At 53.8% G+C, this 138,462-nt stretch overlaps 8 protein-coding genes across 17 annotated transcripts in view; 2 read left to right on the forward strand and 6 right to left on the reverse strand.

The window, feature by feature from the left end:
- Positions 1-294: 294 nt before the first annotated feature.
- Positions 295-2,648, reverse strand: ALKBH4 (alkB homolog 4, lysine demethylase). The gene is made up of 3 exons (XM_080630210.1): positions 2,398-2,648; positions 1,531-1,728; positions 295-1,083 (listed from the first exon to the last, which is right to left on the reverse strand). Exons 1-3 carry the CDS (start codon positions 2,497-2,499, stop codon positions 442-444), a joined length of 942 nt encoding a protein of 313 aa, XP_080486336.1. The 5' UTR covers positions 2,500-2,648; the 3' UTR covers positions 295-441.
- LRWD1 (leucine rich repeats and WD repeat domain containing 1) lies at positions 2,585-18,402 on the forward strand. Of its 2 annotated transcripts, none has more exons than XM_080630205.1 (16): positions 2,585-2,652; positions 4,815-4,954; positions 6,994-7,228; positions 8,217-8,336; positions 9,749-9,901; positions 10,585-10,728; positions 11,360-11,701; positions 12,312-12,438; positions 12,672-12,781; positions 13,232-13,439; positions 14,938-15,010; positions 15,109-15,249; positions 15,907-16,004; positions 16,568-16,729; positions 17,397-17,524; positions 18,257-18,402. In XM_080630205.1, the coding sequence occupies exons 2-16, from the start codon at positions 4,875-4,877 to the stop codon at positions 18,395-18,397; spliced, it is 2,262 nt and encodes a 753-aa protein (XP_080486331.1). In that variant the 5' UTR covers positions 2,585-2,652; positions 4,815-4,874; the 3' UTR covers positions 18,398-18,402. The 2 variants fall into 2 exon arrangements, with proteins under 2 accessions (XP_080486331.1, XP_080486330.1); XM_080630204.1 differs by lacking the exon at positions 2,585-2,652 and adding an exon at positions 2,812-3,120.
- Positions 18,403-18,895: 493 nt separating this feature from the next.
- Positions 18,896-21,473, reverse strand: POLR2J (RNA polymerase II subunit J). The gene is made up of 4 exons (XM_080630211.1): positions 21,399-21,473; positions 21,130-21,219; positions 20,401-20,575; positions 18,896-19,035 (listed from the first exon to the last, which is right to left on the reverse strand). The coding sequence occupies exons 1-4, from the start codon at positions 21,449-21,451 to the stop codon at positions 19,000-19,002; spliced, it is 354 nt and encodes a 117-aa protein (XP_080486337.1). The 5' UTR covers positions 21,452-21,473; the 3' UTR covers positions 18,896-18,999.
- A 792-nt stretch (positions 21,474-22,265) lies between these two features.
- On the reverse strand, positions 22,266-31,495 carry LOC308227396 (ras GTPase-activating protein 4-like; the record flags this gene model as incomplete). Its single annotated transcript, XM_080629952.1, has 20 exons — positions 22,266-22,387; positions 22,481-22,533; positions 22,616-22,736; positions 22,806-22,941; positions 23,020-23,157; positions 23,231-23,539; positions 23,643-23,780; positions 24,281-24,467; positions 24,537-24,649; positions 24,859-24,923; positions 25,250-25,403; positions 25,486-25,609; positions 25,967-26,058; positions 26,153-26,284; positions 26,391-26,472; positions 26,912-27,038; positions 27,143-27,204; positions 27,473-27,586; positions 28,100-28,156; positions 31,431-31,495. The coding sequence occupies 20 exons, from the start codon at positions 31,493-31,495 to the stop codon at positions 22,266-22,268; spliced, it is 2,391 nt and encodes a 796-aa protein (XP_080486078.1).
- A 9,702-nt stretch (positions 31,496-41,197) lies between these two features.
- Positions 41,198-78,129, reverse strand: DTX2 (deltex E3 ubiquitin ligase 2). Of its 8 annotated transcripts, none has more exons than XM_080630107.1 (11): positions 78,039-78,129; positions 73,139-73,508; positions 67,615-68,194; positions 58,256-58,314; positions 51,688-51,819; positions 44,879-44,923; positions 43,942-44,012; positions 43,145-43,303; positions 42,898-43,059; positions 42,137-42,226; positions 41,198-41,568 (listed from the first exon to the last, which is right to left on the reverse strand). In XM_080630107.1, the coding sequence occupies exons 2-11, from the start codon at positions 73,443-73,445 to the stop codon at positions 41,344-41,346; spliced, it is 1,830 nt and encodes a 609-aa protein (XP_080486233.1). In that variant the 5' UTR covers positions 73,446-73,508; positions 78,039-78,129; the 3' UTR covers positions 41,198-41,343. The 8 variants fall into 8 exon arrangements, with proteins under 8 accessions (XP_080486233.1, XP_080486235.1, XP_080486234.1 ...); XM_080630109.1 differs by lacking the exon at positions 78,039-78,129 and adding an exon at positions 77,738-77,983; XM_080630108.1 differs by lacking the exon at positions 78,039-78,129 and adding an exon at positions 74,799-75,575.
- A 30,097-nt stretch (positions 78,130-108,226) lies between these two features.
- Positions 108,227-128,464, forward strand: YWHAG (tyrosine 3-monooxygenase/tryptophan 5-monooxygenase activation protein gamma). Of its 2 annotated transcripts, XR_013958089.1 has the most exons (3): positions 108,227-108,485; positions 124,911-127,225; positions 127,283-128,464. XR_013958089.1 is itself a non-coding variant. In XM_080630230.1 (2 exons), exons 1-2 carry the CDS (start codon positions 108,399-108,401, stop codon positions 125,565-125,567), a joined length of 744 nt encoding a protein of 247 aa, XP_080486356.1. In that variant the 5' UTR covers positions 108,227-108,398; the 3' UTR covers positions 125,568-128,464. The 2 variants fall into 2 exon arrangements, 1 of the variants encoding a protein (XP_080486356.1); XM_080630230.1 differs by having other exon boundaries at positions 124,911-128,464.
- Positions 128,465-130,943: 2,479 nt separating this feature from the next.
- On the reverse strand, positions 130,944-132,751 carry HSPB1 (heat shock protein family B (small) member 1; the record flags this gene model as incomplete). The annotated part of the gene is made up of 3 exons (XM_080630236.1): positions 130,944-131,103; positions 131,470-131,533; positions 132,391-132,751. 3 exons carry the CDS (start codon positions 132,749-132,751, stop codon positions 130,944-130,946), a joined length of 585 nt encoding a protein of 194 aa, XP_080486362.1.
- Positions 132,752-136,099: 3,348 nt separating this feature from the next.
- Positions 136,100-138,462, reverse strand: part of SRRM3 (serine/arginine repetitive matrix 3) — a gene marked incomplete at both ends in the record, with an annotated part of 19,778 nt that continues 17,415 nt past the window's right edge. The window contains 2 exons of the mRNA XM_080629793.1: positions 136,100-136,316; positions 138,227-138,364. Of these exons, the coding sequence (XP_080485919.1) occupies positions 136,100-136,316; positions 138,227-138,364 (355 nt within the window). The remainder of the gene's footprint in view (positions 136,317-138,226; positions 138,365-138,462) is intronic.

The raw sequence follows: 138,462 nt of genomic DNA on the forward strand, positions 1-138,462 counted from the left end.
GTTAGGAGGTAGTTGTGTCCCCACGGCACAGTACAATGCTAAAAGCAATGTGACAGGATGAGCTCTGGGCCAGGAAAGGTTAAAATCTGCCGCAGGGTGTGGGCTCAGTCTGTGCTGTTTGATACTCAGCTCAGTTTAATGATTCTAAGTTTCTTCCTTTGTTACATTGAAGTATTTAAGCGCTGGCTCTTTGCTTTTTGCGCTTTGTTACAATACAGCCAGTGAATACAACAGCTCATGTCTGACTTTCTCCTGACGCCCAGGTCAGCCTTGGGAGAAACAAGCAGCTCGTCCTTTTCTTGCACACTCTTTATTTCTGCTTCTTATCAAAGAATAAGCTCATTTGAGCATATCTTTGTACACACACCTTGGGAATAACCACTTGTACAGCTTATCTTCCATATTCCCTAACAAAAGGCAACGCTAGCCGCTTCTTGCTGCTCACACCGGCCTGCCTTGAAAGGAAAGAGCTATTCCAAGCAGTTCTTTACCCAGTTCCTCATGCCTTCCCCCTGCACTGAACTCCTCAGACAGCTCCCGGAACGTGACACAGATGCGGCGGCGCTGGATGTGCCTGCGGTGGATGGCGTGTTTCCAGCGGTACCGTGCCTCACCATAGAGCACCACCAGGCACCGCCGCGGCAAGGGAATGGCAACAGTCACCTCCCGGCTTGGAACGAGCCGTGGAGATAACGTGTAGTTGGGTCCCTCTTCGCCTGGGTTTTGGCACGGTGATGTCTGTGTAAAAGATCCCGGGGGATTTAATTCCCCGTTTTCTGTGTTGGAAGTGGAAAATAATTGGATGGTGTCCTCTGAATCACAAGACATGGATAGCACGGTTTCTGAGAGCAGGTTTAAGCTCACCAGACGCTCTCCCCAAAGCCACCAGTCGTCAAAGTGGGGGTCGATGGCAGAACCTCTCTCTGGCATGTAGTCCAGGTTACATTGTTCAACAGGTAAGAAACCACCCAGCACAGAGCAGGCCTCCATTTGTGCCACAATCTTCTTGCTGAAGCTTGGCAAACCGGTAAAGCTGCCAGCCTTCAGCCTTTGTTTCTTGAAGTTCACTTTGGGACCGTAGTCCTGTTGGAAAAGAGGGTGGGGGGAAAGCTACTGTTAAGGGAAAATCTAGGACAAGTCTTTTTGGAGAGGCTGCGATTCCTGGAGGGATCACAGTCAAGCCTTTGAGTCCTGTTCTCATCTCTTCCAGTGACCTGGTCACCAGGTTGCAAAAGGACTCAGTGAAGCCACATTAATCTCTCTGGAATTAGATTTCCCAGCTGTAAAGTCAAACCAAGCCACCCACTTCTTTGGCTTGGAGATTGTGTGAACTTTAATGCCTGAATATGCATAAAAATGCTGTTTATTGTAACTGTCACGTATTTTTGCCATAAGTTGACTTTAATGACAAGTAATTCTTGCTTTCAAAGGAAAACCTTTAATGAAACATCTAAAGATGTGGGGGTTCAGCTGAAAACAGCTTTCCCTTCCCAGAGGGACCTAAGATCAAATGTGCTGCTAAAGTCAGACCTGTTTCTTCCGGCCAGATTGTGATGGTTTCCAGTCATCCCGATCCATCAGTTCAACTATCTCAGATTCTTCATCTTCATTGATGAACTCCTCCATGAGGAGCACCCCTGGAAATGGAAATGCCCAGCCAGCAAATTCCGAGTGCTCATTTCCTTTAGCTAGGCCCGTTGCTGGACAGTAAGTGAAATTATCTTCTCCCTGTGGAAATAACAACACAGAAGAAAAACCATGGGGGAAAAACTTCTTGCCATTTCTATGATTTACCCCTTGCAACCTCTATATAAACTGTACAGGATTCTTGTAGACGGGGGAAATGTTACAGCTGCTTTGGGGAACAACTCGTCCCTGCTTCTTTTACAGCTGCAGCATCACTGCTGCTTGAACCATGGAATGGTTTGGGTTGGAAAGGACCTTAAAGCTCATTCAGTTCCAACCCGTGCCACGGGCAGGGACACCTTCCACTAAAGCAGGTTGCTCCAAGCCCCTGTGTCCAACCTGGCCTTGGACACTGCCAGGGATGTATTGCCCAGGGCGGCTGCCCTGTCACACCAATCCATGTTGAATGAGGGAAGTTAAGATACCGCCAAGGCCAAGGGGCCACGCTGCAGCGTTCCTTGCTGCTGGACACGCGGGTGAGGCCCGCGCTGTGCCTCCACCGCTGAACCCGCACGGTTCTGCTCACCCCGGCGGTCCCGCTTTGTCCCCAGCCCCTCGTTGTGCCCTGTGGGAGGGCCAGAACCAGGCCCTGCCATGGTAGGGGAGTCCCCGCGGCCCCAACCCCGCTCCGGGCCCGGCCCGGGGGGAGCACGCTCGGCGCCCCGGCCCCGCCCCGCCGCAAGCCCCGCCCCGCCGCCCCCTCCCCGGTACCTGTGGGGGCGGAGCGGCCTGCGTGGGCCCCTCGCAGAGCAGGCAGGAGCGGATCCCCTTGCAGCCGCAGCCGGGTCCTACGCCTCTGCCCGCCGCCTCCATCCGCGCTGGCTGCGCTCCGCGGGGGCCCCCCCCCGCTTCTCCTCCCTCACGGCCAGCCCTGCCGCGGCCTGGCCCGCCCCAAGGTGAGGGGGGCCGGGGCGGCAACGGGGCCGGCTGGCTGGGCGCAGGCCGCACGCCTGGTCGGTTGGTCCGGTGAGCTTGGGTGTGTATGTTGGGGGGGGTGGGGGGTGGGGGTGGACGCGGACTCGCTGTCCCAGCAGCCCTCACAGCACCGAGCAGCAGTGCTGGGCCCGGCCGCGCCGCGGGGCCTGCTGGGAGATGTAGTCCTGCCTCACACCGCGCTGTGGCGCCCTCAGGCCTACGCCGGCCCCTTCACCGCGGCCTCTGCTCTCGGGTTGGCCGGCGCCACGCTGCCCTGCACGGCCCCGGCGTTCCCGCGGTGTGAGAGGCAGCGCCGGGGCCGCAGCACGGCCGCGGTCGGTGACAGGCTGGCACCGCCGCCCGTGCCATCCCCAGCATGGCGGTGGGGATGTCGTGCAGCGCCCGTCACACCGGGCTCTCCCGGGGCAGAGCTCCGGCCATAGTGGGTAGCTAAAATCGAGCTCGTGTTCATCCCCGCTGGATGCCTGGCCTGGATGGATGTCCTGCTGCGGGACTGAGGTGCTGCTGTGGGGCAGGAGGGGAATGCTTCTGGTGGTGGTAGTTCATGGCTGCGCTGGGTGATGGGTTCGTCAGGCCCCGGGGTAACTGAATGTGCCGTCTGGTGTCATCCGTGGTGATGGCTTTTGGGGCTGTTCAGCGTGGAGAAGAGAAGCTGCATGGAGACCTCAGAGCAGCTTCCAGTGTCTGAAGGGGGCTACAAGGATGATCAGGGACTGTAGTGACAGGACAAGGGGTGATGGGTTCAAACTGGAACAGGGGAAGTTCAGGTTGGAGATAAGGAACAAGCTCTTCCCTGTGAGGGTGCTGAGGCGCTGGCACAGGGTGCCCAGAGAAGCTGTGGCTGCCCCATCCCTGGCAGTGTTCAAGGCCAGGTTGGGCAGAGCCTTGGGCGACGTGGTCTAGTGTGAGGTGTCCCTGCCCGTGGCAGGGGTTGGAACTGGGTGATCTTAAGGTCCTTTCCAACCCAAACCATTCTATAATGATTCTATGGGGCGTGTTATGTTGTGGTGTTCCCTGCAGCTGTCCTGGTGTCACAGGTGACGCGGTGGTGGCTGAGGTGTCAGTGTGGTCAGAAGAGGGTGATGGGAACATCCACTGTCATTGGTGTCAAGTTCTTATGGGTACTAGAGCTTAAGTGGGTTTATTAGGTTCAGCAGGTGAAGGCCTGATCCTGTGAGTTGACTTCCAGTGACAAGCTCTGTTGCTTGAAGGATCAAATCCTCAACAGCGTTTTTCATGCTCAATGCTCTTTATGCTGGTGTAAAACATCCCATACGTGAAGGATTGCTCTTGCTTACAGGTGTTAACAAAGCAGTGCCCCATTGCTCATCAAACCCAACAGTCCAGGTGCTGTAGGCATGTTGTGACGCTGAAGTCAAGCCTAAGGACAGCTTAGTGTCCTGCATGTTCCTCACCATTTACTGCAGTGGCATTTAGGCAGCGGTGAGACTAACTCAGAAAGACAGTAGCGGGCCTGGCCTTGGAGCTCCTCTTTCTTCCCTTCTCTTGGAATCTGTGTCAGAAAGAGCAGTAAGCCACAAATCAGTAATTCCATGAAGCTCCTTTGGCTCCATCTATGTTGTTGGTCTAAATATCAGTGAGCCCGTGTCTGCCGTCCTGGCCACACTGGTGCACAGAACCATCAGTTTGCCAATAGCATTTACAGTGGTGTTGGGGTGGTTTTTGTTGGTGAGGAGTGATGTTAGTGATGGGTGGGTATTTACATTCCTGATAATTAATTCAGTTTTCCAGAATTTTAGGGGATTTAGGAAAGAGCCTATCCGTATTGTCAGGCCAGTGAGTGCACTGTTTCCTTGGGAGGAGTTCCTTCACAACAGGTGTATTTATTCTTACTGTTGCTGTTTATTTGAAAGCCTGTTGGAGTTCTTGGAGCAGAGCCCTGTTGCTCAGGAGAGGTCCAAACAGGTAACGGGGAGGCTGTCCCAGTTTCCAGTGCCATCACCCCTTGGATAGCTTTCATCTGCAGCAATCTCTTAGCCAAGGGAGGGATTGTTGTTGTTGGGAGCATGTGCCCAGTGTAACAACAATCTCTGCTATTTCCATTTCAACCAGGTCAAACAGGCGACTTCAAACACAGCAGCGAAAACAGTAGCCAACCTCCTAACTTGCTTCTTTTTCCCTTTTTGGAGCCAGTTGAAAGGACTTCCTCTCATTCCTGTTTGTTTTACCAGGAAGGGGACAAGAAGAGATCCTACAGCTGACTGATTTCAGCAGCGGGGTGGAGATTAAAGATGTCAAAAATTACTACAGAACTTCTGTTGGAAAGAGCAGTTCCAAGATCCACGAGGCTCCGAAAGATCGAGACACTGAAGTAAGTGCAGGCAGGCCCATGGAAAATTCCAGCTGAATCCAGCCTGAGCAATCCTTGTTTTGTCTTTTTTCCCCTAAGCATTTGCACGGAAGAGAGACAGTTACAAGGCATGGAGCAGGAGATGGCATTCTCAGTGCAGGATCAGTGAGCTCTAGTGCATTTGCTAGCACTAGTGTATTCACTAGAGAGGGTACCACCTCTGTTAAACTGCTTAAGGCCAGATCCTGATTTCCAACCCTAAGATAGACTCCCTATTCCCAAAACACTTGTCTTTGCTGGCAACTGCTTACAATTTCTTCTGACCTGGATTTTAGAGGGATTTAAAAAGATTTCTGGCGTTATTTGCCCTTCCTTTTCCTCTCCCTCCATCATTTTCCATCTCCTCTAAATCCAGTTATGTTAGTACCTCAGACATTACAGAGAGGGAGAATAAATAAACTCTGACACACTTAGAAACCACTAAAACCAGTTTTGTTGCTCAGATCCTTAACAGAGGTCATTGAAAATATGTGTCTTTCCAAATGTTTAATACAGTGGAATTTTGCTTTTCCAAAACTGGTCAATCCGAGTGACTCAGCCAGTTTCTGGCTGGTGCCTTCGATGTTTTTGTCGCTGATGTAAGAGTTTTGGGTTTCATGTAACTTTCTTTAAAGTTACTTATTTTGGCTTGTCTTGTGCTGAAATACTCACTTTTAGAGAGAACCTCTGAAGTTTCTCTGAAGAGTGTAGGCTGCAGTGATCTGGGTAACAAAGTGATCTTGATATGTGTGAAGTAGTGACTTTCTAGAGCATGGCTTTTCCCATGCAGCCTCGTACCATGGTTTTGAAGGGGTATATTTGAAGGGCCGTTTGGGGAACACTGTGTTGAGTTTCTCCCCAAAATGACATAGTTGTTGCACTTAGCTTTGCAGCCAGCTGAATTCTCTTCAGCCTTTCTTACCTGCTTTGCCTGGCTGGTTAGGCTTCTGAGATGGCAAGTAAAGGAGAAGTGGTTTTGCTTCCTGATTTTATTAATTTCATTTACCCACACTTCGTTTATGTTTAGAAGGCTTTTTTCATTAGAGATGGAGATTCTCTTTATTAAAGGAACTCAGACTTGTGTCTTCATGAGAGGTTTGCTGTTAGGACTAGAGGCTCCCTTTGGAGCTCAACTAAATGATTGAATCAAGTCTAAATGACCTTTCTTATAGTGTGCACTTACCACTTTCTTACAGAGAAGGGGTATTTTTTCCCCTCACAAATATTGTACCACTTCCTCTCTCAGGACAAAATGCTTCTGTTTTGGTGGCAGCCTTGGGATTTTGATAGGCAGATTTCCGTATTTGCCATTGGAAGTTTTTGCAGCAAAATTCACTTCAGGAATGAATTGGAAGAAAGAAAAGGAATGGGAAAATCTCCTTTTTGTTTGTGTGAAGTTAGTTTCTTTGAAACCAGCCAAATGATCTGGGGACCTGCTCTGCACTTGGCCTGAACTTAACTTCTAATGCAGGGATGAAAAGTGTTAAGCCAGATCAGCAAACTGATCCAATTGGATCCAATCTGTGTGTGTGTCAGCATGAAGTCAGAGGGAGGACAGGAATAGCTTTTGGAATCACTATAGTGTTCTGTTACTTATACCAGTTGATGGTGGTTTCTAAAGAATGAGTGCAATGATGAAACTAGAGCATTCTGTGGGCAGGGTGGACGGATGGTGTAGTGAGGGTCTTATATTGCCACAGTTTTGCTGAATTGATGTTGCAAAGGAATAAAATACCAAAATTCTTAGAGGTTTAGTAATTTTATCTATGATCAAGAACTTTTCCAATGATTCCTTACTCACAGCAGCTCTATTACCCATCAGAGCTTTATCTGGACAGCAGGTTAGTCGTACTGCAATACATTGGTAGACTTGAGTCTCTGATGGGGGCTGTTAGCTCAGACGGAGCATCTTTTCCATGTATCTGTGCCTGCAGTGAAGAAAAAAGCAGGTTGGATCACTTTACTCAGTGAGTTGTGCTGTGCTGAGAGGTGCAGATGGTTCATGTTCTCTTCTGTTTCAGCCTGTCCAAGTTGCAGCTGAAGACTGGAGACTTAGATCCACGTTTGTTTTCCCGTCTGAGGCATCTGCAGAAACTAGATCTCTCTGATAATTTACTGGACAAATTTCCCAACAGTCTAACCCTGCCTGATCTGCGTGTCCTAAACTGCAACAACAACAAACTGGAAGATGTAACTGCTCTGAAACAGTTCCCTCTGCTGGAAGAGCTGACCTACGAGAACAACGTGTACTTGACTGTGAGTTACCTCACGTCCTTACAAAGCTAAGCATTAAATAGAGGGGAAACAAACTGCAGTTACACCTAGTTCTTATATATTGTTCTTAGGCAGCAAGTGTTAGGGCAGCTGAGAAGGCAACCAGTCTTTTTGAGCTACTTCACTAGTCTGTGCCGCTGTTTCCCAATCTGCAGAAGTGACTTGCCTAAAACCACTCAGATATTAAAATCTGGTTATCTTGAACTCCTGATTCCCCAGGCTCCAGTCCTGTCTTAGGTAGCTTATCAGGCAGGATATCTTATGCTCATGTGTGAAATATAGTAATGACTCTGTAGAAACCTCCTTCTTAGATGTTAGGTTTGGTACCACTTGTGCTCTGGAAGAGCAGACTTGGTCCTCTGCTGCAGGGTTAAACTTGGTGATGGGCCTAGTTTGGGTTTTCTGATGTATCCCAAGAGGCTCTGCTGACTGTACAGTTTAAAGCATTCAAAACTGTAGTTTTCTTTGTGCTTTAAACTGGTATCAGCCATCTGCCCCAGATGTTTGTTTGCTGTTACATGCCCACAGAAGTATTTGTGTGGCTGGGTAAACTGGATTGGTGAACTGATCTGACCTACAGCACACCTGACCCAAAGAAGTCCTGCTGGTGCCTTTGCTGTAGGCATCTGCCTTAGGTGCTTGCTTGGTGTTGAAGGATGCAAACAGGATACCCTGCATTGCACCCAGGCCAGAGCAGATGAGCCAGGTTACACCGCCACCACCTTGCGTTGGATGGTAGCACTGCATAAGCGTGAGGCAGGTCTTTTGTCTGCGGTTTGAGATCCCAACCCGTGGGAGAACGTTAATTTACAACTAAAAGGCTATATTCAAGTCAGAAATGCTGAGGTGATCCTATGAAATAGCTTTTCCTGCCTAAATATATTCTTCTTATCCTTGCCTGTATTTTAATAAAGGACTAAAGCTAAAGTAAGTACCATATAACAACAGCTTTGGTGGCTTCTCTTTCTAGCTCAACGATGACTATAAAGTAATGTTTCTTTTGCAAAACCTTCGGCTCCTCAATGGCAAAGATATCACCAAACTGGCAAAACATGTGAGGCATGTCAATAGTCGCAAACTCACCAGCAAGGTAAGATGTGATAGTTCTTAATCTCTAAACACAGTAACTAAATACTGTGTTTTGGCATCCTCTGAACACAGCTCACAGTGTGGGCAACCTAGGAATTGCTGCTTTCTTTGGTCACTGCTCGCATTTGCTCTACTTGTTCTGTGTAGCCAACTTCTGCCTTCAGTTTAAACCACAGGAGCAGGGCCAGCAAGGTCTGTGTCTGACCCTCTAGTTTTTCAGGTCACTCAGATCATCATTCAGAAGTGAGAGAAGCCTGGTGCTGACATAACAGCTGTATGCACCTCCCCATCTAATCTATGTTACTGTCCTGGCCCCAGGAATGGGGACCATAAACTCAAGCTCAGAATAATCTTGTTTTTTTCCGGCATACACCAAGAACAAGGAGTTGTTCTTGCTTCTTCATCTGTGCATGTTTGGAATCGTTTTTTCACTCATTTACATACACAGTTTAGCTCCTGACAGATTGTCCCCATAAAGCATGTTGTGATCCTCAGCAAAATTGTTGTAGGATGAAAAAGGTTTGGGGTTTTTTTTGTGCAGTACTGCTCTTACCATTTGATTTCTTGTTAGTTGATCTTGTTAATTCCTTCTGTGTAGCAGTGGTGGAGAGGTTAAATACTGAACTGGAATAGCTTATTGTGCTTCATGTTACCTATGTAATACCTTGTATCTCAAAGGGTCTTGGTGAGGACCGCTCAGCCTCTTATCCTCCAGACAACTGGGCATGGTTAATGAGATACCAAATGCTCCCTGTACTGTTCATTTTGTGCTGGTATCCGTGCCCCAGATACCTTTGCCTGCTGGTATTGCTCTGTCCCTGGCTCCCCAGTTCTTACTGCTGTGTCTAAATATAAAATGTCTGTTAGGTCCAAATGCTTATGGATGGGTTACTACCCACCAGAAACTCTCAGGTGGGAAACTCTGCTGATAAGTGACATCTGAGTGATTGTGCCTCATAGTTCAGAAACCTTTTGGAGCCAAGGTATCCTTATAAATGGGAATGACATGCACCAGTGCTGCTCATGCGCACACTTGAACTACAAGAAGAGTCAACCATTCCCATTATCTTGTGCCTATTATAATAAATTAGTTATCTGTCAGGTACTCCCTGTTAGTAAGGCATGGTGTAACAATGCTGAAGACCTTTTGCTATGGATCCAGAGGCATGAAATCAGGCATTGCTCTGGGTCTGCTCTCTGCTTAGCCACACTCACTTAAGCTTGGTTCAGAGGAATTGTGTTTCTTAGCTGAAGTCATGGTTTGAACACTATAAAATCAATGGAAGCAGTACTATCATGTAGCTAGCGGAGCCTCAGCATTGGCAACCTCTTAAATGCTTTTACAAGTACTCCTGTGCTCTTCTGCTCTGGTTTTCTGTAGTGTTCTGACAACTAAACAGTCTTTCTGCCCAGGTTACTGCTCACTGGGAAAAATTCTTCCGTGACCAACTTCCTGAGAAACACACAGCTGAGCAAGTGAAGTCCATCAAGAAGAAGTTCCTGAAGTCAGTCCAAACCAACGTAGTATGTGGGCCCAGCTCACTCAGTGAGTTCACCCGCTGGCGGGTAGGTGACATTTCACTCACTTACCCTGCTGTCCTTCAGGCAAGGGCTCTGCAGGCTGATCCTGAACGGATTTGATTAAAATGCCGTATGGATTTGGGTATCAGGGCTCCTGCAGGGTCACATTTTCTGATTTTCTTTGTTAAGCAGTTACAGAAGCACTAGGTATGAATGTGCACCAAGCTGCAATGACTGTCATTAAACACTGTGTTTTAATTCATAAGCAATAACGATACTTGTACTAATTAATGAGACTGCAGTTCCTTAGTATTTAATTATTTGCCAATAACTCTAATGGCATCCTTTAGTCTTGATGGAAGCTGTATGAAAGGAGAAAAGATAATGACAGAACTGTAGTTACTCCCAGAGGGGAAAGATACCATTTAGTTGTGACATATGTTTGAGTTGTATGTGCATACACGCAGCTGAGGCTTCCATCTCACCTTTGTCTTGTTTCATTGCTGTACTCTTGTTCTCACAAATGTGCACCCCAGATGTCCATGACAAAGTGAAGTTCTTGAGTCATGTAATATCAGCAAAGGACTTGGCCTGCCAGGCTGTCAGCTCCTGCATCACTTGTGAAATTCATATAGAATAGTGAAAGCAGCTCTCATTACAGTTTGTCTGCTGTTGCTGTGTGTCTTTTCATTGGGGTTTTTTTGCACAGCCATATATTTGTTTCTAAGGTGAAAATGATTGCAGAAGAGTTTCTGGCATACTCACTGGGTCTGGAGTTAAACTCAGATCCCGAACCAGAGGAAAAGATGGATGAGAATGAGGAAGAAGAAAGCACAGAAAGCCCCAGGGAAGATGCAGAGGACAAGGGTCAGGTAGGCGATTTTTCCGGTTCGATTAACGATGTTCTTTTTATTTCCTGTGAATTCAGTAGCGCTTGTCAGTTTATATTTATGACCTTTTGGTAACTGTAGGGGCAGCCTCAGGCTCCAGCCTGTTATTCAACAACTGAAGTTTGTTCTTTATAGCCAGATGGAATCTTTCCCAGCAGTGTGAAGGTTGAGCTGCTCTCCAAGAGGGGGAAGCTTCCATTCTCATAGGATACCCAAAAGATTGCATGAATATAGTCCTACTGACTGCACATCTCCTCTGAGGAAGGGATATATGTAATTAGAGAATTGGGCTGATAACACGGCCACACTGTGTTAGTGCTCACCTTCTTTCAAATGGCTGCAGACTGAACCCACTGGGTCCATGGGCCAGGTTTGATTTTTCCACATTGTTTTGCAATCACAAGTAACTGGGACAAGGGAAGAGAGAAGTGATTTTTCATTAGCTTCTGCCTCTAGGAACTCTGGAGCTCTTAGCTTTCTGATTCTTGGAACCCAGTCTGTAACCATAGGAGGGTACTTGCAGTTGAATAATTAATATCTCTGACTTACAAATCATCTGCACATCTTGGGGAAGCCAGAAACCTTCTGCACAAACTGACAACATGCCTTATAGGTCACAGTAACAGCCAGAAAGAGGAAAAGAAATCACTCGAAAACACACTCTCGCAAGAAGAGGTCCAAGCCCCAGGTGACCACTGAGAAGGAGGCTCTAGTTAATCCCAGGAAGTCCACTCATGTGCAGGATGAGCCAGCTCCTGAGAAACCAAGAACATCAAACCAGCCAGCCAAAGAGGCGAGCCCTGAGCAGGAAGCTGAAAAGACACCTAAGAATGGAGAGCAGTTGCCCAAGGGGCAAAGCAACAGAAGGTCCAGCCAGCTGACAGGGGAACAGAAAAGCCAGGAGCAGGACAATGGAGTTGTTACCTTGACCCCAGTGAAGAACTCCAAGGGCAAGGTATGTTCATGAGCTTCCTTAGGACTGGCTTTTGGCCTCTTGGTTTAGTGGGAGGAACTGCATTCAGATCTCATCAGAGCTCTGCACGGTTTGGAGCTCATAACTGGCCAGATATATTGTGAGTTACGGGTTTGATTTTGGTTTTTGTTGTTTTAAATCTCTCAGAGGCATCAGGGAAGGCCCCCCCTGGACACAGTGAATCTGCTACAGGGGATGGATGGACCAGCACTCTGAGGTGGTGCACTGAAAGCCTGTTTTTAGAAATGGGACTGCCATGACTTGCTCTCAGGTCAAAGTGATGGCTGCATGGGGAAAGGTGTTTCCCCCTCAGCTCAGAGCAGTGGGGATATAAAGGGTTTTTCACATTTCTCTGCATCAGGAAATGGGGTTCACTGCTGGGCACATCTTTTCTAAACAGTGGCCTGCTGGCTTAGGAGTCTGGAGCATTGGTGGTACCTCAGTCTCTCCTGTTCTCTGTAGCAGAGAAGGGCTGACCAGATCTTTCAGTTTAACTCAGGTTGCTGTGCTCAGTGGAGGGTTCTGTCCAGGCAGTCACAGGCAAAGCGCTGTCAGGGGAATGAATTTTCTAAATGTGGATGGTTTATTGTAGGAGGATGTCAGTGCAGAGCCATTGCATTTTCTTCAGTGTCACAGTAAAGGCAACAGCCGCGAGGATTTTAAAACGCAGCTCTGGTCCTGTGTCTTCGAGCCATTGCTAGACTCTGGAGCCAGGAAAGGTGAGCTCTTACAGAGGTTTGCAGGATTCCCAGAACCACCCGGCTCTGGAATCCCAGTGGACTCCATGCATTAGACCCCTGCTCCTTCAAGCTGTAGTCTCCATTGTCAGGAAGAGACTTGCTTACATACTTCTTCTTCGACTTTGAAAACAGGAGACTGGGAGAGCACCAGGCAGTCTTCAGGTGTTATCCGTGAACCTGGGAGCTTCTCACCTATTCTTTCCATCTTTCAGATCCCATTGTGAATTCCTCCAGAACCGTGGCAACATGTGGAGGGGAATCTGTCTGTCTGATTGACTGTGAGACAGGGACAGTGCTGAAAAAGTATAAGGTGGCTGCAGAGGTAGGTTGCAAGTGGGAGGAGTAAGCATTGACTGGAAATATCATAATTTGTTATAATTACATACATGTATACATAATGTATGTTACAAAGAGTTCTGAAAGGGTTTCTAGCAGGTCTTAAAAGGATGAAGGTGGGTACTAAATTGCTTATACTTTTAGCCTGGTTTGTTTTGGGTGGTTTTTTGTTAGCTTAGAAGATTAGTCTGCCTCTCTTCTCCTCAAGCAGGCATACGTGTGTGTTCTGCTGAGACTGCTTGACAGCACAGAGGATTAAACATCCTGTTTCAATAGTTTGTGTTCTTCTGAGGGCAGCTTTGAGCTTCAATGCCCCACCTCGAATAGTCGTGTCATTTCACCTCGATAGCTCTCAGACAGTTGTCCTATCTCTGAGCTGACAGCTTTCCTCCTGGCTCTTCTCTTTCCCTCTGCTCATGGTTTCTTTCTGTCCCAGGAGTTTTTCAGTGTTGCATGGACAACCCTTACAATGGTCATCAGCGACAGTAGGAAGAAATCTCATAATATCTTGGCTGCTGCTGGGAGGAGAGGGATTGTCAAACTGATCCATGTGGCAGCTGACTTCTGCTACGGAGAGATAAAGGCTCATAAAAAGCCCATTGCTACTGTCTGCTTCAGCCCAACTCGTGAAACTCACCTCTTCAGTAAGTGTGGATCAGAATCTCTTTAGTTTTAGTACCTAATGCAGAAAAGGCTGGGTGTCCTTAACAAGGAGAACTGTCAGCTGTGCAAGCAGGGACTGCACACACAGAAAAAACATGGCCAGATATTATGGAGGGAGCATTGTTAGTCTCATATGACAGTAATCTACAGAAGGTACAGACTGTTTCAGACACAGAGCCTGACCCTTTAGCTGAGGTGCAGCAGCTCCTGTTTCTCTCTCAGGGTGGGCGTCGTGAATAAGCCCAGCAGTGGCCCCGTTCCGCAGGGATGAGTAAGAAGAATGAGAGCCAGAGCAGGCTGCTGGGGGCTAGGCAGTGGGTGGTCAGGGCTCTCAGCAGCACAGCAACAGGGGCAAGCAGTGTACAATGGGCTGTTAGGGTTTATTTTTTCCAATGAGCAAAATTATGCACTTAAGTAAGTGCTTTTGGATAAAGGACAGGGGTTTTGAGCTCTGTACCTTGTCAGACCTCTTTTTTTCTACACTATTTAGTCTGATGTAGAAGAGAGCTTTGCCACAGTAGGCCCCACAGAGGCTGAAGTTATGGACTGGAAGGACACGAACCATTATACTACAGATTGCATCTGCATTGTCAGGCCTGTAAAGTAATTTGTTAGAGCCATTCAGACTGCACCCCACAGCACATTGTTCCTCTGGCCTACAATTACTCACATCCTGGAGTAGTTAGAGTGCTACATGAACCATTAACAGTGGGATTTTTCTGAAACACAGGTAGCTGTAGCGGATAATTCCAAGAAGCAGCTCAAGAGCGCAAAAAGCAGAAGCCTAGGAGGATAAGGAGGTGGACAGCACATCCGTACAATGGAGTAGACAGCTTGTTACATTGCATAGAAACATTTGTAGTAATGAAGTGAGAGTCTTTGCATGCCTGTCAGGGGATGGGACACTGCCCCGGGTAGTCGTTTGAGGGCTGCCATCTGATCAGGATCCAGATTACTCTGTGTAACCTGTCAGGATTGTTTCTGCTAGCAGTATATCAGCTTGGTGACAAAGACATGAAGAGTCTTTCACACTTTGCATCAATGCCTAAGTTTCCCCATGGGAGCTACTGTGGGTGTGACCACAGTAAGCCATGGATGTGTGGGATGAAGTCAATCTGCCTGAGAGGGGAGGTTAGGGCTTAGATTCCCCTAGACCCCCAGAAACATGAGCTGAAAGGGGCTCATTAATGACCTTAAGAAGCCACAACTTAGTAATGGACACCAGGAAACAAACTTTCTTTTATCTGCTCCTCTTAGAGCACAGGATAAGAATGCAAATTACTGACCATGCTGTTTGACAGTGTCTGTGACGTGGTGTTGAGCCAGGAGCCTCAGTGACTGCTGCTGTGCCTTAATGAGCTCTCTGATGCCCCAGGCTTAGCGTGTTACAGCCTGTGACACGGGTAGAATTGCCAGCTAGCACGAGAAGAGCCAGATGAGCAGCGGTGTCACTACTTGCTTCTCTTCTGTGTCCCACAGCTGCATCCTATGACAAGCGAATTGCACTCTGGGATATTGGGATTCCAGACTCTGACTACAATTTCAAAGCAAGGTAAAGGTTCAAAAATCAGACGTGGCCAGCCACAGGAGCCTGTAACTATCGCAGCACCACGTAACTGCTTGCTCTCTTTTCTTCTTCTTTCTTTTTAGCCAGCTGCTGGTGCTGGAAGTGCTCTCTATTCCCTTACGGATTGCCCTTGTCCCCACCTGCCCGGATCAGTACCTGCTGGCTGGCTGTGAAGGTGGCTGTTTTGCCTGGAATATAAAACTGAATAAGGAACAAAAAAACAGGTGAGATCCCAAAGTTTGGGACATGTATTTGCTTTCCTTATCAAAAAGAGCTTGTCTAGCAAAGGCTTTATTTCTGCCTGAGGAGGCCTGAGCAAGAAAAAGCATGTCCTACCCAATTTAAAACATCCCTTCCCACAGAGGCAAGAAAAAATACCAGGATAGTGCTAAAGGAGTGTTCAAAGCTAGCAGCCTTGAGCGTGTATCACTGCTCCAGTCTACAAGTGTTGCAGAAAGACTGACAGGACTGTAATGCAATGCCCTAAAACTGAAGGGTGTGGGTCTTGATGGAGCGTAACAGAGCGTAAAGTCTTGACTTTAGTTCCAGTCTCCCATAAGGCCAACCCTGCTGCTAGTGCAGAAGGTTACCCAGGGAAGGGCACTCTATAAGAGCACAGAAAGAAATGACGACAGCAAAGCAGGTGGAGTCATGCCCTGCTGTCATACACTAATCCTGAGGTCTGCACAAACAGATCGAGTAAACCAGCAGTCTCTTAAGCAAAAGGTCTGCATTAATTAACCCAGGTGGCCAAAGGCGTAATTCCAAGTGGGAATTCATCTGGGTTTGGCAAGAGACTTACTAACACATCCCATTACTAAGTGCCCATCCAGTGCTCCCCATCCAGGCCTTGACTCCTTTCACCCTTCCCTCTGTTCCAGGCCTTTTGAAGCCACGTTCCAGTTTCCTGATGAGGATGGAAGCATGACAACAGTGCACAGGGTTGATGGTTTGGCTTTTCTGAATGACGATGTTGTGGGTGAGTATAAACACAGTAGCCCGATTCAGAAAACCAGGCATCTTAGCACATGGCAGGCTGAATGGGGTGCAGCTACCTCTTCTTCAGCTTGCTGGGGGGTACAGAATGGAGCTGCCTCCCAGAGTCACTTATCTTCCCCTAAAATGTGGGCTAGAGGTGCAAATACACATCTGGGCGGGCTTAGAAATGGGGATGGCCCCATCCCCAAAGCATGTTTGGCCAAGTAAGGGCAAAGTGGAAGGGAGAAAGGCTTGTGGCAGCAGTATTTGTTTGCAGGGCAGCTGGGAGTTCCCACATCTGGGAGAGTGCTTAAAAGCATGGCCTGGGCCTTTCTGAACAGCTAACACTTGTTCCGCAGTTCAGGAATGTATTGTGGGATTAAAAATCCCTCTGCAGCCTCCAGTTACCCTGAAATGAGGTAAAAGAGGTAGAAACAGTTGCTGCTGCTATCAGGTCCCACATCTCAAAGCCACCTTCTGGATGGACCACCTTCCCTAGCAACCAGCCTTTGTCTTGAGGTTTCCCATGTCACCGACACAGCCTCTCACATCTTTCTTCCCTAGTTTCCAAGAGCTCTAAACTAGGATGCATATACTTATGGAGCTGGAGTCGGTCTTTTGACACGAAGGCGAAAGGATGCCAACGAACCACAGCTGCAGTTATTCTGGCTGAGCTCGAGTGGTCCACGACAGACATGTCCTACCTGACGCTCAGCACCTGCCCAGGTAGGCAGTGCTCTTCCTCACTCACTGTGGCAGGGATGCTGTACTGGTCAAGACTGACTTGGACCAGTGGCATAAGGAAGCCTGGAGCTGGATTTCAGTCCCCGTCAGCCTGGTCTCCACTCTGCTACCAAGAGCCCTGATCTGTAATGCAGCTCCAGCACTGTGCAGCACCAGCTGTGTATAAATAACATCAGGAATAACTAATTACAGCTCTACCATCTGCCATCCAAGGGAGAACCACCGAGGCATTGATCAATGACATTATCAACATGGTCTTTACTGTACAGGGCTTCAGAGCACATAGAGCTGATGGCTTTGCCCCGTAGTGCAGCTGGAGCCATTTTAACATCTCAAGGGGCAGGACACACCAGGGGCAGCTGGCTTTTGAGACTAATAGGAAATAGACCAAAAAGAATCTTTTTAAAAAAGGTCAGAAGAAATCCCCTAGAATTTCTCACTAGCTTCTCTCTACTAGAGCAAGAGAACTGATTTAGCCTTAGGTGAAAGGAGCTTTCAGAGCAAGGTCAGTTAGCATATTTGTGCTGTATTGTGCTGAAATACCACATCCTCCGTTGGGATCCTGCAGCACTGGCTTGAGTTCTGCATTACAGAAGAGTGGATCCTTAATTCCAGACTTGTTTCCCATCTTCTTCTTTTGGTCCTGCAGCAAAAGACTACGTTTTCTGTGGTGATGAGAAGGGAAGTGTGTGGATGTACAACCTCTCAAGCTACACCAAGGCATGGAGCTCTGCAAAAGGGAAGAAGATCTTGCAGAAGAAGATCCCTCCTGCACAGGTAGGTCTCCTTTCTGCCTCAGTGCAGCAGGGAGCAGATTCAAACCTGTTGTCTATACCCAACTCACACACCATTAAAAGTAATTTCTGGAGCATGACCAAGGCCCTCTTTCAACTCTCACACAAACCCAGCTGGGACAGGAATTAGGAGCTGTAAAGCAGCTCTGCATTCTACAGGAGCAAGCAACAGTTACTAGCTGAAGGGCCCTCTCAAAGCTGCTGGTTAAATTGGAGAGCCTGATGATACACTTGTGGAGACACCACTTTCCTGCTGGGTTGAGGGGATGGAAGCCAAAGGGAAACCAGCATTCTTCCTGGCGGAGGAAAGGGCTCATGCACCTTTTTCCTCCTGGACACATCCCTGGCCTCCAGGGATACTTCTGTCTTGGGCAATGACTTGAGCATCTGAAAGGACAATCCCGCATACTCTCGTATCAGAACCTGGTGTTGAGCTGCACTAGGTGCGGGTATGGAGTGACCCAGTGTTCCAAAAGCTTTTTGCAAGTGCATTGCCCGAGGCAGCACTTTCTCCTTTCTGATCAAGTCCATGTGTTTTGGAGCAGCTGCACCACCTCCCTCAGAAAGGGCAAGAGCCTTTCATTCAGCCTCCCTGGGTGGGCAGGGAACCAGATTTCACACAGACCCAGTTGTCAATTAACACTAATTAACATCCTCCCACCTTCAGAGACAACACCAGCAGCCCTTTCCTATCCAAACTCTATTCTCCTCCTAGATTCTCCAGTGGCCAGAGCTGCGAGCAAACGGGGAGCAGCTGACTGAAGTGCTAGTAAACAACGTGGTCTCAGACCCCACTTTTACTTACCTTGTTGTCCTAACTAGTGTGAACATAACAGCAATTTGGAAGAAGTCATAGTTCCTTGTCCCACAGTTTCATGCCCGTGCTTTGAACTAGTGCAGTATTAGTGACTGTTACCCATGTAACCATCACGTTTTCTAGACCCACTGTTATGTGCAAGAGACAAGACACCAAGAGGAGTTTGTTAAATGCATCCCGTCATTGTAAACATCCATTTTCTTTTACTGTAAGTTTTCCACAATTGGTGCATTTGTTTTATATAGAAATGACACTTAATAAAACAAAACCCCAGTCTTGCTGGCAGTGCCTGGACTTCTTGGAAAGGAAAAGCGGAGTTCCTCCACTGCTGTCACGTAGCAGCAGCTCCTCTGGAAGTACACTCACACCAACTTCACCAACAGCACAAATATTTGCATTAAGCCTCCAATTGGGAAAGGAGAAATCATTTTAATGCCTTATCCATCAGCTCAGACATGACAGTTTTCCTCTTGGCAAAATATAACACAAAGAAACAAACTCAAAACACCATTGCTGCTTAAACCTAAGTGGGATAAGGGGGAAAATACTGGCCATGAACGGGAGTTTGAATCCAGGATTCATCTAACAAACAGCCACATGGTTCTGCCTCGGAAGTAGAGCCTGCTCTAAGCAGGGTGATTTTACTCGATTCCTTCCTGTTTGTCTTTAATGGCAACCTGTAAAACACAAACACAAATGCTCAGACAAGAGCTGTTACTGAGCTGGAGGAGGTTTAAACATTCCTAACAGTCTCCTGTGAGGTACAGCCGCACCACAAACCAGCAGTGGAAATCTCTACCCCACCCAGAGAAATAATACTTCAAGCAAAACCACACCATATTTACAGATTTGGTGCACTGTGACCTTGTACCAGCACATCAGAGAACACGACACAGACATTAGCCTAGTCATACCCTCCCTGGTTTTGTCTAATAATCTTTTGGGCAGATTAAGTCAAAAATCAGGGGCTAAATAAATGCAATGGGCACAGCAGAGCAAAGCAATGAGAAGTGGTCCAAAACTTCCTAAAACTCTCAGAAAACACTTTGAAGAATGGAAAATTGTTTTCTACATTAAGATGGCTGAGAAAACCAATGCTGGGCACCTAGGGAGTTACAGAGCACTCACTGAATGCTTGTCAGATGTACAAATAACCCTTAAGCACAGCCAGAAGGACAGGAGCCAAATAATCATAGAATCAACCAGCTTGGAAAAGATCTTTAAGATCATCAAAAAATGATGATCTTAAGTCCAACTGATCCCCAGCACTGCCAAGGCCACCACTAACCCATGGCACTGAGGGCCTTGTCTCCACAACGTGTGAAAACTTGCAGGGACGGTGACTCCAGCACTGCCCTGGGCAGCCTGTTCCAATGCCTGAGCACTGTTTGGGGAAGGAATTGTTCCTCAGCTCCATCTAAACCTGCCCTGGTGCAGCTTGAGGCCTTTTCCTCTTGTCCCATCCCAGCCCCTCCTGGCTCCATCCTCCTGTCAGGCAGTTGTAGGGAGCGATCAGGTCCCCCCTGAGCCTTCTCTTCTCCAGACTGAACCCCCCAGGTCCCTCAGCCCTTCCCCATCACACTGTGCTCCAGGCCCTGCACCAGCTCAGCTGCCCTTCTCTGGCCCCACTCCAGCACCTCAATGTCTCTCTTGTAGTGAGGGGCCCAGAGCTGAACACAGGATCTGAGGTGCGGCCTCACCAGTGCCCAGTGCAGGGGGACAATCCCTGCCCTGGCCCTGCTGCCGCACTGGTGCTGATCCAGGCCAGGATGCCATTGGCCTTCTTGGCTGCCTGGGCACAAGCTGCTCATGCTCAGCTCCATCAGTCAGCACCCTCAGCTCCTTTCCCATGAGCAGTTTCCAGCCACTCGTCCCCAGCCTGTAGCATTGCATGGGGCAATTGCTGCAGCCCAAGTGCAGGACCCAGCCCTTTGCCTTGTGGTGCTGCATGGCTGTGATGAAGTTGTTAACCTAAACTATCAGCAATACCCCTCCTGTTGTTTCACTTTGAACTGCAAGAAGCTCAAAGGATACCAGCATACCCTGAACCTCTCCTCCAGGAGGGAGAGCTCGCTGATCAGATCCGTGATGGCATTGGTGAACGCCTCCTGCGGGCTGTAGTCAGGAGTGGTTTGGACACGGATGATGATCTTGTGTTCCAGCGGATGTGGGACCTTGTACCCTGCAAACAACACTTGAGGGTCCTTCAGTAACTGCCTAGAATGGGAAAGCAGCAATAAATAACCCCACAGCATGAACGTAAGTGCCTTTTACAGTAGAAAATCATTGAAAAAGTTCATTTTCTATTAAAAAGATCATAAAAAGCACTCATTTTATATAAAAAATGATTTATATCAGAATATCATTGAAAAAATCATTTTATATCAAAAGATCATTGAAAAGATCATTTTATTTCAAAAGATCATTGAAAATACCAATTTCTATTACAAAATCATAAAGAATGATCATTTTATACCAAGATATCATAAAAAATGATCGTTTATATCAAAAGATCATTGAAAAAGATCACTTTGTATCAAAGGATCATTGAAAGTATCATTTTCTATTAAAAGATCATAGAAAAAGATTTTATATTAAGAGACCATTGAAAAGCTCATTTTCTATCAAAAGACCATTGAAAACCAATGGTTTTGAGGAGTTTCCCAACACAGCCCCTTACGTATGCATTTGTGGACCCTATCCCTTCACTTTTAAGTGCAGAATTACCACAGAGCCCCCCAAAAAACCCTTTTCCCCCCCAATTTGCTCACGACTTGATGATGTTCCCCAGCGTGTGGTCCTCCTTGTTGATGGTGAACAGGCAGGCGTTGGGCACTTTCGTGTCCTTGTTGATGGAGATCCTAAAGGGGTACACAGGGGGGAACAAGCGCCTCAGGGAGCGGGCCTATGGGGCCGCGGGGGTCGGGGAGGTCCGGGCTCCCCGGACCTCCCCCCCCGACCAAAGCGATACCTCCCCCCGGCACCACAGCCCAAAGCGATGCCGCTGCCCCGGCCAAAGCCGCTCCCCGCCGCCGCTCACTTCTTCTCGCCCTCGAAGAGGAGAAAGGACTCGAAGGCCGGAGGCGCGTTCATGGCGCCGCCACAGCCGCTTAAGCCCGCCTCTTCCGCCCGCTCGTTTCGCGCGCCGGCGGCAGCGCCCCCAGGCGGGCGGGAGGAGTCGGTGCTATTCACCCCAACACCCCATCCGTGTGATGATGCTGAGCGGGGGTGATGGCATCACCGATGGCATCAGGAGCGGCGATGGTGGCAGCGGAGGTGGCGTTAGAAGGGGCAATGGTGATGTCCTCACTTGGCATTGATGTCATCACTTGGCATTCATGTTACCACCAATGGCATTGGTGTCACAGCTTGGCGTTGATGTCACCACCTGGCATTGATGTCACCACCAATGGCATTGATGTCGTCATTTGCATTGATGTCACTGCTTGGCATTGATGTCACCACCAATGGCATTGATGTCACCACCAATGGCATTGATGTCATCATTTGCATTGATGTCACTGCTTGGCACTGGTGTCACCACCAATGGCACTGATGTCACCACCAATGCCATCAGCAGCAAAACCATGGGTTGACTCCTCCATCAGCATTCCCCAACTGGTACCACCACAAAGGACACCGGTGGGGCCACTGCTGAGGTCATCAGTGATGCCTTAAGGAGCACCAACACTCCCAGTGCCATCAGGGGTGGTCCCAATAAGGACACCACCAGCAATGGCACTGGCCGGGACATGACCAGTGCTACCACCAGCACCATCACCACCAGCCCCATCCGTGTCCCCATCCCCATCCACCACAGACGGCCACGACAGGGCTGCAGGGTACAAAGAGCTTTATTGCCACTGCTGTGGTCCCCAGGGAGCAGGGACATGGAGGGGGGGGTCCCTCATGTCTGCAGCTGCAGCAGCGCGGGCGCGGGGGGGGCCGGGGGCTGTGCCTGGCGGTGGCAGCTCTCCAGCTCCCCCAGCACCCCGAAGAGCCGGCGCAGCCCCTCGGGCAGGGGGGCACCTGCAGGGAGCACAGTGAGACCCTGCACCCCCAACAGCACAGCCCAGATCCCCAGGGCACATCCCAGCCACAGCATCCCCAGCACCACCCTACCTTCTCCTTGAGGACCGTTTTGGGTGCCCTCCAGCAGCTCCCAGTACTTTTCCCTGGGGATACAGAGAAGAGAAGGATGGAACCTTGGCATTAGATGGGGGGTCCAGAGGGGGTCCCCCCCGGGTTGGGTCTCACCTGAGGGTGTCCCGCAGCCCCTGGAGGTGACGGAACAGGCGCTGTGCTTCCACTGCAGGGTCCATGGGGTCACTCCAGTCCTGCAGGGTGACTCCGTGCCGGGTTCGGTCACAGCCCGGCCCTGTGGGGCAGCAGTGTCAGGGTATGGGGGGACCCCACCAGCACCGTTGTGAGGGTCCCCTCCTCGTACCCATCCTGTCCCTCTGATGGCAACAGCTCCACTTGTCCCCGCGGAAGATGCCGGGGTGGTAGGCGCGGAGCACACGGGGGTTGTTGCCGCACACCTTGCGCAGGGCTGACAGCCACTGGTTGAGCTCATTCACACACTGCAGGGGGTGTTAGGGGTGAAAAGGGGGGTCCTGTGCTGTGACACCCCCCAAGTGTGCCCCCCATCTCCATCCCACCTTGCACTGCAGGTAAGCCGTCTCCTGCTGCCCGCCCGCATCCATGTAAACCACCTGCATGACGTGGGCGCTCCCGAAGCTCTTCTCCTCCACCTTCTCTGCCGCAAGGATGTTGGGCAGGGCGATGGCACCACTCTGCTGATGGAAGGGACACACACAGGGGGTCAGTGCCACCCCGCTGCCCCCACACCGCCCCGCAGGACCCCCCTACCTCGGCTCCAGGGCTCTTGCTGAAGCTGAGGCTCTCCCCGGTGAGGCAGAAGTGGAGCTTCTTGGATGCAGCGCTCAGCAGCGGCCCCTTGCCCCGTGTCTTGTGGACGAAGAGCAGCCCCTCCTTCAGCACCGTGCTGGGGGGGGCCAGCGGCCGCCTCTCACCTTCCTCCTCCTCCATCTCCACCAGCCGGGTGATGAAGTCCTTCATCCGGGTGATGCCCTGCTGCAGGGTGGGCAGCAGCGGGGCCAACCACGGCTCCTTGGCCCTTCCAGCTGCTGGCTCCATGTTGCCCACCATCTGGATGGCCTGGAGACCCCCGGGATGGCAGCGTCACTGGCGGCATGCACAGCGCTTCCCAATGGGAAGCAGGGTGACAGCATCACCCGCCTCCGTGTCTCCCTCATCCCACCTTGGCCAGCAGCAGCAGCGTGCGGCTGGTGCGAGCATCAGCGTGAGCATCCCGCAGGTGGAAGAGCTTGGGGGTCATGATGGCCGGAGAGAAGAAGCGGAGGCAAAGGAAGCTGGTGACAGCCACGAACTTGACGTGCTGCAGCCAACAAGGTGGGGGGAGATGAGTGAGGGTCTGCCCCAGCACAGGACAGCCCCCGGCACCGCATGGACCATTGAGTGGGGGACATGGAGTCATGGGATGGTTTGGGATGAAGAGACCTTAAAGCTCATCCAGTTCCAACCCCTGCCACGGGCAGGGACACCTTCCACTGGAGCAGCTTGCTCCAAGCCCCTGTGTCCAACCTGGCCTTGAACACTGCCAGGGATGGGGCAGCCACAGCTAACCCTAACCTAATCCCCCTCATTTAAGTTTGAACCCGTTTCCCCTTGTCCTATCACTACAGTCCCTGATGAAGAGCCCCTCTCCAACATCCTTGTAGCCCCCCTTCAGATACTTGTTATTTGGCTCCAGCACAGCCCCACTGTCCCCCTTGCACCTCATCCCTGGGGGGCTGCCCCATGCCCAATAGGGACCCCATCAACCAGAGCTGGGGACTGCCCCCAGTGCACCCTGCCCCTGTTCAACCCCAGCCCAACCTGGTGCTGTGGGAAGCGCTCCCTGACGCGCTGGAAGAGCAGTCGGAACGCAGCACGGATAACGGGGGGACACATGGGAGCCGACCTGACGATGGCATCCAGCAGCTCCCCCAGGTAGGACTGGAGGTGCTGGCGGCCCTGCTCGATCACCTCGCCCTCTGTCTGCACCCGGTGCAGCCCCGAGCACCTGCAGGCACCGTCATTGTTACCCCACGGCCAGGGTCCCCCCTGCCCCATGGCCCCATGCCCCCCTTACCCAACATCTTTGGCCTCCACCTTGCCAGGGTCCAGCTCCACGTGCTTCTTCTCCTCGAACACGCGGTTGATGGTGGGGCCCAGGACCCCGTGCAAGTAGGGCAGCCCCGTCACCTGCAGAGGGACCACGCAGGGATGCTGATGGGGGGCACAGGCACAGATCTGGCACCACCACCTCCACAGTCCCCAGTAAGGGTGAGCCAGGGGACGATCTCCAATCTCCCATCCCAGAGAACAGGCACAGCCCCACCAGCCCTCCCGGTAGCCCTGGGAGCTGGCCCCAGTGGGGACAGCCCAGAGCCAGGTTTCAGGCACTGTGGCACCTTGAGGAAGGACTCCATCGACTTGGAGGCCAGGGAGTTGCTCCGGAACAAAGTGTTGGGTTCACCTGCAAAACAGGAGAGGGTCTGCGGCCTGGGGGATGGCCACAGGTCACCCACCAGGCAGCTGCAGTCAGGGGGTTACTTCTGTCGGCTGCGCCTTCCAGCCCCAGCCATTTCCATGGGGATTCCCTAACCTCAAACCACTTGCTCCTCCACCAACCTCAGCCCAGGAGCTGCCTGGGATGGACCCAAGGGATGCCCACCCGCAGCACAGGGCGCTGGCTGAACCCCAACCAGCACCCCCCAAAAATCACCACGCAAGGTCCTGGAGGTTTCGCAGCCCCAGGAGGTGGTTGGAAGCCTCCAGATCTGCTTCCCGCTCCTGCCTTACAGGGCTTGGCCAGCTCCAACTCGAAGAGCAGGTCCAGGAGCTCCTTGACCAGCCCTTGGCCCAGGAAGAGCTTGACCAAGCTGATGGCGACCTCCTGCCGGCACTCGGCTGTGGTGGTTTCATCCAGGAGGGTGACCAGATGCACTCGGCCATCCTGGTGGGGACAGGCACTGCGATGCCATGGGCAGGGGCAGACTGGAGCTGGGGGACACGGGGTGCTTTGCATGGAGTCTCACCTGGAGCCCCGACTTCACCTCGTGGCACAGGAGCTGGACCAGTGGCCGGTAGCAGTGCGAGGGCAGCACCGTCTCGTCCCGCAGCCTCACCTGCAGCTGCAGCGAGCCCAGGCTGCCGCGGCGCCTGCAGGGGGCACGGGGTGGAGGGAGGGATGGGCAGGTAGGTAGGTAAATAGGTAGGTGGGTGGGTAGATAGATAGATGGGTGGATAGACAGACAGATGGGTACATGGGTAGATAGACAGGTGGGCGCATGGGTAGGTGGGCGCATGGGTAGGCAGAAGTACTTCACCAAGCAGGACATGGCCCAGCAGCCCAGGAAAGCCTGGGCACGCAGGTGGTGCTGCCCTGCACTTCCCCCCGTCCCAGACCACAGCACACCCAGGAGCTGCCCTCCCAAGCGATGCTGCTGCCCAGAACAGCCCCTCCGCAGCCCCCCCACAGCACCGGGATCACCCCAGCACCCCTGTGCCTGCACTCACCCGTCCTCCCTCGCCTTGGACGCGTCCGGCCGCAGCCTGAACCAGCCCTCGTCCTGCCCAGCCTCCGCCAGCCCCTGCACCCCAAACACCACCTGCAGCAGCAACACCCACAGCTCTGAGCACACACACGGGGCAGGGATGGGTCCCTGTCGCTGGGTGGGCAGTGGGGACGGGCTCAGGGCTCACCTTGCCCAGGAAATCGTTCTTGCCCACCAGGTCCCAGTCCCACACCTCCACGCACAGCTTCTCCCCAGCGGGCTCGGCCAGCTCAAACTCGAAGATCTCGTTCCAGCGCGGGTAGCAGGACTTCTTCACCACCTGCAAAGGCAATGGCTTCATCCCCATCCCCATCTCCATCCAGCAGCCCTCTGGGAACGCCGGGGCTTCCCAGCGGGATGGTTTCACCAGCTGAAGTTGTACTCACCGTGCTCTCCTGTGTCTTCCCGTTGTAGCGCAAGCGGACAAAGGGGTCGGAGGCACCATTCCGGTCCTTCCTGGCCAAATCCCTGCCAAGAAGAGGGGAAATTTAACAGCAACTTCACTATGGGCACCCGCTGCCCTCCTCGTTCCCCAGCATCATGAGGCGCTGGCACAGGGTGCCCAGAGAAGCTGTGGCTGCCCCATCCCTGGCAGTGTTCAAGGCCAGGTTGGACACAGGGGCTTGGAGCAACCTGCTCCAGTGGAAGGTGTCCCTGCCCGTGGCAGGGGTTGGAGCTGGATGAGCTTTAAGGTCCCTTCCAACCCAAACCATTCCATGATTCTATCTGGAGGTGCACACCCTACAGACCAGCAGATGAGGTGGACCCTGCCCCAGGGTCCCCACTGGGTAGAGGATGCTCTGCACCCAAGGGCAGGTACCTGAGAACACCCTGATTCCAATGGGGAAGCCGAGTCACGGACACATCCCCGCTGCACCCACGGACCCTGTCCCCGTCCCCTCCTCACCTGGCCTCCAGCACAGCACAGCGCAGCCGCCGGCCCGGGCTCCCCACCACCTCCACCCGCAGGTGGATCTCCCCCTGCACCTCCTCATCGGGATCCACCTCGCTGAGGCTCATCCAGCCACTGTATCCTGTGGGAAACAGGGACCCTCATGGGGGATCATTGAGGGGACCCTGGGGTCCTGCTCATCACAGGGGTGGGAGATGGGTCCCTGCTGATCACTCATCACCTTACCCTTGGGGTGCTCCGCCAGCATGTCCCGGGTGATGCAGACCTTCCCGATGACATCATCACGGCTGGAGAACAAAAGCCGGGAGCAGGACAGGGTGTGGGATCAGGAATGGAATGGAACAGAGCCCACTTGCTCCGTCGGGGCCACCACAGTGCGTCTGACCCCATGGAGCACCTCAGCCACCCTTTGCTGCCAGCTGGAAGAACAACTTCACTCCTTTGCATCGCAAAGCCCAAGCCAGCATGGCCGGGTGTGGATTCTCTGGTGTCTACAATGGGGTTGAGCACGCAGGCAGCCAAAGCCACACAAACCCACAGCCAACCTGCCCATACCTGAGCGCATCCTCATCCATGACGTAGATGGAGATGCTGTGAAAGGTGGGCTGGAGATGCACCTCGTATTCTTCCCCCCAGAATGGGGACAACGTCTTCCACACCGTGGCAGTCCTGCGGGGCAGATGGCACTAGTGATGGAGGGGATGGGGGGTTCCTCACTGAGGCACTCCCCACTTCCCAGCCCTATGAGCCCATGACACAGAGCTGGGGGCAGCACCCACAGATCTGAACCCTCAGATGGGGCAGGGGGCGGGTCCCTGTCACTGTTCTGAGGCTCTGGGCTGGCAAGACATGAGGATGGCTGTGAGCTGTGTCTGGAGTTAGTTCATAGATTCATAGAATCATTTAGCTTGGAAAAGACCTTTAAGATCATCAAGTCCAACTGTGAACCCAGCACTGCCAAGTTTATCGCTGAACCATGCCCTTAAGCGCAGCATTTATATTAATTAAGGAATAATAGTAATTAGTAATATTATTATAACACTACTATTAATAATAACAACAATAACAACAACACTAACAACAATAATAACAATAGGCCTGCAGCAGGGTGGCTGGAAGAACCCACAGGAGCAGTGTGTGCCAGCCCATCTGAGGACCAGCCAGGGCCATGGAGCCACTCACCTGATGATGGCCTCATCGTCGATCTTCACGATGCAGTATGGGTCGCTGCTCCCTGTGCTGGAAGGACAGGGCACAGCTCTGTCAGGGCCACCAGTTATGGCCCTGGCCCCGTACCCCAACCCCATGGGGCTCACATGGTGATGGGCAACCAAAGCCTTCAGCCCTGGCAAACCACCCCTTAGAGGGGAGACCTCACAAGTGCCCCTTGCAGGGACTGTGGGGTGCTGGGGTATGGAGGTGCCCCAAAGACAAAGGCTTCGGCAGGTGGATTTGGCCAGAGCTGCAGCACGTGGTGACCCCGCTTTGCTCCCAGCCCATAGAACACTTCCCTGAGCGTGTCCGGCCACCGCATCCCGCTGGCAGCCAGCAGAGGCTTTCCTCTGCCAGATGGGAAGGCCAAGAACAAACAAACCCACCCTTTCCCAGAAGTGTCTCCAGGCACCCACAGCCCCATTGAACACACTTGGAGCGAGGCCACGGCAGCCCCAGGGCACACCCGGAGCCCTGACACCTCCATAGGGATGGGGACATCCCCAGGGATGCAGAGGGTGAGAAGGGCAGGCAGCGTGCGCTGTTGGCAGCCACCACAATGCTCTGACCCCACTTCCTCCCTGGGGACATCATGAATCGTTGCTCCTGAGCGCTGCTGCTGAAAGAGAAATCACTGCTTTACAGCTTATTGCCCCAGAGCATCAGAAACGAGGTGACACGGCTGCAGGCAGGGACCGCAAGCACAGAGCAATGTCCCCATCCCAAAACCAGGGAGGACGAGAGCCAAGTGCGGGGGGGGGGGGGCAGAATTAAAGGGATTTAAGGTATTGAAAGGGTTTGGGGTGCATTCTGCCTCCCAAACACAGGTGCAGGGGGGTTCTTTGTGCTGTGCATTCTGGGTACCACACTAGCATTCCCATCCCCAAGCAGGTCCATCATCTCAGTCCACGCATGATGCAGGCAGGTTGCCAAGAGCAGCTCTGCTCCAGCCACCCTCTGCGGAGGATTTTAATGAGAGCAGGGGATGAGGCGTCGTTAACTCGAGCCTGTCGCTGACATTTCCTGCCTTATGCAAACCACGGGGCGGGCAGGGAGCAGGCAGGCAGAAAGGGAACATCTGCCTGCCCGAGCGGTGCCCAGCAACGCAGGGCAGGCTTCACATGAGAGCTGCTTGATGCTGACAGCGGGAAAGCCTTGTTCCTAACACAGGGGTGTTCCAGCACATGCGCTGCTCCACGGCGCCTGGGATGGGGGTGCCATGAGCCATGTGAAAAGGGGAAGATTGGGCTTTAAAAAGAGGAAATGAAGACTGAAGTTTAAAGCTTCATAGCACAGTATGAATAAGGGAGGTAAGGGGAAGAAACGTGTGTGATCCCCGCTGCCATCCACCCCAGCACTGGGGGCTGAGGATTGAATCTGTGATTAAGCATCCACTGGTGCAGTGGTGCTGCTTTGTCCAGCCCTTGGGAATGGGGGACAATAAAATACAATCAAATCAGGTTATTTTCCTTGCTTTCCTGCAACGGAGATGCAGGGAAAGGATTGTGAAGCACTCAGCTGGGAGGGGGCTGATGCTCCCACTGCATCCCGGGGGGCACACGGGGGAAGAACGCACCCAGGGCTGAGCTGGAGCTGCTGCAGCTCTTCCCGCCTGCCCAGATTCTGGCACTGGAGTTTGGCGGCAGCAGCAGGAGCGGGTTTCCTGCCTCTTGATGGGCAGTTCCATGGTTTCATGGCTGCACGGCACAAAGCTCAGCCTAGGGCAAGCGCTGGCGTGGAAGGCAAAACCAACCAGCAGCCCTTTGGTAGCAGGAGGAGATGGGAGACCCACGGGCACAGCCAGTGAGGAGCGTGGCACTGAACTCCACTGCCGTCACAGGGATGCTGGTGGTGATGGCACAGCTCCTTGGAGCAGGGACAGTCACAAATCACAGCAACGTCACCTGAACCCTGCTCCTGAGGCTCCCTGTGCTGAATCACGCAGGAGCTGGGGGGGGGTCCCACAAGGGTTTGGGGGTGCCCCATGACCCACGGGTGCTTCCGACATGCAAACACCCCCAGCGGGATTCCCGCTGGGAAAGCAGAGGCGATCCCAAAGGCGGTGCCAGGACGGAGCCAAGGAACCGGCTCCCACCTCCGAGGAGGGGGACGGCGGCCAAGGTCAGGCGGCACCGGGTGCTCCTGCCCGGATCCGGAGCTCGGGTTTCCCTCTCCCTGCTCAAAGCCACGTCCCAAAGGCACCGGTCCGGAAAGCTCCGCTCAGGGCGTTATTGCACAGCGGCTTTCAGCAACAGGCTCCTAAAACCCAAAACGCCCTCTAAAGTGGAGCCTGCCCGCAGGGAGCTGTGCCAAAGGGATTTAAAAACCAGGCTCTGACACACGGGATTTAAAAAAAGAAAGGAAAAAAAAACAAAAGTCATGTTTCTTTCCTTGTTTATCCTCTTTTTCCATGACGGTTGCAGGGATTTTTGCTGCTTTTCCGGGAGCCCTGACCCTGCCCGGTTGCTGAGTGCTCCTCAACAGCCTCCTGTTGTCTTGATCTGCCCCTCAATCCCACCCCAACACTGTTCCCACATCCTACCACATAAGGGTCAGAGTGATGAGGATAATGCTGGGATACATGGAGGAAAAGCTGGACCCAGGGGCTGCCACCAGATCCCCCCCGGACCACAGCCAAGGGGAGGAATGGAGCCAGGGTCCTCCCAGCTCCTTCTGCGGTCCCTGCAAAGGACCCAGCTGCAGGTAGTGGGGTGCGTGCTGGGGACAGCACTACCCCAGGGCAGCACAACAGGAGCCCCCCAAACAGGCAGCACTGCTTGGGGTACCCTAAAGCACTGCCTGGGACACCACACACAGCACTGGGTGCTCCTGAGAGGGAACCTCAAAGCCATCCCAGAGGGCACCCCCATATCAGGGGGGACATCACAGCGGTCCTGAGGGGCCTCAAAGCACTGCTGGGGGCACTCAAAGTTACCCTAGCGGGAACCCCCAATGCAATGCAACCCCAAAGCCACCCTGAGAAGAATCCCCATTGCTGTGTGAACACCCCAAAGCCATCCTAGAGGGAACCCCCAGAGCACAATCACTGCTCTGGGGACCCCAAGGCGTTCCGAAGAAGCCACCAAAGCAGGGGGGACACCACAAAGCCACCATGGGGGGGAAACCCCGATGCAAGGGGCATCGCAAAGCCACCCTGAGGACAACCCCCAGAGTACACGCACTGCTAGGGGACAACCCTGAGGGCGTCCCCAACGCACAAGAACCTGTTGCGGGGACACCCCGCGGCAGGAGGGTTCCCTCCAGGGCATGCTCCTCACCAGACCCCCCCGGCGGCACTCACATGTCCTTAGCGGGCAGGTTCTTGCCTTCAACGATGCGGATGGAGAGCGCGCTGCGCCGGGCCATGGCGGGCGGGCAGCGGAGCGCAACGGAGCCGAGCGCAGCCTCGAACCCGCAGCTACCCCAGCCCCGCGCCCATGTGCGGGCCGGCGCAACAGGCAGCCAATCAGAGTGCTGGGCAGGGTAAGGGGCGGGGCTTTGTGAGTTTTCCCCCGCCACGATTGGGAGTGAGTGGGAATTGTGGGCGTGGCTTTGGTGTTGTGGGCGGGGCTTGGCGGGGTACCCCGCGCGCGGATTCCTGCGCTGTGCTGGGGTCCCTTCACAGCCTCTCGGTCCCGCTCAGTCCCCGGGCACCGGCCGGTGCAGCCCCGGGGGGCTCAGCCCGGAGCCCCGCTCGGGCCGGGAGTTAAGGACGGCTCCACACTGGGTTCCCGCTGCCCCCCGCACCGCAGTGAACCTGGGGGGCTGCACCGCCGGCCCGGCACCGGCCGCTCCCCGTGCCCCAAACCCACCTTTTTCGTGCTTTTCACCCTTTCTTATTTATTTAATCCCTGCGTCCCCGTCCCTCACCCCGGGTGCAGCACCCCCGGAGGGGCCGGTGGCATTTCGGGGGTACTGGTGTCATCGGTAGAGAAGGGCAGATGGAGAACCCCATCTGCAAGACCAGCGCTGGGACTCATCGCCGTGCTGGCAGACAGCGCTGGTCCTTGGCATTTATGCCTGGACACCGCAGTGACACCATAGGGACACCACGGGGACGCTATAGGGACACTATGGGGACACGCTGCCCCGTCCTGCGGCGCTGCTCCTCTACTTCCCCCGCACATGGAACAAGGTACAAGGACCCCTGCCGCCATCGCTCACACCTTCCCGTGTGCCAGCTCCAGCCATGCACACGGTCAGGGCCACATGTCCCACCTACAGCAGAATGAGATCCTCTAGTGCTGAGGACAAGCAGGGAAGAGAACCGTACTGACTCAGGGCAAGCAGGGCAGAGAGCTGTAACCCCTTTTAAGTGGACTCAGGGCAGGTGTGCATGTACACATCATAGACACACCACATACATATACACATCACATACATACACACATCCCATACATATACACATCACATACACATATTGACCCCCCATATTTTCCCCGTAGGCACCTAGCTAAGGGCAGCACCAAATTTACACTGGCTCCAAGGACAGGGGACACCCCCCCCTTAGACTGCTTGGCACCGGTGGAACGGGTGTTTGAGCTCAGGGTACGGGGCGGGCTGGGGGGACCCTGTTTGCCGGTGACACCATCCGTTGGCTGTGCTAGGGCCGGGACCCGCAGGAGTTAATCCCGGCTTTGGTGCCTTTCCTTGGCTGGGCTCCATGGAGGCCGCTCCCGGCAGTGCAGCGCGGGGGGGCAGGTTGCTAACACCCGTCCCAGGCAGCGGGAGAAAGCTCCGTAAGGGCGCTGTGACCATGGAGCCGGTGTAAACGTGGTGCTGCCCTTTGCACGGAGCCTACGGGGAGAATACGGGGGGGTTAATGTATGCGTGTGGTGTGTATATGTATGGGATGTGTATATGTATGGGATGTGTGTATGTATGGGATGTGTATATGTATGGGATGTGTGTATGTATGTGATGTGTATATGTATGGGATGTGTGTATGTATGTGATGTGTATATGTATGGGATGTGTGTATGTATGTGATGTGTGTATGTATGTGATGTGTATGTATGGGATGTGTGTATGTATGTGATGTGTATATGTATGGGATGTGTATATGTATGGGATGTGTGTATGTATGTGATGTGTGTATGTATGGGATGTGTGTATGTATGTGATGTGTATATGTATGGGATGTGTATATGTATGGGATGTGTGTATGTATGTGATGTGTATGTATGGGATGTGTGTATGTATGTGATGTGTATATGTATGGGATGTGTGTATGTATGTGATGTGTATATGTATGGGATGTGTGTATGTATGTGGTGTGTATATGTATGGGATGTGTATATGTATGGGATGTGTGTATGTATGTGATGTGTATATGTATGGGATGTGTGTATGTATGTGATGTGTATATGTATGGGATGTGTATATGTATGGGATGTGTGTATGTATGTGATGTGTATATGTATGGGATGTGTGTATGTATGTGATGTGTATATGTATGGGATGTGTGTATGTATGTGGTGTGTGTATGTATGTGATGTGTATATGTATGGGATGTGTGTATGTATGTGATGTGTATATGTATGGGATGTGTGTATGTATGTGATGTGTATATGTATGGGATGTGTGTATGTATGTGATGTGTATGTATGGGATGTGTGTATGTATGTGGTGTGTATATGTATGGGATGTGTATATATATGGGATGTGGTGTGTCTATGATGTGTATATGCACACCCGCCCTGAGTCCACTTAAAAGGGGTTACAGCTCTCTGCCCTGCTTGCCCTCAGCACTAGAGGGTCTCATCCTGCCCAGGCTGTAGGATCAGGGTCCCAGAGCCTGGAGCAGGATCAGGAATGCTGCATCAGGACCCCACAGCTCCGAGTTAGAGGATCAGATCCCCCTACCCTGGTGCAGAATCAGGCCCCACTGCCGGTCCCCTGTTGCCATCTCGTGGCTGGCAGGGGAACACCAGCAGCGCCCAGGAAGGATTGGGCCGGCTCTGGGCGAAGGAGCCCCTCCTCTGGATTTGGGGAAGGGATAAATCACTGTGGGGTGAAGGCGAAAGGGGACAAACACCCTTTATACCGACCCCCCCCTCCTGGGGGCATTTCGATGCCTCGCACCCCAGCACCAGGGCTGTTGGGGGTCAGGATCCCCTCTCTGCCTCACCCCGCAGGGGAATTGCCCCATCCAAAGCGGGTGCAGGTGACACCACATTCCCCACGCTGGGTGTGAAAATGCTTCTTCCACTCCAGAGCATCGCCGGGCACATCCTGCCCTGGGGGCAGCCGAGCCGCACCCAGGGATGGGGCTCAGAGCCCTGCAGGGGCACATTGGGATGGGGTTGCGGGGGGCATTCCGGGGGGCAGGAACCACTCACAGGAGGCAAAGGCTGGGCACAAAGCATGCGGAAAGGCCTTTAATGTCCCGCTCCAGCGCAGCTCCGGCCGTGCCCCGGAGGCGGTGGGCAGCGTGCCACCGGCACCGGGGAGGAGCGTGGGGCCGCGGCGGGGGCTCAGAGCCGGGCGGGGGCGTGATCATAGACGTGGTGTGTGTTGTACCGCTGCACCGTCACTGCCTCAGGCTTGCTGAAGGTGCTGCTGACACCGCAGGCATCCGAGCTATGGGGGGGAAAACGGGGTGCCGGTGTCACCCTGTGACATGCCACCACCCATCACGGCTCCTGATGGGACACAGGGGTGACACTCACCCCCAGCACACCAGCATGGCCACCAGGCCGGCCAGCAGGGCGGCGAAGAGGATGGTGAGGATGGAGGTGAGGGCGATCATGGCAGCGCTGTGCCCGCGGTCCGTCCGGGGGATGTTGTTCCATGGCGTGGCTGGGGAGGGAGCAGGATGTGCACCGCGATGTGTTTGTGGGCAACCGGTGTGCGATTGCACCGTGCAAACACGATGTGCCCTCGCACGGTGCCGTCAGGCAGTGCCTTGCCTCAGTTTCCCCACGCTGCTAGCAGGACAGCTGAACCCTGAGATGCTGGTGCTCAGCATCCAGCCCCTGCAGGACCACCCCGCGCCCTCCAACCCGAGGGATATGGGATGGATGCAAGGGGCAGGGTGAGCCCCCTGGTACCTGTCTTCAGGGGGATAGGCTCTGACCACTTTGTCTCAGCCACAGAACCGGAGTTATCCCAGGCGACGAACTTCACCCTGGGATGGGATGGGAGGGTGGATGTGACTCAGGGGGCTGCCAGCAGCCCCGCGGGGATGTCCCCATGAGCAGGCTATGGGGATGCGTATACCGGTACGGCCCGGGGCCGGGCAGGGGGCCATTGCAGGTGGGTCTGGTGTTATCCCTTTGGCAGCTGGTCTCGCTGCCGACGCGCAGCACCGCGATCTCCCCATCGGCTTTGGGGCAGGGGTAGTTGAGGAGGGTGGTGTTGAGTGTCATGTAGGCAGAGGTGCTGCCCGGGAAGAGCTGGTACGCCCTGCCCGGGGACCCCGGCTCCAGGGTGCTGTTGAAGCTGGGTACGCCTGCAGGGATGGGGATGGGGTGAGGAGGGACCGCGGGGTGCACGGGGAGCCCTGTGCACACCCCCAGGACCCCGCCGCACCCTGCGGGACGGCCACCACCAGCCAGATGACGGCGTTGCTCAGCGAGTCCGGGAAGACGCAGCGGGGCTGGTCCAGCACGAAGGTGGAGGCGGTCGTGAGGCCCCCCAGGGACAGGTTGGACAGGGCCGGTGCGTACAGCATCGGGTCTGCGGGAGGAGACAAGGCGGCTGCAGCGCAGGGTGCGGGCCCCCACGGAGGCACAGGGACAGAGGGAGCTGCCCCTTTGAACCCGGCTGTGCCCCCCTCCATCCTCTCCCATCCCTCATTTTGGGCTCAAACACATGAAAAGAGGGAGTAAAGACAGCTTCCGCCCACCCCCCACCCCCCGAGGACCCCACACTGGGCAGACCCCAGGTGCCACCAGGGACACTGGAGGTGGCACCCAGAATAGAGGGAGCATCAGCTGCCCTGCACCTCCAGGTCCAGTGGGGATCCTGGTGCTGTGCACAGGGGACCCCCACAAGCAGGAGACTGAGGATCCGCATCCCACAGCATCCCATCCCATCCCATCCCATTCACGCTGTCGGACTCACCCTGGCCGCAGGCCGCCGCCAGGAGCAGGAGGAGCAGCGGGAGCATCGTGCAGGCTCCTGGGTGCCGAGGGCGGCAATGCGGGCGGATGAGCTCCGTGTCCCCACCAGACCCGCCTGCGGCCCCAACCACCCGCATTCCAGCGCTGGCCACAGCCCCGTGGCAAACTGGTCCAGCCCGTTTCCCCAGGGAGCATCGCCTGGATGTGAGCGCCCGCCGGCGGGCGCGCTGAGAACCGCCGCGCTCACGGCACGAGCGACACGGCCACCCCCCCCCTCCAAACACCAAGCGCCACCAACCCCGGCCACGGGTGGGTTCTGGGAGGACCCGGAGCCCCGAAGCATCAACCCTTGGCCGCAAAGGAGGAGGCAATGTGGGTGTGAAGTGAGAGTTTACTCGGCAGGACACGGAGCAGGAGGCCTGGGGGCAAAGCAGCCCAGCCCCGGGGGGCTGCAGTGGCATCCGGGGGGCCGGGACAGCGCTGGGGGGATGTGGTGGGTCCTGTAGGATCTGTGGGTGCTTGTCCCTGAATCCTGGCGGCACAGGGACCCCCATGCTTTGGCACTGCAGGGGAGAGGAGGAGAGGTGTCAAGTGGGGTCCAGAGGGGCTGTGCTGGCCCCCCCGACTCCAACCATCACGTGGGGACCCTTTCTCCTCAGCAAGCTATGGCAACCCCCAGTTCAAGTAAATCAAGGCTCTTTAAAGGTTAACCCCATCTCTCTGCTGATGGGGCCAAGGAGGAGGGGGTCCCACCTGGATCCCCATGGACACATCCCCATCCAGACCCGTACCCCACGGCACTGAGCACCGCGGCGGCCAGCACGGTCCCCAGGCTGGCGAGGATGGAGGTAATGACCAGCACGGTGCTGCTGCGGTGCTCGGGCACGGGGTCGATGGTGCTCAGGCTGCTGGCTGGAAGGAGGTGGGATGAGGGGTAACAGGGGCATAGGGATGGTGCGATGGGAAGGGGAGGGACAGGTTTTGGGGTGATGGCATAGGGCTGATGCTGTGCCAGCCTCCCGACCAGGCAGGGCTGGGGGGGCAGCAGTGCCACTGGTACCTCTGCGAAGGAGGATGGGCTCAGACCACCTTGTCTCTGCTCTGGGGCCGTGGCAGCCCATCACCAGGAACTTCACCCTGTGGGATGGGAGCGGCGGTGACAGCAGGGGTGGGATGCTCATACAGAATCATGGAATCACAGGATGGATTGGGGTGGAAGGGACCTTAAGATCATCCAGCTCCAACCCCTGAACCCAGCCCGGAATTACCCAGGGCAGGATTTGGGGGTCCCATCCTGCCGGCCTCACCTGTATGGCCCCGGGGAGGGCAGGGGCCCATTGCAGGGCTCCTGTCCCCCGCACACCGTGTCCCCCCCAACGCGCAGCGGGGCCGGGCTTGGTGCTGAGCAGGCGAAGGCACGGACCGGGGTCTCCAGTGTCATGTAGGAGTGCGCTGTGAGCAGCCGCTCGTACAGGGGCACGTCAGCGCGGGACGGGGGGTTCCTGAAGGCGCCAGAGGCTGCACAGCACCCATGGGGGGTGAGGGTCCCTGTATCCCCATGGGGAGCGCGTGCCGGGGCAGCGGGACTCACCGTTGGCAAACGCCACCACCAGCCACACGGCATCGGGAGCGTTGGCCTCATGGTCGAAGATGCAGCAGGGTCTCTCCAGAGCGAAGGTGGTGGCCGTGAGCTTCCCCGGCAGGGCTGCGGTGGGTACATGGGGCACGTAGGGCAGCAGGGCTGCGGGAGCGGGCACTGAGCAAGTGCTGACCCCATCCCACATCCCCATGAGCATCCCCAGCCCATAACCCACTCCCGGGCACAAAGACCCATAGGGAACCCTTGCAGCCCCCCGAGCCCCTGTCCCCGCAGCAGTCACCCAGGCCCGTGGCTGTGCCTGTCCCAGCCAGCGCCAGCAGCACTCGCAGCAGCTCCATGGCGTGGTCCCGGCTCTGCTCACCCTGTCCCGGTGTGGAGGGGATGAGCTGCCCCCGGAGCCGGGCCCTCCCAGCGGAGCAGCATTCCTGCACCAGCTCTGCCGGCCCCACTGGACCCTGCGGCAAAGGGGACCGGCTGCACCACCCGGGTCACCGGGGACCAAACCCCTGCAGAGCCATCCCAATGGACACCAGAGCTGAGGCACCAGGGAGCGCTGTGAGGATGCGGAGTACAGACAACGATGTGAGACCTCACTTGTACTGTGTGTGGTTCTGGTGTTCCCAACATAAGAACATGGAGCTGTTGGAGCAAGTCCAGAGGAGACCACAAGGATGCTCAGGGGCTGGAGCAGCTCCTGTATGGAGCCAGGCTGAGAACATTGGGGCTGTTCAGCCTGGAGAAGAGAAGCTGATGGAGACCTCAGAGCAGCTTCAGGTGTCTGAAGGGGCTTCAGGGATGCTGGGGAGGGGCTACTCATCAGGGACTGCAGTGACAGGACAAGGGGTGATGGGGTCAAACTGAAACAGGGGAAGTTCAGGTTGGGGATAAGGAACAAGTTCTTCCCCATGAGGGTGCTGAGGCGCTGGCACAGGGTGCCCAAGGAAGCTATGAATGCTCCATCCCTGGCAGTGTTCAAGGCCAGGTTGGACAGAGCCTTGGGTGACATGGTTTAGTGTGAGGTGTCCCTGCCCATGGCACCGGTTGGAACTGGATGAGCTTTAAGTTCCTTTCCAACCCAAACGATTCCATGGTTCTATGTGAAAGGGGAAACTGAGGTAGGAAGGAGGCACCGAGTTGTGTTCAAGGATGGGCTGTCAGGAGCCATCGCCTGCGCTGTGGCCAGAGATGCAGCTGTAGCAGTGGTCCTGCTCCTCCAGCAAGCCCTGGCCCCTGTGCATGCCTCGTGCCCACTGAGCGTGAGGGATGCACCCACTGGCTCCGGGTGCAGGCAGCCTTGCCCGAGGGTGAGGGAGTGCTGCGGGGCCATCACACCCTGAGCTCACCCAACCCACCCGTGTGCAGCACTGAGCTGTCCCACCCAGCGCCAGGGGCACCCCACGCTGGCACTGCCCCTGCCATCCGCACCAGTGCTGGGGAAGAGCTCCTTGATCCCCCGGGACAGGAGCAGTGACCCTGCCATGGGGCTGGCCCAGAGCCCTCCCCATTCCCCCCCCCACTTGCTCTCACTGCAGAGGGTGTAAGTGCTCCTTTTCTGGTGTTTGCCAAGGGCAGTGGCTGTGTGGGAAGGGATTCCCCCCGCCCCCCTTCCCACAGGGGCTGGGACAGAGCCTTCGGATTAAGTGGAAATGGGGCATCCAAAGATTACACCATCCAGCTGCAGCCCCCATCCCTCCTCCCTCTTCCAATCCCTGCCTCATTCCCCGTCTTCCTGCCTCAAGGTCCCCTCTGGCAGCAGATGCCCATGGGGATGTGCCAGCCCCAATCTGCCCCCTTGGTCCCCCCGTTGTGCTCCGGGTGTGACGCAGGGGTACCATGAGTCACAGTTTCAGTGCTGGTACCAGCATTCCTGTGGGGTCAAGGCTTGGTTCATAACCAGCACAGTCAGACCTGTCTGGTAGCATTAGAAGCACTTAATTCAGGCTCTGTCCCCTCCAGCTCCAAGGCATGGGGGCCCTGGAGTCTTCTTCTACCAGATGCTGCCCCAGGGTAGAGCAGGGACCAGCTCTGAAGCATCTCCCCCCACTGTGGTCCCTGGGTGCTGCTGCTTTCCACCCCTTCACCCCTCGCATCCCCTCACCAGGGGGCTAAGAGCACCATGGACATGGGAAGGGCTTTAGGAGATGCCTCACTCCTATGGTGACAGCATTCGGAGCCCGACCAGCCCAGCGTCAGGGAGGCTCCAGCTGATTCACACCGCAGCATCTGCAGGAGCTGCCCTGGGCACATGGAGCAGGAAATTCTGGCTCTGTGCAGGGCTCAGTGAGCTCTGCTCCATTTCCACTGCAGCTTGGAGCTGAGGGTGAAAAAGCTGAAGCCTGCACTCGAAACCTCTCCCTTTCGCAACCAGGGCAGGAGAGACACGGGCACAGCCCATTGGGGCAGAGAGCAGGAGCACGCAGACACCCACCTGCTGCTCCAAGGGCTTCAATCCTTCCAGCACTCCTGAACTGCACCAGATGGCTGAGGGTTTTCTCCCTAAAGCCTTTGACAGAGGGGAACCAGGAGGGAGCAAGCACAAGATGAACAACAGGGAGAGATCCAGCCCTTGACAGCTCCAACCCCCCCCCCCCGGTTTTGTATTGGCATGACCAGGACACGCTGGTCACAGAAGGACAACCACATCCCTGCTCTCCCATGAAGCAGTCAAGATGACAAATGCACCAAGGCCTCTGATGTGCCAAATGGATTTGATGTGGGACTTACAGGTGGCGCTGGAGGCCAGAAACAGCTCTTGGAAATGCTCCAGCTATCAGGTGACAACACGCAGCAAAGCCACCAGGATTGGGTCAACATCCCCTTTGGAATAGGCAGAGCTGATGGTGCAGGAGCATGCTCCTGCTGGAAAGCATCCCTGCCACGGCAGCAGAGGAAGGTGGCCGTCACCACATGGTGGCACCAGCAGTCCCTGCAGCACACACAGCACAGCAGCCTCCTCCCTGCATCCCAAATCCTGCCCCAGCAGGGCTTTCCCTCCTTTCTCCTGGCTGGATTGAGTGGCCCCGGATCCATGGAGCAGGCTGGTCCCCCAGAGAGCCACCAAGAGGGGAGGCAGCCCAAGCCCCCAGGTAGCTTGAAGGCAAAGCAAGGCCTGGCTGTGGAAATGAAGTGTTTATTACAGCCGAGCTGGCACAGGGGCAGGAGGCTCCACTCTCAGAGGTGCCCCAGAGACAGGGCGCTGCTGCGTGCAAGGGAGGCCCTTATTTGCTTTCCAGATGGTTTAGTGGGAGCAAGATGCTCTCCTGTCCCCAGCCATCACCAGGGCAAGCTCCTGCCTTCACAAGGGGCTCCATCACCTCATGCCTATTGCCACAGCCCATCCTGGCTGTGACCATCAACCCCACACAGAGACACAAGTGCAGCTTGTACAAAAATACTCTTCCCTCAGCCCAAAACGAGACCGCAGGAGCAGGCAGAGCTCCCGCAGTGCATTTATTGCTCAGTGAGACGGGCAGGAACTTAAGGCAACAGGAATAAGTGCACGAGGCGGGCCCTCAAGGCGTGCACTGCACAGCCAGGCCCCCCCCAGCTCATTGTCTCAGGCAGTCCTCAGTGACACCTTGTGCAGCCAGCTCTGCCAGCACGTTGTCCAGGTAGTTGGGGTCCGGGTAGCCGTGGCCACTCAGGTTTGTGTTCATCTCAGTCTTGTGGTGGATCTCGTTCCACACCACGGTGTTGCTCTCGCCCGTGGTGCTGGAGGTGCCCACTGTGAAAATGAGGCGTCGCTTCCAGGCCACCCTCAGGAGCTCCAGGACCTAGAGGTGGGAAGGGAAAAGCCAAAGCTGCAGCAGGTCAGGTGGGAGACTTGAGCCATGCAAGCAGCTTGCCGGAAGCTTGGCAACCTAAATCCCTGCTCTTAGGAGGAAAGCAAAGATCCCAGCATCGGAAGGGATCTCCTTCAGCTCCCAGTTACCCCTGTGGCGACCCAGTGGAAAGGACCATTTCCTACACGTGCTGGTCCTCCAGGAGTTCACTGGCACAAGGTGGGACAAACACCACCACCCAGAGGAAATGAGGATGGGAAGAGCCATACAGTGCAAACCCTTGTAACTGCACAGCTCAAGACAGGCCAGGAGTGTCTTCCCAAAGGATCAGATGGGATTTTGTTAAGGGATGAAGGAGAACAAGTCTTCACAGTCAGACAGCAGCATGGGAACAGAGGGATTACAAACACACAAGGAACAAACAGTGAGGACAGCTACCAAGAAGAGCTGGTTAGCATCATGAGGACAGCTCCCAGAGCAACCCTGTTGTGCTGATGCACCAAGCCAGGGCCAAGAGACAAGGTGAGAAGGGCCATGATATCAGGGTGTAACTCCTCACCTTCCTGCCCTTCTCATTGTCTGGCAGGTAACAGTATCGAGGAAAGCCTCTTGCTGTGTACGGCATCCCAGGGTTGGGGTGCTCAGGGCCCTGCAATAGATAAGACACATTTGGCATGGATAAATCCAACTCGTGAAGATGGCTGTAAGATGCGCAGAAGGATTTGATATAAGCACACCTCAAACCAGCACTTCTATGTAAAAGGAGCAAGGGACTGCTGATGATGAGTATTTCACTTGTTTTTATGGGACATGCAAGTACTGTCGGTCCTCCAAAGGCAATCTTGTCCTAGGATACAAAGCATCTCCTTGAGGAAATACTGGGATAGCCTTCAGATTGCCTCAATTCTGGTGGGAAGAAAGCCCCAAACTAGAGGTTTTCCGTGTGGTTTGCTAACCCCATAAAAGTAATCCACCCAGCTCAAACCTTTGCAGGCTCATTGCAACCACCAAAGCCTCAGATGTGGGTTGTGAAACCAGACCTTGGGATCTCTCCCACCTTGTGAACACAGGCTGGGTCTCCTCCCTGCTTCACACAGGCAGCAGCCTTTACTAGAGGTGAAAGGCTCTTATAGACCCTGGAGCCGCTCTCAAAGTGGGAAAAGACCTTCCAAGTAACCCATACATCGAAGAACAGCCAGCGCAGCTGCTGGCACCTCGGGCTGCTCAGTGATGGGCTCCAGCAGGTACTGTACTGGGACCCAGTGCTTCACTGGGAGGCTCTCACACAGCTTGTGCCACCCAGCAGGGCCATGCACTCACCTGAATGCCTCTGTTGATGTGATACACAATCTGGATTGTCCCACAGTCCCTGTGGCCAGGGAGGGACTGGGGGAACGTGGACACTTCCATCTTCCCTTTGGGCTGAGTACCGGTTTTCTCCCCATAGATGGTTTTACAAGAGGGGCACTGCAAGCTTCCATCCTGTGAGGAGAGACAAGCAGGCATCAGAGCTCCACAGCCATCACCCAGACACAGGGGATGTCGTGGGGATAAGCCAGCTCAGTACCTTGTTCCCACTGGAATACATGGCCAGCATGCAGAGCATGTGGAAGGAGTGCTGGCAGCCTGTCAGGCGACCAACACTCTCTGGCTTGATTGTGCTGCACTCGCAGGCATCGGCATAACCTGAGGGGGAGGACAGCTTCTCCATGCAGATGATGCAGTCCTGACAGCAAGAAGAAAACCACTGTGTAGTGTGAGCACAGGCTCATCATGGCTGACCCACCAAGGAAGTGATAAAGGAGATGCTGCAGGAGGATGTGCCTTCAACTTGAACCCTCCCATTTGAGGTTTAAGAGCAAAGACACAGGTTTCCTCCTCTGGCTGGTATTGCCTCACTCCATCACCTCCTGGAGAGCACAGGAAGAGAGCTGCCACCAGCCACAGGGGATAAGTGGGAACTGAGGATGGGCATGCCCTGCTCCTCTCCAGAGCAGCTCCAGTGCAGGGGTTTGATCTCTGTAGTTTTGACCTCTGAGCACCGAGAGGAGCCCAAAACTCCCTCCTCTGCCCCAGGCCCTGCAGCCATCTCCAAAGGAAACGGGGAGGCATTGCCAGGTTTAGCTCTTCAACCCACACCATGCTTTCTCCATCATGGTCCCCTAACAGGTCACCAGTTACCACATGTGGGCTCCAGGCAGTGCTGAAGCTTTTCCACCTAGTGCCAACAGGGCCATTGCAAGCAGTAGCATCTAGCACACAGGATGCCCAAGGAAGGAGGGTCCTCACGCATCGCTGTGGTCTGCACAGCACCCCAGTGAAGAGGCCACTGGGCAAGCTGGGTTTGCTTCACTGTGCTCTCACCTCATCAGCAGGAAAGCCCTTCAGCTCTTCCAGGTACTTCTTCACCACTGCTTCTGGCTCAGTCGGTGTCGCTGCACAAGGAGGGAGATAAGAAAGAGAGGAGGAGAAATCAGATGTGGCACGAGATACAATGGGCACAATGTGCAGGGTGAGCCAGAGAGAAGGGAGACAAGCAGGTCACTGGCCAGGATGCCAAAGAGAGAGGTCAAGGTTAGAGGGGAAGAAGAGGCTGCTCCAACTGATCCCTGCAAGCCCCACAAAGGCTTTGCTGTCAGAAATGGCCACTGCTAGGACCATGAGTGCTGCTGATGGGAGATCCCACAGGCCCTATTTGTGCCCTGCGCTCCAGGTCTCTCCACATCCCCCATACAACGCCAGCCAGCTCCCAGCTGGGCTTTTTTTGTGCACACCAGAGGCCAGCTAGGATCAAACTCAACCCAAGGCTGCTATGGTCTCAGTGGGAGAGTGTGTTGTCACAGGAGAACAAGCATTCCCACATCACCCCAGGCGGCTCCTGACCAGGACACTCAGCAACACACTAAGCTTCATGCCCTGTTCCTGCAGAACACACAACAGTGGCCTTTCTCTTGAGCATCTGCACACACTCATCTCCAGCAAGACACAGTGCAAGTCACAAGGGATGTAAAACGAACCAGCTCTCTAACAGGTACCTATTTGCAGCACAGGACACTGATATAGTCACATTTTCCTATCCATCCAGGCACAGGCACCCAAGCAGCCCACTCAGTCCCTCTGGAGCCATTACAGGGTTAACAACCAACACGACACAACACCCAGAGCAAGTTCCCACTGAGAGCACAAGCAAACACCTCGACTCCCAGCCCATCCTCCTGGAGCTGCCCCGCAAGGCTTGTCCTAAGCCAGTGAGCATCGCACACCTCCGCACGGCACCCGGCCCCGGAGGAGAGCTCCTTACCAGTCATCAGGCCCGTCACGGAGGCTGCCAGGCTCCTCCACCAGCCTAGGAAAGGAAACATGAGCACAAGTGACTTCATGGCTCCACGTAACAGGAGGCAAAAGAGAGACCTGTCACTTGGCTCCAGGGGAATCTCGCTCCTCCTTCCCGCATCTGCTTCTAGGGGGAACAGCAGTGATTGACAGGCTGGCAAAGGTGTAGAGCTTCCTTCTCTGGTCTCCATCCTGGCCAGCCAGCACCAGGATGGACAGCAGGGAGCAAAGGAAGTGCTAGCAGCAGCCAGACACAAGCACCTGTGCCCAACACCCCTTGCAAGGGAGCAGTACTCCAGAGAGCTTTGCTCTCAAGTTGGTTTCTAAGCCACTGTAGAACATCAACTTTAGCACAGCAACTTCAAGCAGAACACGTGCTTTAGCACAGAGTGCTGGTACTCCAAACTCCATGCTTCCAGCTGGACACAGAGCATCACCCCATGCAACAGCCAGGCTGTGGGTGTACCCGTGCAACATTCATCTTCAGCTCTCCCCATCCACTTTGGTGCTTTCAAAGAAGACGGAGTGTTCCCAAGCATTGACTCTGTGGTTGAAAGAGCTGTGCATCAAGAGATGGCCACACCGGAGCCAGCACTGAGCTGTTCTGCCCCCCCAAGAAAGCAATGTCTGTCACCAGCAGGAAGGTGTGGGTGCTGTTTAATGGATAACCACTTCTTGTGATGGAGGCAAACATGGTGAAGAAGGGAAGGACAGCTCACATGTCATAGGTGTCATTAAACAGGCAAAGACCTATATGATAGCAGATCTGTGCCAGCCAGGAGCAAACAGCTTGCGCTATGAGGGCCCCACAATAAAGGGCACAAGGTCACCCTGCAGCACAGAGAGCCAGGGAGATGCAACCAGGGCAAAGATGCCTCCTCGCAGCAGACAAACTAGCTTGGGGCAAGAGAAGAGTGAGGCAGAGCAGTGATGTGGGTGGAAAACCAGTTAGGTAAGGCAGGCTGATGGACTGGGAGCTGGCCTTCCCTAAATGAGAGCCATTCAGATGAGCTGTCTTCAGAGGATTCCTGGCCATCCTCAAAGGCATGACTTCTGGCAACAGCAGCAGGACAAGGGGATGACTGAGCACAGAGAGCAAGAAAAGGAGCTCAGGAGCTGAAGGGATGCTCCCTCTGAAGGTTGGTGCTGGGCAGGAGAAGAGATGCTCAGCATCTCAGGCAGAGTAGGGCTGTGAGGATCACCCTCTGGAGACCCTTACTAGGAAGGTGGTAATGGGATACAATAAGCATTAAGGCAAAGCTCCACATGGAAGCGGGTGTTCTCCGCTTCAGGAGCATGCCAAGGCCCTCTGGAAAAGCACTTCCAAGAACTGACACAAGAAAGAGCAGGAGACAAACAGAAGCCTGGGCAAGCCTCAGCCTTCCGGCTCTCAGGGCAAGAGCTCAGCACTGCCAGGAGCTGCTTCAAGGCCTCATCACCAGATCTCACAGGGAACACAGCTCCTGATCTTGTCTTTTCCAATGGAGAAAACGGGTCCAGGAATCCTCTCTGCTGGGACCTTGCTCACACACAGCAGATCAAGAGCTGGCAGCAGGAATGAGTTATGAGATGTGATCAGTTCGAACTGTCTCAGGTCATGGTCAGAGTTCAGCTTCGTGCTTACTGTGCCTGAAGCCCTCCAAGCTCCCGAGTGATGTCCCGCTACAGGGTGGACTTTCCACACGTGGCTGTTGGAACCAGGCTCTGGTTTGCAATCACAAGGGACCTTCATGGTTACAGGGCAGATGGAGGCTTCAGCCTCTCCTGCTCTGCAGGTTTTGGAGAGGACCACGTGAGCAGGGCCAGCTGCTACCTGTCATAAATCCATCTGCTTCCATGAGTATCCGATGGCGACAACCACATTCGCATTCCTGAGGATCCCGTGCAGCTTGCCAGGACCTTCTCCACTTGAACCGTGCTTTCCAGTCAGCTCTTTCTGAAGTGACCTTCTTGTCTCCTCTAGCAATAGGCTGAGGACAGCAATGCCAACAAGCTGCACAGAGAAGGTGAAGGCAGCAAGCAGAGGGGGAGAGTTACACCAGAGCAACACGGGCCCTGCACTTGGCACAACGCTCCCACCTGCACAGATCTGAGCAGCTTTAGAGCAGTTCACCTCCATCAGGATGCTCCTTCCCCGCAGCCCCTGCTGTGTATTCCTCCTGCTGTCGACTTCCCTTCCTCTGCAGCAGCTCAGAGAAACAGAATGATCTGCCCAAGAACTGGTCAGGCTCATCCAAATCAAACCAGTGAAAGGAGACAAAAGTCCTGGGGCAGAGCTGGGTAAGAGTGAGGACAGGAAAGCTCTTGTGGGGTACAACAGGGATTTTGGGCAAAGCAAATGGCATTACAGCACCTCACCAGCTGGCATTAGGATGAAAACAGGCAGAGGAGGGTGATGCAGCCCTCAGCCATCCTTAGGAAACCCCATGTCTGATGGGTTTGCATTGGGGCATCTCTGACCTGCTCCTGTCACTTTGCTGTGATGATGCTGTGATGCATTTAGCTCCACCAAGGTTGTTTGTGCAGAGGAAGGGAGCTCAGATGCTTGAGGAGAATCTGTGCCCAGCTGCAAGTATCTGAATGCCCATTCCCAAGGAAGCCTCTTGATGCTGAGAACTTGGCTCCAGCAAGGGCAGCAAAGCCCACACAGCCTCCATTGGCTCTGCAGAGAGGGTTTTCCTTGGGCAGACCAGATCCCAGCAGCACAGGGAAGAATTAGAAGGCATCTGGGAGACACAGCACCCTCCAAGGCACGAGCCACATGTGCTCCAGTGCATGAATCACTTTCTTACTGGACCATTTGCTCCATCGAAGTGTTTGCTTCCAAATCTTTGTTCTAGCCATCCCTTGGGATCATCAAAGCCTGTTCAGTGTCCAGGGTTTCCAGGATTCAATAGCAATTGAAAATACAGTAGCAGAACTGACCAGTACTGTTTATCACCAGGTGGCCTAACACTGTGCTATTAATGTATCCAGGATGTGAAAGAGCTTTCGCCATCCTTCCATTTACAGAGAGAGGAATAACTTCTTTAATGCTTCCCCTTCCTCCCTGTAGTTGCTTGTTGAAGCATGGGCTTTCCATAGGCAACATTTAACAGATGTGTTTTGAATCCTTGCTTGGCAACCAAGTGCTTGCAGCAGTAACATGCCTCCTTCTGTATCCCAAAGCGAGCCATATGGTTAGCAGCAGGCTTTCTTTGGTACCCTCTGCAGGCCAGACACAGGTTGTTTCTAGTCATTGTCATGGACAATCACCCAACCCTGATCACTTCTGCCCTCTGGACTTGGAAAAGCTGGATCTACTGGCCTCAACTTCCCAGGGATCAGGAAGGCCAGAGGAGATTTGAGGTTTCTCCCCATTTAGTATTCCAGCAGGATAACCAAGCAACCAGGCCACTCTGGTTGTAGCACAGAGCATCCCTGTTATTGCAGATGGTCCTCTATGGGAGCAGCGAGCTTCCCACCTCCAAGGGTCACCCCATTCCCACCCATCCCATAGGCACTGGCACAGTCTGCACACTCAGCTGTGGATAGCTGGACATACAGGGAGCAATCAGAATCAGCTGGGATTACTCCCCTTGCCTAGACAGATCCCATCCTGCATGGCAGGGAAGGATGAGTGCTCATCTCTGCCCTCTGTACCACAGCACTCCATGCCATTGCATGCCCCAAGCCAGGGGAGAAGCAATCCCACTGACCAAGAGGCTGAGAATTGCACACCAGACCCAAACCAACACTTTCTCCCTTCAATCCCTCCATAGAATCAACCAGGTTGGAAAAGATCTTTAAGATCAAGCCCAACCACGGCCCTGGGAAGGAGAAGAGCCCTGAAGTGCCCAGCTCCACGTCATGGCAGCACGGCAGAGCTTGGGGAGAGCCGGACAAGCTGCTCCCTACCCAAGCACGCCATCAGCATCCCCAGCAAAAGGCAGCAATGCAGGAGGAGCCTGAGGAAGCACAGCTCCATGCCAGCCACCGGGAAGGCAGAGCTGATCCATCAGGATGGCAGACACCACCAGGCTGTGTGCCAGCACCCACAGCAGCCTGCCCAGAGCCCTGCAGCACCCACAGTGCAGGCATCAGTGCCAGAACACCAACAGTGCTAATTAACATGGCCTGGCTAATTAGGGCCTTTGTTTAACAAGCTCAGCTGTGCACTGAGCTGGCTGCTGTTCCATCGGTGCTGCCAGTGTGGCACCAGGGGCTGCAGCACCCGGAGGGGCTCAGAGGGGTGCACTGCACCCACCACCACCTATTCTGGCTGTAGTGAGCACATTGATGGGGCTGATCCTGGATCACAGCTCTCCATCATGGAAAATCCTAGAGGGATGTGGGAGGGAAAGGATATACAATGCAGAAACTCAGGGCACAAAAAGGGCCCATCTCTGCCTGTTGGCAGCCTCAGGGTCTGTAAAGAGAAACAGAACAGTCTGGCCAAGAGTCAGGCTTGGTATATGCACTGCAGAACAATGTTCCTAATCCCAGAGGAGGGTTGTACAAACACAACTTGTTCCTAGGAGGGACTAAGCACCCTCTTCATCCCGAGTCATGCACAATCAGGACTGGCATCCCTGCCCAGCAAAGGGGATCCTGGTTTCTGTAAGGAGCAGGGTGATTTTAGCAATCCAATCATTGGATTTTGGCATCATTTAGCAATCCAACCCCTGCAAAGGCAGCCCTGAAAGGTCACTGCTGGAAAGGGCAGAGCTGGCAGAGTCTCCTCTGCAGGAGGGACAAATCCTGCCATGCCAGACAGGAGAAGGAGCTGGTGCCCTGTCCCAGCCCCAGCAGGTGGCATTGGCGAGCTGGCAGGATGCTGGCACTGGGACCGAGGCTGATGCCAGCACTGCCCCAGCACACCAGCTTATGGCCAAGGTGCAGCTCACCAGCCCCAGCAGGTAACACACGTGTGCTACAGCAAGCACTGAGGAACCCTCATCTCATGGGGGTTAAGGTGTTGCTGATGGGCTGTGTAACACCCAGCACAGCCACAGCCACCCCTCTGCTTCCCACACGGGTACCTAATGTGGTGCGTGCTGCTCTCACCCACCATGTCCCATCCTCCCAGTCCCATACTCTGTGTAGTTGCTCTCCTCATCTCACTCACAAGCTGCAAGACATCCTCCCATTAGCATCACACTCCTGCAAGTATCCTAGTTGCTTGCACCCGCATCTCCTCCATGCCAAGAAGGGGCTGGATGCTGTGAGCAGTGCAAAGCCCTGTACCAACAGACCCCAGGATGAGGGGATGCAGGGCTGTGTGCCTGTGGGCACACCTTGCCCTACACAGCTAGTCTGAAGCAACTAACCAGCAGCAAGGTACCAATATCTCCTTTTTGTGCTCCTCCAGTGACAGGGACAAGGCAATGCCTCTGTGGTAGGGTCTGGACTCTCCACAGCTCCATTTTGCCCTGTTTCCAGGATATCTCACCTCATCCCCGCTGCAGAGGGCTGCACGGATGCTGCCCATGCTGGGAATGAAGCACCAGGAGCTGCATTACCCCACTGCCTCGCCAGCTGGCTCTGGAATGAGATCCTCACCCTCTGCCACCCACCTCCACTCTTCTTCACCTCCCATTTCATTTGCTCCTCCTGTTCTTCGCTGCTTCTCCAGCCACCCCCTGCTTTCTCCTCCCCCTCTCTCACACATCCTACTCCACACTTGCTCTTGTGTTCGCATCTCCTCCTCACAGCTCCCTCCATAATGCATTTCCTCCCTCTACATTTCACTTCTATTCTCCTGCTATCACCCTTCCTGCTTCTTTCAGATGGGTTTGGACCTCATGGACTCCAAAGAGAGAGATGCTGCCACCAACAAACTCTCCAGACAGGCAGGGAGCCTCTTCCCCTCCACCTCAGGGCTCTTCCCCCTCTTCAACACAAGCATCTCCATGTTGAACATCCCCCAACCTCTAGTCCCCCTCTTCACTTATCTGAAGGGGAAGCACACCTAAGCCAGAGCTGGCAAACAGCTTCTATAGCTACACCAGGCTGGATCCACACCTACCCCTGCAGAGTCCCAGGGATGCTATACACAGATGGGAGCCAGACTCTAAACTGGGCTCCCACAGACTCTGCAAGGGTGAGGGTGCAGGATGCCAGTGAGATGTGAAGAGGAGAAACGAAGGCCCTACCTTGGAAGTGGCTCAGGTCAGCAGGAGAGCTGGGGTAACCCAGCCCATCCACCTGGGAGTGCTCCCCTCCCTTCCACACCAGAGATGGAGAGAACAAGGCCTCTGCAATCCAACTGTGCAAGCGCTGTATGACTCAGTCCTGCTTGTCTGGAAGATCCTTCTCACCCCATGACTCAGTGACAAGCGTGGCTCACAAGAAAGCCTTTTGGGAGCAGGTATAGATTAAATGCTCTCCTTGATGCTCCTTCAGCTCTCAGACTTGTCCCACCAGTGAGTCAGAGGAGGTCCTGGTATGTGGATGCCCAGGGCTCCCCAGGAGGTGTAGCAGGACCATGGGGAGACTGCAGGAGACCAGCATGCACAGAGAGCAAGTGGGCTGCTCCAGCTTTAACAACTGATGGAAACAAGCAGAGCTACCATAGGACTGGGTCTACTTCATCATCATCTTTTACAACCTGTCAGAGACCACACAGGCCAGAGAAGTGTCCTACCTCTCCCCTTGACAAACACCATCAGTCACATCAGAAGAGCCACAAGGGCTGGGGAAGAAGAGACAAGAGGAAAGGAGGGAGGCAGACTGAGTGCAGAGAGACAATAAGGTGAAGGAGACGGAAGCAAATATCAGGTTTTGAGCAGGAACTACCTTTCTTGGACACTTTCCTCCCCTCCTTAACTGAGCTGTGTTTTTTAGTGGCTTTATGGGTGCTGGCAGCTTGCGGCACACAGGTGAGGTGCACGGGGAGTCCAGCGGCTGACATCAGAATAGCCGTCATGCCTATAGTGGGTATGAGAGTGACATGCGGGAAGGGAACAACGGGGAAACACATTCATTAACATCACCTTTAACCCTGCAAAAGGAAATCAAAAGATAAAACAAAACCAAAACCCAAGCCCTTGATTCAGAGAACATCAAACATCTGAGAGGCAACGGGGCTGGGGTCAGCACAGGGACAGGATGCAGAGGCTTTCAGAGGGGGGAGCCCAGCAGCAAGTTGATGTAGGGAGATACAGGCACGAGTCTCACCCATGAGCCTCTGTGCTGGTGTGTGAACAGGACCTTCCTCTTCGCATTGGCTTTAGGGTTCTTTGGGTATTGAGTGCGCTGTGGTGCAAAGTTCTGCTCACTGGAGCCCTGGAAGCAGCCCTGACCCTGGGGGCATCACCCATAACTCCTAATGGTTCTGCTCACTCCTCCCTGAAACTACAGGTTTCAACACCACCACACTGGCTGATCCCCTTAACTGCCTTCAAACACTGCAGCAATGTGGGGCTGCCCCACTCAACCCCCTGCCAAAGCAGCCCCCAACTCACCCCATACCATCTCCTCCTTGGCACATCAGTTTTCCCTAGCATCCCAGCTGCAATGAAACTCTCACATGCCCCATCCATCCCAGGCAGCTGTATTCATGAGATGCAGGTTGTTAAAGCTAATGAATCATTAAAAAGGACAGCCATTCCCTGCAGTTAAAATTGGCACAAAGAGAGCTACAGGACTGATCATGCTGATTTAATGATGCTTCCCTGTGAAACAGAGGCTGGTTGCAAGTCTAAGATAGCATATTGCTCTTCAACTTTCACTCAGTAACACACCTGCCTCTGCTTTCCCAAGAAGTGAATTCCCACCTGCAACAGCATCATTAGAACTAAACCAAAATGCTTACGGCTACAGACCAGCACACAACCTAAAAGCCAGTGTTTCCCTAACAGCAGACCATGCAAAAAACCACATCCTAATGCTACGGCAACTCCTGCCCAGGAATTCACCGCCAAAGCTGAGATTTCTAAAGGCTTTCATTTTCCAGTCAGGCTGGGAAAGGAAGGATCTAAAAGCACAATTGTTTAGGACAAAAATGAGGTACCTTGCCCACACAACTGAAAACCAAGTTGCGACAGGAAGCAGCTTGGTGTGCAAGTGGTAAGGCTATTTTCTACCCCAGCTATGCAATCGTAAGAACCTGTGCCTGGTGACCAGAAACCCCCTGAGCAAAGCCTGTGGCAATGCCCTGCAAGCAGAACTATCCCTGCACAGCATCGACCACGTTTTGTACCTCCTTCATGTAAGGTCCAAGTACAATATATATTCCAGAACCTGCTTACAGAATGTTGGGATTAGAAGGGATCTCTGGAAATCAGCCAGGCCATGAAACACTGGGTTAGTACCCCTCACCCTACTGACAGCACGGGGCTGTTCCCAGCAGGTACAGCAGAGGAGAGACCCTGTCACCAGTACAAGCCAGCAGGCCTCCAACCAAGCATCAGATCCAGAAGTTTCGCAATTCAAATGACTTCCTTTAAGTCTTGAACTAAAGACCACAAGGCTATTTTGTGCTCTCAGCCTGGGTCTAAGCCAGCAGTCCTTCATTTACACCTGCAAGCCTTAAGAGCTGAAGTGTTCCCATAACAAAAGCCACTTGGTTTTTGAATGATTACAACTGAAACCCAGCAACAGCACCAAAGCTGCTACCACACATACACCAAGCAGGGCCTTTCCCCTTTCAGTAGGTTAAAGGGCAGAAGCATGCAGTACCCATTCACATTGATTAGAGAACCTGGAGAAACAATATTCTTGCTTATCAAGATGCTGGAGGAGACCATAGGATGGTTTGGGTTGGAAGGAACCTTAAGATCATCCAGTTCCAATCCCTGTCATGGGCAGGGACACCTTCCACTAGAGCAGGTCCAAGCCCCGTCCAACCTGGACATCTCAAAGAGCTTGATCCCACCAAGCTGCAAAATGCACTTCCCCAAAAGTAGTGCAGAAAAGGAGACCATGAAGCTGTCTCCAAAGCCCTGCTCCTAAGCAGTGCGATAGCACTGACTGCAGGGACTGATGTTTGAAAAGCAAGACCAAAGGATTAGCACCACCTACACACAGCTGACTGATAGGCAAATGCAAAACTGATGCTTCCTTCTCAAGAGATCAATACTATTGTGCTAACACCAGCCCGTTTCAGAGAGAAACATGATAGAAGCAGAGGCTGAACTGACTTCAGGCTCTTAATGCTGGTGGACAAAGTATTGCCTTCAAAAACCAAGTGAAGAGCGTGAGCCACAGAACCTCAGCTGCTACTCTAACACAGCACCTCTCTACCTGGACTAACATGTTCAAACCTGCCTGCCAGCATCATGAATCATCACAAGGAAAGTAAGGATTTAGCCCAGCAACTTTGACTTTATGAGCTGCAAATGCATCCACAACTCCACACAGACAGCACAGGGCAAACGTGGGACCAGGAGAACTACCAGAACCCAGTGTTCTCCCATGGACAAACTGGCCAAGAAAAAGTAATTTTCCCCTTTTCCCTTCCACTGCCTTTGGACAGACACAATGAACCATCTTGCGCAGATTCCAATCAAGAGAGCATTCACAAAGGGGATGTTCCAGTGTTACATTGCTCTTCTGGCTCATCTCACAACCCAGCAGCAATGTCTCCTTTGAACTTCTAATACAACACTGGAAATCTCAGCATCTACCAACCCTTCAGTGACAAGAGTCCCCATTAAGGGTATGTGTGTTCATACTGAGTGCCAAACCAGTACACGGACACACATCACCTCTGCAGATGGAGTCTCCAATTCTGACCTGTGGACACAACCATTTCAATTCACAACTTGTTGTGGGCATCCATGGAGTGATGTCAGGAGCAAACGTGGCTCTAGACCTGTACGGATTCTCACCTGAATATGCAAAGGCCAAGCTGCAACAAGATAAGCCTGCCCAAACCAAGACTATTTGGGACATCCATGTGTTCTTGCTGCTCACTACTGACCCCAGGAGCTTGAGAAAGCACTACTTAATATGTTCCTACCTTCCACTGGCCACTGGGCTTCATCCCTGCAGGGACTGCATGAGGGAAGAGACAGAAAGCCTTGCAAAACATCCTTTAGCTCCTGATCTGATCCTATAAACACCCCAAGTTCTGCCTCAAAGCACCTACTTGGTCAGAAGCACATCACTGACACCTTGGGGTACAATGAGTTTCGCTGGAGCTATGACAACATCCACCAGCTTTTCTCAGCCTGCTGTATAAATAAGGACCTTTTGTAATATCCTGTGCAGAAGCTGAGTGCAAGAAAACACACCCTTACATAATGTGATGAGCATTAACCACACGCTTGCTCACATACCCGGTGTAACGTAGCTCTGGTCACACACCTCACACTGGTATGCCTTTGGTTCCAGTCCTGATTTAAGCAGGTAAAGGGGAAAGGGCAGAGCTTACCTTCGAATAACATGAGGTCTTGGAAAAGCATTGCTAATCAGTGCAATTATATCCACTAGCAAAGTCATTACGGTTAGGATGTTCTCAAACACCCCAGCTCCAGCAAACATGCAGATGAGAAACACCTGGTTTCATTTAACCAAAAAGCTCATTTCCAGCCTTCATCTTAAAATCAGTATTAAAAGGGCCTTCACATGCCTGCCTCATCCAACCCCAGCTCAACACACACCACCTGAACTCCATTATTCCCAAAGGAATAATGGTCCAGCTGATCCTTCACCAGCACCACTGTGGTTCAGCGGTTTGCTTACACCTCTATTCTGCTATTTCACCATACTAACCAAATAGCCAGGGGAGGAAAAGCAAAGCTTGAAGGGCAAGTTTCCACATGCACCTTGGAGTATTAAACCAGCAGAAAGCAAGGAAAAAGAAATCACAGTGCTGTTAGAAGTATCAGTGTTAGATCCCCAGGCAGTCATCACACAAACAAAACCCAGCTTTTCATCTGGAGCCACAGGATCCCTTGTTTCCTGTTTATCCACCAGAAGATCCCTCTGCATCCAAGAGATGCACATGCAGCATTTCTCAACATCACCCATAAGATTCAAGAGATTTAGCTCTCCTGCTTCAAACCAGAGGCAAAGCTGCTGAGAGGCATCTCAGGATAGAGACCAAGGGTTCCCAGCATAAAGCCTTCTTCAGCTCACATCTGAGACTGCCCTCTTCCCCCCATATCATCACAGAGCCCTTGGTCCCCAGCCTTCCCACCTCAATGCTGAAGGAAGCAGTCATGCAGCAGGGAGCAGAGGAACAAAAGCAGGCGGCCTGTGTGTTAGACAGTAACCTGAGCAATAAGGAACACTCACACCATCTGCAGCATCTTAAATACGAGCAAAATACCACTTCCTGGAAGAGGTTCTGGAAGCAGAGAGTGGAAATAGGGAAAGAAGGGGGCCCTGAAGACCCAGCCAGTTAATGTCTCCGTACAATTTGGCTTTTACCAGAACTCCTCTGCTTGCTTCTAATCAGAAACATCCCCAGAGATTAATTTCCCTTTTTTCCCTCACTAACTTGTCCAGATCTTTCCTCTGTTTCTATGCAGTTGCAAGGATAGACTCTAATCCAAAGCTTGCTGTATCTCTGAGGTTTGTCACACTTGGCAGACAGCAGCACAGCGCCCATCAAAGCTGTGTCCTATGGAGACCTGGATCTGAAGGAGATGCTGGCTCCAGGGAGTTGTTCTGACCATGCTCAGCCCATACACTCTGCACTCGCCCTGTAACCCTGTGCCTCTCACTGGCTGCCCTGTGGAGAGCTACAGATGATAACAATGAATAATGACCCCCTCTTTTGCACCCCCAGCCTCCAACAACAGAGATATCCACTAGAAGCTTCACCTTTTCATTTAACTTCATTAAATGGTGGCAAATGGCTTATTTTGGGCTTTCCTGCAGCCTTTTGTACCTAAACATGGACCATGTGCATTCACCTCTTCCAAATTAACACTTGATGATTTATATGTGCAGAATGAGATCACAGTTAACAACATGAACACAGCCTGGATTCACCAGGGCTCCTCAGCTCTGTGCTGCAGGTACCTTAGTGTGATTAAGCACCTAATTACACAGTCAGTGCTAACAGCCAGGGGATGAAATCCAGAGCCTTTATAAGCAAGGGGAGTCCTGCTCAGGACATCCACCTCGACTTTACACATTATTTCCACACAGGCTGATTTACTAACAGGGAGACAGATCGGCTACATGCTGCCAGATGCCACCCAGTGTTAGTCTTTATGCAGTGCTCATTTGGCTATAGAGACATGCAAGGCACAGTTTTCATTAGATGACTGGAAACATCAGTCCTGGGGTATCATTTTGAGGCAGGGCAAAGTCTGATGCTCAAGACCAGACCAAACACCACCACATTGCCTGGTATAAAGTGGTAACCGCAGTGAGAATGAGACTACTTTGACTTGCTCAGGAGCAAAGTTCAGTGTCCAAAGAGCTAATAACATCAACAGACCATGTATGGACAAGAGCCAGAGGAAGGAGAGGGTTAATAGATCAACCATAGTGCCTGAAAGCCAGAACGCCATGCATCAGGTCTTTCTCACCCCTCAACCCCCAAGTTACCATGTTACACTATGACTTCAAGTGCGCGGTCAATGGCAGGATGGAGAAGACATCTGCTTTCAGAACACCCCTACCCCCAGGCACCACCACACCAGGGGCCCTGGTGCTGTTAAGTCAAAACAGAGCAGATCCACTGGCAGCTTTTGGCATGGAAAGGCTTCCACTGCAAGCTGCAAGAGTTCTCATTTGCAAGGCAACACCATTTCATGTTTAACAGGAATATCTACTCTGAAAAGGAGCACTGAAAAGTGACACTTTCATCCCCTCCGGGCACACTCCTGTGTATATTTAGTATTGTATTCACAGGCTTGGATGGTAACAAGCAAACCTGTATTCTCCTGCCACAGGAGGCAATGTCTGATTCAACCTGCAGCCCCTCTTTTCCCCCAAAACAAGGCATCACAATCATTTTTTAGCCTGAAAACCACCTGAGCTTTTGTAACAGAGCCATGCTAAAAAAGGGTGATATTTAAAACCACACATCACCTCGCTCCTCCCTTTGGCTTTAAAAAGCCCAGGAGCAAGTAATAGATAGGACTGAGCTTGATCCATGTGTTCCCCCCTTGCTACCTGCTCACCCATGGCAGAAGATGAGCACTCAGCCCACAAATAAACCCACTCCTTTTGAGAGCCTCAGGACAGCCAGCTCTGATGAGAAAAGCAGTTCCTAAGACTTGATCATCCCATTCTCCCCCATATTTGCCATTGTCTTTGGGCCTAAAACCTTAAATGCCAGTGGCATTGCAGGCTCTGCCGAAAAACTAACAAAGGAAAGGAAGTGCCATGGAAAGCTCAACCACTTGGTTGCTCACACAACCCTACGGACAGGGCAAGTAAAGCAGAGCTGGATCCTTACCTGCCAGGGCCTGGTTCACCTTGCTGGGTTTGGGCATCTTGACAGGCAGGGCTGGGGCACTGGAGAGGAAAACAAAGGGACAAGCTCAACAGCACAACTCCACCACCACCAAAACAAGCAATGCAGCAATGCACTGATCCCTCCTGGATAAATAACAGGGATTAATTGCTCTGATGAGCCCCAGCTGAAACCCCCACCCAGGTACTGGTCCAGCACCTACATGTAAGGAGCCCAGAGCTACCTAATAGGTTTACTCATCTCCCAGGTGGATTTTAGACCTATATAGCTGTATGCAGCCCCATCTCTTCCTAGCTGGATGATGGTCTTGAGTCATCTTTTGCTTGGGGCATGTTGGTAGACCCTGTTGCCAACTCACTGCTCTGATCCCGTGATGCTTCCATACAGAGCTTTCTGTGAGCAGCTGACCATGGAATCTTAAATCTTCCAGGTAACCTGGTGTCCAGCCAGAGAAATGCTGCTCACCAGAGCATAAACCCCCATGCTGTATGAGAGGTTGTAGCTGCACAGATCAAAGGAAGCAAGAGCATCCCCACTGCTCTCCAGATGGGGACACTGAGGCAGGGAAAGGCCAAGAAAGAACTGTAGCCCTGGGATGAACAGAATGAAGCTCTGCGCATCCAAGGGCTTAATGCAAGATGTGGGAATGAAGAAAGGTTGAAAGAGACTTTTGGCACCAACCTTCCTTTGGAAATCAAGAGGATTTTGACAGCAAACATCCCCTTCATGTTTCTAGCCTACTTGCCTTGGCAGCAGTTCCCAGCACTGGCAGCTGTACTGGAAGTCAGTTTGGGATATGTGGGCCGCCAGGGCCATGCAATTAGCTGATGCAGGAATTAGGAAGGAACAGATGAGCATAAAAGCTGATGAGGGGGTCAGTAGAAGAGAAAGCAACCTGGATCTACTTGGGCAGAGCAGGAACGTTTGAAATCCAGCAGGCTGGCACAGAGAAGTCACCCACAGACTTCATCTCAGGTGGTGTATGTGTCTGGGATGGATGCAGGCTCATGCGCATCGCTGCAGTTAATACATGATGCATTCAGACAACCATCTCCAAGGACTCCCCAGATTACATCAAACCTGGACAGCTTGTTAGCAACTCACTTAGAGACTAAGGTGGTCAAGTGCCTAAATGCCATCCACTGTCTAGGGGGAACCTAATGCTCTCCAGCAGGGATGCAAGTGGATTCTCTCTACTGTGCCCACAACAGCTTCCCAAAGAGAGGTCCCTCCTTTCAGCCTTGCTAAATTCCATGACAATGACCAGAGCTGAAGAGATTTGTCCTCACAGCAGGGACCCATCCCCACCTCCTTCCTCTCGTACCTGCTGCAGTTTGAAATGGGGTCCCACACGCGTGCTGAGCTTGCTGAAGAACCCCCTGGGCAAGGATGTAGGGCTTGACGCTGCACTGACAGCCTGGCCAAGAGACCAGCTCTTCCAGACCCTTAAAAAGCTCCCCAGACCACAGAGGTTTCCCTTCTGTCTCTTTCATAGACTGTGTTTTCCCCTCTGCTGCCCTTAATTTTGCAATGTCAAATGATGCAATGGGTTGTTCTCGCTATGGCCCAAACCAAACCCACCAAACACAGTGGAAATCCTCCCTTTGGTTTCAAATCACATGCTGTGACTCCTCTCGATGAGTTTTCTCTTTCCTGATTCAGCCTCTTTCTCAGGTGTTTTCCTCCTCCTCTATCTCATCCCCTTGCTTCATTTCTGCTCCTATGATCCTCTTCAGATCTAGTAGCAGTGCTGCTCCCTCTCCAGCTGCATTCAAGGATGGGTTTTGAGGACCAGATAATGCAAAGAAACTCGAGAACTGCTCCCCAAAATCACAGAGGCACTGGACTCCCTTTCCTTTTCCAACTGAGCAGCTAAGAAGCCAACATGATGCTGGGCAACCCTCAACCCAGCCTCTGACCCTGCACATGATTGATACCGAAGAGCTTGTGCTTCACCATCACACCGTGAAGCGCAGCAGCCACCTTGGGTGCTTTCACTTCCCCATGGAAGGCAAAACCACACCAGAGCACAAAGCTGAACCTTCTGCTGTGCCAGGAGGGCAGATGGGCAGTGGGGCATCCTTCCAGGGAGCTGCAACAAGAGGGTGAAGACAGCAAACCCAGGGTTGCTTTGGGAAGGGGATCACTGGTAATTCCAGAAGACCACCAGAGAAATTCTTCACTCCATTCAATTCCAAGTCACCCAGGAATTAGAGCTTCTACAGACTTGTCCTGATTTCAGCTGGGATTGATTTTATTCCTACTAGCTGTGTTTTGGATTTGCTGTGAGAATAGTGTTGGTAACACGCTGATGGTTTAGGTGTTGCTGAGCAGTGTTTACACCAAGTCAAGGCCTTTTCAGCTTCTCATACCATCCTGTCAGCGAGCAGCAATTGCATTGGGCATCACTAGGTTTGGATATTACAACTCTTTTCATCATCGTCATTATTATATTATTATTTTACTATTAGTATTATTTTCCTACCCTTTTCTGTCCTATTAAACTGTCTTTATCTCAATCCATGGATTCTATTTCTTTTTCCTTCCAATTCTATCCCCCATCCCATGCAGGGGCAAGTGAGTGATAGGCTGCATGGTGTTTAGCTGCCTGCTGGGTTAAACCAGGACAGAAGTGAGGAGAACCCTTGAGATTTACACAGGGAAATAGATAGGCAATTGATGCACTTGCAAGCAATCCAGTGTTGGAAGCTGCAACTGCACTACAGATGAATTACTCTCCATCAGCCACGAAACAGTCGCTGATGGGCTGCATCCCTGGTGTGAAGGCAGAGTGTGCCAGCTCTGAGTGCTGGAGGCTTTTTAAGCCAACTGATGTGATGAAGGAGAAACCAAGTACTTGTTACTTCACGTGGGCTGAACACAGGCACATTCAGTTAGCAGCATCTCAGCTAACGTCACTGTAGGACGTGCAGACCCATCCGCTTGACACCGTGCGAGCGCACCATGCGTGCCGTGATTTCTCTTACATCTGTAGAAAGCCCAGCCCTGAGGCTGATGAAACCAAGGGAAACGCACAGTGCGTGGAGGTACCTCTGCCCCAGCCCTCCCTGGGGAGATCTGCAGCCACAGGGCTCGGGAGGAAGTGTTGTCACATCAGGAAAGGTGCAGAAATGCTACTCGCAGTCTGAAATGAGGCTTGTTGGAGGAAGAAGGGGAAGAGGTGAGAAGGAAAGCGACTGCTGTTGTAGTATAACACGGGCTGTGCCCCAACTCCAAAACCAAGGTGCCAGGAGCACGAACACACACATTTAACATATCAGCTCAGACCCAAACTACTTCAGCATCCCCATGCCACTGCTGGCTGCTTGGGAAAAGCTGAAGCCAGGCCCGGGTATGGTCCTTTTGATTTACTCAACCCAGGCTCAGTGAGGAGAAAACAGGATGCAGGCAGGATGGAGGGCGTCTGGGGTGAGGGAGATCTGGACAGCATCAGTGCAAGAGCAAGCACTGCAGTGCAGAGGGATGAGAGGGATCCACTGGGACGCCTGTTCCTGCTCACAGGGGACATTTCTACCCCGTCAGTGCCTTTGGGTCCCAGCCAAACGTCCAGGCTGTGCTTGCAACACCTGGAAGTCAATGCCTGCATTCCCTGAATGTTTCCTGGGATTGATTCCTCCTCCCCGGTCCAGTTTTGTCCAGCAGCTCCTGCTCTCCCACTGCTCTATGTGCTGGATGTGATGAGCTCATGAGGGATCATGAGGCTGTGAAGGGGATGCAAAATAAGACACTGTCCTCAAAGATTTAGCAAGGGGATCCTGATGAGGTTTCCCATCAGCAGCTTCCAGGCAATCTGCTCTGGGGACAGACAGGGCAGGCTGTATTTCAGCATGACAAAACCACTCACTTCTCCGTGATTTCAAGACCCTGCAACACCAGCAAGACAGCAAAGCACAAGACCAAAGAGGAAGCTGCCACTTCAAACACTGGGCAGCCAGGTTGGAGCTGAACATCACCCAAGCTGAACATACCCAACATCCTAATGGAGCAGAAGTAGGGAAGTCTGAGTTGTTACTTACCCTCTTCACCTGATACAGCCCTTTCTTCCCTCCTCTCTCCATTCACACCAGTCAACAGGCCACATATTCCTATACTGCAGCATCTTTGTAGCCCTCTTGACAGCCAACACTTCTCTCAGATCAGAGCTGCACCCAGTTAATGTGAGGCACCCAAAGGTCTAATCCCCTTCTCAGACTTGAATGTCAATGACACTAACGACCGTACAGCAGTTTCTCCCCTACTTTTCTTCTCAAGGTGTCAAACCCAAGACCGAATCCCTCTAAAGAAGGACCTTTGGGTGCACTGCATGCAGCCATGTGGATCATGGTTTTGCTCCTGGCACCAAGCAGAGGAGATTCCCCTGATCCTACTTGGGAAGAGTGCCTGGCAGCAGAACCGTGCTGGCTAACAGAGGGCTGAGGATAAGTCAGAATGGGCCCAGCAGAACCAGCACTGAGCAGAATGCCCTTCTCACCCCCAAGGAGCTCATGGGTGTGCTTATGGACAAAGCTGAGAGATGCACAGGAGAAGAGAGGAAAAGGAAAGGCCCTGCCCAAGTTCTGCTCCCTTGGTTACACCTCCAGATCCTATAAATCATTCACCGTGGGTCATTCCCCATGGGAGATTTGGGGGTGCAGCACCAGATCCTTCTTAGGAACACCAAGTCCCAATACTTCCCAAGTATTGGGAATACTTCCCAAGTCCCCAGGACTCCCATTATCCATGGTCTTAAATCAAATCCAACCCTCCAAGCTGCCTGCCTTATTTGTAGGCACAACCTAGACCAGCACCAAAGCCATGCAAGCTCAGAGGGACCAGCAGAGCTACAGTGGGGATTTTTCTGGCTGGGGCACTAATATATCCCCCTGAATATCGCTTCCTGCAGCTTTACCTGCTCACATAACAAGCAGGGCATTCCTTACTGTGTTTCAGAGTGCCGTTCTCTGTAATTACACAGCACAGGGCATGCAATAGGGTAGTTCTTGCCCCAGGGATGGATGCTTCACTGTGTGGGATGGGAAGGATCATGCCAGGAGGTGGCTGGCAGCCGACCCCTGGTTCTCAGATCCAGTTAACATCACTGATATAAGGACCAACCCTTGCCATGACACACTGCATCTGCAGCTCTCAGCACTGTCTGTGAGACAGGCTGGATTCTTTAACTGTGTTTAATACACCGGAGGAAACTCATGCACCAAGCAGCAGAATAACTTGCCCACATGTATTTAACGCATTAGCAGCAGAGCCAAGGATATTAGCATCCATTTAAGCCCTGGCACGCCTGCCAGGGTTTTCCAGTGTCTCTGACCCTCTCGAGAGCACAGGGAAATTAAACCTGCATTTTGAAGTGCTGGAGTTTCACCCCCTCACTCCAACATCCACCCTCCAGCAAGCAGCAAATCCATTCAATCACTGCCAATGCCACAGAAGCCCAGGCATGCCTGTGCTGCACTAACAGCACCGGGGGCTGTTCCGGCCTGCCTATTAGAAGTAACTGTCACCACCACACAGGGAGTTAGGCAGCTTTCCAGGAGGAACTACAGCTCTTTCTCAGCTCTGCAGGAGAGATGTTTGCTTCAGTGCTGCCTATTTTAGCTGCTTCCCCTAAACCAATTGAGTGTACATAACTGCACCGTGGGTCAGGCTCTCCCTAATAGCTTTTGAGCCCTTCCAGTTCTGAGGCAGGAGCTGGGGCATCCCTGCAAGCTTTATGAAGATAAGCACTTCTGTAAACCCAAGTAATCTGCTAGGGCTGCTTCAGAGCCAAAAGCTGCAGAGTGAGCACAACCTTTATTAGACATCGGAGGATCCACCGTGGCTCACTGTTTCCTTCCCTTCGGTGTGTGAGCATGGTCCAGCACAGGAATTGCACATCACAGCTAAGAGGAATGCTGGATGCAGACAGAAACTCATATAACATAATTAATGCAGGGTAATTAGTGCTTCATCATCACTGCCACAAAGGCTGCAGGAGGAATGAGGGCAGGAACTGGGAGAGAAGGGAATTAAGCACCAGTCCAAGTGCAGCTGAGGCGGGAAGATGAGGAACCTCAGGGGTAAAACAACCCAGGAATGTTCTGGGCTTAGGAATTAAATGAAGCACATTGTTAGAACTGGCTACTCAGGTTTCCCCTAATCCACAGAAATGGGAGTATTTTGTGCTGGAACATGGGTTTCAGGAGCCTGAGCCTGTAACCCCAGCCAGGAGCTATTACACCCACCCAGCGGCACTTCCAGCACAGGGCTGACAGGGAAAAGCCATCTTGAGCTGTCAGCTGGTGCTGACAAACCCTTTCACATACAGCACTATAGCGGAAGATAGAGATTGCCCCCCTGCGTGCATGTGTCTGTCTGGCAGGGAGAGGGGAGAGCTGGGCAAAGCTAATGCAAAGGACTGGAGATCCAGACATCATCCATCATCCATGAAGAGCTTCCAATGCACATCTTTGTTCTGCCCTTCTTTAGGGTCCTTTTGGGTGAGCCCCCAGCTGCTGCCTCCCTCCGGGCTCAGCACATGGCCATGGGTTGGATCTGAGAACCACACATGCTCCTGTGGTGGGTATGGAAAAGAGAGGCTTCCATAGATACCGCTAGTGGAAAATACCAGGGTTAAGGAATAGAAAGGGAACTGTAGACATAAAGACCATCCTGCCTGCAAAACTACCTCCTGATGAGCCCTGTAGACAGGCAAGTGCCCATCAGCATCCCCATGTCTTGGCCAGGCTGGAGGTCTGCCATGGGTTCACAACACACTCGCCCTCCCCTTGGGGCATGTCCTGCTGTGCCCAGCAAAGATTTCACCATAGGATGCCTTCACAGGGCTGCTGCATGAACCCAGCACAAGCTCTGCCAGCAATACCTGCTGCAGGGTTTAACCCTTCAACTGTCCCAGCAGCTCCCAGGATGCAGCCCAGCAGGCTGCCAGGACAATGTCCTCCCCAGCATCCTGGCTGGGCACCTCCAGGTCTCCTCCTGGCTGTCCCTCTCCTCCCAGTCAGCATCGTCTGTGCCATGGGCTCAGTTCATGGTGAGAAGACCGTACCTCAAACATCTTCCATCCTTCCTCTCAGGACATCAGTAGCATACAACATACCCAGCCCCAATGGCCTCCAGACAGGCTCCTGGCACAACTGCTGCAGCATCTGGCTCTTCCTTTTTAATCCTCTCACTCTGAGAGTCACTGTGCAAATCACACTGAGGCCTGGGGAAGAATGGGAGCTCCAGGCAGCCCCATGGACCAGTGGCTTCTGCAAGAGGGGAAATTTGGCAGCTTCTTCAATAGTTTTCCTGGGGGCTCCTGCAGGCAATACCGAGCTCTGATTTTCAGCCCTATTAGAAAGGGGCTGGAATAGAAGAGCATTGTGGATGCTTAAGATGCCCCAAAACATCACTAGGTGCAAAGAAAACACCCGAAAAAGACCGTGAGAAAGAAGAACAGGATCGGAGAAGTCATTTCACTCACATGATCCTGAAGAGGGAAAGTCCTGAGATACAACACTAAGGAAGATATCTCCAGATTCACCATCTTAAAACACAAATGAGATTCAAATCTCAACCCCCCGTGCCTGATGTAATCAGCAGAATGTGCTTTCAACCCTCTCCTACATCTCTTATCTCTATGTACAGGTAAATCAGCCCTGGCAAGTTCCCCTCTGGTTATTCAGGTGCTCAAGCAGCAGTTCAGCAGCTGGATTACAGAGGATGAAATGCCTATACTGCTTTGGACACTGCCAGCCATTTACAGAGGGAGCAGTCACACAGCCCTTGCTTGGTCCTCAGTTCAGTGCTGGCAGATACTAGGTGTAAGTATTATCATAGAAGGGCCACAAAGACCTCTGCTAGCAAAGGCTCGCACACAGGAGGAGCCAGTGGGATCTGGCTTGATTTGGATGCCCAGGCTTCACAGAGGCCAGCCTACGAGAATGAGGAGGGAAGAACCTCACTTCCTAAGGGTGACGCAGATCTCCCCCAGCCCCAAATCCCTGCTGGAGCCCAGTGCTGCAGCCCCACTCTATCCCAGAGGGAATAACTGTGCCATGGAGAGGAGCTGAGCTGTCAGAACACAAGACTCTGCTTTTCACTTAGGTGCCAGCAGCTGAAAGGCCTAAAGTGAAGCCCTTCCTCCCACACTGGTAAGGTGCAAACATAGCCCTTCCTCAGCTCCAGCCGCTCGGATGGGAGCTCAAATCCATGCTGTGACAGTTTCAGTCCTGTCAGAAAAGAGCCAGAGTTGCTGAAGAAAGACGAAGGGAAAGGATAAGGCAAAACCTGCCCAAGGCAAAGCTTAGCTGGATTTCAGACCAGTTACAATCCTGCTTGTGGTTCCTGACCTCCAGCATCACAACAGCACCTCAACACGTGCAAAAGTAACTTCTTCCATGATTATCCAGTGGCATCTCTGCATCAGCACTGATGAATAGCCTGGACACTGCTTAAATTGCTAGTGTCACCCCATGGATCTCAAAGACGGGTCGGTATGGTTCAAGGTATCAAAGGAAGGGGAAAGTGAATTACTGGTTTGGTTTTCTAAACATCTCCACAATGGATTTTAACAGCCCTTGCTCAAATCCGTGGCTTTGGGTAGTTTTGGTGGGGTTTTACTGATGTTCACCTTGAAAGTGTCAAACATGGACTTGCTGATTTTGTCAGAGGTCTCAGTCACACACAGCAAGTCCTGTGCTGCCTCCTTGAAAGGGAAGAGCTTTGAACACAGAGAAGTTTTCCACTCAATGCTTACTGCCTATTTTGAATTAAATAAGGGTGTCCACAAATCCCCTGTTCATTCACTCAGACCCCTCAAAGCTGTATTTAAGTGTAACCTGTAACACCACCAACCACTATTAGTTCTCTTGTATCTGCAGAATCACAACCTGACTCCTTTCTCCAGTGGTTCAGGGAGAGAAGACGACAGGGACTATATTTCAAGTGGGAGAAAAGGAAAGGAAAGCAGAGAAGCCTTTCCGCCCACTGTACAGGATGCAAAGGCACAAACCTCTCTCTGCTTCTTAGGGAGAAGACCCTTGTTAAGTGCTCTGGGACAGAGAGGCTCCTATATAACAAAGACCTGAGCACAGCAGTCATAGAGTTGTTTAGGTTGGAGAAGACCTTTAAGATCATCAACTCCAACCATTACCCCAGCACAGCCAAGTCTATCACTAAACCATGTCCTTCAGCACCACATCTACACATCTGTTCAATATCCCCAGGGATGGTGACTCCATTACTGCCCTGGGCAGCCTTTGCCAGTGCTTGACAACCCTTTTGGTAAAGACATTTCTCTTACTCTACATGCACAGTACTTAAAGGTGAATTGAGGTCTGTACCTGACTCCATTCGATGCAGACAGTCCTGTGCTGGGGCCCCCAGCTTGAGGCAAAGCCCAGGTGCTCTGTGCATTGAGTCTTGGTGTTGACCTTGCTCCAGACAAAGTTGGTTTGTTATAGGGCACAAAGCCAATGCTGGAAGAGCTTACGGATGCTGTCCTACCCTGATGAGCAGTAGAAGAGTTGGGAACGTTTATCATGGAGTGGCGGTAGCGCGTGGTGATGGGACCAGTCCCACTGTTTAGCCAGCACTGCTGGCAGGAACAAGCGACCCCTGTGTGAAGGGGTGTTGGGGAGGTTGTCACCGGGTATGGGGTGTCCAAGCGCCGCTGAATGCTGCGGCGGAAGCCCGTGTTCTTGTTGGTCTGGACCTGAGCCATGACGTCAACGATGTAGTTGTAGCCCAAGGATTTGAGATCTACTTGCTGGTGGTTCTTGGCACAGGCCTCCTCCAGGAGCACACAGACCTTCATCTCGTAGGGGGACCACCCGCCTTCGTCGTTCTGCCATTCCCAGACGATGCCTTGCCCGGCAGCAGAGTCCCCAGGGAAGAGGAGCCTGCGGACAGCGCGCATTGTCCCTGTGCAGGGAGAGGAGGAAAGAGTTAAAACCATCTTGTGAGCAGAGAATCATCGGATCATAGAATGGTTTGGGTTGGAGAGGACCTTAAAATCATCCAGTTCCAACCCCCTGCCACGGGCAGGGGCACCTCGCTCTAGGCCATGCCACTCAAGACTCCACCCAGCCTGGCCTTACTTACACTGCCAGGGATGGAACATTCACAACATCCTTGGGCACCCTGTGCCAGGGCCTCACCACCCTCACAGTAAAGAACTTCTTCCTTATCTCCAACCTGAACTTCCGCTGTTTAAATTTAAATCCATTCCCCCTTGCTACAGTCCCTGATGCAGAGCCCCTCCCCAGCATCCCTGTAGCCCCCGTCAGACACTGGAAGCTGCTCTGAGGTCTCCACGCAGCCTTCTCTTCTCCAGGCTGAACAGCCTCAATGTTCTCAGCCTGGCTCCATACAGGAACTGTGCCAGTCCCTGAGCATCCTCGTGGCCTCCTCTGGACTTGCTTCAACAGCTCCAATGGGGATGTTGTCTCAGGGACTCATTTCTGCACAGGTCTGTGGTGTCTACATCAGGGTGACTTCCTCACCTCTCCCGTAAGAAGGGCACTAACAGGCTTTGTCTTCCCAACAGGACTGGGTTTGCTCATGAAGCGCAGAGAAACACAATATCCCCATCCCCGAGATCCCTGTCCCTCTGCCAAACCTGACTGTGGGCTGGCAAGAGGTTCAAGAGCTGCTGGGAGGAAGGGTGGGAAAGGAGGGAAGGAGAGAGGATGCAGAGACAGACACACCCCAGCACAAAGGCACAGCGAGCACAGATGCCTCCCTGACGTTAAAACGGAGTGAAAATAGAAGTAAATCAGGCTGAAGCACAGATCTGGTTTAAAAAAACCCAACTCCCACAGCCTTGACAACAGAGTAACTATAGAGACAGGGCACCATCAGGGAGCGTGCGTAAGGGGCTGAACACCCACTCTGCTCTGCACGGGTCTGGGTAATTTTGCTCTTGGAGGAGTAGGCAAAGTCCTATGAGTGGAAGAACAAGGACTTTAGAGAGGGACAGGCACGGCCAGCTCCTGCAGGCTGGCAGATAGAGCAAGACTAGAGAGGAGATAAGAAGTGGTGTGGAAACTGGAGAGAGCAGCTGTTCACACAAAGGAAGAGAAATGAAAACAGGCACTCGACTGTTGCGATGCTGCTCGACAGCAACAGCAGGAGCTTGCAACCCCTTGGAAACCTGGCTCTCCAGGGTGACTCCACTCCTCTCTTTTGGAAAGAAGTCTAATGAGGGATGCAAGTCACCCAACAGGACAGAAACGCAGCAACCTCTGCAAACACGGGTTCCTGTACCAGGGTCAAAGCTGCTTTCTCATCCTGCACTGAGAAAGAGGAGCAGGAAATGCCGCAGGGCGAGTCTGGGGCTGCAGGAGGTGGGGTGAACAGGGGTGCAGAGAGTCCTTAGAGACAGGAGGAGCTTGGAGAACAGCATCAAGAGGTGAAAAACCAAGTCAAATAAAGCCTCTAAAGAGGCCATGAGAGCTATGACACGGCTGCAGGACCCCAGGTGAAAACAGGCACCTTTGCAGATATCCACACCTAAAGCCTGTGCAGAACTGCCCCAGGTGTTGCTGAGGATATTCCATCCAACAAGCACAGCCCAAGGATGAGGGAGGACACATGGGACTTCACACTGCTGAGACCCAACTGCTACCTGTGTTCAGGCTCTGGCTGAATGCTGGCCGGAGCACCTCTGCTTCACGCTGCTTTTATCTCTACTCCATAGTACTGGGATACTGTGGAAAGCACTAGGACTTGACTCAAACCATAAGGGCATTAACTGCCTCCGCACTGCTAAGAATTCAACAGCATGAAAATCACATCTCTGTTCCTATCACACTTTCAGGCTTTCTTCTATATAGTGCTGGTGGTTTCTGTGCAGTGCTTTGGTGGTCAGACCATAACCAGACCCTGTGCTGGGGTGCACGTATGTCCCACATGGCATTGGGGAAACTACGCAAGTAAAGACAGACCTGAGCTCCAGAGGTGACAAAGGCTGTGGCTCTCTCAAAGTAAGAACACGGCAGACCAAGGAATGGCAGGACCTGTGTTTCTGCTGGGGAGCTGAAGGCACAGGGAATGGCCTGCCTCAGGGATGAGCAGCCAGGGAAGGTCCAGCACTGACTCTCAACCTGCTGCTTCAGTGGTCAGAGCAGCACCAAGCATCCTGCTAACTGCACAGTGAGACTCTCCAGTGTCTCCATCCAACAGACACCACCTCATCAGCACACCTGAAAAGCTATTAGCAGGGAGTGAAACACAGCAAGCTCCCTGTAAGAAATGGATCCTAACAGCTCAACCATGAGCCCAGGGATTCCTGTGGGGCAAGAGCTTCCTCTGGCAGAAGTCAGGGCAGAAGGTGTCAGCAGGACCAAGGAGACCTTTCCCAGACAGGAACAGACACCGTAAGTGGGAAAGCAGATGAAACAGCCAAAAGCAAACTCCAGTGATAACTGCTCCTATCCTGTCCTGCCAAGTGTTAGAAACACAAACCCACACCTCAACAGGTAGGCAGCAGCAGGGATGACCCCTGAGCAAGAAGGAGGAATGGGGATGAGATGGGCTGGAAATGCACTGCATTTAGAGATGAGCGCACAGAACCTGCTCTCAGGAGTAAGGGGACTACCACAGGTAAAGCAAGGTGTCCAAAAGCCCAGGGGACACATCTCAGAGGGGATTAGCAACCCTGCCCCTGCTCCACTGGCAGGTCACAAGTTAAAAGCAGCACAGAGAGGACTTGAGGAGCTTGCACACAACCTGTGTTTTAGGAACCAACACCAAGAGCCAAGCCATACACTTGGAAAACATCCCCCTTCCCCCTGGCTGGCAGGGAAGCTGGGATTCCTCTCCAGGGTGGGCAGACAGCTGTGGTGAGAGGAAAAGTCCTGCTGCTCCCTTGCATTCACTCCCAGCTAATGTGCCTCGACCAGCAGCTGAAGCCACAGCTAATCCTGCCCACAAGATCTCCCTGCACAGCTGTCATTCCCTCTTGGTCCTGTTAACACTGGCTTCCTGTTATTCTCCTGGCTTCCTTTGAAGAGCCTGTTTGTCTGTCTGATAGCTAATGAGCAGAATACAACAGCCTATTTTTTGCCCCATTTCCAGATTTTTCATGGGGATGTTTCCTGCAGAGATTCTTTTCTCCCGCACATAACAAAGGTCAGCTGGCTGCTCGCTCAGAAAGCTTCACAGTTAAGGCAAGAGCCCCGCAGAGACAAAAAGCTTTGCTTAGAACTGGGCCACTGAAAGGGGATATGAGTGTTCGCAATAGTCACGTTGCAGAACACACAGGTACCTGTGGAGGGAGGCTCACTGAGCTGATGAACATCCCTCTGCATCAGTGGGAAACACTGAGGGAGAGCTGGGAAGTGGAATCAGACCTTTTGGTTATTAACAACTCAACCATAGATCTTGTGCAAGGAAAGATGAGGGCATGACAGGCAACGCCATTCCCAAATTGTACTGGACTGTCCCCCGGAGATGACCAGTTCTGAACCACCCTGAGATGGACAATGGGCTAAGTGTTTTGAGGTCTTTCACAAGGGTCTAACGTGGTACAAGCTCTAAAGAGATACAGAAGAAGGATGTCCCATTCACACTGGGACACATCCTTCACCCTCACCAAACTGGGCCACTCAACAAGTCTGGAAACAAGCAAGAAACAGCCACTGGTGCCAGCTCTGGTGGGTCCATGCTGTACTGCTCAAAGCCACAGCCTCAACAGGGGTTCCAAGTGCCCAAACAGGCCATGCTGAGCATACCTGCCATGAAGAAAGCTCCTCACTCATGACACCACTGGAAAACCTAATCCTAAGGTCATGAACCCAGAATAAAAACACGGATGCAGCTGTGATGACTGCTCACATCTGCTCCAACCACTTCCCTTTCCTTTAGGAATTGCCCAATCGTGCAGTTGATTCAAGATACTTCTCATTTATTGCTTCAATTGGCAAGAAACCAGCGTGCTGCCCATCTCTAAAGCTTGGGGTGATGCTTGATTGTGCCCTGGGGTGATAGGAGAGATGCTGGCAAAGGAGAAAGGGATGTGTGGAGAATCTTCCACAACAGCCATTCATTCAGGGTGTGTAATTTTGGATCTCCCTGGATTTTCCAGACATGAAGAGCTTGCATTCCACCCTTGCCCTCTTCCTAAGCTACAGCTGCTCAGCACATCTGCAGCAGAAGAGAACAGGAGTCATCAAATCCTGAGCTGCCTCAGTGACCACAAGAGAGACGAGAATGAAAATTAGGTCTCAGTCCTGCTATGAAGCCCTTCCATGGGAGGAAGCAAGCCAGCCTTGTGCACACAAGTGTGGTGAATGTTCTGCTGCAGCATCACGGCGCTCTACAGGGGCTGAAAGCTTGCGCAAAGCAGCTTGTGCAGGGCGGCATGCCAAGGTAAAGCAGCTGGCACTCCAGTTGTAGAGGGAACAAGGGAGGAGATTGGGAACGGGAGGGTTTGAAGACTAAGAAAAGGCCCTTTTTCACACCAGTGGTGTGGGAGCAGGAAGAAAGTTTCCGCCCTGAGAGCTCTGTGAGCTGCAGGGGTCCTGTGATGAGGTTCCTTAAGAGGAAGCAGCACCATTGATTCATGCCAGCTAATACTGATGGTCTCGTGTGCCAATGTGCTGGGTGGCAGACAGCATCAGGAGAGAAGCAGACACAGAATCATAGACTGGTTTGGGTTGGAAAGGACCTTAAGATCATCCAGTTCCAACTCCCCACCATGGGCAGGGACACCACACACTAAACCACCCCTCAAAGCACTGCCCCGCTGTGGCAGTACACAGCAGAGCTTTGTAGGGCCCTCCGACACATAATGGGGTCCCACTTATCTCCAAGCACACAAGCAGCCTCATCAAAACCCCGGCATGGGCAGGGGAGCTCCCTTACCTGTGTCCTGACGGAACTGTGTCAAGCTTGGGATGTCAATGACATAGGGGGCCAAGACAGGATCCGCATGTCCCAAAGGGATGCTGCTGAAAAGCCCCGATCCCGAGCGCCGGCCCTTCTGCTGAGAGGCCTGAAAAACTTGTTCAATGTAGCTGCAGACATTCCCTCTGTATGGCCTCCACCTGCCAAACTCATCCTGCCATTCCCACACTGCCACCACTGGGGAATTGCTGCCATGTCCCGGGGCAGAACTGGGGAGTCGGGATGGCCCAGCTGAACTGCTTCCTGCTTCCTGAGCTGCTGCCATGCTCCTCCCTGAGCTCTGGGCACACTGCAAGGGGCAGCTTCACACCATCTTCTCCTGGAGGACCTGCAGCGAGAAACAAAGAATGCTCATAGGGCTGAGAATGATGCCCCAAATCCACCCCACCCTGCATCCATACCACACAAGCCAATTGAGAGAGGGCAACAAGCTCAGCCTTGCACAGAAGATGCTTGCTATGTATTTAGGAGACTGCAGAGAAGTGGATTGGCCTCAAAACCCTCTGGCTGAGGGCAAATGGGGTATCACCTCCCACACCCTGCCAACGCTAGCAACTTTTCCTGTTAATTTAGAGAAAAACTCTAAGGACACTCTGCTTCCCATAGCTTGCAGCACCAAACACCATTGGAGTCACTGCAGATGTGTACAGAACCAGCCCAGAACCACTGCTGACCACTGGCAGGGAAATCCCTAAACTCTGACCCAAGTTCAGACACCCACTAGCCAGGATCATGCCAAGGCCACCCCATACCCGTCCCCACTCACACTGCTTCTGGCAGCATTACGCTGACCACCCTGATGTGAGATATCAGCCTGGGAGCAGGAACTCCCCAAGCACACATGCACATGGATGACTTAGTTATACAAGCGGTACCCAAACTCTTCTCACTGATCTGAGCTCTCACTGATCAGCTCCATCCAGGCTTCTGACCAGGCAGTTTTGATCCAGGATCAGTCCCTTGACTCCTGTGCAGCACTGTATGTGCACACAAAGGCAGAAGACAGCTCCTTATGCAGAGTCTGCAAATCACAGTAATGCATACAGAGAGCACAATCCAAGCGAAGAATGAATGGGAAGAAGCACAGAAGCACTAGGAGGATCACAGGGTGTAACAAACAGCCTGTGCAGAAGGCAGTGATTTAGCAGGTCCTTAAGGTTGCACAATACCTAGCTGCAGCTTCTCAGGAAAACCAGGAACACCTTGAAACAAGGGACAATCTGCAGCAACAAAGACTCAGGCCAAAGACTAAAGCCACGAAGAGATGATTTGGGGAAGAAGAGAGAATGGAGTAGGAGCCTTAAGACATCCAGGTAAAGACACAAAGGCAGTGAATAAATCCTAAGGACTTAGAGACAGGATGCAGAGACAAAAGACCACTCTTAGCCCCTAGGGATGCAAAACCACAAAGCCACTGCATGATCACCAAGCTATCCAAGAGACACCATAACTGATATGTGGCATTACTTGCTTGCTTTGTCATTGCAAGGAATCCTATCCAGACCATCTGGACACATATGTCTTGGTGCCCATACGCTGGACAACCCCGTGTTGTTGCTCATGAGCAGGTGGGTATGACTGTGAATGAGTGCAATTCATTTTGTTTCAGAATAGTCACCTTCTCCCTCTTCAGGTCTCTATCACTGACCGCTCACTTAACTCCCAGCAGGCAGCTATGAGCTTCCTTCCCATCCAATGGAAAAGTTCAGGTGCCCAAGAGGCAGAGCAGCAGTGGGTGGCTTCCACTGGAGGATGCCATCTGCAAGGAGAATGACATCCCTGCCGGATGGGGAAGATCCCACGCTCCGTGGAGCATCCCATCCATCAGGCTCGTGTGGCTTGCTAGCTTAAAAAAGCAATAGAAGAAGAGCAAGAGGCGAACAGACGCACCCACACGTCTGCATTCATGAGAGGAAAGCAACACTTTCTCCAGGAATTCGGTGTAAATCGGTTTATGAGCTGCTCTGAGAGTTCTACACAACACCCCCAGCTCAACTGGTGCTGGTGACAAACCACTCCAGGGCACCAGGATAAGACCCTGGTCCCTGCAAGGATCTTCCCCATGGAATTCATTCTTCCCTAACACACCACAGACAGTTATTTTACTGCTCAAACCAGCCAGTTAAAACCTGAGGTGTTAAACCCAGCACCTGCCCCTGCCAGTTCTTTTAATGGCAGGTTTCACACCAACACATCTCCTCCAAAGGGACCACCAGCATGTCCATGCTCGGCTTGGACTCAAAGCAGAGCTGCAGGGTTCTCTGTCCTACCCACCTGCATGAGGTGCTCTGAACCCCAAAGAGAGAACCACACTTTTCTCCCCCCAAAGTTGTTGTTACCAAATACTCATCTGCCCATCCTACAGATGGGGACGGCAGAGGGAAGCTGTTCGGATGGAGTCAGCGATTCGTTTTCCTTCCTTTTTGAAGCGCAGCAGCAGGAAATGGAAAAAAGAGAGTATCCCAGCGGAAAAACTGCCTCCTTCATGTACCGCCTCCACTCGCTGGGACACCGGCTGGGTGACAACGGCCTACTGCTCACCCCACGGGGCAGCGATGCTTTGAATCCCAGACCACACACAAAGGTACCGGGGCTGGCTGCATGTGAGCATCGTGTGCTCCGATATTCACTTCCCCATCAGAGTGGAAAAGCATTTCCTGTGCTGGGAATGCTGCTCCAAAGAAGCAAGGGGAGGATTTCAGCCTCCTGCCAGTTCTCTGTGCTGGAGCCAGCAGCTGTTTGCACGGATTGGGAAGCGAGGAATGTGGGAGAGCTTCAGGACGCCAGAATTACACGAGCCTCTGAGTTAAGGCAAACAAGAAGAGGCCTGAAGTTGCAGTTCCTTTCCCCATTCCATGAATCCAGCAGCACGCAAGTATAAAGAGCTGAGGAATTCAAACCCAGAGCTGCTCAAACAGCTTTCCCTTGGGCTGCCATGTGTGTCACAGAGCTGTATAGAGATGTGTTACACATGCCACTTGACCAGCACTGCGCTCGGGATGCTACCAGTTCAGCTGCACCAGCTCTTCACACTGGCTCTATCCTTGGCAGATTAGTGTCCCAGGGAGAGTAACTACATGTCTTTCCTAAAATCCCATGGACTATAACACTTCACCTTGAGCTTTAAAAACGCCTTGGAAAGCTCCAAGTCATCCCAACCACTGAAAGTGCTTATTCAGCAAACAGTCCTGGTTCAAATTAGAAATCCTATGGGCTACCTTGCTCCAAATGAAAACAAACCCCTGACAACTTGAAGTGCAACCTTCAATATTCCAGCCAAATGCCCTCCACCTAGGAGGGAATTCGGAACAGGGCTCAGATCTTGTATTTGGATAGGTTTGGGTGTATTTTGCACCCCAGGACAACCTCTGTAGCCTTTACCCACATGGCCTGAATCAGGGACTTGGACAGGAAAGGACCTGGGTGCGTTTCAGTTGTGTTTCTCAGCAGATTCCCTCCCTGCTCCTCAAGCTCCAGCCAATGGTGGTGAGAAAGCTGGGGAGGGGCAGGCGGGAATGAAAGCCATGTTGAATTCCCAAACCTGTTCTGCTTCCAGAAAGCCGAATTTTCCTCTGCTTTAAATGCAAGATCTTTGTGGGTTTGAAAATGCCAAGTCCCTTTCCCAGTGCCTGAACTGAAGCTGTGACCAGCGCTTCAGTGATGTGCTAGTTTGTACCCCAACAAGAAAAGGCCTCAGGAGCTGGGTTGAGGAAACACAAATCACCAGCTCGGTAACACAAACTTCTCAGCACTCAGCTTAGAAGAGAGGGTGCCCAGGGGGGATTTGTCAAGTGCCACTAACACAGCATAAGAGACAGGGCCAAGAGGGCTACAAAGAGCCCACGGGAAAGGACTACACATGGATTAGGAACACAGATAAAGCACAGGGAGGCAGTGGGGCTGTAGCAAGCCCATGACCCTGTGCAGGGGGCATGACTGGAGCAGCATCAGAGGTGCCCTGTGCCTCTCTTAACCCAAACCACCCAGCCAGAGCGCTCCTAAACTCCCTGCATCGTCCAATCTGCACCTCTGGGCCCTGCACAACCAGAGCTGTGAACACAGTAACAGGGTCCAACAGTGGCAACAGGGTCCAAAGCTCCTGCCAGGTACCTCACATCCAAACACATCTTCCCATACACGAGCACCCAGCACCATCAGCCCATAGCTAGAGCAACCCAGGAGCACCAACAGAGCAGTGAGGAGGTCACAGGAGTAACTCCAACCACACAGATCCACCAGTCCTGCCTTCTTCAGCCTCTGCTGACCCTCGGCTGGGTTGACAGCCAAAAGAGCAGAAGACAAAGCCTGACAGCTCCAAACCTGGACTCCTTCCATTCAAAACAAGCGTCAAGAGAGCTCCCTTTGGACGGGAAAATAAAGACTGAAGCAGAACAAAGCGCTTGCCTATCAGTTAAGCAGAGGGCAGGAATGGAGAGCTGCGGCAGGTACACGCCGACACAGGGCCGACCGAGCCCGCATCCCGCTGCCTCCGGAGTGCTCCTGGGCACCGGAGCTCTATTGACTTATGGGGAGAGCGCTGAGTTGTAGGGCGCAAACCTGGCCCGGTCGGGCCGGCTCCGGCTCCAGCTCCAGCTGAGCTCCGGGACGGGAACGGCCAAGGGGAGCCCTTACCGGGGCCGTTTGTCCGGCAGCACTGGCCCCGGCCGCGACGGTAACCGCAGGCCCCGCTCCGAACAGCAGGAGGCTGGGCCCGGGGCCGCCGCGAGTCGGGACCGGTCGCTCCCGGCTGTGACGAGCCCCGGTGAGGCCGTTGACGGGAAAGGGGAAAGAGAAGGGGAAGCGGAAGGGCCCGCCCGCCCCGCGCTGCCCGCCCCGGCCCGGACCCGGCGCCTCTCACCCGAGTCCCGGCGGCGGCTACTCCGGGAACCGCCGCTTCCCGGCCCGCGGCGGCGGCAGGAACCGCGCATGCGCCCGGCGGGACCGGGGCGGGACCGGGGCGGGACCGGGGCGGGACCGGGGCGGGGAGGGAGTGAGTGACAGCGGGAGCAACACCGTGAGTGTGACTGTGTGACTCTGTGTGTGTGTGTGTGTGTGTGTGTGTGACAGCGGGAGCAACACCGTGAGTGTGACTGTGTGACTCTGTGTGTGTGTGTGTGTGTGTGTGTGTGACAGCGGGAGCAACACCGTGAGTGTGACTGTGTGACTCTGTGTGTGTGTGTGTGTGTGTGACAGCGGGAGCAACACCGTGAGTGTGACTGTGTGACTCTGTGTGTGTGTGTGTGTGTGTGTGTGTGACAGCGGGAGCAACACCGTGAGTGTGACTGTGTGACTCTGTGTGTGTGTGTGTGTGTGTGTGTGTGACAGCGGGAGCAACACCGTGAGTGTGACTGTGTGACTCTGTGTGTGTGTGTGTGTGTGACAGCGGGAGCAACACCGTGAGTGTGACTGTGGGACTCTGTGTGCGTGTGTGTGACAGCGGGAGCAACACCGTGAGTGTGACTGTGTGACTGTGTGTGTGTGTGTGTGTGTGTGTGACAGCGGGAGCAACACCGTGAGTGTGACTGTGTGACTCTGTGTGTGTGTGTGTGTGTGTGTGTGTGTGACAGCGGGAGCAACACCGTGAGTGTGACTGTGTGACTCTGTGTGTGTGTGTGTGTGTGACAGCGGGAGCAACACCGTGAGTGTGACTGTGTGACTCTGTGTGCGTGTGTGTGACAGCGGGAGCAACACCGTGAGTGTGACTGTGTGACTCTGTGTGTGTGTGTGTGTGTGTGTGACAGCAGGAGCAACACCGTGAGTGTGACTGTGTGACTCTGTGTGTGTGTGTGTGCGTGTGTGTGTGTGTGACAGCGGGAGCAACACCGTGAGTGTGACTGTGTGACTCTGTGTGTGTGTGTGTGTGTGTGACAGCGGGAGCAACACCGTGAGTGTGACTGTGTGACTCTCTGTGTGTGTGTGTGTGTGTGTGACAGCAGGAGCAACACCGTGAGTGTGACTGTGTGACTCTGTGTGTGTGTGTGTGACAGCGGGAGCAACACCGTGAGTCTGACTGTGTGACTCTCTGTGTGTGTGTGCGTGTGTGTGACAGCGCGAGCAACACCGTGAGTGTGACTGTGTGACTCTGTGTGTGTGTGTGCGTGTGTGTGACAGCGGGAGCAACACCGTGAGTGTGACTGTGTGACTCTGTGTGTGTGTGTGCGTGTGTGTGACAGCGGGAGCAACACCGTGAGTGTGACTGTGTGACTCTGTGTGTGTGAGACAGCGGGAGCAACACCGTGAGTGTGACTGTGTGACTCTGTGTGTGTGTGTGTGTGTGTGTGACAGCGGGAGCAACACCGTGAGTGTGACTGTGTGACTCTCTGTGTGTGTGTGTGTGTGTGTGTGACAGCGGGAGCAACACCGTGAGTGTGACTGTGTGACTCTGTGTGCGTGTGTGTGACAGCGGGAGCAACACCGTGAGTGTGACTGTGTGACTCTGTGTGTGTGTGCGTGTGTGTGACAGCGCGAGCAACACCGTGAGTGTGACTGTGTGACTCTGTGTGTGTGTGTGTGTGTGTGTGACAGCGGGAGCAACACCGTGAGTGTGACTGTGTGACTCTGTGTGTGCGTGTGTGAGACAGCGGGAGCAACACCATGAGTGTGACTGTGTGACTCTGTGTGTGTGTGTGTGTGTGTGACAGCGGGAGCAACACCGTGAGTGTGACTGTGTGACTCTGTGTGTGTGTGTGTGTGTGTGTGTGACAGCGGGAGCAACACCGTGAGTGTGACTGTGTGACTCTGTGTGTGTGTGCGTGTGTGTGACAGCGCGAGCAACACCGTGAGTGTGACTGTGTGACTCTGTGTGTGTGTGTGCGTGTGTGTGACAGCGGGAGCAACACCGTGAGTGTGACTGTGTGACTCTGTGTGTGTGTGTGTGAGACAGCGGGAGCAACACCGTGAGTGTGACTGTGAGTGTGTGTGTGAGTGTGTATGTGTGTGTGACAGCGGGAGCAACACCGTGAGTGTGACTGTGAGTGTGTGTGTGTATGTGTGTTGTGTGACTCTGTGTGTGTGAGAGTGTGAGCATGAGTGACACAGGGAGCAACACCGTGACTGTGACTGTGAGTGTGTGACAGTGTGTGTGAGTAACAGTGGGAGCAACACCGTGTGACTGTGTGTGAGAGAGTGTGTGTGTGTGTGTGTGAGTGACAGCGGCAGTGCCACCGTGAGTGTGACTGTTTGACAGTGTGTGATTCAAAGAAATCACAGTACGCACTGTAAAGCACAGACCTTCACTGGCGCCGGGAGCACATGGGGGTTCAAACCTCCATCCACATCTCCAAAGCATGGTAGATTTCAGGGGTTTTATACTTTGCATTCTCATCTTGATATAATTTTATGTGAAGCATCCACAGATACAGTTGGGTAAGTTATGTAACTGCAGTCCTCTTCTCCTGCTGCACACTTGGGTTAGAGCTACAATGACAGGCTATTGGTTACCTTTTACCTTCAACTGCTAATACCTGTGAGCTACATGCTCAGTTCTTTGTTCATTTGTTATCCTTTCTTACCATGAGGGATGTCCCTGCTTAGAAGCAGTTTACAGAAGCAGATGCAAGGCATCTACAGGCCCTAATTCTGATGCACTGTTTATCAAGCCTCACCAGAAGGGCAGGTTACCACCCTCAGAGGGGCCCTGTGTTGAGCGAGCATTCATGTTTAGGTTGTTTCATTCATTCATTCATGCTAAAGAGTTGTTTCAGCTAAGGCCTAATGGCTTGGTCTCATGTGTGTGTGACAGTGTGAGTGACTGTGTGTGAGTGTGGCAGCATGACTGTGATGATGGGTGTGCATGTGTGTGACGCTGAGTGTGTGACACCGAGTGTGTCCCTTGCACACCAGCCCTGCCATTGCACACCTGCACCGGGGTCTCCTCCTGCAGTACCTTGGATCCAGGCTCCAGCACTGGCTCCTTTCAGAGACACATTGGATGTGCTCTCAATGCCATTCCCTCTATCCCATAGCTCAGCAGAGCCCATGACACCGGTGTCTTGTTAGAGCTGCAGCCTCTACTGAAGCTTAATTCTTCTGACTGTGTCTGTGGGAGCTGTTTTTGAGCAACTGACTCATCCCAATGAAGGTGGATGCGAGCACCCGGCTCCACGACCAATGGATCAGCTGCTCTGCACGGCCTTGAGGATGGCTATTTTTGGTTTCATTTACATTCATGTATATCAGGAACAGCCCCCGGAGGTGACAGTTGTGTTCCTCGTTTGAGCACAGGATGAGGGTTGTTAAACACGATGTGTGAGTGCAGCAGAGACTGTGACAATGGAGCATCGCATCCTTGCACCTGCATCAGGATCAGACCTCTTTGTGTAGAGGTCACATTAACATGGAATCATGGAATCCCAGACTGGTTTGGGTTGGAAGGGACCTTAAAGCTCATCCAGCTCCAACCTCTGCCACAGGCAGGGACACCTTCCACTGGAGCAGCTTGCTCCAAGCCCCTGTGTCCAACCTGGCCTTGAACACTGCCAGGGATGGGGCAGCCACAGCTTCTCTGGGCACCCTGGGCCAGTGCCTCAGCACCCTCACAGGGAAGAGCTTCTGCCTAAGAGCTCATCTCAGTCTCCCCTCTGGCAGGTTCAAGCCATTCCCCTTGGCCTGGCCCTACAGGCCCTTGTCCCAAGCCCCTCTCCAGGTTTCCTGCAGCCCCTTTAGGCACTGGAGCTGCTCTCAGGTCTCCCCTTCAGGAGCCTTCTCTTCTCCAGGCTGCCCCAGCCCAGCTCTCTCAGCCTGGCTCCAGAGCAGAGCTGCTTCAGTCCTCCCAGCATCTCCACGGCCTCCTCTGGACCCAAGCAGCTCCACGTCCCTCTTGCACTGTTGCTCCACTGCTGATGATGGATTACTTCCTAACACTGTGTTAGATGTAGGTCAGGCCCCACCTGGGTTTTTAGCTTCTCCCTTCACAGCAGAAGTCAAACTCACCACCAAGACATCTCAAAGCCAGGAAGCATTCACCAGTCCTTATCAAATGGCTTTAAACTTCCCTGGATTTTACACCCAGCAGCACTGATTCACTCGTGATGTGATTTAAAACCCAAGTATATTATGCCTGGACTCATTAATTATAGCAGAAATGCCATCTAGAGGCACCTTACACCACAGGTGTGGAAGGATGTCATAAAACTCTGCTTCCTGGGTTAAATACACAGGACTTACCTCTACAAAACTTATAAAGGGTCACTTTGCTTATAGAAAATGCATGGCACCTAGCACACAATCACTGCGGCTGCAGTAACAATCCCCTGGAGCTGTTCGTTCACCCTCGGATGCAAATGCCCATGGATTTCTCTGTTCCAGGATGGATGAGACTGTCACATCCTTGAGTTCAAAATACTCACAACGTACTAATAATTGCCAAACATGATTGATAGCCTGCCCGTGATGTGTCTGTTAAAGCAGTAAGTTTCACATCCACCACTCAGGCACTCAGAATACCTGTCTCCTGTGGCTGTAATTAGAATCCAAAGAGCAATGTGAAGGGTTGTTTTCCTTTCTACCTCGAGACACACAAGGGACCTTAAAGCTCATCCAGCTCCAACCCCTGCCACGGGCAGGGATACCTTCCACTGGAGCAGCTTGCTCCAAGCCCCTGTGTCCAACCTGGCCTTGAACACTGCCAGGGATGGGGCAGCCACAGCTTCTCTGGGCACCCTGGGCCAGCGCCTCAGCACCCTCACAGGGAAGAGCTTCTGCCTAAGAGCTCATCTCAGTCTCCCCTCTGGCAGGTTAAAGCCATTCCCTTGGCCTATCGCATATCCTGGTATCGCTCTGCCCAACCCCAGCTCCTACCCCAGCTGCCTCCAGCGTTTCTTCCTGAAAATGCGTGCCACCTAGTGCACACTGAGCCCAGCGCAGCGCAGGACGCGCTCATCCCTCCGGAGCCCTTCTGCATCCGTCTGGAACACGTGGATCTTCAAAGGCCCCTTCCAACACAAACTGTTCTGTCATTCCAAGCGCCAGGCTCGGACACGGCGTCTCCATCCCACGCAGGCAGCGATGTCTGCCCCGCCTGTCGCATCAGCCTGTCTGTCCCCATAGTGGTCACCACTTCCCAATCAGTGTTAGTTAATAGCGCTTAGGCTGTGGCTGCAGCAGCCCCAGCTAACACAGCAGAAGCCAGTTCTCTGTATTTCCAAGTGCTTGCAGACGCAGGCAGGGAAAGCAGCAAGTGCTGGTCCTAATGGACATGTCGTATATAAGCGGCTGTTGTCCCATAGGATCTGCTGCCTGGAGCACAGTGCTCACCCAGAGAGGGAATGACATGAGAGGGGACACAGGAAAGGGGGGGAGCTACAGGCATATCCTAAAGCTGATGTTCACAGCGAGTGCCTTTGCTGTGATTGATCAGAGTGATCGAGGCGACCCAGCTCCCTGCTTCACATCCCCTTCATTCCACCCTTATGGTCCATGCCTGCTCCTCCACAGCTCTGGATGCTATCGCAGAGCCTGTGGCACAGGTCGGCTGCCCTGTGGAAAGCTGCCTGTCAGCACCGTGTCCTTGGGCTGCTCGCACTCACCTGGCTGGGATGGTTTCTGCAGCACATTGGTCAGGAGGCAGCTTACCAGGAGGAACAAAGGGGATGTTGTCCAGGAGGGGATGGGTACCTCTCCTCGAGCTCCAGCCTCCTGCAGCCCAGTGCTGAGCCTCTCCAGGGCTGCCCTTCCTTCAGCACTAACAGAAAACCCATCACAGTTATCACCTGGGTCACCAAAGAGCACAGAGGTGTGCGAGGACCCAGGCAGGGCTCAGTGCCAGGACAGGGAACCAAAATGCTCTTGTGCTGCACTTACATCTTTCCCTTCTCCTAAGAAGAACTGGGTGGTTTGGGGGTGTGAGAGACCCCACGTTGCAGGGTCCCAGCAGAGACAGGCATGACAGGAGGGGAAGCTCCATCCTGCTGCATCCTTCATGCCCATCTTCCCCAAAACACCATGACAGTGGGAAGGAAACCCATAAACACACTGTGATTTAGCACAGCAATCAGCTGGGTAAACCTGACATTCACTGTAAGCCACCTAATGGCTGACAACAGCAACTGGTGTCCTGAGGAACAGCTCAGCCCTGTCCTCTCCTCATGCCAGCAAGAAGATGCCTTTTGCTTTAGCTTATGGCTTTTTATATTGCACCAGGCCCTTCTTATAAATCACCAACATGTTTCTTGGCAATGGTGTAGGACATGCAAATGAGATTGTCTTTTCTTTCTGCATTTGTCCAGCTAATTGAAAAGGAAAGCCTATTATTATTACTATAATTATTACTATTATTACTATTATTATTACTATTATGGCTCTGTTTTATGCTCATTTTCCCCATCTTCCATCCAAGACCAAGCTGCTGCCAGAAAAGAGATCTGGTGGCTGCTGCTGTAGATGCCATCCACCCCACTGCTGCAGGAAGCCGGGACAGATGCTGCTCATGACACATGGCAGATGCTGAGTGGACAGGGGAACGGTCCTGCTGAGCCCTGACCCCTCCGGGACCCATGTCCTGTGAGCATCACCGACGTCCTTGTGTCACTATGCAGCAGGACCATCACGAAGGACAAAAAGAGCCTTTTTTTCCCTGGCCAGCCTTGCTGCCCTGTGGAATCTTATAATTAGCCTTTCCTATGTTGTGGCTGTTCCTTGAATAAGGCTGGCTGTGTTTGCTCTGCCTTGGAGCAGCTTAAGCCCATAGCCTGTTGCTGCCAAGCCGCTCCAAGCACATGCAGTAATGATGTAGACATGGAAAATATCCGAGAGGCTGCTCAAATGGACCAGGAAATCATGGAGAGCATCTTTGTGCTGCAGACCTTACCCATGCACGTTTGCATTTAGGGAGGGTTTTGCTCCTGGTGTTCCAAGCCCGGATGCGGATCGATGCTGGTGTTGGTGATCTCCAGCCTGCAGGCACTGGCAGCAAACCAGGATGGCGGAGACTTTGTCAAAGTTTAGGCAAAAAGACTTAAAAGGCACCTTTGAAACTTGCATTTGCGAGCTGGCTAATGAGAGCTTTGCTGCTGAAGGAAATGGGAAGTAAAAGCCTAATTGCTAATTACTGAATCCCTACAAGAAAGCAACGGCAGATGGGCAATCATGTACTTGGTGACAGTTATAGCCAGAGCCTGCTTTGTACTGAGTTCGAACACGAAGCTTTTAAGGGCATTTAAGGGTCTGGGCTTTGTGTAGGAGCAAATGAGCAATCCAGCAGCAAGAGCAACTGCTGCCTCCAGGAAAGCAAGGACAGGGATTCTGTTGATCATAAGATCAATTTGTCTAAAGCCAGAAGTATTTTGACTCTAATACAAGTATTCGACTCCTAAAGTTGCTGGGGAACTTAAGAATCCACAAGACTGGGAAACCCAGCATATTTGGGGGTCCTTTATCCATTGCTTTCCAGGCTGCTGAGAGCCAGGAGTCTCAAATAACAAGGCTTTTACTTGCAATGATGGTTAAAATGGTTAAAAGCCTATAATGGTTAAAAATGGTTAAACACACACCTCCTTTTAAAATGGAGAGATGCCCTGGTTGGGAGATGAAGAAGACAACATGAACGTGTAGCAGATGAGGTGACAGAGGTGGATGGGAAAGGTTTCCAGCCCTGGGGTATGAGATGGAAAGGACAGGGAAGGTTTCTCAGCCTCGGATGCCTGGGCAGGAAATGTCCTCGGTAGAAAAAGAGCCTCTTAAGGCAGTTTCTTACCCAGGAACAGGCTGGGAGGACCGTGGATTGCAGGAGGAGCAGGACTCCCACAACCAGTCCGCAGGTCCCATGAGTGGGAGGTTGGAAGCATCCCCTCCTGCTGCATCCCGATGCTGGCTCAGGTACCAACGGCAATTCGCAGCCAGGGGGTTATTGCTGGCTCCCTCTCCAGGTGGGCATTCAGGAGGAAGGGAGGAAGTAGCTGCAAAGCCCAAACCCTGTGGAGCAGCTTCTCCCTTCCCCTGAGGTGTAACCCAGGCTCTGCCAGCTCCCAATTTCGGGATGTGTCCCTGCCTGCCTTCCTGAAACCCGAGCCATTCCCTCCACGCCATGTCTCCTTAGAGGTCTTCCCTCTCTCCTTCCTCTTTCTCTTCTTCTTCCCCCTCCTCCTCCCTCCCTTCCTCCCTTGCTTTCGGGGTGCTCTGCCCCAGGATGGGATGCAGGGCTGCCGTCCTGCCCTAGAGCTGCAACCCATCCGGCAGCAACCCCAAAGATGCAAAGAGATGACGGGCTGGAGCTGTTCAGTTGATGGATGAGATGCTTTTTATCTTCTTTTTTAACTATTTTTAATTAATTAACTAAACAAGATCTCACCTAAAGAAAATATAATTCCTGCCTCATCCCCGTCACCTTTTCCTGGGAATATTCATTTCAACAGTTATTTGTTCAGGTTTTTAACTAACTCGCCAGCTTTTTCCTTTACTTCAAAAGAGAACAGTGATTTCTGGGATTCAATATACCCATTGCTATACTGGGAAGGCAATACCAAACAGGTATGTGGATTTATGATGCTTTCTCATGGGTCAGCATGGTAATTACAAATACTGGTATGACGAGGCTGCTGAAAGGCTCAGTTCTTACAGTTGGATAGTTGAAGAGTGACAGCTCAATATCAAGGGGGTCTGTCCAGCCGTGGCCATGGGGACCAAAGGGGACAAAGGGGACCAAAGGGGACAAAAGAACCTGAGGGGTCTCATGTCCTGGCTGGAGGTGGGAGTTAGGCACAGTGTGGGTGTTATTTGGGGTGAAATCAGGGACTTTCTGTGCCCTACCCTGTAAGTTTTTCATCAGATACAGTGGTCAGTGTGGGGTCGGGGCTGATGTGGGTTTTGATGCTTCTTCCATCAGATGTATGGTTGGGGTTTGCTTTACCTGACAGCTTGAAAGACCCTTGTTTGAAGGCACTTTCAGAAGCTCACATTTACCAGCCCTTTAAAAGGGATGCTGTCCTTTGCTACAACGGCTTGTTAAGGCTTAAAAGCAGCTTTTCATCTATAGGCATCCTTAAGGGTGCCCAAAACCCCCCGGTGCAAGTAAAGGAGGTTCAGTTTGCAGCTGAGCATTGGGGTGAGAATGGAGAAGCAGACACAAAAGAGAAGGGAAGGTCGGGTTTTACGTGCCTGGGGTCAGCCGTGGCTCAGCACCGCAGTGGTTAATGCCCCGGGCCAGGGAGCAGGAACGTGCTGGCTCTGGCACAAGAATGGCCCTGGATGACAAGGTCCCTGCAGGCAGGACACGATGCGAGGTTTTGGCCAGGGCAGGGCAGCAGCGGGGCCGTCTGTCAGCCCTGCCGCAGGGGGACAAAAGGGGACATTATTCGGAGCGGCAGAGGGATGAATGGGGCATTGAAAGCATCACCTTAGGGAGTGGATTGGTTTTCATGCCCATCGCGGAGCTGCCTGTCTGCTGGCGGGTGTCCTCCCAGCCTTGGGCAGCAGGAGCCGAGTGGTGAGAGCAGGGAGGTGGAATGGGGATGTACCCTGTCCACATGGCTGCATCCTGTACCTCCAGCACTGGGCTGCTGTCATCTCCCACTGGTGCAGACAACAAAGTCAAAAGCTTGCTCTGGAGGCTTGGAGCACACCCAGCCTATGGTCCTGATGGACACATGGGAGATCTTCCCACCGCACTGGAAAACCAGGAGCTGCTAGAGGGATGCTTTACATCCACAGGGATGCTTTTTGGTCACCAGTATATCAGATTTCAAGGTCCTTTCCCAAGTTTCTCACCATCAGTAGATGCTTCAAGCAGCAGCAGCTGGTGCCCATCCCTTCAGATGTGCCTTGTGTCGGCTGGAGAGACTAATGGAGGGCTCTGCTTAGCTGAGACTTGCCGCCTGGCTTCAAAGCCAGCGTGTGAAAGCATCCTCACGATGGCACTGCTCCACCAGCGCACGCTGCCGTCCCAGTGCTGCTGGCAGAGCGATGCTGGGGCCGCTGGGATGCAGGTCCCGGTCCCAGAGGGGTAACGGAAAGCAGGATCAGTCCCATCCCGCTCCCCAGAGTGAAACTGAGCTAGGAGTGCGTCAGTGATTCCTGAAGGAAGCAGTGAATAAAGGGGAAATTGCTTCTTATTTAACCTCTTCCTTGTTTTCTGTCTGACATTTCCATGTTTGCTTCCCATCTTGTCCCTGTGGATTTCGCATCCCCCAGGTGAATGAGGTTCTCCTGTCAGACCCCAGAGGTTTCTGTCTTCCCATATAAATGCCTTTCCCTGCTTTTTCCCTTGGGATGCTGAACAGCACCAGCAGAGCCAAGACACAGCAGAGGGTTGGCCATGGCTGTGTCCAGGCTGGGCTGGGGAGCTCCTTCGTAGTTCAGCCTGGATTCAGTGTGTGACTCAGTTTACCCACGTGTGGTGTGGGGTATATGGTATACATGTGCTATGGGGTTTGCTGGTAACATCATGGGTCTGAGGTCCATCTCTCAGCCAGTACAGCAACCTAAGGCTCTCTCCCTGCTCTCAGTGTTGCCTCATGGATGGATGTGGCTCTGCAGCTTCATCCTGATGCTCAAAACCTCTCTCTTCCTCTCGATCAATCCAACCTGAGTTGTTTTTCCTGTCACTCCTGGTCACTGCTCCAGTAAGTGATGAAGAGCGGCTTTGCGGATCCTGCATGGCCCTTGATGGGGCGCAGGCTCTGCTATCCATCACCATTAACACTGCTGTCTGCATGTTTCAGGGACATCCTCCTCTCGACACTCACCTGCAGGAGGACCACGGCGCAGCGATGAGACTTGGTCCATGTCCGGCCACCCAGCATGGCACAGGGATGCTGGACATCGGGATGCTGATGCCAGCGACACTGCTCCTTCTCCTCTTCCTCAGCCCCACTGGTAAGCGTCTGCATGCTGCGGTGGGATAGGTAGCTTTAGGTACCCACCATCTCCCTCCTGGCTTTGCAGGAGGAGATTTTTCCCATGGAGCAGGAATATCATGATGCACCCAACAGCCCTGAGCGTGCACAGGGATGGAAGGAGCAAGTTAAGCTCTTATATCCCACCATGACCTATGCATGATGCCAAGTGCAGCAAGGGCATCCCGCTGAGCATCCATCCCCTGAGGACGCTGATCCCAATCACTCCTGGCAGGCCCTGTCCTTCCAGGGTGGAATTGGGAAAAGCCATTCCTGTGTTGGAACACTGTAATTATCCTGGTGTGACTCTATCAGTGTAATGACAGCCGGGCCCTGGGAACACCTTCCTGCCTCAGCAGAGCCCCGCAAGATGAAGCCAGCCAGGAAGCTGGTAAATCACTAACGAAGGGTGATTTGTCCCTGCATTTGGTGGACATATTTAGCAATATGAATGGGATGGTGTTTACTTGAGGTGGTTTCCCCTTTCCTTTTGGCCTTCTGAAGCTTGATCAGAGGAGCATGGAGGGTTCCCTCTCCCCTCAGAACCCACTGTTTTCCCCTCATCCCTCATTGCTGTAGACATAACAGGCACATCTTCAGGTCTCTTGTGACTTTGCTGGAGGATGCTCTCAAATGAGTATTTCAGAGCTTTGATTTTGACTTAAAGGGAGACAAATATTGAATATTTAACAATGTCCTTTTCTTCACTGCTTCCTTGGCACTGCAGTGGACTCAGTGCTAAAAACCAACACAGACCAGGAGCAAAAGCTCTTCCTAAAAAGCCACATTCCTGTGCAGGGGGGATCTGAGTTGCCTCTCTCCTGTTACCCAGCCCATGGGGCTGCCACATCCTTCATCATCCTCTCCCTTATTGAGCCCCTCTGCTCCCTTGGTCTCTTGTTTAATCCCTACTTCTCTCTTGGCATCACGGCATCGCTCTCCGGCCTGCCTGGGTCCAGCTATGGGTGGCATCTCACTCCTAGCCCTTACTCCTGGGTGCTAAGTCCTAGTTACAGCAGCCAGTTGCCTTACTCCCATTTCTCCTGGGGCTTCCAGGTCTTTCTTTGACAGCCCTGTTTTGCAGCTGGCTTCATAGTCTCCCAGGTAACATCCTAAGCAAGGCAGAAGAGAGGTGGATTCATCCACTCAACCATCACATTGCTTCTCATGGTGGTGACATCCTCCTCTGGAGTGGCAGGGATTGACCTTCCTGTCATTGCTCGTGGGCTGAGCGTGAAGCAGGACAGGGCTGCTCCAAGCCAGGAGTAGGAAAAGAGGCCACGGAGCCACCACGGGTGTTGATCACCCCTTGGGTGCTATAACTGGTGTGGAGGGATTTAACTTAGATAGTGTTATCCATCTGTGCAGCCGGAGTCTCATCCAGATGTGCTCTGGATGCAGGAGTTGGTCTTGCTGCTTTCCAGCATCCTGAGGCTTGCAAAGCCTGAGGCACCCTATGGGGCAATGACAGGGGCATCCACAAGGTCCAGACACCTGTCCCCATCCACCGTCCCCCAGGGCATCGTTGCCATGACCCCCTGCACAAGCTGGAGACGTCAGTGCCTCGTGTGTGCAGCATCCAAGGGGGACCCCACATCACTCAGATTGGGGCTGAGAGCGGGTTTGTGCCCATGTAACACTCAACCTATGGGAGAGGGGCCAGCCTGGTGTGGGGAGCAGGTTGCTGGGGGAGCTTTAGATCTGCCCATGGGCAGCATCCATACCCCTGGGTGTGGGGCTGTTGGCAGAGCACTTTCAGAGCCCCTATTTAAGCCCAGCTGATGGGGATGCATTCTGCAAGCGTTCAGCTCCCTCCAGATGATGCTTGTTCACGATGAGCTGAGAATTAAATAGGAATGAAAGCCCCAGGGCAGCTGCTTCTCCTGTGGCTGGGAAGCTGAGCCCGGAGGCAGAAGTCACCAGGGGTCTGTTTGTGTGCAGCAGACATGGAGCTGCCCTTCCAGAGCCAGCTGGGATCGAGAGACCTCATCCTGATGTTCCAACATGCCTGGATTACACCAGCCTGCAGCAAACCAGCAGCAATCCCCTGGGTTTACATGAAGACAGTTTTGTTTAATGGGATAACCATGGAAGAATCCCTCCTCTCTCACCTTACTCTGCTCCTTCCTGGCTGCAGGAGGATGTTTCTGCAGCAAACCCTTGCTAAGCCCTTGGCAGCATCACCCAGGCTCCAGTTCCCGGCCAGGCTGGCATCCCATGTCCGTGGTCCATGCTCCTCTCTGCTCCCTCTGCCATGCACCTCTTCTCTTGGAGCTTGGTGTCATCAGCACCCCAAAGGGTGTCAATGAAGGGACAGGCACCCGCTGTGCCCTGCATCCCTTCTGCTGTCACCCTCCGAGCTGCGTCCATCCTCACTGCAAGGATGCTGCGGAGATCTGATCCCTTTCCTTCTCCCTTGCAGGCACCAGCTCGGAGCCCTCGCTGCTGCCATTCCCAGGTGAGATCCTTCTCTTCAAGCCATTCTTCTCCAGGAAGTTTTGTAGTTGAAAAGTGTGGATTTTGGTTAAAAATGGGGTTTGGGGGGATTTCAAAAGGAATCATATTGGTTTGGATCAAAAAGTGGCAATAAAGAGCTGTACTCCTTTTACAGAAAGGAATTAGAGATTCCTTGTTATCCCTATTCCACGTATTATCCCGAGAGCGGAATTTTGCCACCTCCTGCTGACTCCCTGTGCCATTCGTCATGCCCAAGCAAATAATTCCCTGGATGTGGCCAGCCAGAGGTGCTTTTACACCCACAGCTTGAGAGATCATCTCCATCCCACCAGCTCCCATATAGGACCAGGCCTGGATGGTCCATTGGAGATAATGAGACTGTGCTAATTGCATGTTGTCACTTGTCATCATCATATGTGATGCCATACATCCACTTCCCTCTTCCCCCAATGGGTTGTTGCCCAGGCTATTAGTAGGCAAGATGATGGGATTCTTCTCCCGTTGGATTATTGCCCAGGCCATTAGTAGACAAGATGATGGGGATGATAGTGCCTCTCATGTATGTATTGAGATGCGCTGCGTCTTCATGTCTGAGAAGCCCATGATCAGCCATTGGGTAGCACCAAGCCAACAGCTGCCTTGTGTTTCAGCAAAGGGCCGCCAATTTACGTGAGGAGCAGAGATTTGGTGCCAATAGGGCTCACATCCTCCTCACAGCACCTCCTGGGAGCCTCTTTGTGCCCATCCTTGCAGAGATTCGCCTCTCCAATGGGCCCAGCCGGTGCCAGGGCCGAGTGGAGATCTTCTACAACGGTTCCTGGGGGACAGTGTGCGATGACGACTGGGACCTCGTGGATGCCAACGTCGTGTGTCGCCAGCTGGGCTGCGGCCACGCCATCACCCTGCCTCCTGCCTTGGCCTTCGGCCAAGGGAGCGGACCCATCTTCCTGGACAACGTGGACTGCAAGGGCTGGGAGGTGGCCTTGAGCGAGTGCTGGAGCCATGGATGGGGCATCCACAACTGCTACCACTACGAGGATGTGGCTGTTGTATGCAATGGTAACGAGGTTTGGTTCTTTGGGGGCAAGGATAGCAGAGATGCAGATGCCCTGGGGGAGCCCAAGAGCTGTGTCTTATACCCTGGGTCAGCCAAACCTCCTCTGCATCCTTCCTCCGCCCCTGTCCTCCAGGTCACCTCCCAGCTCAGCATGCTGTTGCTCCATAAGGTGACCAGCGTGTTCTGTGCTCCCCGTCACTCCCAGCTCAGGGACTTTGCAACCTCTCCAGCAGGATCCCTGGGGAAAGAGCACATGCCGACCCACATTCCTGCCTCTGAGTCAGCCGCTGCCCGACTGAGCTTCCCCCTTTTGTCTTGTCTTGCTTTAAATTGCTGAGCTTTTCAGTAGGAAATGTTCCTAAAGGTGAGAAAAGCAGTGGAAAGCCTTGGTAAGTGAAAGTGGAACAGCTCCATGCCCACCCCTATAGACCCAACGTGTTCCTCCTGCAGAGTTATGTTGGGTTTGCTCAGCAGCCACACATCAATGACTGGTAAACGTGAGGATGTGCAGACCTGGAGCTCAGCCACGGCTGCAACTGCTCAGTGCATCCGTGCCTCCCACAGAAGCAGGGCTTGGAAAGGGCTGGGATGCTGGGCTGGCAACCAGAGAGAGAAGGCTGTGAACTGAGCAGGAGCCCTGCGCCAAGGCACTGCTGGAGACAGGAAGGGGAAGGACTGGAGGAGGAGATGGGTCTGAGGGCAGAGGAGCAGCTCGAGCCCTTGGGTGTTTGTGGCTTGGTGGGTAAAGGAAACCAGGAGATGCTCCTCTCCTGAGAGGAGATGCAGGAGTTCACTCAAGCACCAGACCCCAGGAAAGGTGCTTCCTCTGTGTAGAAGCTTTCGGGAGCCAGCTTGGTTCTGTTGGTTGTAGTTACAGAGGGAAGCATGGGGTCAGGAAGCTCTTCTCCATGTCGGTGAAGCACTTCCCAGGATGCTTCCCACAGCCCCTGGCATGCGAGTGGCTGCCTGTCAGAGCACCTCAATAAACCCACCATGAGGAGATGGGACAAGGTGGCTTGAACCAGCATTGTTAGCAAAAGAAACAGAGGCAAACCCAGCAGTAAAATCAAGGTATTACTGGGTTTTCTATATATATGCCATGATTTCGGACCCAAATCCCATGATGGGTGGGATGCTGACTCCTCACAGCTGGGTGCAGCGTTAGGGTTTAGTCCACGTCCCCATGCCACAACTTCCTACTGTGCCAGCAGCCAAGGTCCTGGCTCCATCCATCCACCTTCCTGCACCTACCATGGGGCAGATAGCGCCGGGCAGGGCAGTGCAGCTGCAAACCCATTGTTCTTTCCTCATTGGGGCTGGTTTGGTGCAAACCCTCTTGCTTTCCATGAAAGCCAGCACACAAGGCTCCCGGCCGGATCACTGCGGGATGGATACCACCTTTCTGCTTCCCTTTGCAGAGCTGTCACCCACACAAGCCAGCGAAGGACCGACAAGCAGGACCCTCACAGCCTCAGTGCAGGATGGGGAAAGTAAGCTGCTTGGCTTCACTTACAGGGGGCTGGTAGAGAGCAGCATCCACCACCTTCCCTCCCGCCCACATCACCCTCTGCCCCTCCATGAAGCTGATGCAGCAGAAATCAGGCTGGTCCTTTCCTCCCTAAACATCCCCATCCCATGGGCATGGAGCCGATGCACCCCAACACTCTGGCTCCAAGGAGCAGATCCCCACGAGCCCTGTCCTAACGCTGGCCATGGCCAAACCCCATCCCAGATGTACCCATCAGTGGTGCTGCTCCAAAGCATCCCCCCTTTTCCCTGCTTCTCACCCGGCCTCTTTGCCACCACGGGCAGTGTGGGATGCAGGCTCGGTGGCATCGCTGTGTGGTGACCTCCTGGGGAAGGGAACGTCCTTCTCACCCTGTTACCCACCCTGCAGGTGATGGCAGCATCCGCCTGGTGAGCGGGACCGACTCCTGCCAGGGCCGCGTGGAGATCTTCTACCGCGGGAGCTGGGGCACTGTGTGTGACGATGACTGGGGCCTGAGCGATGCCAGCGTGGTCTGCAGGCAGCTGGGATGTGGCCAAGCCCTGGATTACAAGAGCAACGCCTATTTCGGCTACGGCACGGGGCTCATCCTGCTGGATAACGTCAACTGTGATGGCAGCGAGCCCTTCCTGTCCGCCTGCTACAGCCTCGGATGGGGCATCCATAACTGTGGACACCACGAGGATGCTGGGGTCATCTGTGCAGGTACCAGGGCAGAGCATCGCTGTCAGTGTGGAAATCCAGGGATGTCGCTGTCCCCAAGGGGAAATGGACTCAGATGGATGCTGACATGCCCAAGGTCAGGCAGGGATCCGGGCACTGTGTGCAGGAGCATCCTTGCACCCTTTCTCCTTACCTGCCATCATCCCGGTGCTCGGGAGCCTGGAACACAGCCCAAGCTGTGGTTTGCAATGGAAATGCATCTGCTGGGCTGCCATTTCCCTGCTCTGCCGGCTGGAAAACAAGCTGCCAGCATCCGGAAGGAGCTGGGCACCGGGCCCAGCTCCCTCCCCTTCCCTCCCTGAGTGATGTATTCCTGCCGTTCCCTGCTGATTACCGTTTGGAATGGCAATAATGCCCCTGAATTCCCTCGTTGTCAAGGGAGCACTAAGTGCCAGCGCTTTCCCTTTCCCACTATTAAGTGACAAATGGGCTGATGCAGCAAAAATCAGGCTGGTCCTTTCCTCCCTAAACATCCCCATCCCATGGGCATGGAGCCGATGGCACCACCGTGCACAGCCCTTAAACAGTGGGGCAGGGGGGAACCAAGCTTTAGAGCTATTGAACCTGATAAACACCACAGGAAAAGCAAGGGGCCCCTCAGTGCTGCATGTGGGACCTCAGCACTTGGGCTGGGGAGGAGAAGCACCATCTCCAGCACTTGGGCAGCAGGGAGGTGGCGATGGACACGGTCCATCTCCATCCCCATCATCCTGGAGCACCCAGACTCCAGGTCTGCTTCATGGAGTCAGCAGGTTCATGGCTTTGCAGCTTCTCCCCACGTGTCACCTCTGTCCCTTTGTCACCGCAGGGCTGGACACGTCCACCATCACGTCCTTCACCACCTCGGGGGCCCTGGACTATGAGGAGACATTCACTGCCACGGCCACAGGTAGGAGAGAGCCACCCTGCTCATCCTTGTGTCATAGCCGGGGGCTTGCTGGGGGGGACTGTGTCTCCTGTGTCCTCCTGTGACCCAGCACAGTCACCCTGCATCCTGCTGCACGTAGGTGAGCGGAGGGGTGACACTGATCATGGCAGGAGCTTGCCATGGGGCTGTAGTGGTGACAGAGGCCATTGGCACCAAGCAGAGGGGCAGCGGGTGCTGGGTCTGGACCAGCTCAGCACCCGCCTGTGCCCGTGCTTGTCCCAGCAGTGACAGACAGCAGGGACCAGCTCTCCGAGGCCACCGAGGTGCTCACCACCACTCTCCTCACCATCGAGCAGGAAAGTGAGTGCGCGGCCACTGCTGGTCCTGCACAGCATCCTTGTCCAGAACATCCCCACAGCATCTCCAGGGGTTCACCCTGCATCCCAGGGCTCACCCCATGCTCCCAGGGAGCTCAGCCCATGCCCTGCAAGGGTTCAACCCACATCTTCAGGGATCACCCCATGCTCACAGTATTCACCCTGGGCTGCTTGGGAGTCACCCCCTGTCCTCAGGGTCACCTCGCATTCCCGGGACTCCCCCTTGGGGCTCACCCCATGCTCCCCAAAGGCTCACCCCACATCTCCAGGGCTCCCTCCATCTCTCCATGGGTTGCTTATAATTCCCCATAGCTCACCCTTCATCCCCAGGTCTCACCCCACACCCCTGCGACCTCACCCCACATCCCCAGGGCTCACCCAAAGGCTCACCCACATCTCCAGGGCTCCCCCCATCCCCCCAGGGTGTTGCTCCCGCGTATCCCCAGCGATTACCCCATAACCCCAGGGCTCACCCCATATCCGCACCCTCTCACCCCCTACCCCGATGGCCACCGGTTCCCAAGGCACCGGTCTCAGACCCCCGTTCCCCGCAAGGCACCGGCGTGCGGCTGTCGGGCGGTAACGGGAGCTGCCGCGGGCGGGTGGAGGTGCGGCACCGCGGCACATGGGGCACGGTGTGCGACGACGACTGGGACTTCCCGGACGCGGCCGTGGTGTGCAGGCAGCTGGGCTGCGGCGCCGCGCTCGCCGCCACCGTGCTCGGCTCCTTCGGCTACGGCAGCGGGCCCGTGCTGCTGGACAACGTGGGCTGCGGCGGCGGCGAGGAGAGGCTGCAGGACTGCTTCCACCTCGGCTGGGGGCAGCACAACTGCGGGCACCACGAGGATGCCGGAGTCATCTGCCAAGGTGGGGGGGATGCTGGAGGAGGGCTCCTCGGCGGGGATGCAGGGGTAGGACAAGGTGATGGGTTCAGACCGGAACCCGGGGGGTTAGGCTGGAGATAAGGGAGTTCTTCCCTGTGAGGGTGGTGAGGCGCTGATGCACAAAGAAGTGGTGAATGGTCCATCATTGGCCAGGGCTTGGAGCAAGCTGCTCCAGTGGAAGGTGTCCCTGCCTGTGACAGGGGGTTGGGACTGGATGAGCTTAAGGTCCCTTCCAACATAAACCGTTTTATGAATCTGATTCTTGCCTTGCCAACTGGGTGGAAGAAGTGGGGTGGAACCATCCAGGTGTCTGCTTGGTAGCATAGAAATTCAATGAGAGGATTTTGGTCTCCCTACACCCTCCAATGCTCAGGCTGGCTGTGGGAAATGGAGTTCTAGGTGAATGTGAGCCCCAGACCATAGGGCTGCTCCTGCCAACCGTGGTTGGATGCTGTGGTGCCCAGTGATGGCTGGAGTATGGGTACCACCTCTGCTCCCTGTTTGCGTCCTGGAAGTGTGGTGGCTGCCCATACCACTCCACACATCCCTGCATCCATACCCAGACACGCTGCTTCTGGGGGCCACTGACCCGGCCCGGGAGGCATAGGCATCCCCTAAGTCACTTTACCCACCCCTTCTCCACTGCACCAGATCCTGACGATGCTGGAGACCATTCCCAAGAAACCACCACCACAACCACCACGCTGACCTCAACTCGTCCCAAGGACGGTAGGTATTGAGGTGTCACCTGGGGATGCGGTACCAGCCCTGGGGATGCTCTGCACCAGCACAAGATGGAAACAAAGGTGGCTTAGGCAGAGAAGCCTGAAGCACTGACATTGAGCAGCCGGGGGGAGGGGAAAAAGACACAATGGTGGGACCCCTAAGCTGTGGCTTCTCCTGGTGCCTCTAGGGATGGTCCAGGCAGGGGAGGTGATGGACCATTAAGTGATGGTGGGGAGAGGAGGTGATGGAGATTGATGGGGAGAGGAGGTGATGGAGCTTGATGAGGAGAGGAGGTGATGGAGCTTGATGGGGAGAGGAGGGAATGGACCAACGGGTCTGAGCTGAACAGAGATTATTGTCTGTTCATTCAATTTGAACATCCACCTCGATGCATTGTGGGTCAGCCCCAGCTCACTCCCTTGAGCTCCTGCCTATGCAGAGGCAGTGTGAGGACTGTGTGCAGCAGCAAACGCCCACTGATCATCCAGAGACCAGGGCTTTTCTTGCCTTGGGACCAACCGGACCATTCTCCATCACCCCTGCGGACCCATCCCAGCGGGTACCACTGCCCCAGGGGTGATGGTGACACAGGCAGGGTCCTCCTCACCGCTCACCCCATCCCCTCCGCAGGGTCCCTGCGCCTGGTGAACGGCAGCCACCGGTGCGAGGGGCGCGTGGAGCTGTTCTTCCTGTCGCAGTGGGGCACGGTGTGCGACGACGCCTGGGACCTGCGTGACGCCGGGGTTGTGTGCAGGCAGCTGGGCTGCGGCCGCGCCGTGGCGGCCTGGGGCGAGGCGCGGTACGGGCAGGGCAGCGGGTACATCTTCCTCGACAACCTCAAGTGCAAGGGGCACGAGGCCTCGCTGCTGCGCTGCTCGCACATCCGCTGGGACGTCCACAACTGCGACCACTCCGAGGATGCCGGTGCTGCCTGCAGCATCCGGTGAGCGGGAGCGGCACGGAGGTGAGCAGGGATGGGGATGGAGGAGGTGATGCGCACAAAGGGGCTGCCGGCTGGGGGCACTCGCTGGATGTCCCAGTTTCCCCACAGGGGCGCTGGATGGGAGCTGGTTTGGACTCTTTGAGGATGGGGAGAGCTGGGTGAAGACGGGGTTTTATAGAACCATGGAATGGTTTGGGTTGGAAAGGGCCTTAAGCTCATCCAGTTCCAACCCCTGCCACGGGCAGGGACCCCTTCCACTAGAGCAGGTTGCTCCAAGCCCCTGTGTCCAACCTTGCCTTGAACACTGCCAGGGATGGGGCAGCCACAGCTTCTCTGGGCACCTGTGCCAGCGCCTCAGCACCCTCACAGGGAAGAACTTGTGCCTTATCTCCAACCTGAACTTCCCCTGTTTCAGTTTGAACCCATCGCCCCTTGTCCTATCCCTACAGCCCCTGATGAAGAGCCCCTCTCCAGCTGAGGTTTCCTCAGCTCCTAAACTCTGGCTGCAGCTTTCCCCCCCCAAGCTGCCCCTTGGGAAAACAAATCCATTTTGGTGTGAAATCTGGTTGGTTTCAGCCATTTCATTTAAGAGATGAAGAAAATGGATTTTCAGATGTGAAAATGACCTTACATTATGCTCAGACAATGTAAAAAGGGGGCTGAAACCAAACCAGGACATTCTGAGGCTCTGCACTAAGTCATTGCAGCGCTGCAATTTGCTTTGCAAGCCCCAGGAATGCAAATACCAGGTTTTTGTTCTCCTTTTGGGAGAAGAAATGCCAAATCCTCACCAATTTCCTTGCAGCAGTGATGCAGCAGCTGGATCTCGCACCATCTGCAACCCCATCCTGCTTTGCTGTTGCCCAGTATTTCTCCCTTGTGCCCATTCCACCTCCTGTTTCTTCTGCTGAGATTTCCCTTCAGCACAGCCATTCTCTGCCTCATTTTCCTATGATGAAAATCCATAGGGAAAACCCCAAATCCCTTCCCAGCACAACGATGCTGAACCCAGTCCCTTCCCCAGCATCATGCCTTTGTGGTAAGGGCTATGTTCCTCCCAGCTCAGGTGGAAGGACCCATCCTGCAGCCCCATCGCTGCCTGTGATGTCTGATGGACACCGGCAAAATGAGCTTCCTGATTCCATGGATAGGGTGTGAGGGTGGGAATGGCTCATGCAGAGGCAGGGAGCGGGTCCCGGCTGCTCCCTCTGCCGTGCTCGCTCCTCCGGTTGTGCGATCCTTTTGTTAATACTAGATTGTGCACATCCCTGCCTTGTTCTGGGGGCTTTTTTCTTCCCCATTATTTTTCTTATATGTGTTTGGGATTGTTTTGTGAATAAATAAAAGGCCTTTGAAAGTGAGCTGAGTCATGGAGTCATGGAATCATGGAATGGTTTGTGTTGGAAGGGACCTTAAAGCTCAGCCAGTTCCAACCCCTGCCATGGGCTGGGACACCTTCCACTAGAGCAGGTTGCTCCAAGCCCCGTCCATCCTGGCCTTGAACACTGCCAGGGATGGGGCATTCACCACTGCTTGCTTCCCTGCCGTTCCCTGGGCTGGGAACAGGTGATGCCCCAAGCCCAGAGGTGAGGGTTCAGCTCCTGCTGCCCAATATTGGTGCAAATCCCTTGCTACCCCTCAAACATCCCTCAGTTTCCACCTAACTGGGAGCTGAGCTTGGACCCTTCCCCCCCCCAGCTCCAGGGGAACAGTGCTGATCCCCACCAGGCTTATAGGGGTGAGGTTGGGTCCAGATTCGGGTTTGTTCCCATTGGGATTTGGCAGCCCCATGGAGCTGAGGTGGGTGCGTTGTTGTTGTGCTGCTGTACAGGCTCTGCAGTGCTGACGGCAGTAACTCCAGTGCTGCTTGCTAACAACGGAGGAGCAGATGGGAAGAGATTGTCCTGGGAGTTGCAGACCCTGCTCCTGCCTGTTCCTGCCTGTGGGGAGAGGCTGGGACCAGGATACAGGGCTCCCTGATTTGAGGAGGCTTTTCTGCACCCCAATTGAACATCACACCTCATGGTATGGCTGTGGCATCACACTGATGCTGGGTGTCTCTCTACCGCTTTCCATGCTCTGGGCTTTCCCAGCACTTTGATCCCACTCTAGTGGGGAAACTGAGGCACGGAAGCATCTTCCAGGCACACCGTGCTGGCGGAATTGGACATGGACTTGGTGGGACCCTGGGAGAGGGCAGGGAGGTGGAGTGTGAAAAAACCCCCTCCATTTACTGTGCCCCCAGGTCCCGCATGCTCAGCTGCCTCCTCTCCCCCCTGCTGCCACCACCATCCCCTGTCTTGCCTCCTGCCTCCAGCCAGATGGGCAATGCCTGAATCCTGCTGGGAGCAGGAGTGGGATGGAGCGGTCCTCGGCAGGTTTTCCCTGCTTTCCTCAGGGATTGTGCCTTGAGCAGCCAAAGCCGGGCTGGGTTTTGGTGTTACCCCACCTTGCTCCTCTTTGCTTTGGGCTGGGAAGAGCAGGTCCTGTTCTCGCCAGGGTTATCCCTTCCACAGCCTGTAATCCGGCAAGTAAAGGGTTTCAGCCGGGAAACACAGCGCCTCCTCCCTTGCTTTACAGCCTTTTCTCTCTGCAGTCAGCTCGGGATGCACTGGGATTCACAGGGATCCCCCCAGGCACCCCATGAGCAAGCTGGTCATCATCTCCAAAGAAGCAGGGGTGTGACAGGCAGGGTGGGAGCAGGGAACCAACACGGGGGATGCTGCATCCCTGGTGCAGGGTACCAGCACGGGGATGCTCCATCCCTTGAGCAGGGTACCAGCAGGCAGGGATGCTGGTGGGGCAGGAGCATCCTGTGGGATCACAGCCAGGCCGCAGCGGCTGTGTGGGAGCTGGGAGAAGCCTGGTGCCTGCCCAGCTCTTATGCTCTTGCCGACGTCAGCTGTTTGCCGTGCCTGGAGCAGCTGCAGCTCCACACCAGTCAATGCCATCGATTAGTTCCTCTCCTGTCCCTGGAGAGGGGCTGGGGGAGGGGATGGCAAGAGGGCAGAGAATGAATATTTCAGGAGGTCCAGGCAAAACCTGGGGTTATTTTAGGGCCGGGATTTATGGGCTATTAGGGATAAGGGATGAGTCTGTGCTGGGGAGAGAAAACCCATTAATCCAGGCTGAAGAAGCACAAATGAGCAAGGGGAAATGGAGGAGGGTTTAATTATTGTGCCATATTACAGTATAATAAGCCAGGCCTCTGGCTGAGCACTTGTGTGGGGCTCTGGAGCTCTGCAGATTGGGGCAGGCAAATGGGTGTTTGTGGTTAAATCTCCCCATAGCTGTGCTGGCAGGGATGTGGGTCCCCTAGTTTTAGTCCCATAGGACCAGGACGAGACCAGTACAAGCAGTGCTGGGATGGGGTATGGAGGATGCACTGCGTGTGGGGGGAGCTGCAGAGTGTGGGGATGGCTGGAGGGGCCCTTGGGTCAGTGTCTGGTCCCAGGGGTGCCACTTCCAGGCTGGATCAGCCCCATAGACCCACCGTGCCCCATTAAGGCAACCCCATCTGCGCTGTAACCGGAGGACCTGGGCACTGGTGCAGGGTGAGTCAGTGCCATAGGCAGCCCTGGCCCGGGGAGCATCTCTAGCGGTGCTGTGCCCAGCATCATCCGGGCGACCTTGGGCTCTCCGTGTCCCCCCCTGCTCTCCCTGCTGCCTCTGCATCACCCAAGTGCCTCGGTTTCCCGGGGGACACTGGGGACAGTGGCCCTGGCTCACCCCTTGGCACCCTGAGGGAGCTGCAGGGATGCAGGAGCCCTGGCTGGAGGCACGCCGGGGGTGTACCAAGAGGCTGATTAACCCTCACTGGCTACAGCCTGCCCCATCCACTGCAATGGGGAGGTCCTGGGGATGTAGGCACCCACCCAGGGATGCAGGGTAGGAACAGTCTGGACCACATCCCCCTCCGATGGGATGGATGAGGACCAAGTCTCGCTGCAGCATCCCTGCAGCAGATCAAGTCCCTTGGGGTGCCAAGGTCACACCACATTGGGGTGCCGGAGCCGCTCACTGCACCCCACGCCGGAGCAGTGTCCTCCTTCCCAGCTCCAGCCTCCCGCTGACGTCACCGCCGGAGCCAGGCGCTATTTTGGGATCTGCAAAGTCACTGGCGCAGTTATCCCGCTGGCAACGGGACCGCGGGGATCGCTGCTCTCCATCACCACCGAGCGCCGTGCCCGGGGCTGCGCGGCCACGGCCCGCAGGCACCGGGGTAACCGGCCCCGGCTGCAGATCCTGCTCCATCCATCACCGCCTGCTCTCCCGTTAATTGTGTTTCGCTGCCCCACGTGTGCTGCTGAGCGCTGGCAAAAGCCGCCGCCTGCGTTTAGAGACAGGCAGGGAAGCAATTATCTGGCAGCGATGCGGGCAGCGTGCTTCCCATGGGATGCCACGGGCGAGGGGCTGGGAGCGGGGGTCCTGGGTACGCTGCCTCTGGTTGTGCCTTTGGGTTCATCCAGCCTGCATCGTCCCGGATGCAGCCACTGGGGTGCCACTGGGTGCTCCCGGATGCGCAGCACCCATAGACCCGTTGTTCCCTGTCCCAGGGATGGGGATGTGCCATGTGCTGCTGTCATAGCAAAGAGACACCCGTCCGCAGGGCACAGCACAAGCAAACAGGGGGGTCCTGCTCTGAAAGTGCCTTTGTGCCTGGGGACATAGGAACAGTTAGAGGGGACAGTTAGAGGGGACAGCCCTCCTCCTTCCCCAGTGCTAGCTGCTTTCTCCCTCCCAGTAACCTCCAGGTTATGGCCAAAGGGGACATGCACAGAAATGCAGCAGGAAGCTGATGCTGGCAGACTTCAAACACCCCGAAAGCGGGGTTAAAAATCCCTTTCCAAATCCCAACACTTCCCTATGTGACCCCAGCATCTCTTTCAGTCCCATTCCTCAGGAAAACAACCCAAATCCTCATTCCCAACACCTGGAGAGGAGCCATAGCACAAATCAGTGCTCAGCTCCCCGAACCGTGAGGCTTTGATCAAGGAGACCTGTGGGGCTGGATGCAGCCCGCGGGGTGGGCTAAGCAGAGCAGAGACCCTCGTGTCTCCCCATCACTTTGAGCCTCAGCTTGCCCCTGGAAAAGGGAGGGTCCCACCTGCACTAGGGCTGGAGCCGCTTGGTACTGGTGTGGGGATGGATGGGGCTGGGTGGGCCCGGGGGCCCGGGGGACGGCTTTGGGGTGACGGGGGCGATGGGAAGGCAGTGCCAAGGTGGGGAGCGTGTGGTTCCCCCCCGGGCGCTGGAGCAAGGGTCGGTGGGGCTGGTAGCTGCGAGGCTGTGCTGAGTCACGCTGCAGAGCAGGACTGCAGCAAGCTGCCGCCCGCCTGCAATGGGGACGCTGTGACAGCCCCGGCCCTCCTGTCAGCCCCTCGCCTGCTCCGGGGGGCAGGATGCTGATGGGGGGGTGATGCTCAGGATGGGGGGTCCCCAAGGTCTCGCTGTCTCACTGCTCCCAGCCTTTATTGCACCTCCGCAGCCCCTTTAATAAGGATGGGGCAGCTCAAGGGTGCCAGGGCAGGGAAAGAGGAGGACTGCGCTGTCCTTGGAGGATGTGTCCCCAACCCCAGTGTCCTCCCATGTAGACACGACTGGGGGGACAGCACAGCACAAAAAGGCACTTGGCACTGCTGCAACATAGCACTGGAGGGGGGTGTGGATTGACAGAGACCCCCATAGCTCCCACCCAGTGCCACCAATGGGGCTGAGCATCCCACATCCCCGACAACCCCCCTGCACAACACAAAAGGTTGGGGCAGGTTCCTGCTGTAGAGCGAAACTGAGGCAGTGTCCATAGGATCGGCCCCACACGCTGCCAGCTCCTGCACTCAGAGCCTGGGGCTGCCCCATCCCCATCCCGCAGGACACTGGTGACCACCCTGGGAGCTCGGAGCTGCTTCTGGAGGCACCGAGACAGGCAGGGCTTATTTTAGGTGCTCCATAAATGCTGTCTGGGCGGTATTTATATCGGCTCCTTAAATAAGAGCAGCCATCTGAGCCTGGTGCCTGCTTAATTATTAATGCCCTGCGGGGATGCGTGGTGCCCACCTTCCAGATGGGTTCACGGGGGGGTTCTGCACCCCAGGTCCCCACCAGCACCCATAGTGAGTGCTGACAATGTAGGCATCGCAGGGATACACAACCTGCATGGGAGCATCTTCCCATGGGAGCAAGGCTGAGGGGGATTTTCCACAGGGAGCATGCTGTGGTGTGGACATCACTGCAGCTCCCATCACCATGGTGCTTGTGTGGGTATTAGGGATAAGGGGACAGTGTTAGGGGTGAAGGGAGGGTGGGAGGCAGTGGGTGCTGCCCTTATATCCCATCTCCGTGGCTCGATGTGGTCGCAGGGATCATCATCCCTATGAGCCCAGCTGTGGTACCCTGAGGGTATGGGCAGCCCCGCTTGGTGTCAGGGCTGGTGCTGAGCAGGAGGAGCTGGTGCAGCAGAATTAATCTGGGCTGGGAGGTGCTTTGAAAGCCAAATGAAAGGCCAGGGCTGGGCACAAAGCACTGCAGCTCCGCAGATGGAGGGGAAGGAGGCTCCTCCTCAAAGCATGGTCCTTCTGGTGGGCTCATCCATCACCTGCCCACGAGGCAGCGTCCTGGCTCTGGGGTGCTTTGGGGAGGGTCCAAGCTCACTCGATGGTTGTGGGGTCCTTCCCGGTGCGTGGCAGGGTGAGGAGGTGCTGGGATGGAGCCTTATGGCAGGCTGGAGAGCGCTGCTGGGGTGCAGGGAGGGAGGGATGCCCTGGGGCTGCGCCTGGGATGCTTCCCTTGCCGTGGCCAGGTGGAAAAGGGTCCAGGATGCTGAGGTGTTGGGATGCTGGGCCCAGGTATTCTGGCCCAGTGTGAGACAAACAGGGAGGACACAAGGGCACTGCTGTCCTGTGGGAAGGGGACACTGAAGCCAGGTGATTCCTCAGCTTGTTCTCCACCAGCCAAAAGCCCAAACCCTGCACACAGCGGGGGCCCACGGCAGCAAGCGAGGGGTGAGGAATCCTGGATCTGCTTTCGGAGCAGGCAGCAGCTAAGCTGAGTGAAAGAGAACTTCCTGCCTTCCCGTGCAGTGTCACAAGGCATTGACAAGGTGCAACGGGGAGGAAGGGATGGGAATGTGAGGAGAAGGACTCATTTTCCAGGCCGTGGGAATTGACAAAGTGGCACATTCGAATGTGCCGGAGTATTTTTAATACCAGAGGTGGAATCAGGGTGATTGGGTTTTTCTGGGACATCTGCAGAACAGACCCGAATCCTTGTGATTCCCAACCCAGCATCGCCTGGGCTATCACTGTCTGCAGGTACCAGCCAGAGGTGGGAGAAGGGCATTTAGTGATGGGCATCCATATGATACCTCCAGCTGCACGTGCTGCACATCCTATGGGCCATCCACCACCTAAACTTCATCCCGTTGCTTCCCAGCCTGTAAATCAGGAGAATGAAGCAGAGTGAGGGGCACTGATTTATGGCATTGGAGCCCAAAAAGGGGATGGATAAAGTGTGGATAAATATTAGAGCCGTTCCTGAGAATTTACAGCATTAATGAACATCATGTTCTGACCTGTGGTGGGGAGGGAAATCATCTGCCTTGTGAAATGTATTTATTGTTGTGGTGCTTTGACAGGAATAAATCAGGATTTGCTCAGTCTGAGGCAAATAAATAGTGACTGTAAATTTGGACCAGTTGGGAACGTGCTGTATTGATGTAAATTGCCAGGTTTGTATGGAAAAGCAATAGTTTTTTATTAGGAAAATCAGTATATTTGGAGAAACCAGAGGAGCTTCCAGGCCCACGACCACTTCTTCAGGTCCTGTCTCCAGGACATTGTCCATGAGAATCCAGGAATTGTACCTATCTATCCTATGCAAATGTAGCAGCATCACTCCAAAGGTGTCTAGGATGAGCAGGCAGCTCCACTCTGGTCCATACACAGAGGCCATAGAATCATAGACTCATGGAACATTTTGTGTTGGAGGGACCTTAAAGCTCATCCAGTTCCAATCTCCCCTCTGGCAGGTTAAAGCCATTCCCCTTGTCCTGTCCCTACAGGCCCTTGTCCAAAGCCCCTCTCCCAAGTTCTTGTAGAACAGATCCAATAATCCAGCTTGGCTTGGGCAATGCCCCACAACATCTCTGGATACCTCCATGTTATTGATAAGAAAAGGAAGCAAACAGCTGAAAAACAGTTTGAGACCCACAACTCCTTTGCATTCTTCCCTTTGGAACTCAAATTCTCTCTCCAAAGCTGGCATCACACAGGGAACAGCACAAACCCCACTGCTGAGCTCTCAGAGATGATGCTGAGCCTCCTCAGAAGGATGAATGTGCCATTATCAGAAGAGAGGCATAAACTGCCCTTGTCCATGGGCACGCTCCTGGGATTGCTGCGGTGGTAAACAGAAGCCAGGCACAAAGGCTGTTCTCACACCAGGACCACGTGCACTGCGGGGTGTGAGGCTGGGGATGTGAGCGAGGAGACAGCCGTTGGCTTTAGAGAGGAAATGGAGAGGGTCTGGGTTCTAGTTTCGTTTATCAGGGAGTTCTTCTGCTCTCAGAAGCTGTAAACAAAGAAGTATTTTGTGTTAAACAAACCCATTCAATCCCATTCTCTGTTACTTATAAAGCGGCACCAAAACCACAAGAAAGATCTCGCCCCAAGATGATGCTGCTCAAGAAAGCATCACCATCAGCATTCCCAAACCAGTTTGTCCCCAAACACATGGGTGAGACCATGGCCATGGGCAGAGCAGCCAGAGTAGGCTGTGGCCATGGTGTTGCTCTATGGAAACTGGCACATCCCAATGCCACTGAGGTTTCCTGGGGGATTCAGGGTGGGGATCACAGGCGGGATGGCTGTGTCCTCCAAGGTCATCCTCACACCTCCCAGAGCACCTGCATGGGGACAGTGGCACCAGGGTGTGCGAGAGGGAGAACTGTGTTTGCCCATGCATAGCCGTCAGCACTGACCGGCTCTCTCCAACCGGGATAATGCATCTCCATTGGGATCAGCGCGGCTCCCTTCACTAAACCCCTTTCCTTCCTCCCAGCATCCTTTCAGCACTGCTTTATCCACAGGTTTTTTCGAATGGGGTTTCTTACGGCTCCAAACTGACAGCTTCTATTTCACGTGTTATTGATGAGGAGCGCACCACGCTCCCAACCTGGCCACCCATCCACGTTGCTCTGCAGTGCAGAGTGGAGCTGCGGCGCCCCACTGAGCCCCACGGCATGGGGAAGGGGACAGAGGGACCACGCTTTGCCCCAGGCTGCATCACCGCAGCCTGGCCCAGCACCACCACGGGGCCTGTCCCTGGGTGCCTGCGCTCAGTGGGTCCGGCCCCCTGTGCCCGGTGCGGGCCGTGGGTCCCGCCGAGCGCAGCCCCCCCGGGGACCCCCCGGCTCCCATCGCCGTCCCCGCGGCCGCTCCCGGTGAATCAGCACCAGCCGCCGGCGGGACCCCGCGGGGCGGGGTTGGCGAGCCCAAGGGGGCGTGGCCGAAGGGGACGGTGCGGCCCCGCCCCGCGAAGCACGACGGGAGTTGTAGTCCATAATCTGGGTCTTCCCTATTCCCCGTTGCCTCCTGAGGACTCCATTTCCCGTCGTGCCCCGCGCGGAGGCCGTGGGAGCAGGGGCGGGGCCCGGGGGGCGGGTCTCGGCGCAGGGGGGTTGTGGTGGCCCGCGGCGCGCGCACAGCACCGGGTGCAGCCGCCGCCGCCTTAGCCGCAGCAGCGCCAGGAGCCGTCGCCCGCCCTCCTCCTCCTCCCGTTACCGCCCTTCCTCATCCTTCCTCCTCCTCCCGGAGCCCGCAGCCTCCTCGCCCTACCCCCGGCCCCGCGAAGATGGTGGACCGCGAGCAGCTGGTGCAGAAGGCCCGGCTGGCCGAGCAAGCCGAGCGGTACGACGACATGGCGGCCGCCATGAAGAACGTGAGTGCCGTCCCGCGGCCCGGGTCTTTCCCCTCCCACTTCCCGCTCCCCTCCCCGGGTGCGGGTTCGTGCTCCCCTCGCCTTCCCCGTGCTGCCCCCCGCGGTGGGCGCAGGGCTCGGGGGGGTTGCGGGCTCCATCGCCGTCCCTCCGTGCGGCTCCGGTCGTTGTGCTGCCCGCGGTACCGGTTCCTGTGTCCTGCTCTCTTTGCGTTTCCCTGCCCAGGGACGCGTTGTTTTCCCCCATCTCCATCCTCTGCCCTAGAGCCCCCCACGCATCCTCTGCCCTGCTCTAGAGTCCCCTCCCCAGCCCCGCGCCTTCTTTCCCTTGCCCTGCAGCTCCACACGCAAGCTCTCCCCTGCCATAGAGCCCCCATGCGTTCCCTCTTGTGCCGCCCCACATCCTCTCCTCTGCCCTTCTGTCCCTCATATGCTCTCCCCTGCCTTAGAGCATCCTCCCTGCCCCACACATCACCCCTTTACCCCATCCCTTCTCTCACCCCACACCAGGCCCCCCTCCCTGCCTCACGCATCCTCTGCCTGCTCCCATCCCCACTGCTGCTCCCTGCCCTGCGCCAGCACGGGGGGCACAGGGTGCAGCGCCCCCCAAGCGGTCACTTGGGGGGCTGCCAAGCCCAATAGGGCAAGGCTGTGGGGTGGGGAATAAGGGGGGGAGTGTTGCATGCACGCTTCTTCCCCACTGCCCAGATACCTCCCCGTGGCTCCCGTGCATCCCTTCCCATACGCGGTCGGTGAGGCTGGTGTGTGCTCGTGACCCCAGAGATCGGGAGCCCTTTCGCTGTCAAAGCTCTTTATTTTTACTGCACTTGGTTGGAGATTTATGAATTGAGTCATGTTGTATTCATTTCACGCTCTTAAAATAAAGACTCTGCGTATAGCAGGCTGATCTGATTTGTGACACTGAACGGCTCCCCTTCAATCCTGACATTTTGACAATGTAAGAAGGGAGGAAAAAGAAAAGCCCCGTATCCCTGATCTGATCTTGCAAACAAAGCAATCGTGGGAGGCAGGATCAAGTCATTCCAGAAGATTCTGCATTTGTCATATTGCAGAGAGGCTAGACTGGGTGGAGGGAGGGAGGGGGTGCTTTAAAGGGGAAAACTGTGCTTTATGTTTGTCTTCTTAGTCAGGTCTGAACCTTTGCGAGGAGCTGGGGTGTCCTCCCTGCCTGATGGGGAGGGAATGCTGATCTAGGAATGTCGCAGTTTGCCGTGGGTGCAGCTCTGTTTGCCCATATTGCACCATTTTGTCAATAACCTTGCATTGATCATAGCAGACGAAACTGTCACAGCCTGAGCACGGGGAGGGAGGAGATGGCTTATCCAGGAATGAAATATGGATAATGGGAAAATGATATTACCATATTAAACCAGCTGGGGCTATTCCTTTGCTGTGCTATGGCCTTTATATTGTTTTCTGATAACGGCATCTATTCGTTTCCAAGCAAAGCCTGCTGTGTGAGCACATCCTACAGCTCATTTCCTATGGATAATACAGCCGCTATGACAAAGCCAACAGGGATATGCCTGGGATGCACAGCCGTGGTGCAGTATTCCTGCCAGGCAGTGTCCCTAGCTTGCTGGGTGTTTAAACCAGAAGTGGTGTTGGAGATGATCTCTATGTTTTATTCCCTTTTAGCCCTGGTGAAGCAGGAGTCGAGGCTCACGCCGCTTATGGGTCACTGTAAGGAAGCGATTCACAGCGGGAGAGCTGCTGCCTCCTGCCACCATGGCAAACAAAAGGCAGAGCTTTTGTTCTTCCTTGCTGCCCCGTGCTGCCCGAAGCCGGGCACGGGCGGTGGTGCCGGGCACGGCACCCCTGGTCCTCCCTGTCCCCAGCTCCGCTTGTGCGGGAGGCTGATGACCTCGCACTCATTTCCGTAGCAACGCCTAGTGATGTCATATGCCGTGGTCCAAGCTGCAATGCACCCAGGTGGTAGCAGAGAGCATGTGGGCTGCGTCTAGAGAAGGTGATGCAGAAGCATCCCCCAGCTCTTGGCCGATTTGTCTCCCACCCTCTAAAGCTAGCTGCTTCCTGAGCACCGTGCTGGGGAATGCCACATGGCTTTCCCTTAAGCCTGCTGTGGTTGTGATGGGTGTAAAGGAGGTTCATCCTCCTGCAATTTGAGAGTTTTGGTGGTGACATGGCATTGTTCTGCCAGCCTCAGCCCTGCCTCCTCAGAGCCTGTGCTGGCTATCGTAGTGGTTTGAAACGGAAATAGTATACTGGGCCCCTTTCTGGCTGCTGATTCATCCGCTGCTGCTTGCCACAGTGATGTACAGGGTCCCAATAATCTCTTCCAAATAATATCATATATAGAATAAGTTCTGGCTCCTTCCTTGCTGCAAGTGCTTTGTGCCAGTGCCCCTGGTTGGTGCGTGCAGTTGCATTGCTGCTGCAGGAGTGGGGCTGGTCCTTCATCCCCCAAATGTGACAGATTCACTGGGGAATGTCAGTTAAACACAGCAGATGGTCCCTTCGCCTACCAGCAGGAGCAGGAGGTGATGCTGTACCAGGGAAGGATGTGGGGCTTAGCCCATTGGTCCAGGGTATGGCTGCATGACGTTGGTCATGTCCCTTGTCACTGTCTGGGGGTACAGTCAGCCCTACCATGCACTGGAGAGCAGGAATGCACCTCACTGGTCAGTTGGGAGTGTTGCCTTGGGCTTGCCAGCCCACTTGATGCTGTGCCCAAGCAGCACCAGCAGTCTCCTTCCCAGCTCATTGGGGTTTTGCTGCCTGCAGTGCCTGTGGTTGTCTGGTTCAGCTTCATGAGGAGTTTTCTATCCGTCCCAGCACCAGGGCTGTGGATCGATATCCATTAGCTGGGTAGCAGTGATGCTGCTGGAGGCTTTTTCGCCCTGCCTGGGGAGCAGAGCACATGTATCCCCGTAGACCTCTGGAGTGAGAGAGTATGTGCAGGAGAACAAGCAAGCCCATTGCAATAACTCACCTAAAAAGGGTGGGGGGAGGATTATTATTGCACCTAGGCATCATGCAGGTATGGAACCTGGTTCAGAGTCCTTGAACCCATTGAAGATCTGCTGTGAGTGGAACATGTGGCTACTTGACTTTGGGGACCATGGGCTGTGGTGGGTTGATTTGAGGTGAGGGTTGGAGCTGTTGAAAGGCAGATGGCTGCTGCCCAAGCATGAGACACAACTGGGTCTTGGTGCAGTAAATGGCAGTTGTGGGTGGAGGAGAAGAGCAAATGTGGGTAACCACAGGCCTTCCCTGGTGCTGCGCTCCTGCCGTGGTGCTCACCAGCCTGGCAGGCTATCACCCACCACATCCAGTGACCAGGTTAGCACAGATAGCAGGGCTTCACACACACAGACTCGCCCTTGGGAAGAGCAGGAGTAACACAAATCCCTCCTATCTGCAGGTCCCCAGGGGAGCGAGGCAGGGATGATTAGCTGTTTTCTGCTCTGCAGCGGAGACAAGACAAAGGGTGAGGTGGGAAGGCTTCTCCAGGAGGAGTGCTGGGCAGGCCATCTGTGATGGTAGGGAGGGAGCAAGGAATATAGTAGCACTTCCCAGGGGGGCTGGGGAAGGCTCTGCAGAAACCATTTCCAGTGCTGAAGTGGAGGGGGTATGTTGGCATCTAATGACTACATTGATGCTCTTGCTGCTGCCCTGTGTGCAGGCAAGATGCTGCTCAGCTTCGTGGTGCCTCCTGGACCACTCAGCATATGGCTGCATGCTTCCCAGCTTGTTCTTCCTCACAGAGGAGGAGGCATAGAGAAGTCCTCTTGCCCTTTAGCAATGAGGGCTTGTTCAGACCTGAGTGATGGGGTGGTTCTGGGGCAGTGTGACTCAACAAGCAGGGAGCAGGGCTTCCTTCCTGGAGGCCCGCAGGGTCAGGGCAGGGTGGCTGCTGTCCTGCTGTGCTTCCACCCTCCTAATGGTTCATGGTTATCTCTGTGTAAAGCACCCTCAGGACTTTGTAGTGGTAGGCTGAGTTGTTGCACATCTGCACCCAAGCCATGGGCAGGTAATGATGTGCAGTGGACACTGAACACAGGAACTGTGTTAACTGGTGAGCCTTCAGCAGCTTGAGCTCTTAGAAACTCCCCTTTGAGCTCCTTGGTAAGTCTTTATGTGCTTTAGGGAAAGCCACTTGTGAGACCGTGCTGGGTTTCTCTGTTGAACAAGTGTAGCAGCCAGGTGTGGGTTTGGTTCGAAATAGGTCTTTGAATTGAACAAGGATGATACTGGAACTGTGATAGAGAATTGAAGGCTCTGCAGGTGTCTGGGGTACAGGCAAACAGTCAAGCTCTTTGACAAGGAAGGGCTCTTCAGGAGCTCCTACATGTTTTGGGCTTAGCCAGGTCTTTTGGATGGTGTCCGGCCCTGAAAGTGCAAAAAGGTTGGTGGGGATTGTCTTGGTCTGCTGTTTGTGGTTGAAGATGGCTGGCTCCAGGAGTCTCATTGGGCTTTCTAGTATCTGTTCTTTTGTTGGGTTTTTTTTCGTGGTTGATCTTTTTTGAACACAAGGTAAGCTTGTGACGTGTATGGACAAGCCATATCTGCCCAAGCTTTGTTCACCAGCTGATCCCAGAGGTGCTCTCTAGAATAGACTCTTTGGGCACTGGTGATGTGAACCTGGGCTTGCTGAAAGCTGCAGGAACAGCAATTTAAGGGCAATCACAGAACTTCAGCTCCAGAAGTGCTTTCTGAATTGAAACCTGCACCTCTAGAGCACATGCGCTGAGACTTCACTGCAACGCTCCATAGCAGGGTATCACATGCTTGGGTGTAGCACAGTTAGGACTGAGATGAAGAAAGAGGTCAGTGTGCACAGGATGGTGCATTGATGGAGGATCAGCAGACTGCTTTTCTGCCTCCCACCGAAATACCTCTATGGGATGGTCTGTGCCATTCAGGGTGGGATTAAGCTGTGCTGATGAAGGGCAAAATGAGCTTGGTAGGAGCTTTGTAAGCTTCTGTTGCCAGAGGCCTCTGGTATTGTCCTACTGGTGAGCAGTCTTCACCTTGGATAGAGTCTTCTGTCTTGAATCTTTAAGGAGTTTGTGCTCCCTTGGGTTCAGTAGATGCTCTGGGACAACACAAGTGAGCACGTGCCAGCCAGCCCATCTGGGTGTTGTGGAACTGCCCTTCTGGGTAGGGTGAAGCATGGAGTGTGCACATCTTCATGCCAGAAAGCATCAGAAAAGATGAGATGTGCTTAGCACATTTATCACTTTGATTGATGCATATCTGTAGCTAGGAATTGATCCACTTGCTGTGACTCTTGAGGATACATGAACAAACACATCTTAAGGTGTAGGTGATGGAGCAGAGGGTGGTAGCCATGACTTCACATCATGGAGGAACCTCCATGGATGGTGATGCGTCTGGCAGGGTATAATACATGAACTCTACAACTGAGCTCTTTTGTGCGGCTTCATGCTAGGTGAACCATGTGCAAATAGATGCATAGGAAGTTGTGTGCAGGAGCACATATTCCAAGCTTTTGTGTGCCCAACTGCCAGTAGTGAGTAGCATGTTGGGAGCTGGATACCAGCCCGGCAGGGAAGAGCAAAAAGGACCGTTGGACTAGTTCAGACTTGAGCTAGGTGCTTGGTGCATCCCAGCCAGACACCAAGGTGTTCAGAGACAGGTACAGAGGAGGAGCAGGTTGGAAAATGCCTATGGTCTGACCTGAGGGAGCCTTTCCTCAGTAGGATTGGTGTCTGGGCCATTTAGGATCTGCAGATCTGAAGCTGCCCTCTCCTTTTCTGCCCAGTTCTACTTCCTGACCTGCGACTGCCAGTGAAACATGAATGTGTACTGGAATAACTGTGGTGCAGAGCCCAGAGAAACAGGATTTGCCTGGCTCCCCAAGCAGTTCTCCATTGCCCATCTTGATAGGACACAGGCATCATCTTCCACTTCACTGTGGCAAAGCTGTGATGCAGGGCTTGGGTTGTCTTTGGTTGATATTTCCAGGTGGTTTTCAACACTTCAGTGCTCCACAACTCAAGATAGCTTTTTCAAAAGCTAATGCTGTTACAAGTGGTTTTGGACTGAGCCAGCTCAGCCTGGCTTTCCTTTGCTTCCAGGCCTTTGTTATTTCTTTCTGGAAGGCTGAAAGCCTTCACCAACCTCTGTTCTTCACTAGAAAGGTTATCTGCTATCGTAACTTGTCCTTGACTGAAGTCTCCCTGACTCCCTCCTCTTAGATTCACACGTCTGCAGACAACTGGCAACGTGATGTCTGGAAACCAGAAAGATAATGAAAACAGGAGCAGGTATTCACTCGGTTTGGTTCTGCAAGCAATGGTCACCACTGGGAAGTGACAGCTTGGAAACTCATTTTAGCATCTGCTGAAACAAAGGGGAAGTAGCTGTGGATTTGTCTCTGAGCTGGTGAAGATAGGGTGGGTTTGTGTTTCCACCTCTGAAACCTTTGGCTTGGCTTCAGGATGCTGTTGAGATAAACGGCCATGGACGGTTTCACACTGGTGGCAGTCAGATAAAACACTCTGCCTGTGCAGCTTTAGGTCTTTGCAGATGGGGGAACTCCTCTTCACCCATGGGCACAAGATGGCTTTGTGGGAGCCCGCCTCATGGCTTGCACAGTGTTTACACATGGGTGGCGGAGGGCCCTGCAAGATGAGTGAGGCTGTGAGGGGAGCGTGGAGGTGCTCTCCCATGTAGGAGAGAGCACTGCTGAGATCCCTCCTGGTCTCTGCTTCTGCCTTCTCCCACCTCACCCCTACAAAGCAGAGCAGCCTTTAGCAGCTATGGGGGCCTTCATACATCTGCACGTGGTCTGGAGCGAGCAGGAAAGGGGAAGCATATAGACCCGCAACCAGCTGGCTGTGGGGTTTGTGTAACTTGGTGCTGTGCCATCTCCTCAGCTGGGCATGGCCAGCTTTCTCATGTCTGTCCCCCTTGGCTGCTTCATCTAATGAGCAAAATCTCTCTTCCCATCCTAAAATGAAGGAAAACAGTGACAAAAGGTCTTCCATTCTGCTCCTTATTCCTTTAAAGTAAGAAGCTTGTCTCCTTTCTCCAGAGCCCGGATGTCAAGATGCTGGATTCCCACCCATGGCTCTGGTGGGGAGCCTGTCTCGGGGAGGAGCTCAGCAGCAGGATGGCTTTGTCCAGCTTCTCCTAGTGCACAATGACAGCAAGCCTGAGCTGCCGCAGCATTCCAGCCCCTCCAGTGGGCCAGAGCTGCTGGAGCACAAGGGTTGGGGCTCTCTGAGAGTCTCACCCTGGCTGTTTGCTTGGTGGGGGCTGGAAATGCCCAGAAATGGTAAATTCTGGAAAGCAGAGCTGAAATGATGAGGCAGCAATCCTCGGGCCGCAGGAAACACTGATGAGGCTGACTCTCAAAAGCAGTGCCTTTGTGTAGCTGCTGAAACAAAAGCCTTTGTCTGCCTGTTTAAATACAAGCTTCCCCCCAGTCTCAGGTTTTTCTCTGCTAACCCAGATTTAGTCACATCTCAGGAATAACCCAGCACATGCTCAATAAGGTATTAAACAAACCTGATTTTTGGCACAAACTAGTGATCTGGTGACCAAGGGCAGTGCACTAGTTAATAGCAGGAGGAGAGTAACTAGAGAACATGTCACTGATGATGGCATGAGATTCCCTTAAAGTGATCCCAGCTTAAGGATTAGAGTACTTAATGTTTTTCTTCCCTAAAGGAGATGTTGGAATTGAGTCAGTCTGTGGGTGTTTAAGGCAGCTGCTCTTGGACGAACCCAAGTCTGCAGAGGCTCAAAGTACAAACCATTCCTTAATTGTTTGCAAATTCCCTCTGATCTTACTGGATGGGCTGGCTTGCTTCGGATATATCTTTGCTTACGTACCAGGCAGAGCTGCTTGGCATGTCAGTGTGCTTCTGACTCCTCTCTAAGATGGTTACAGCCGTGCTCTAGAAAACAACAGCGACAAGCCTCAGCCTCAAACAAGGCTGCTGATGGACGTGTTGTTTGGACAGTCATGGTGCTCCGCAGCATGGAGTTTATTAATAGTAGTTAGGAGAAGCTGTTGCTGTGCTCTATGCTAACAGATATGCTGTAGCAGAGCTGCATTTGTCAAAGACTAATGCTTAGTATTCAGCAGTGATTGAGAACTTGGGGGAGATTAACAGCCTTTGATTTACACCCAGCTGAGGAACGCACCCCAGCTTTGCCTTTATGCTGCTGGGCTTTGTTAGCGTGGGATGAATATTTCATTACCTTGAAGCTGGGAGCTTGGCTCCTTGTGTTTGGTGGTGTCAAGACATCTGTGCCTGAGGGGCTCTGTCACCTGTGATGCTCTCACATCCAGTCTGTGGTACTTAGTCCCTTGGGCTTCAAAAGAGGGCTGGGAGGAGGTAGCTGGAGCCAGGCGAGGGTAGTTAAACCCACAGTCAAATCTAGAACAGTGAAGTGACCCTCTTGCAATTTAATATTGGCTGCAGTGTTCCAGAAAGCTGCCAGAGCAAAAACGTTCTGTTCTGCACGTTCAGTGAAGAAACGAGATAAAATTGCCTTTGCTAGAGGTGTGTAAGATCAAGCCTGAAATCTGTGAAGCAGTGGGAGAGTAAAGTACATCTGGAGGGATAATCACCTTCCTCACTGATGCAGAAATGAAGCCTATGGTGGAGCTGGCGTGCTGCAGTCCACTTGGGTGTTCTGCAAAGCCTCTTGTTTAATGTGGTGAAACACGTTTCAGAGCCTGCAAGGAGCTGCTGGTTCTGCACAGCAAAGGATCTTGGGGTGTTTGAGTATTTCAGATGTGCAGCTAGCCCGAAGCCTTTAGGGTAATGACACGAAGCAGTTAAACTGACGGGCTGGCTGCAGGGAGTTGTTTGCATGGTTGCAGCTTCTCCCATTTCATCCTGCTGGAGCATGGCTGTGCCATGCAGGAAGAAGCCGTGCAAGCAGCCAAGAAGTGCCCAGTTCATCCTGTTCCAGCAGAGCTGGGAGCAGGCTCGCTCAGCAGCCAGAACTTGCTCTCAACCTTTCCCAAGGTGTCCTGCCCATGGCACATCATCTGTCCTCTCCCCTCTTGGCTCAAGTGAATAGAGGTCATGGGTACAGCATAATGCCATCAGTTTTTGAGCCCCTGATTAAGGACAAGCCCTGGCACTTGAAGCTCCAGGGAGGATTTGATGATCTGGTGGCAGGGTACTTCCTGCCTGGCAATGGGGCTGGAGGTGAGCAGGGAATCACTAACATCTGAGCCAGATTAGCATGCTGAGAAGCTGTGAGGTAAGTCTTTAAGCAGCTCATGCTCCCAGCAGCACTGAATACCCTCCTCACAAAAAACTTGGTCCATTTATCTAGTATGTCCCTGAAGTCTGTCTGGTTTGGCTTTGTTTTGCATAAATTGGAGGGGAAACAAATAGCCTTCCCATATGTTGACCAAGAAATGGCCAGTGGGCTTGCCATGGATGTCTGCTTCAGCTAAAAAAGCCTGGGAGTGGATGGAGTTTTCTGAAGAAGAATAACGCTTGAATGGAGAAGACCCCCAAGTCTTTAAAACATATGCAGAAATGTTTTAAAGGAAGAGCTACAGTTACTCTCCAAGAGCTTTTCAGCTTGCACATGGAGACATCTAATGCAGCCCAGAAAAGCCTATAGCTTTCTCCTTTCCAAAGGATCTGCTGTGAGCTCCTCAAACTTGTGGCGTGCTCCAGGAGCACATCTGAGCTCCCATGGCAGTGGCATGCTGTGGCACTGGTCTTCCATGTGCTTTAGAGAAAAGGCATGGAAGGGAACAGACTGGATGAGGCAGGAGATCTCCCCAAGCTGTGGAGAAGGGTGGTGATCTCAGGCTGCTCCTAAGGTGCTTGCAGACACACGAAAGTAGGCAGATGAAGCTTGCCAGCCTTGGGTTGGGAATAGCTTGGCATCCCTTCTGTTGCTTTGTAGTTAGGAGGCAAAGGTGCTGGTATCCCATCTGCTGGAAATGGTGTGATGAGCCCTGAGTGATGGTCCGCTTAAGTGCTAGGACTGATGTGGTTTGAGTTGCTGCTCTCTCCATCTGGTGGCAGGAAGGCACTAGACCAACAGAGATGGCTGCTTTATTCCCAAGGGCTTTTCAGAGGTAGTGGCAGCAAGACAGTGAATCAGGTTTTCATCTTTGTTTAAGAGCAAGGCTAAGGAGAATCAGGGTGGTAATAAGACAGACAAGAACAGCCTGGGCTTATTTCCTTAATGGCTCAAAAAGCAGATATTAGCCATAGGAGCAGCTACAAGACACCGCAGTGCTAATTGAGAAGTGGTTTGTAGCTCTGCACTGATGCACTTGAAGAGCATACGTAGTGCTCAAGCTGGGATTGTTCCTTCTTCCAGCTGGTTATGTGATGTGTCTGGGCTCACCCTCTGTCAACTTAACAGCCATGGCAGATTGCAAGGGCTAGGAACATGCCTGGAAGCCATGTATGGAAGGCAGGAGGATGTTCCCTTGTGCTGGCCTTATCTCCAGAGCTGCAGCAGAAGGGGGTGAGGCAAATCGCTGGCACCCAGGTGCTCTGCAGCAGGAAAGACTTGAGCCGTTAGACCGAATGCTGAGACTGCAGCACTGCAGATAAGGGCTGGTACATGAAATGCTGCTATGAGAGACAGAATAGAGCTCAGCACTCTGCCGTTGTCACTGGCTTTCTTGCCTTGGCTCCCTTACAACCTTTTACATGCAGGAATGCCCCAAGCAGTCGAAACTTGCTCCTTCTCTAGCTGAAATCCAGCAGAGCCAGACTGAAGAGGAGTAGATGTGCAGGCTCCAAGGACTGATCGAACCTGTGTGTAGCACAATGGAATTCAATTTGGTTTAAGTAGCTCTTAAGCTACAGAGGCCAATGACATGGATAAGCTCTTGGTTTTCACTTCTCCCTCACAATCTGAAGACTTTGTCTTGGGTGGTTCAAAGTCAACTTAAATAATAAAGGCTGCAGAGTGGGATGAAAGCCTGTGTTAGCTGTAGGAGCATGCAGAAATCTTCATCAGTGTCTGGAGTGCTTAAGTGACCTTGGAGATCCTATAAGCAGTTAACAGTCTTTGCAGACACTGGTCCTTGATGCACTCAGAGCAATTTAAAATGTAATGGCAGACCCATCCCACGTGCCTTCAACTGCTTTCCTGCAATGAATGGTGGCCCCAACACCTTAAAAAGTGGGAACTAGCATGGGGTTATTCATACTGAAACAGTCAAATGAGACAGCAGTGGGGAACTAACTTCTGCCCACAGCCTGCTTGTGCTTTTCTGGTCCTGTCTGAGATGAGAAGAAGGGCTTGACCTGTAGCTGGAGATCATCTTGGCCACACTGAGATCAACCACGAGGAGAGAGGACAGTGGAAGGAATGAGCAAGGAGAGAAGGTAGTGATGGTGTTACTTCCACTTTGGGAGGGTGACGTGGGGAAGAAGGCAGGGGAAGGAATGAACCCAAACCAGTGCAATCTGGTGAGATTTTAGATTTAGGTCTGGTTTAACACACGCCTACTTTGTGCCAAAGTAGGACAGTGCTGAAGAAAAGCATCTTCGCGACTGCTGCGATGGTGTCATAGGGCAGCTCGCTCTGGAGAACACAAGGAGAAGCTGTTCTTGCCTGGGTTGTGCAACATCTCATCATGACTGTAGCGAAGCCACTGGGTATGGTGAACATTTAATGTGCTTGGGGGCAGGCATTTCTTCAGAAGCTGAATGTAGAGGGAGATGGGGATGATAAAACAGTGTCTCTGGTGTGTCACTTCCAAAATGACCCTCAGCCTGCTGACGGGGGTGCTTGCAGATGTGGGTGATGGGGTCCGCCCATGAGACAATGGCTAGAGATAGGTTGAAGCTGGCATGGCTGCAGGTAGTCATGAACGTTATCAGTTGCTTGAGCCTGAAGTGGTTGTGTGCTGGTTCCTCTCCTTGCAAGTGGCTTTGGAGCAGCTAAGAATGGCAGTGGTGCGGTTTCTGGACAGAAAGTTGTTTCAAAAGCATATTTGCTTTTAAAAAGAAGAATGAAATGGGAAAGGGGACCTTTAGGCTGGGCCTCAGGGTTACTTCCAAGCAAGGGTTTCTGCTGGGAGATAACATGCTTAATTACATGGTGCAGAGCTGTAGATAGAACAGAGGAAACAAAAGTGCCAAGGAGGAGATGGCTGTTGTGTATCCTGGTGGAAGAGGAGCTCTGATACTCGACAGCCATTCTCAGTGGGTGGCTGGAGGTTCTCATGGTTGTCTCTCTCCTTTGTAGATACCTCATGTCTTCAGGGACTCAGGCAATCCCAAAAGCAGAAGTGTTGAGGCATAGAACATGGATTAAACTGTCAAATGTTGATGGCATTCTTCAGGGAAGAAGCTGTGGGTACGCTCAGCTTGCTCTGCTGTATGCTTTAAGATAAGACATCAAAGCTAGGTAGGAGCCATAAATGGATGGGCACTTAGTTATAAAACCAAGTGAAACGTGTATGGGGATAAGCAGCTAAAACAAAATCCTCCTTTGCAGCTTCTCTAGGGTCCTCAAGAATGGTTATTTCATGATGTACTCAGAAATTACTTCAGACCTATGGGTGCAAGGTGAAAAGTGGAATGTAAGAGTCCTGGAGTAAGCCCTGTAAGCAAACTAACCTGCCACTGGCTGGGAGAAAACCTCCCTGTAGGTCTCAAAGCCTGCTCATTAGGATGCTTCTGGAAAGAAGGTGCAGTGGGACCAACCTTTGGGCTTTGGAGAGCATGGACCTTGCCATGAGGGGCAGGTTTGTTGCAGCTTCTCGCCCGAGGCTGAGCCTTGCCCTGGCTGTGATGTGACACTTGGGCATGTCAGGAGCGTGCCAGGTTTTGGGCAGAGTTCTGAGTCAGAGCTCACTGCTGCAGCATGGAAATCAGGAGAACCTCTGAAGAGCCTTGCTGCAAGTCAGAGGCTTTGCTTTGTACAAACCTCTGCGCTCTTAAGCAGGAGAAGCCCTCAACTCCCAGTAGTTTTTGTCCAATGGGAACTGTTGGACTGCCTCTATGCCTTTAGGGCACTTGAATCTTGGTGGTGCAGACACTGCACCCTCAAAGGCTGCAGGAACCGGTGAGGCTGGAACTTGGCAGCATCCTCAAGCTTGGTGATGGAGAGTGTCTCCAGGCCAAAGCCTGTCAATGTAGACTGCTCCATGGTGAGGTGTCCTCTGCCCTTACGCAGGGCTTCTGCCTGCAGCATGTGAAGGGTCTGGCTCTGGCACGTGTGTCACATGTGGTGACAGGGCACAGGGAAAGCTCTTGCAAGTAAGATCGTTACCTACAGACTAGCAGGGAAATGAGAAGCACCATGGCTGACATCTGCTGCTCTGTGTTGATAAAGAGCCACTCTTGTGGCTGGGCTTGCTTGTGGGGAGAAGCAGAAAGAAAGATGAAAAAGGTCTATTTTCTTCTTATTTTTTCCCTTCAGAATAGCTAAAGACTTGCATCTATCAAGCTTCCAGCTGTGTGAGCATGTGGGCTAGCTCGTAGCGCTTGGCTGTTCATGCCACATGCAAGGCTTGACTCCATTTCAGCCACATGCATCTCCTGCCCCAATGTGCAGGGGAAATGAGGCTTGACAGGTACTGAGATTCGTGGTGCTCAGTAACTAGTAGTTACTGCTGGTAGTTCTGCTTAGTTCTGCTTTCCTCTGTTGTCAACCAGGGAAGTAAAAGTCCCAACTGACTGAGCTTCCCGGAGAGCAGTGAGACTTCCAGGCAGAGCCCGGTGCCTTTGTGTTTCTGCCAAACTTAACGCCATACTGAGGATATTTGGATATTTGGTCTTCAGCTCCCTATAACAGTGCTGGGAATGGCGTCAGGTGACCTGATGCTCACAGGGTTGGTCTATACGTGAGGGTGCTGCCCTTCCAGGGTCTGAATTAAGAAGGGGGAATGTTCTGCTAATAATCAGGATGCTGGAAACAAACATGAGCAAAAATTCCCCAAAAGGGCTTGTAATGAGACCTAATCCAGGCCTGATGCAGGATATTGCCTTATTGATGTCACACCACAGGCGTTCAATGCAATGCTATAAATCAGGTATATCAGAGCTTGCTGATTAGCCTCTGGCTTGATCGAACTCGCTTTGTGGTGGTATCCTGCAGTGTAAGGATAAAGCAGCATTTGGTTGGCCAGAACAGGCTTGCAGTGAAGGCACAGACCCACATCCACTTGGTGAGTTGCTGCAGTGGTTTCTGGATGGTTTTCTGCTGGAGATAGTCACTCGTATGGAGCTGTTGGTAAAAGCAACATGGCACGGACTGCAATTCCATGCTGGAGTGCAGAGTGTGTCCATGGCAGAAGACACCAATGCAGCCTTCAGCAGGCACGTGGGCAGCAGCATTTGAGATGTGGCAAGCAGGTTCTGGGATGATGGCAGTTCTCAAAGGCAGCTTCACCTGGGATACATCTTTTCCACCTTCCAGTGACTCTCCGATGAAAGCAGCTAAGCATATGCTTGCTGTCTGATACCTGGTGCCCTGGGCATCTTGCATTTCTTCCTACTGGGAATGCAAGTGCCAGATGGTTTTCATTTCTTCCTCTCTCAGCTCAGTTGCAAACTGAAATATGTGTGGCACTGCAGCCTCTTCCCTCTCCTAGTGCTGAGGGATGTGGTCCCTGGCTCTGGCCATGTTATGTGGTTCTTCTGCAGTGCATCCCTGCGGTGCTCTACCTTTCTGGGAGCCTGGCTACTGCTAGGAAGCAGTCAACAAGGCTCCCTTTCTGCTTTGGTAAGCTCCCTGCAGAGCTCCCTGGAGGAACCTGCTCTCTCCACAGGTGGTACCTTCCATCTGTCAGCCAGTTTGTTGGAAGGATTTTGACAGGCAACTTTCTTCCATAATCCTTAATAGCTTCGAATTTAAAATGTTTATGGCAAAGCTAATCCTATGAAACTCCCTGTAGTTTTAGTAAGTCTGTCCTCCAGCAAGACTCTTCTGGTGAAAGGAGGCAAATCTCCTTTCTGCAGTGATAAGTATCTGCAGATGTAGCTGAAGGGCAGCTTTAAAATCACCTGCTTGGTCCACGCTTAAAACTGGTATCTCTGCTTAGAGAGCATCTTGCTAAAAGCCTCCTGTGGTTATCAACCTTCATAACCAGTGTCAGGACAGGGAGCTGTTGAAGTCAGCGATTGTCTTGTGTGGCTGTTGGTGTTGGGCACTCCATTTACAACTGAAAGGTAAGAGGATAAGGGAGACTGGGATCTCTGGATGTTTCCATGGTTTCCCTTACTCAAAGCAGGGCAGCTTACATGGGACAGGACCCTCATTAACCTCATGGAGTTTTGAGTATCTCCAAGGATAGGCAATCCATAAGCCTAGAGCAGGGGGGCACCTGCAGTGCTCCACCAGCTTTCAAAGATGTCTTTAACCTCACAGCATCTCTTACTTATGTTTGTGCAGGTGTCACTCAGAGGGAAGAATGGAGTCATTCCAAAGTCCTTTAGCAATACAGATAGCTGGAACTCTGAACTTAGAGCACAAGGCAGGCTGGAAGCAGCACATAAGCAACATGCCGGGGCAGTTAGCCCATTGCAGTTGTGCTGAGCCTCTGCAGGAAGCAGCACATCACACACAACCCAGGGCTGTGTGCTTCAACAGCAGAGTAGCTGTATGGAGCGGCCTGGCTGCTGCACCCACTCCAAGGGCTCAGAACCGCATCTGGGATGCAGCATGGAGCCAAGGGGGATGCGAGCCCTTCCTGGGCTACTAAAGGTGGCTTGTGGGAGCTGCAGTGAGCTAACTGCAGCATCAAGTGGGATGCTGCCCAGTAGCTGAACTGGCCAAGGTGGTGGTTGGCAGCCTGCTTGTGAGATGGCTCTGTGTTCTGCTAGCTCCCTGTTGCTGTGGGTGTGAGGCAGGTAGAAGTGATGCTGTGCATCAACAGTTATCTTCAACAGAGAAAATCCTGTGTGGGAAGAGCATACTCTTAACCACGTGAGCTTTTAAGTCCTTATCTGTGCACATACCTTAAGGCAGCTGTAATTTTAACATCTGATGTATTCTTTAGGCATCTCAGAAGCATGTGCTTGTGGGAAAGCTGAGCACCCTGTAGTTATGGTATTGTTAATCCATGCGGCTGGCTCGTGACTGTAGACTTTTTCCACCCTCTTGCTTTGCCCATCCCTCTCACCTCCATCACCAAGTCCAACTCTATTCCCACAGGTGGAAGTCATCTCTTTCCTAGAAGACTTTTCTCACTCTGGAAAACTCTTTAGGAGCTGGAGAATACCCAGAATGAAACCAAACCCATCTCTTTTGCTGGGGGACTGGACCACGGCGTGATTTCCCAGCTGGCTCTCTCTGGGATGGGAGCAAATGCTGGATGACAGAAGGACTTTGCAAGCTGGCTGCCTTCTCCTGCGTCTCGCTTAGAGATACATAGGAACACCCGACCATGCAATGGGAACATCAAGTGACTGGGGCGTAACCCACATGTCTCTCTTGTCTCTCCCTCTCTTGATGCAGGTGACGGAGCTGAATGAGCCTCTGTCCAACGAAGAGAGGAACCTGTTGTCCGTCGCCTACAAAAACGTGGTGGGGGCACGGCGCTCCTCCTGGCGAGTGATCAGCAGCATCGAGCAGAAGACCTCTGCCGACGGCAATGAGAAGAAGATAGAAATGGTCCGTGCCTACCGCGAGAAGATCGAGAAGGAGTTGGAAGCGGTGTGCCAGGATGTGCTGAGCCTGCTGGACAACTACCTGATCAAGAACTGCAGCGAGACGCAGTACGAGAGCAAAGTCTTCTACCTGAAGATGAAAGGGGACTATTACCGCTACCTGGCTGAAGTGGCCACCGGTGAGAAGAGGGCGACCGTGGTGGAGTCCTCTGAGAAAGCCTATAGCGAAGCTCATGAGATCAGCAAGGAGCACATGCAGCCCACCCATCCCATCCGGCTCGGGCTGGCGCTTAACTACTCCGTTTTCTACTACGAGATCCAGAACGCTCCGGAGCAGGCCTGCCACCTGGCCAAGACGGCCTTCGACGATGCCATTGCCGAGCTGGACACCCTCAACGAGGACTCCTACAAGGACTCAACGCTCATCATGCAGCTCCTCCGCGACAACCTAACGCTCTGGACGAGCGATCAGCAAGACGACGACGGCGGTGAAGGCAACAACTAGACCCCCCCACGATGGACTGGCAGCCGCACGCTGATGCTAACTACTGCAGTCTTTATTTTTTTCCCACGAGTGGGGGGGGTGTCAGGGGTGGGGGGGGGGACAAGGGAGGGGACCCCTTCCCAGGGAGGCCCCCCACTACCTGTCTTTGATTGCCTCGTTGACATTTTTGCCAAAACACCACTAGTGGAAGTCAGGCTGGCTGTGCTGGTAATGGAATAGCAGCCTCACTGGCATATGGACTGTTCTGTAGATTATTAATACAAGTGGAGCTGTCTTTAATTTAACTTTACTGCTAGAAATCAAACACAAAAAAAACCACGTAAGATAAAAAAAAAAAGGGGTTTTAAGCCGAATTCGTGTGGATGGAATGGCCCTCGTTTTCTAAAGGAACGCAAGGAGAGAAAACAAACAAAAAAAAAAAACCAAAAAGAGAGTTCTGTGGTTCCAGTAAGGAATTGTGCGGTTCCAGTCAGGAATTGTGTGGTTCCAGTAAGGCTTTGTGCGTTTGTTTCCGCAGTCCAAGTGCCGTGTGTCCGTCCCCCGTCACGGGGCATCTCTCTGCGGCGCTCTGCCTGGCAGGGCATAGCCTCAAATCCCCACATCCAGAAGGAATTAAGAACTAAAGAATTCCGGGCTCGCAGAGCTCGAGGGTTTAGGCCATCCCATCTTTCTGGGTGATTTCTTTTGGTTCGAGGTATTTCTTAGGGTAGCTGACAGTATTAACACTAAATTGCAGTTTACAGGATCTCTACATTACAGCCATATGACATCAAGCCTTTTGATTGTCTTGTGTTCTCTTCTTTCTTCTTTGCTAGTTCTTTTGGCTTGCCTTCCTGATCAGTCCTCGCCTGTGGACTGGCTTTAGCTATTCTGTGTGGCCCAAGGCAAGAAGACCGCCCGCCTGAGGAACATCAAAGCTGCTCTAGTTTTTTTGGTCAACAGCTTATACCAGGTGCTTGGCTAGCGGCTGTTTCAACTCTTTCCAAGTCCACAGCAAAAAGGTGTAAGAACTTCAATTAGACAAGGGGGAAGTGTTTAAACTTAAAAAAAAATGCCACTTAAATAATAAAAAAATAATAATAATAATAATAAAAAAAAATAAAAAAGAGCATTCAGGTCTGTATGTCATGTACTGTGTTTGGTATTTCAAAAGACCATCCTGATTTTTAAGGTGCCACAGCTGCTTCCTCAGGGATTGCACTGCCATTTCACTTCTGCCTGACTTTCTCCCACTGTACCATGAGGTTTGTCAGCAGATCCCTGGCACCCAGGCTCCCTTGTTTGTCATCAGGGAAGCCGGGTGCGTTTTTCCTTTCTCCTGGGGAAGCTTGTGGTGTAATGAGTGAACTTCAGGAGCTTAGAAACTAATGTGGTAGAGAAATCCCGAAGGGGAAGAGCTACAATCATAGACATTTCTATCGCCCATCAGGAGCCCAGGAACTTAGTTCTCTTCTTAGCAAAGTCTTTGCCCAAGGCTGATCTGGCTGGGGGTGGGAAATGGGACATCTGTGTTGCTTAGCAGGGAATAGTTACCCTGTTTGGAGTAAACTAACTTCTCGCTTTAGTTTCCCCATCGCTGTTGGAAGCTCACTGCCGTCCTCTGGCTCATCTAAGGGAAACCCCACGCTCCTGCATGTTTGATTCCACTTTAGAAACAGGCTTTGTCCCAGTCCCTTGCGAGAGCAGGGCGCCGTGGCGCTGCACGCATGGCTCAGGCTTTGTCCCAGTCCCTTGCGAGAGCAGGGCGCCGTGGTGCTGCACGCATGGCTTGCACACGGGGATGCTGCTCCAGCTCCCCACTGTCACACAAAGCCGCTCTCCCGACTCCTTGTGGAGCAAGCAGAGCCTGGTGCTTGTGCTCCGGGGAATGCCATGGAGATGCTGGTAAAGCTGGTTTGGACTGGGATGCCTCCACACACAGGGTCTTGCCCAGCAGTACATCCTGTGAACAGCATCCCATGGCAGGATGCTCACGCTGCCATGGGCTGGAAGATGGCTTTAAGCTTCTTACCTTCCTTTGCTCAACCCATGAGCAGCATCGTCCCGGCTCTCTCATTTGGAAGTGATTTACTGGAATTACAAAACCTATCTTTTTTTTTTTGTTGGTTTTTTGGCCTTTTTTTTTCCTTTCATTTCCCTTCTTTTTGGCTTCTGCTCTGGCTGCTTTAGGAAACTTCCGCAGGAGAGATGGCACAAGAGGGCTCAAAAGGGAGTTTGGGGGTCAGGGGCTTGATTTTTGAAGCAGCTTGAATGGTTCCTTTGGTTTTCTAAGAGATGCACTTGCCTATGATACTGTCTCTCCAGTGAACTGATTACTGCTCCATTACTCTATTGATACAATATTGTGCATGCTAGTGTCGTATTTCTATACAGTAGCTTGAAATTTATTAACTTATACTGTAGATGTTCTGTATTCCTATGACAAAATAGTCTTCAAAACCCAATTTTTTAAAGGTTTGGTTTTTTTTTCCGGGTTTTTAATTTATTTTCTTTCCTTCCCCCTCCCCCCCTTTCTTTTCCCTTCCTTTTCCTTTCCGGGGGGTACAGTTTGCTCTATCCCGATAGTGATCGTAACAAACTGATCTGTTCTGGGTGTTGCTCTAGTGACATGCGATTCTATAGGATTTTATTTTGTTCTGAAAACAGCGACAAAAAAAAAACCACAAAAAAAAAAAGACAAAAAAAAAAGCAAAAAGAAGACACCAGTGTTAGCTTAACCTTAATGTCTGGTGTTCGTCATGGTGAAACTATAACTATCGCAGTGTAGGAGAACAATGACTGTGTTCTTTGAATGAGCCTTTGTTTGTGCTTTTCGTCATGTTATGCAGTGAAACTCTTTTTAAGGTCGAAATCAGTGATTCTTCTTTTTTCCCGCCTCCGTGTTTCTGTAAGGAATCCTTTCGCACACGGACCATCCTTTGCGGTTTTTTCCTCAGTGATGGACTATCATGAATGTGAGTCATTATGTAGCCGTCGTACATTGAGCAAATAAACTTACAGATCTGACGTCAAGCGCTGCTGCTGCCTTGGTCTCGCCTGCGTCGGGGTGATGGGGCGGGCATCCTTCCTCCCGTTCCTCCTCATTCATTAACATGGAGGGAAATGGGGCCGTCCCAAGGCCAGCTTGAACGGGGCTTGGAGTTCCAGTGGGAGGTTCCCTGGGGTTGGAACTGGATGAGCTTTAAGGCCCTTTCCAACCCAAACCGTTCCATGATGCCCTGCATCCCTGTGGGGTCACCGTGTTCCCAGCTTGGAGGGTGCCTGGGGGATGCCGTGGGGATGGCCCCTGGGTGCTCCCATGGGAGCAGGGGGGTTGGTGGCTGCTTCCTCCCTCCCTCCCCATGGTTTTTCCACTCGGAGCCGCCTGCGGTGACTCACGCTGTAAAAATATTCCCTTCCTTTGGAAGCCATAAACTGAAACTGATTCATGGGCCCTGCAATGGGGGGGGCAGGATGGACCCATGGGAAGGGGCTGCAGCAGCCCCGCAGGGTGGCAAAGAGGGGTCCATGGGCACAGCCCTGCATGGCCTGGCCATGGGAGAGGTTATAGGGTGCCATTGTGGGGGGCATCATCAGGCTCATGGCCACTGGGCTGCCCAAGGGGTGTTGTGGAAGCAGGACCCCATCCTGGCCCAGCACCCCCGAAGCCTGGGTTATCCCCACATCTCCCCATCCTGACCCACAGCTCCCCTCGCTGGTGGGGCCTGTTTGCACATCTAGAGGAGGGGATGGATCCCCTGGGATGCAGCATCAACGATGCCCGAGTGTCCGTCTACCCCAGAGGTGCATGGGAGAGGCAGAGAGAGAAGGCAAGAGGCAGGAGTCAGGATCCTTCTCAGCACTTGCTGAGCAGGATTTAGCCCTAAAATGGGGTGTTCCATGTGCAGGGCCCCCCCAGCCCTTCTCCCATCCCTGATGGATGGATGCCCTCCCAGGAGGCAGGAGACCTGCCAAGCTCATTGCACCTGCCCCATTCCAGGTAGGAATGCCAAGGCTGGCCCCATTCCAGGTCGGAATGCACGGCAGGGAGGGAGTGGTTGGTGTTCATCCCCCCCAGGCTGCGCTGCCAGCGGCTGCTGCTCACTATGGCAACCATCCCCATCCCTCTGGTTGCCATGGTCACCCATCCCCACAGTGATGCACATGGAGGGGGGTCCCCCAAGCGCACGTGTGACCCCCAAAGCAGGAGCCAACCCCAGCCCCACACTGGGGCTGAGAGCTGCCAAACTCATTGCACTGTTGGGGCAGAGGGGCTGGGGCTCTGGGGCACAAGGAGCCCCCCTGGACCCAGAGAGGGGCCCCGCAGCTGCAGGATTCCTCCCAGGTCACTGTCTGCTTCCAGGATGACTCAGGGGGGATTAGTGGGATTTATCCAAGTGGGAACACCATAGCCATGAGCCCAGCCTCAGCCATGTAGGGCTGGTTCCATACAGGGGCATGTGGCCAGATGGGGCCTAAAGGGACCATGACTGGGACTGACTGACATCGCATCCAGCCCCACTGCATGGGTGCAGCCCCCTTGGTCATGGCAATAGGGTGAGAGGAAGGGGGATGCTGCTGGGGACGGGGTGTTTGTGGCCAGAGCTTCTGCCCATGAAGCCCCTTTTGCCCTCAGGCCCCCATGACCCAGGGGCTGTGCTTGTTCCTCAGGGATGTAGGGATCCAGGATGGTGGCACTGGGGTGTTGAGGCCCAAAGGGTTCAGATCTGGGATGATGCGACGAGAGTTTTGGAGAGCAGGATGGTGAGAACCCCAGTGATGAGATCCAGGACTGTAGAGACCTGGGATGTGGGAGATGTGGGATGTGGGAGAGAGGATTTGGGAGACCCAGGATGTGCAAAACTGCAATGCTGATCCCTGGATGTTGGAGACCTGGGATGTGGAGACCTGGCATTTGGAGACCGGGGATGTGAAGACGCAGGATGCTGGAGGCTGGGATATGGAGACCTGAGATGTGGGAGACCTGGGATGTGGGATATGCAGGATACAGAGATTCAGGATGTGGATCCCTGTGATGCTGACCCCATGCTGTTGAGCAAGGCTCAGTGCCCCTCGCTTTGGCCATGTTGACCCTGCGCAGCTCCATCCTATGCTCTGGTCCAGAGCTGCTGGAGCAGGGACTTGATGTGGTTCCACAGCACATCTGTGGGACACATCGGGAATAGGGGAAACACTGGGAATGGGAACACACAGGGAATGGGGCCAGGTTTCTTTCACCACTCTTTATTCCAGCTGATTCTATTGGCTCCTTCACATGGATTCAAGGCACTCGGTGATGGGGTGAGTACAAAGTAATAAAAAGGGGGCTGCAAGCAGGGATGGGGGTGAGGATGCAGCTTGTGGGGAGGCAGTGGCTTCTCCTCCTCCTCCTCTTCCTCACTTCTTGGCCGGCTCCTTGGCTTGGCTCTCCACGGTGACGGGGATGGTGATCTCTGCGGACTGGATGGCGGGCTTGGGCAGCGGCGCCTCCACCGTCAGCATGCCGTCGGGGGACAGCGAGGACCGCACCGCCGTGGCCTCCACGCCGGGGGGCAGGCTGTGGGGCAGAGATGGGGTCAGGGATGCAGCACCCGGCACTCACGTGGGTGCGATGCTCAGCCCCACGTTGCTGCCTCAGCACGGTCCCAGTTGCAGTGAGTGGTACCCACAGGGGGGGTGAGCATCATCTCCAGTTTGGGCAAGGAGCATCACTAGTTTGAGTGAGTAGCATTCCCGTTTGGATGAGCAGCATCACCTGTTTGGGTGAGTGCTATTCCCAGTTTGGATGAGTGTTATCCCCAGTTTAGATGAGCAGCATCCCCAGTTTGTCCAGTGGGCATCAGAGGGGATGGGAGGGTGGTCAGAGGTCCCCAGTGACACAGGGATGCTGCCAGGATCCCGTCTCCCCTCTCCCTATACTTACGTGTATTTGCGGGTGAAGCACCTGGAGATGAAGCCGTGCTCATCCTGCTTCTCCTCGTGTTTGCCTGTGGGAAATGAAACACGGGATGGTTGGAAGGGGCTGGGTGGATGAGCAGGGCTTGGATGGGCTCTGTGCCTGCAATCACCCTCCCCTGCCCCATCCACCCAGTTCCAGCATCATCCGGCACTGGGGAAGGGCTGATTCTGCCCCTGTCCTGGGTTTCTTTGCCTTAACATCAGCTGGTGGGGGACCAGGGGAACTGGGACCCCTTCAGGAGCGACCTGCTCCAGTGGAAGGGGTCCCTGCCCATGGCAGGGGCTGGAACTGGATGAGCTCTGAGGTCCCTTCAACCCAAACCAGTCTGTGATCCTATGATCCCCCACATCCCAGGGGAGCAAAGCGTGGTGCCAAGGGGACCCACATCCCTCATCCTTGTCCCCCAGCCTAGTGGGAGATGGAGCACCCGCCCCTCCCAGACACTGCCATCCCAATCCCGCTGGATGGGAATTGTCCCACCCCATGTGGACCCCCCCCACCAGGCACACAGCACAGTGCTGGTGTTGTGCCATGGGGTCTGGGCTCCATCACAGCATCCCCGGCTGGGTTCTGGGGAGCACAGGGGGCTGCGGGGCTCCTGACACCCCATATCCTGGCTGGGGGCACAGTGAGGGGTCAATACATGGGGCTGGGGGTGTCTGCACCCTGTGTAACACCTGCAGCGTGAACGCACACCAAGTTTGAGCTTGTAACGAGGGGCCTTCCTCTTTGCCTTGATTTGCCCCTTCCCTTTTTCCTCTCCTTTCCTCTCTTTCCTCTGCTCTCCTCTCCCTTTCCCTTCCATCTTCTTTCCCCCTTCCTTCCCTTGCCTCCCACCCCTTATCCCATCTCCTTTCCCTTTTCCTCCCACCCCTCATCACCCACCCGTTATCTCCACGATGTTATCCTTGGTCTTCACCACCAGCTCCTCGGGTGCGAAGTGATTCACATCCAAGGTCACCTTCCAGCTGTCCGCGGTCTGGCGGATCTCGGAGATGCCGCTACTCAGCTGCCGGCTCAGCGCTTGTCCATAGGGAGAACCGGGAGCCGGCACCAACGCGCTCTCCCGGGGCAGGAGGCGGAAATAGCCGGGCCAGGCGCTGCCGCTCGGCCACTTGTACCAATCCTCAGGGATATGGGGCATCCCGAAGGACTGGTCGAACAGGCGGCTCCCATGGTACCAGTCCCGGAACGGGTCCCAGCTGGGGCTGCGCAGGAAGGTGAAGGGGACGCGGCGCTCGGCCATGGTGCTGCCGGGGGGGCGGCACTATGGGGCCTTATGAAGGCGGCCGCGGGTTATTTTTAGCCGGGCGGCTCAGCTGGCTATTAATGGAAATCACAGCAGGACACAGCGAAGGGACGAGAAAGTTTCCCGGGACGGGGGCGGCCGCACGCAGCCGCATTAGGTGGGAAGCGCAGGGATGTGGCTGGCACCCCCCCCCGCTTCCCTTCCCCATGCCAGGGAAGTGTCCCGCGGATGGGCTGGTTTCGGGGTGATGGATGGCGCCTGGAGCCGCTCCCTGCCTCCTGCCCGGAACCATCCCAGGGATGCGATGGGAAGGGGCTGGGGCCGGGCCAGCGCCGCGGGTGAGTCAGTGCAGGAGCCGCTGCGTCACCGCCGGACAGAAGCTTCTGGAGCCCCCGGGCACCGCCGTGGTGCTCAATATCGTGACATGATACTGGGGAGGGGCTGCTCCAGCCAATGGGGGTCCCAATGGGGCCAGTGGGGGTTGAGTGGGGATTATAGGACCTTGAGGGGCTGCCAGGACATCTAGGGGCTGGGGGGGCGAGAAGGGGTGATAGAGCTGATGGAGTTTGGGGGGCTGAGGGTGGGTAAGGGGGTGATAGAGATGATGGGGTTTGGGGGGCTGGAGGAAGCAGCCCCCTCTTGTGGGGGGTGGCTCTTCACATGACAGGAAGGGATTCCCGTTCGGAGCCAGACTCCAGGCTCCCGATCCCAGGGAAGGGCGGTTTTCCAGCCCAGCGATCCTGACAGCCCCTGGGACCCATCTCCTCTGTCGTGTCCCCCCCCTCAGCCCTGTGGGGAGAGACCCCTTTGTCTGGGGCAGAGCCCAGCAGGGGCTGGTACAAGCTGGGCGGGGGGGGGGGGGGAGCCTGGTGAGGACGGGGGTGCTGCGGAGGTGAAGGGATGCAACGATGAGGGAAAAGGGAGGGATGCAGAGAGGGAGGGGCTGGATGCAGGTGGGAATGCAGAGATGCGGGAAAGGGGAGGGCTGGGAAGGATGCGGAGAGGGATGCAGAGAAGGGTGCAGGGAGGGATGGGAGGGTCGAAGGAAAATGGGAGGGATAAGAGGATGCAGGGAGAGATGTAGGAGGATGGGAGGGATGCAGGCCAATGGGGGGATGCAGGGAAATGGGAGGGTTGGAAGAGATGCAGGGATGCAGGCAGGAACGCAGGGAGGGGTGGAATGGGTGGTAAGGCTGCAGGCAAATAGGAGGGATGCAGAGAAGGATGCAGGAAGCCAGGAGGGCTGCAGGGATACCGGAAGGATGCAACGGGACATCTCTGCCCCACAGCGGGGCTTCCCTAGAAGGTTCCCTCCATCCAGCCAGGGGTGTCTGGAGACAGGTATAGAGGGTGAGGATGGGTCTGGGAAGCCGCTTATGAATAAAGCTCTCGGTGCCCAGCAGAGTCATTTACAATATATACTGTATATTTTATTGTGACGGAACCAGCTCACTGGGTCTACAGCTGAGTCCACAACCCAGGGGTGAAAGAGAGCACACGCGAGAGAGGAAAATACTGCAGTGTCCCTACAGAGTTTGTTCCAGTTTGCTCCCTCCGCGGCGGGACACAGACACTCTAAAAGAGGAAGACCAGAAATGATCCCTGATGTGCTGGCTGGGCTGCACTGCGCTGCACCGGGGGCCTTGGGGGCGCTGCGGCCGCTGATGGTGGCTTCAACCTGGGTGGGTGTTGTCAGGGACCATCCCTCCCCAAGGTGGTTTTTGGGGCTCCCACAGCCCGTGTGAGCTGTGATTGATGGGGGTAGGGTGGGGTGGGTTTGGGGAGTGAATGGGTCATCATCCCCACAGGGATGATGGGGATGCTCGTGCCCTTCATCTCCCCAGGGCAGCAGGACCTTTTGTCTCCTTCTCCTACTACGGGGACAATCTGAGCCATGGAGAACCATGAGCATGTCCCCTCCTTACCTGTTCACCCCATTGCTAATGGCTCTGCTGGTCTGAGCACCACAGAAGGGGCCCAGTGGAGCTGGGGTGGGTGAATGGGGACCCCACGCTGGTACCCAGCACAGCGCATCCCTGGAGGTGCCGGATGGGGCTTGGAGCAACCTGCTCTAGCAGAAGGTCCTTGCCCGTGGCAGGGGGTTGGAACTGGGAGAGCTTTAAGGTCCTTTCCAACCCAAACCATTCCATGATTCTAAGGGCTGGTGAATCAGCACATGGCTGAGCCTGGTTCCTCGACATGCTGGGTTTGGGATCCAACCCTGGAATACCACTCTGCTCGCATCTCTGCCTTCCTGGTTTATCATCAGCTAAAGAATCCATTCCATTACCAGCAGACCTGGACTCCAAAGGACACCCCCCCCACACCCCACCCCATCCCAATCCCATTGGCTGGAAACCAGCATCAATCAGGACTGCCAAAGCCCTGCTCTTTATCAGGAGCAGCGGGTTAATCCGGGCAGCTGCTTTCCCACCCAGCGAGGCTCATCCCATCGTCCTGCTCCAGCCAGCTGGTGAGGATTAAACACCAACGGCCCCGAGGGGGTCAGGACTGTCCTCGGTGCCTGGGGGGGCTTTTTGATTGGAGAAGCAGCAAAAGTGGGGCTGTGGCAAAGCATGGACCCTCCTGCCCCTCTCCTCTGTAATGAGGCTGGGAGTGGGACCAATGTGCCAGAGCCAGAGGATGGGCTGAATGCAGCCTCAGAGTGATAAATCCCCATCCCAGCCTGCAGCTCCCTCCTCATAGGGGTGACAGCTTGGTCCCCCCCTAGATTGGGTGAGATGGATGGTGCCAGGGCTCCTGGGCCGGGATGAGCAGCATTAACCTAAGAGGATGGTCCCCACTTGTGAAGAGACTTGTGGGTGCCACCGGCTTTTGTTCATCCATGGCTCGGGGTGCTCTTGGGTCTGGGGGGGCCAAAATGGACCCTGGGACACCATGGGGACACCTTGGCCAGCAGAAAGTTGGGGCTCACCTCTGCCGGCATCACCCTGGGCTGCAGAAGTCCCTTCAACACCACCACCACCCCCCAAGGATACACTTGTGCTAAAAGCATCAAACCAACCCAAAACAGTACACGGGGGTGTGTGTGTGTCCCCATCTGCCCCAAGAGCAGTTTGTTCCCTCGCTCTGTGCTCACCCCATCCCAGTGCTCACTGTAACAAGAAGAGATTCAATTCTCCCCCTACACCATCCCGACCCCCAGAACACCCCATCGAGGAGTGGGAGGGGGGGGATCACCCCCAAGGACCCATTGAGCTTTCAAGCCCCATTCTCCCGCGCCGCCAGGTCCATCCTCAGCACCCCCCAGCTCTTTTCCACCTCCCCGGTGGTGCCGGTCCCCATCGGGGCGCCACGGGGCCGTGTCCGGGTACCGAGGGGGGCTCAGAAGCCGGCGCTCTCGGAGCTGCTGCGGCTGTTGTAGCTGGGGCTGCGGCTGGGGCTGCGGGAGCGGCTGGGGGGGCTGCGAGTCCGGCTGCGGCTGCGGCTGCTGCTGTAGCTGTCGTAGCTGCGGCTGCGGCTGCGGCTGTAGGAGTAGGTGCTCAGCGAGCTGGAGGACGAGGGGCTGGGGCGGTAGTAGGGGATGGGACGCTTGCGAGCGCTGCAAAGGGGAAAGGAAACTGAGTCAGGGCATCCCGCGCTCCAGCGTTGGGTCCCCCGGCACGGCCGAGCATTCCTGCAGGGCTCGGAGCCGGGTGGAGGATGCGGTTCGGCCGCGCTGCATCACCCTCCCGCCCTCATCCCCTTCCTCCTCCGCATCCCGCCCCTGGTGTTAGTCCTGGATTAGGCAGCGGCGAGGGCAGAAAGTGAGCAGGTTAATGTGGCTTTGGTGTTTCCCAGGCACCAGAGACTGAAAGCTGCTGAAAAAGAGACGTTCAGGATTAGCAGGAGGTGAGCTGCAGTCTTAATGGTGCCTGAGGATGAGGAGGGACACAGGGAACGCGGGGGGACATCGAGTCAGCCCCCTGCCCCCTTCTCCCTGCCCAGTGTTAGTCTGAAGACACACAGGCATGGCCCAGAGGTGCTGAGGGCATCCTAGGGTGTGAGGAGACACAGAGGGGTCCAGGAGGAAGAGGAGGAGGAGGAAGAGGAGGAGGAAGAGGGGAGGTTACCCTGGGAGCCAGGCTGGCGGCGATGCTCTCCAAGAGGGACCTTGGGATGAAATGGAAAAGGAGAAGTTGGCATCACTGAGGCAGGACCACGTGGTGCTGGGGTGATGGGGACAGGGTGATGGGGGCTGGGGACAGGGCAGGAGGGCAAGGAAAAACCCTGTGACTTCTGGTTGGGCTATGGGGCAGGCAAAGGGGGTTGGGGGTGTTCCTATGGCTGCCCCTTCCCCACAGCATCCTCTGAGCCTGGCAGAAACATTGCTGCTCCTCCTGAACCCCAAGCAGAGCTGGGTCTGCGTACCCATCTATCCCAGGGATGGGTGTCAGGGACCATGGGCTGTTTCATCCAGCTGAGCCCTTCCTGGGGACATCCCAGCAAAACACAGCTCAGGGATGGAGCAGGAGGGATGCAAAATGAGCTGGGGCTGGAAAACCTTCCTCTGGGCTGACAGCAGCATCCCCATCCCATGTTCTTTAGCAGCATCCATCAGGGAGGGCTGCAGGGAGCTCTAACCCAGTCCTCTCTCCTTACAACTTCATTGCAGCCCAGACAAAATGAAACCTCTCTCCATAGGGAGCCAGAGCTGATTTCTGCCATTCCAGCCCCTTCACTGCATGGTCCCATCTCCCAGCTGAGAGCAGGAGGGACAAACAGGTCAGGAAGGAGGTAATCTGAGCTCACCAGTAGTGTTGCTGCATGCTGACAAGGTATTTGCTATGCACAGTGTTCTGTCTGGAACTAAACATTGCCTGTCTTATGGCCCAGGATCCTGGCTCAATGGGATCCCAAGGAGGAGAAAGCAGCTTTAGGAGGGCAGGGGAGAGACACACTGGCAGCTGTGTCCTGCTGGAATAGGCGCAGGATTGAAAGGAATTCCTGGTTTCATGCCTCAAAAGGCATGAAACAAGGCTGTAATATTGGTTATCCAGCTGTCTGGGCTGGCTGATTCTCCCAGCTGGACACACTCAGGGTTATCTACCCATCCACAGAGCTGCTCATCCAACTGTCCGTAGAATCACAGAATCCCATCCTGGTTTGGGCTGGAAGGGACCTTAAAGCTCCTCCAGTTCCAACCCCTGCCACGGGCAGGGACCCCTTCCACTAGAGCAGCTTGCTCCAAGCCCCATCCAACCTGGCCTTGAACACTGCCAGGGATGGGGCAGCCACAGCTTCTCTGGGCACCCTGTGCCAGCGCCTCAGCACCCTCACAGGGAAGAACTTGTTCCTTATATCTAAGTTGAACTTACCCATCCATTCATCCATCCATCCATCCATCCATCCATCCATCCATCCATCCATCCATCCATCCACCCACCCATCATTCAGGGCTGGCTGGCACAAAGCTCAGCCCTGGGTTGTGCAAAGGCCATGGCAGAGGCTTTGCCATGTCCTGGTACCCACCTCGTGATCCTCCTGGGCTCCATGAAGCTGGGGGAGTCACGTCTCCTCTTCCTGATGGGTGAGTAGCTCCTGGAGCGGCGCCGGGCACGGGTGGGATCGGGGTCACTGTGGCGTGTTCGGGGCTCACTGTCCTTCTCTCTACACCAGAGGATGAGGGGGAGCATCAGGGATGCGGAAGGGATGCAGGGACAACTCATGCCCAGCAGCTCTGCACGGGGATGATGCTTCCAGTGCCA

Source organism: Psittacula echo, assembly GCF_963264785.1.
Source record: "Psittacula echo genome assembly, chromosome: 15".
NCBI lineage: Eukaryota > Metazoa > Chordata > Aves > Psittaciformes > Psittacidae > Psittacula > Psittacula echo.

Excerpts from the sequence above, each read along its gene's own strand:
- ALKBH4 (XM_080630210.1), bottom strand. The coding sequence starts at position 2,499 with ATGGAGGCGGCGGGCAGAGGCGTAGGACCCGGCTGCGGCTGCAAGGGG. Across the intron at positions 1,729-2,397 it reads AGGCCGCTCCGCCCCCACAG|GGAGAAGATAATTTCACTTA; the intron begins GTACCGGGGAGG and ends TTATTTCCACAG. Across the intron at positions 1,084-1,530 it reads AATCTGGCCGGAAGAAACAG|GACTACGGTCCCAAAGTGAA; the intron begins GTCTGACTTTAG and ends CTTTTCCAACAG.
- LRWD1 (XM_080630205.1), top strand. The coding sequence starts at position 4,875 with ATGTCAAAAATTACTACAGAACTTCTGTTGGAAAGAGCAGTTCCAAGA. Across the intron at positions 16,005-16,567 it reads TCTGAATGACGATGTTGTGG|TTTCCAAGAGCTCTAAACTA; the intron begins GTGAGTATAAAC and ends TTTCTTCCCTAG. Across the intron at positions 16,730-17,396 it reads GACGCTCAGCACCTGCCCAG|CAAAAGACTACGTTTTCTGT; the intron begins GTAGGCAGTGCT and ends TTGGTCCTGCAG.
- POLR2J (XM_080630211.1), bottom strand. The coding sequence starts at position 21,451 with ATGAACGCGCCTCCGGCCTTCGAGTCCTTTCTCCTCTTCGAGGGCGAG. Across the intron at positions 21,220-21,398 it reads CTCTTCGAGGGCGAGAAGAA|GATCTCCATCAACAAGGACA; the intron begins GTGAGCGGCGGC and ends GTACCCCTTTAG. Across the intron at positions 20,576-21,129 it reads CTGGGGAACATCATCAAGTC|GCAGTTACTGAAGGACCCTC; the intron begins GTGAGCAAATTG and ends TTCCCATTCTAG.
- DTX2 (XM_080630107.1), bottom strand. The coding sequence starts at position 73,445 with ATGGCAGCAGCTCAGGAAGCAGGAAGCAGTTCAGCTGGGCCATCCCGA. Across the intron at positions 44,924-51,687 it reads GAGGAAAGTGTCCAAGAAAG|GCTGGTGGAGGAGCCTGGCA; the intron begins GTAGTTCCTGCT and ends TTCCTTTCCTAG. Across the intron at positions 42,227-42,897 it reads ACATCAACAGAGGCATTCAG|GGCCCTGAGCACCCCAACCC; the intron begins GTGAGTGCATGG and ends TATCTATTGCAG.
- YWHAG (XM_080630230.1), top strand. The coding sequence starts at position 108,399 with ATGGTGGACCGCGAGCAGCTGGTGCAGAAGGCCCGGCTGGCCGAGCAA. Across the intron at positions 108,486-124,910 it reads TGGCGGCCGCCATGAAGAAC|GTGACGGAGCTGAATGAGCC; the intron begins GTGAGTGCCGTC and ends CTCTTGATGCAG.